Genomic DNA, 144,179 nt, shown 5'->3' on the forward strand with positions numbered 1-144,179 from the left:
GTCTGTTACATGCAATATGCTTTGTGACCTAAACCGGACAGAGGTTGCTATCCGATTTGTTATAAAACAAAGGTGTGGTTGAATTTATTCTGCCACTGTCGTCTTATTGTCTCGGCCTTTAGGCCTATTTATACAACGGGTGTGTCTGATGCTGATTGGTTAAACCACATTACCTCTGGCTAAATCTATGACATCAAAATGCCTATTTACTCTGTTCCATTTGTCTGCCAATCCACTGTGTCATAAGCTCAGCCAGGCAATTTATAAACTTGATCGCCACTATAAAAAGCATCTAGATATTATCTCACATTTCTTTTAGACTAACATTTAGTTTTCAACAGCGGAGATTTGTATAAACCTTGCTGTATGTCTCTCTGACATTTGCAACATTGTTTCAATATTCAAATTCGATCTCCAGCTGTCGAATAGTAGTGAAAATGTGGGTAGTTGGGATGAGACAGGCAGGCAGCTTTTCTCAGCCACTCAGCCAGTCTTTCCAGTTTCAGAAGTGATTGTGTTAGCTGTGTTGTCGGCTAGCTCCTCTAAACAACAGTGTCCTGACGAGAAAACACATTTTCTATGCCAGGTGAAATAGCGCCTCATTAGCTGATTGTTATGGATGTATCCAAATAAATGTCACTAGAAAACACCTTATGCAAATGCAGCTACTTTGTTGTTATTCTGGCTGCACTGTTGGTTGGCTAGCTAGCAAGCAAGGGATACGATTGTTGCCAGCCAGTATGGCAATAGAACATTTAGAACGAATGACAGGGTTGCGTCCATAGATGCAGGACAAAAATACTGGGTCGTGTCTCTGGCAACTGAACCGATAGAACGAACGACCAGCCGGCTTGGGTAGTAACTCTAGATTTGTGTCGAGACTATATCTTGTGTAAGGATGAAATAGAATTAATAAAAATAATGTTTTTCTTGAAAATATGTAAATCGTTATTAGAATATGTTGGTAACCCGTTGTATAAAAGTGATAATGTCCTCGTAGCCAACTTCGTCTTGGGCCTAACAACACCTGTGCCAATATATCCTCCAAACCCCGGCTTCTCTGGCATTATCACTTAAACATCATGGTCGCAAGGCATATGAATTACCAGGTTATAGAGCAAACAATGCAATTATTGCAACCCATAGGTTGTAATATGCCTTTTTTTCTGGCTTCCCAAGTGATTTCACCAACGCACCGCTACTGCCCTTAACCACTGATACAGGATCTGATTGTTCTTCCCCTAGTTATTAAGGTTAGGGTTTGGTAGGGTAATCTGATCCAAGATCTGTAGCGACGTGTAACTTCTACCTCAAGCTCATCTGGCACCCTTTTGTTTTTCCAGTGCAAAGATGATTCTGGTCTGATTACAATACTATTGACCTGCACACCCTGTCTCCTCCTCCTCTCTTTGGGATGATCACTATCTAATAGTATAAAGCATGATTTGCACCATGTTTTTTGGGGGTTATTCAGTCTGGCGAGATCAGTGATCCTCCCAAGCAGGGAGGGCTTACAGCGCTTGTTGCTAGGCTGTGGTTCTTTTTAAAGAAAATCTTCCACTGCAAAACAGCAAGAGCTATTCTGGCTTTTATCTTATTGGTTGGTGATGGGGGTGGAGTACCAAGGACTAAACACTGAACAGGACATTCAAAATGGCGTTTATGTTATTGCTGCTTCTTGCAAAGCAATGCAGTTAGTCTATCCATGAATTCTTCAATTATATCTGTATGCAAGTGATTATTACCTGGTCAATGCATATTATTGGTGATATCAATACAAGTCATTATCAATATTAGCAATTGTATCTCACCATCTTTGGTTAACAATTACAAATGTGATAGCAGTTCATTTGTTGAACTCCCTGTTGAGTCTACATTAGTTGACACTGGTATATTTTGACATATATATATATGTATATGTATATGTACACTGTTCAATAATTATTGATGTGAATATAAGGCTATGCAACACGTGATGTAATAAGTGTCTACTGAAATGTTTAGTGAAATATACAGGACAGGAGGAATTAAAACAAAACTGGGTGTTTGATATTCAAAACTACAAATTATTTCACTACTGAAGTTTGTTTACATCTTGCCTTTAAATGGTATTCATAAACACATTTCTTAGGAGGCACACAAAATGTGTATTTAAATGCATAACATACATAAATAACCCTCTGAGAATACATATTTGGGTAATGTAGGGGAATCTTGCAACAATGTATCCTTCCTCCTTGTAACTAACATTAGATACATTTCAAAACTGTTGCATACTGACTTCAATTAATAGATTAATTGTAATAATGTAAACCTTCCGCGTAGAGGCTCTGCTACCCAGGATGCTGGTGTGTTTCAGAGGAAGTTGTATGCGCTTATGTTGAAAAAGAGGGGGCAGAGCTGTATTGAACAGGATAACAGTTCAGGCAGACGTAGTGAGAAGGACAGACCGAAGAGACGAGCCTTCAGCACAGCACAGCATGGCAGAGAGAAGCACAACTGTCAGGGAGACGATCCCGATAAAATACGAAAATCAGCAAGAAATGCGGCGGCCGCGCAGGTAGAAGACAATGGATAGCGCCCGTCTCACATATGGGTACGTATCTGAAAGAAAAACATAGTTTTCCCCTGTAAAGGCGCGGTTAGAAGATGTGGCAATATGGTGGTAAGAGCGAGGGTTCGACAGTCTGTTGTAAAAATGGCCATGGTGGGTCCCCTGCCAAGAATGAAAAGGAAAAACGATTTTCAGACTGGATGTCGGTATGGTTGAAATTCTAATTCGTGGGATGAGTAGAGAAAAATGTGTTGTGTTAGCCTAAGTCAAATATAAAGCAACATATATGATTGGGTACACTTTCGAGTTCTAGAACCTACGCATTTAAAATGTGCTTTGTCCTTGAAAGGGCAAATGCCCTTGTCTGAAATGGACAGGAGAATTTTTACTTAATTGAGTACACCTTAACATACATTTTTTATTTGAGTGGGTCGAGAGTAAGATGAAAGTATGAATCATTTTATTGTGGTTTCAAGAGATAATATATTGAATGAATGTCGATGTTTTTCCATACAACAATTAATTAAAAATATATATATATTAGAAAAGGCTTTATTGCCAGGTTTAGGAGTTACGTGTTGAAAAACATTCCAGACAGGTAGTTATGCCTAACGTAATATTTTGGCTAATTTTAACAGCAATTAATAATTAATTAAAATTAATGTAAATCAATATGTTCGATAATGTTCTGTATGTACTTTCTACACATATAACACCAAAGGTTTATTATGTTCAAATGAAACTGCCATGTCTTGAGGAGCATATATAAGCTATTTTTCGAAAATGTAAAATAGGGTGTTGCCTTTTAACTCGTTGTGGTACAGAATGGAAATAAAAGCCACTGGAAACATTTCATACATCGTTTTTAGGTTATTGTTTCTAGCTGTTATGAAGATGAGATTTGGGAGTAACGTTGGGTTTTTTCACACTTGACAAATACAAAACTATTCACTTTATTACAATTCATAGAGGAATTATTAAGAAATGCACCCTTTTCCAAGACACAAAAGCTAATGCTGTCCTGGCCAGATTATTGAAATATGTTCATACAGTGAGGATGAGATTTGTTTCATAGATACTTCATGTAATCAACTTGATGCTGTGCTATCACCTTAATTAAAGCTTAACATAAAGGTCTCTTGTACTGAGAAAGTCTAAAGATCTTCCTGTTTAGAGATACTAGATTTAAAAAATATATATAGATATCATCTATCTATATGGTGGTCATAAATTGGTAAAAAATATTTTAATCTTAGTATTCCAATAACAATTCTTACACATTGTCTCAATTTTGATGCACACACAAGTGATTGGATCAATGGCCACAATGCATATTTATGTTTTTCAAGATGAATGTATCGTATTTCTTTGACATGCATGCATTTGAAATGTGTAAATGCAGATCAGTTGCCTTAATACAAATGGTTTTATATCAACAATTAATTATGGGTAGTAGAGGTCGACCGAACATGATTTTTCAACGCCGATACCGATTATTGGAGGACCAAAAAAGGCCGATACCGATTAATCGGCCGATTTAAAACCAAAAACATTTTTTAAATGTATTTGTAATAATGACAATTACAACAACACCGAATGAACAATTATTTTAACTTAATATAATACATCAATAAAAATCAATTTAGCCTCAAATAAATAATGAAACATGTTAAATTTGGTTTAAATAATGCAAAAACAAAGTGTTGGAGAAGAAAGTAAAAGTGCAATATGTGCCATGTAAAAAAGCTAACGTTTAAGTTCCTTGCTCAGAACATGAGAACATATGAAAGCTGGTGGTTCTTTTTAACATGAGACTTCAATATTCCAAGGTAAGAGGTTTTAGGTTGTAGTTAATATAGTATTTATAGGACTATTTCTCTCTATACGATTTGTATTTCATATACCTTTGACTATTGGATGTTCTTATAGGCACTTTAGTATTGCCAGTGTAACAGTATAGCTTCCGTCCCTCTCCTCGCCCCTACCTGGGCTCAAACCAAGAACACATCGACAACAGCCACCCTCGAAGAATCGTTACCCATCGCTCCACGAAATCCGCGGCCCTTGAGCAAGGGGAACAACTACTCCAAGTCTCAGAGCGAGTGACGTTTGAAACGCTATTAACGTGTACCCCGCTAACTAGCTAGCCATTTCACATCGGTTACACCAGCCTAATCTCGGGAGTTGATAGGCTTGAAGTCATAAACAGCTCAATGCTTGAAGCACAGCGAAGAGCTGCTGGCAAAACGCACGAAAGTGCTGTTTGAATGAATGCTTACGAGCATGCTGCTGCCTACCACCGCTCAGTCAGACTGCTCTATCAAATATCAAATCATAGACTTAATTATAACATAATAACTAACAGAAATACGTGCCTTTGTTCATTAATATGGTCGAATCCGAAAACAAAACGTTTATTATTTCAGTGAAATACGGAACCGTTCCGTATTTTATCTAACGGGTGGCATCCCTAAGTCTAAATATTGCTGTTACATTGTACAACCTTCAATGTTATGTCATAATTACATAAAATTCTGGCAAATTAGTTCGCAACGAGCCAGGCGGCCCAAACTGTTGCTAAATAGCTAAATATGCAGGTTTAAAAATATATACTTCTGTGTATTGATTTTAAGAAAGGCATTGGTGTTTATGGTTAGGTACAGTCGTGCAACGATTGTGCTTTTTTCGCAAATGCGCTTTTGTTAAATCATCCCCCGTTTGGCGAAGTTGGCTGTCTTTGTTAGGAAGAAATAGTCTTCACACAGGTCGCAACGAGCCAGGCGGCCCAAACTGCTGCATATACCCTGACTCTGTTGCAAGAGAAGTGACACAATTTACTGAGTTAAAATAAATTAATGTTAGCAGGCAATATTAACTAAATATGCAGGCTTAAAAATAAATACTTGTGTATTGGTTTTAAGAAAGGCATTGATGTTTATGGTTAGGTACACGTTGGAGCAACGAGTCCTTTTTCGCGAATGCGCACCGCATCAATTATATGCAACGCAGGACACGCTAGATAAACTAGTAATATCATCAACCATGTGTAGTTAACTAGTGATTATGATTGATTGATTGTTTTTTATAAGATAAGTTTAATGCTAGCTAGCAACTTACCTTGGCTTCTTACTGCATTCGCGTAACAGGCAGGCTCCTCGTGGAGTGCAATGAGAGGCAGGTGGTTAGAGCGTTGGACTAGTTAACTGTAAGGTTGCAAGATTGAATCCCCGAGCTGACAAGGTAAAAATCTGTCGTTCTGCCCCTGAACAAGGCAGTTAACCCACCGTTCCTAGGCCGTCATTGAAAATAAGAATGTGTTCTTAATCGGCCATTCCGATTAATCGGTCGACCTCTAATGGGTAGATATTAGTAAGATATTTTTTTTAACCCGCTTAACGTCATGTAAATGGTTGCCTCTGTAGCGTTTGTAGTAACATATTTGAATATACAATTCTGTAAAGATGTATAGAATCTCTATCAGATAAATGGATGGCATTCTGCCATATTTAGTGACATTATATAATTGTTTTAATCTAACATGTTATGATAATCCATTTTCCTTTATTTATTTCAGGAACCATTGAAGTTAGAAAAATGGGCTGAAAGAAGAATACCAATGTTTTGATATTTGAAAAAATGTAAGTTTGTGAGGGTATTTTATGAATATTAATCATTTAACCATGAGTGTTTAATTAAGCGAGTTTGATTCTCCTTACTGCTATATAAGACTTACCAATAGGTTGGGCTGTTGGCCTGTTTTCACTTTTGTATTTGTACTTTTGAAGGTTTGTCATCCGGATGTTCGACCAAATTTATGACTAGGGGGATTGGAATGACCAAGACTTGTAAGTATAAAATGTTTCCTTTTAATTAAAGACTGAGCAGAAAATAAAACCTGACTGCATGACACATTTTAATAACATTAAGGAAAAAAGAGGGAAATAAAATGTTTAATATGAAAGATAATATGGATGTGTTTAATAAACCTTGTATCCTAAAACTAGTACATTGTAACAAAAAAATGGCATTATGTACACACTTGGCATTAGTCTGCGCCCGTTCAATACTTGAAAGAAGAACAAAATAAACACAAGAAAGTAGTGTCACGATACCAGTATCGTGATACTACAATACCTGATTTTCCTTGGCAAAAATGAAAACACAAAGCAGACTTAACTCTAAGGTCTTTAAAAACCTTTTTTTGTCAAATATTGTGTTCTATAGCTTGCAAAATAAACAAATGTGACTCTGGGTGACGTCAGTCATTTTCCTCAATAAATGTAGTCTGCTTCATGTTTTATTTCCTTTGCTTTGTTACTTCCTTATAATGGTATCGTGACAATACATCAAGAAAGACTTAATAGGATTTGTATATATATATTTTTTTACGTATCAGTGAACACTTGCGGGCAGTGTTATGATCGTTAAGACCACAAGAGGGCAACACAATTCACTTACGTTTACCTTGTGATGCTAACATGACGCTGTTTCAAAGCTGAGAGGGTTCCTGTTACGTTTGCGATTTGTGACTTATTTTCGGAATTTGATTCTGGATGCATATGGTTACATTGCAGTACACAAGGTTTCTGTTAATTGCTTGCAAAATGTGCTGTTTATCCTTTTGGGGTGAACTGTAACTAACATCCATACATCAGAAGGGGAAAATAGCTAGCTAGGTAATGGGTAAATGTATGATCTCAGACAATTAAAGAACACTGCAAATTAAAGGTATTTTTTAAATATGCCTATTCGTCTGGCTCAAATCAATCATGCCTAGGCCTAAAACGTATGATCGTAAAAGTATCCGTTCAAGTCGTTCAAGTGCTCCTTAGAAACTAGTATTTACAAGTTGTTGAAGTTGCTATAGAACTTAAGCCTGGTGTTCTTTAGAAGTCGGGATGAATGAGAAGAGTTAATGTAGTAAGTTTTATACTAAGATTCTGGCAAATAAGCTAGCTCAAATTGCAAAAAAAAAAAAAAGTAGCTAGCTTGCTAATGTTGACAGTTGGTCAAATTAGCTACATTAACAATCAAGAAGATGCCATTTTAGTATTCTGTTCATAACAATACATGTTTATCATAATTATTGATAATACACAAAATTCATATATTTTATGACAATCTTTAAATTATGTTTGAAAAGTAATATGTCACAACTCGTAAACTGGGGTTGCAGAATTTAGTAATTTCATCTTGGTGAGTCATCTAAATGTAAAATAATAAATAAATAAAAAGTTGAAAACCAATATTTTTTTATTAGCTGACACTGCTTGACCGGAGTATACAGCATAGCTCCAAGAAACCTGATAATTTCAGAGGTGACATTTCGGGGAACATATCTTTGGTTTGCATAAACTTAATCCAAGTAAAAGCCTAGATTTTGAATTAATTCCAGAGTTGACCACAACTCATGGTCTGTTGTATTTGATGGTCACCTAATTTCACCTCTTATCCCTAACAGAATCAAGGCATGAACTGTCATTCCCACCCAATGAAATAAGAAGACAGCTATGTGTAAGTCATGTCTTTTGATCTGTGCTGTAACAAATGGAATGTTTCTTCAAATATCTGCTATAACACTTTCAATACTGTACTAAATCGATTTCTTAAACATTTTTACTTCTGTTACATAACATTGAAGTAAAGGTTGTGATCTTTAGCACAAATAACAATCCAGAGGTAGGTCTATTTATTGGTAATGGGAGTAGGGTTCCCAGTTATATATAATTTAGAGCAATGATTGTAACCAATTGAGATCAACAGAGATCTCCCACCATGGAATTGTACCTCATCTTTCAATATTATTGAAAGATGTCTATTCCAGTGAAAGTTAGAACACTTTAGCTAAATCAGTTTAAAGTTGCTCATCTCTCCCTTTTAGTATAAGAAGCCTTGTACAAGGGCATCTTATCATATCACAATAATTCAAGACAGTTTACTCCTCCCCCTTTTAAAAACATTTGCATAAAATATGCCCATACTCCCCCCAGAAGCAGCATATTTTCCCTAGAAGCTGAACGTTTCCATTCATTTTTGATAGGTTCTTTAAGAGTTCCTCCATCTTTCAAATATTCCTTGATTATTTTAATGTCTGTGACATATGCCAGGCCATCATGTACAATGATTATTCACAACTGCCCAAATCTATCCATTAGTCTCTTTTTCTTTTAACAAACTTAATCATAAAATATTTTTCACTTCATCTCTATGGTAAGGTCAGTGTATTCTGACAATGCATAGACTATTATTCTATAGTACTCTATCCATTTCTCATCTGGGATAATAAAGTAACCTAGATACTACTACCATTATGATTGACTTTTCCAACAATGTTAGAAAATAGTGAAACTGTCACACTTAGGCCACACTGTCTTCTGTGATACATTTGGGGCGGCAGGTAGCCTAGTGGTTAGAGTATTGGGCCAGTAACCGAAAGGTTGCTGGATCGAATCACCGAGCTGTCAAGGTAAAAACAAGGCAGATCAGGGGCACTGTTCCCTGGTAGGCTGTCATTGTAAATAAGAATTTGTTCTTAACTGACTTGCCTAGTTAAATAAAAAAATCCAGTCTCTTTTCTTTAGTAAAATATGAAACGGGGACTAACCCTGTATTAATTAGACCCAACCCACCTCTACTAATGGATTTCTGTGCATGGCCCCACTGTCCGCTGAATGATAACGTCAAACTAAATGTCCAACGGAAACTAAAGAGATATGTCCTTATACTTTTCATTGTAAGAATTCAGTTTTCTTGGCAGGATCCTCCAAAAACGAACTGTGTTGTCACCTGCTGGTCAAGAACTGACATCTTGGGTCGGAACCTGCCCCTTGTTTTTCTTGATTCATATGAATGTGTAATCCATTTTGAGATTTTTTTATTTTTTTATCATACCACATGCTGATTTTTGTGATATCATCTCTTCCTTGGTGAATCTCTGCTGGTCATGTTTGGAAATTTTGGAGGCAGGGTGCATGCAGAGGAAGCACATTTAGCATATTTTGTGCAGTTTAGCTCATCCATGATTACTATTGTTGTAGTTTTGTGTTTTGTTTACAAATCAAGCTGCAATAGTTTAGATACAACCGTAATGGTTCAGCAATGTCAGTTGTCCAAAAGTGTTGGAAAAGGAACTTTGCAGGATTATGAGATTTACTCATGCCAACGTGTGCTCAATGCGATTCTGGTGGACCCCCTAATGGACAGTTTAAGTAGTTTTGCCTAGCCTGACAGCAAAATAATAATAAACCGTATCAAGTTAATGTTATCAAATAAATTGGTAACAGCTAAAGAGCATGGTGCAATCCCAGAAGTAGATCACAAAATATGGCATAATTAGTTTTTCTGATAATTTTGAGAAAGAACTAATTTACATGATCCACATTCACATAACTTATAGTGAACGGTGAAATGTTTCAATTAACAGATGTGTTAGAACATTCCATTTGCTTAGCTTTTACTTGTGCATGCAATTTTGTTGCATTTCCTGTTTTGTCTTTTGTTGTTTCCAATTATTCAACTCTAAAATGTGTTGAATGGTTGCTATTAAATTGCATAATGCTGCGTTCATGTGCTCTCGGAATTATCGGAAACTCAGGATTGGGATATTTCTGTAAAGCTCCCGGAATCACCGTAATTACGAGTTTCCGACATCCAAAACCGATCACAACAAGCTCCCAAGTAGGAAATAGTCGTTGTACTCCCGAGTTTCCCAGTTCAGAAAGTTTTGAGTTTCCTACTAGAACACTTGCATTACTTTTAGTATTCCATATATTTATTCACTTTATTGTCTTAGGTTCATGTTTGAAAAGCATGAGCATCTCTGTTGGTGTTTTAAAAGCGATAAAAGGCACACAATGCCATTTGGGCGAATAGGTCACAATTCTGAAATATTTATATTTTGACCAATCTGTTTGCAAATTACATGTTATATGTATGGGGAGTAAGGATTCAGCCCTTAATGCTCTTATAGTTTTATTATTATAATATATATTTTTCATTGATTCGAGTTGCGATATTTGTCACCGCATACTGCAGTAATACAGACATTTTAAACTTCTGGGTTTCATTACCAACTTGACTTTTAGCTAGCTATTCAGAATTTGAATATTTTGTGGAGTTATTGATGCTATTTTGGCCCCCAAAAAATCCAACTGATGGGTTTGGACAATAGTTAATTATTAATTAAATGTAATATATATATATATTTTTTATTCATTTCTTCTTTTTTCTTAATTCCATTAAAGACCCAATTCTACGGGAAGTGGCGACAACTGCTTTGTCATCAAGATGGCGACTGGGATTTGGGAGCTAATTGGATTTTTGAAAAGCTAACTGCTTGGATTTTTCTGGATTTTATTTGACTGTGTCAATTAGAATTACTTAAACTTTCACATGGACTCTTGTGCTGGGGATTCTTTGGACTCAGTTGTTTGAATAGGCTATTGTAATAGTTGCTTTTACTGCATTCAATTACAGAGTACTTTTCTACTTCTGTGATTTCTTAATGCGCTGTTATTTATATTAAATAAAACAATGTTTTTTCACTATTCTGACTCTTTCATTGGTCAATATGCTACCCAAGATTGTTACCAGACTATATTGTCTATTTGCTAAATGTGGAAATTCTAAGTACAAACTTCGAATCAATTTCACAAAAATTTAATGACGTGTCTGGTATTTTAAGGGGCTTCTGAATGCATCCAGTTAGTGGAAGGAATACAATGTTAAATTACATAAATAGTGCTAGCTAGTAATTACTACCTTTACGTAGGATCGAGGGATGTAGTAGAAGGTAAACGCAAGTAACACAGTTTACGCAACTTTTTATTTTGGGAATCTTCACACACCTATTACGCTAAAGTTTTTTGATTAAGTGTTTACTTTACTTGTCTCCATCTCGAGCAATACTTAGCAACCTACCTTTGTGTACCACTACATCCCTGGTGGGATAATTTCCTTTCAAGTTAATTACATCATACACTTTTGGTACCATTTATACACTTTAGGTAGGACTTCTGTCCACAAAATCTGATTTTGCGTGATTAGCATTTAAAAAAAAAACTTTAGTCAAGTTAAAGCGTATGGCTTATTGTGATTTATGCAGTCCATGGTGAAGTAGTTGGCTAATCCAGACTATTAATTAAACCAATAAAAGTTATACACTGCAGCTCTACATAATACAAAGAGTTAAAACAGAGCTTTTGGCAAGAACTGAAATGGTGTCCAAGGTTCTTTGAGTCTAAAATGGCTCCTGAAGTCTTATTTCCTGTCTGAACAGGAAGTGATGTGTCTCAGTGTTTTAAATATTGTTTAAATATTATTGTTCAACTTCAAACCCATCTTTTGTTTCAATATGTATCTAACTTTGGCAAAGGATATCCTCTTGAAGTGAAGAAACTTTATTTTTTTAATATAAAAATGTAATATAGTTTTGCCGTTTTTATACAAAATGAAGGGGGTGGGACTTTTGGACATCACCTGAGTGTGGGGTAAATGGAAATAACGTCAATCAAAGGCAAAGCTTTCAGAGCTAGGAAGGAGCTCTAGATGGCGGATGAGCCTTGGGAAGGGGAACAATTAACTGGGCTTTCGTCAGACCTTTTCTTTTTCATGAAATCAAGCTGGAATATGACGCTCTATTAATATTTGTTTTACTTAAAAGAAAACTTGTTACTATAGTGAACAGTGAATTAGGGTTTCTGCGGTATTTAATGCGTTTTTCGTCGTGTAGATCAGTTTTGCAGCGTGTATGCGCGAGTCGTTGTTTTCTCTGCCTAGGTTTGGCAGCCATGGCGCCCCTCCATTTTTAGTGTGCTCTGTGAAGAGCTTTGGCATTTCGTCTCACTATCACTTTTGTGAGGTTTCATTATCCTATTATCAACATTTAGTTTTTTTGTGCCTGTTTATTTTCATTCAACCTTTTTAAATGGCATTTATTTTAATTTTAATGTCATAAGTATTAAAGTCTGTGCTTTTGCGGATGTGAATCTAACTTCATTATACCTTCCTGTACATGGAATAGGTATGTTGACGTTTTATAATACCTACCTACAGTCGATTGTCTTTTCATTTATCACATTTTAGTCGTCCTTTGTCTGGTGACGCAGTTAGAATTTGTGCATGTGGCTCGATCGGTGAATCTAATTGAAATACACTCAACACTTGGCTTTTTTTTAAATCACAGGATGTCATCAGTTGTCATTTATTCATCGATAATTTATATATTAATATAAATAATGCCAGTTTTAAACGTCAGACACAATGCTGGTGTCTGTTATTTCATAACGTCAAGGTTTTTACTGTCCTCTGAGCAAAAACAATCTTATGGGAGTTTTATGATAGTCCATCCCTCTAACTTTTGACAGTCAATACCAGGACATAAGATCATCAAATCAAACGTTTTCAAGATAAACGACGATGAAGAATAAGAATAAAAAGCAAGAAGATGAATGTTCGACTCAAAGCAACGCATCAAGGTACGATCTTCTATATTTTCACTTTTTTGACATCTGTCTTGATTGTTTACCTTAACAAGCATGGTTGATCACCTGTGAACATATTTGCTACTTAAGTTTTCCCGATTTGTACCAGTTTCAAATCAATGACCTTGGTTTTTAATAGCCACACCCTAATTTTTCTTAGCATTTGTTACACTAAAGACTGAACTTTCAGGCTCTTTGAATTACATCTTTACCCACATGTATACAAACTAGAAGTTTATGGCTGCTTCCCCAAGAACAAATGCATGATGTCAATATGTGTTCCATCGTTACAATGTAATATGACCTTGTCTTATTAGTCGATACTGCATTGCACCATTTGAACATACAATGCTTATTCTTTTTTAAACATTTTAAACCTCTAATTTACTAATGTAAACATATGGGGCTGAGGGGAAATATTCAAATTAATATCTAATGCCATTATCATTTGTTTCATCTGCATTGACAACTAACGTTATGCAGTTTAAGTTTTAAAGATACATATGTCTTCATTTGAAACAGTTGACTACTAAAACAAATGTTAACTTAGACATTTTGGTAGCCTAAATCATAAACTATTCTGTGTTTTAATGAGAACTGTTTAATGTATAGTAGGCCATACAATCACTTTTGACTGAATGTTCACAATATTTTAGTTTCTATTTGGCCTGTTGATCTATTTACCTCCTGGATATCTTGTTCTCAGAACTTACTTTATGTGTATTTCAGCAAGAAAGGGAAGCTCAATATTAGTTTCACTGATAGTCAGTCCTCTTGTACATTTAACGTTTTATTTCACTTTTACAACATGTTTGTTATGTATAGCCGTTTCAAATAGTTATTCGATTAGGTTTATACTGAAAGTATGTATTCACGTTAACTTATATGGGGAAACAATGTTCTTGATGCGTTTTCCCATTTAATTCAGAGAACAATTTCAGTGGGGTTATTGGCATCAATGAATCTCTATTTTTCTGAAGGGATCATCACATGCACACATCTGACTAACCATTGACATGTTCAATTTTGCACACCTTAGGTGTTCACTAATTTATTTGTTATGTTGACTATGAATAGAATATCAACTATGTGGCAATGCTCCAACTACATTTTAGATTTTATAGGACAGCTTAGTCTGATTTAAATTGAGTGATGTCCTCAATGCTCAATAACCCTTTAATTCAACTGTGCTTGTGCACTAGTTTTCATCAACTGTGTTGGTGATTATGAGTTCCTCTTAGGCTAATAGATGTTCCATGGTATCAGAAGCTAAGTGCCACGATGGTAAACATCATGTTTTCCAGATGTTTTCATGGTCTCACAGACTTTACAATTTATTTTATTTTACAGATAAAGGTATAATCTAAAGTTGGGATTCAAATGTTTGAAATGTATTATCTCTCAGGTTTGGAAAACAGAAGGAACACAAAACAATGTAATTTCATCATCAATAAAAAAGTGCTACATCTTAATTAAAGGACCTCATGTGCTCAGTTTATTTTGAGGCCATGTTGGAGATAGTCATGTTTGTACTGTCAAATAATCATTCTTGCTTGTATAATCTAATGATAGTCTTGAGTTTAACATGAGATCTGACAATATAGTTTTCCATTATATTTAAATAAGTTCATACTCTGGGGGATGGTAAGTGCACATTGCTCACACCTCTGGTCTACCAATGATAGTTTTAGACTTAAGTCATGGAAGTTACTAATGTCATATGTAGGCCATTGTATAATTGTTGACTGCATATCATAATTAAAGCCTAATAGGGCCAACCTCATATTTGCCATCTATTACATAGCCTAAAGTTTGACATTTGGGACAGTTTTTGTAACTTGTCAGATGTCACTGACATCTACAACTATAGGCTTACATGAATGCTTCAACTACAGGCCTGGTTGGGTTGCTCAAGAAATAAGCATTGCATTTGTTATAGATTGTCAAATGCAAACTTTTCAGCTAACTGCCCCTAGTCCTGAATGTAATTGATAATGGGTCAGAAAAACATGACATGAAAACATGCTGTCAACCAAGAAATGCTGTGCAAGTGCATTTGCTGTTCTTTTGGCAGCCATTTTAGTAACATGCACAGTTCGTCTGTCCTCAAAAACCCTAATCTACCACACTTTTGACTGCTCTTGTCCTGATAGAAGATTATTTTCAAGCACATAGAAGCAAGATCCACTGTGAGAGCAGATCACTTTATTAAATGTTCTTTTAAAATGCGTTGCATGAAGTAGAGTTCACTTTTAAGTCACAAAATGGCTCTTGCTTTGTGCTGCATAGACTATGACTTTCTGCATTAGAACTGTATGCTCAGAACTACAGGAACGGGGAACAGGAAGTGTTTCAAAGGTCAGAGGCTTGTCTTTTGAGCTGGGATTGGCTCATTCCTCACCTAGCAACCCACCAGCCTGTAGTAGTTGAGTTACATTTTTTGTCCCGTCCATGTCTGACCTCACTAAATGGAGGGAGTCACCCACTCATGCGCTTGCTTGGTCAGCAGCAGCTGCATTCTCACTAGAGGAAGGGGTTTGAGCATTTGTTGCTGGGTGACTGAGTGGTGGATACATTACAATACCTTTTTAATATCACAATCCAATACCTTTTGATATCACAATAAGAACTTATTCAAATCTTTCCCCTCATTTTTTTCTTATCTGAATGTTTATATAAACATTTCATTATTAATAAGATATATAATAATAATTATATGCTTTCCCAATTTACCCTGTAGTTATTAATTGTATTCATATAAATACAGCAATTATGTATCATAAGTGATTAAACAATGGTATTAAACCATTGCTTCAAATGAAGAAATTGTTTTGCTTCGTTCTATTCTAGCAGCCGACTCCATGTCTGAACCATTCAAGGTCGTCTTGACTGGATTTGATCTGGAATTAGGTACCCCCTATAGTCTGTTCAGGGTACTGCACATTCCAACATGGCAATTTTAACTAATGCAATGTGGGGCATAGACTGGTTTACTCCCTTGTGTAATTTGCTGTGTTTATGATGTAAGAATTACAGTTAAATAAATACATGTTGCAGTGATTTGTTCTGGTTTCCTTATTAAATTCAATTTAAATCTTTTTTAGTTGCATGTAACATTTTCAAGCTGAAGTACAGTATGAATATGGAATCTTTGGTTAGATCACTAATAATGTGGAGTGTTTTCAATGAATCAGGGCCTGGTTTTGTCATTGTATACATACATTAGTTAAATATTGTTTGCGTTGACAAATTATATAGGTTTGATGTGCTCTTTAGGTGAATATTATTTCAGATCTAGATGTTATAATTGGTTGTTTGACAGAAGCTCAGTAGGTGGTTCATGTTTGGTTGAGTCACTGTCGGCCCTGTGTACTGAGGTGCGTTCAGTTTGCTTGAATGTTTGCTGAACGGTTTGTACTGAACGACACGTTTGCCAAAACGGTCTTGAACAGGCTTTTGAGGTACGTTTGCTCCCGTTTGGTGGGTGTGGCTTGAAGCAATGAGTGATGTATTTATTAAAGGGGAGTGGCCATGCTGACAGCGTTCCCCAAACCACAACCCCGTCCCGTTTTTCAACTGGTCGTAAAGTACAGCACCAATTCTGAAATTGAATGTCCCTGAACGTAAAAACATGCTGATCGCAGCCCTCGTGTGGCATTGGCAAACAGGACTTATTTTGCACCCTCTACTGTTTTACAACCGGTTATGGTTGTTTGTGAAAGTTTGTAGGCCATTTTAGGTATTGAATGAATGCAACGATAATTTTAGTGTAGGAAACTTTTAAATATTGTGGAAAGGTCTTTTAGCATGACAATAATAATATGCACACCAGATTGAGAACCACTGTTCTAGGTGACTTCCAGCAGGCTCTCTTGCATGGGGTTAAGTGTTTTTAAAGATCATTGTAAGAGGATTGGTTTGAGGTGGAGAGAATGGGTTTATGACAAAGTTAATCTGAGCACACTATGGTGATATGAGTCTTCGGTTTCCTCTCCACTAAAGGCATTAGTGTTGTGTAGTATTTTCAGTACTACAGGAACTCTATACTCTCTATTTAACATGTTACACATTCGGCAGCTTTTTCTACTTTGTGGTATAGGCCAAGGTCCTGCTAACTCAACTCTGTACCTCGAACTCAGGTTCCACTCTGTTTTTCATTGTTCCCCTCTAATCAGGGACTGATTTAGACCCTGGACACCAGGTGGGTGCTGTTTATAATCAGGTAGAACAGACAACCAGCAGGCTTTATCTCGTAGGGTAATAGTTGAATACCCCTGGCCTAGGTTAACATTTCCTACATATTAAACCTAGATTCCATTGCCTGCTGTTGTGCTCTTGAGCAAGGCACTTAACCCACCACAACTGCTCCATGGGTACCCAGTGTGGCAGCCCCCTGCTCTGACCTCGCCAACCTGTATGTGTGTCTTTCATAGGGGTTGGGATGAAGCGGGAGTCAAATTTCCATCAGACCTTGTGTAAAATTGGATTAATAAAGTGATCCTAATCTTAATTTGTTGAACCAAATCAGTGTTTGACAATAGGTGGGAGGTCGGAGAAACTGTTCATAAAATTGGCTTTTTATTGAAAAGGCAATGATTGTATAGCTTCCCAAATTAAAATCCGGCACTATAAAAGGGTGATACTGAACAAAAATATTCGTGCACCGAGTGTTGGTCCAATGTGTTTCATGAGATTAAATAAAAGATCCCACAATTTTTCCATACACACAAAAAGCTTATTTTTCTCATTGTGCACAAATTTGTTTACATCTAGTTAGTGAACATTTCTAATTTGACAAGATAATCCATCCACCTGACAGGTGTGGCATATCAAGAAGCTGATTAATAAGCATGATCATTACACAGCTGGAATGTCCATCAGAGCTGCTGCCAGATAATTGAATATATAATTTATTTTTAGTAAAAGTAGTGCAGGAATGTTTTATTTACACGAACTCCACATTTTTGATACTATAGCAATTCGGCCTCTGAAGAATCAAACCACTCTGGGTCGGAGTTTGGGAGTCAGTCGGAGAGTGAACAGGGCAGGGAAAGGAGAAGATCGCACCACTCTGGAGAGTCCAACAGTTCCTCTGAATCTGGGAGCCAGTCTGGGTCTCAGAGTGAATCCCAGCAAGCCTCAGCAGAGGTCAACGACAAACCACCAGTTAAAAAGAAAGACAATCTGGCAGATGTAAAGAAGGTAAACAAAGCAGAGCCTGTACTCCAAACTGGTTGTATTATGTAGGGCTGAAAGGCCTTTGAAGTTTTGGAAACAAATATATTATACACCATCAATTACACAACAGAGTTGATGCATGGACACTGCATATTTAGAAAGGGAGTAATGCCTCAATTCAGATGGAGACTGAAAGTGGAGGCAAAGATGCAATGATCCAATTTGGTTTTTAATTCCAGATGTGGGAAGAGCATCCAGATGTCTATGGGGTCAGGCGATCAAATCGCAGTAGGCAAGAACCTGCTCGTCTCAATATTGGAGCCGGGGTAAGAAGTTCAACATGAAATATACTGAAAACTTCCATGTACTAAAAGTCCGACCCCACTAAAAATGTATTTTTTTCCTCAAAGGGGTTTGCACGTGCAGAAGTTGCACCATCTAGTGTATATGATGTGGATTTATTGGTGTCTCATTCACTGTAGCTGCAACCCCTAACGGCAAAGCAATGCAAAGCCTAATATCTCATTGAGATGTAATCATTTCAACACATTTGCAGGGTAGCAGTGACTCAGAAGGTGAAAGTCCTAAAAGAAAAGCAACACGACAAAAGAAGAAAGAGTGAGTATTGAGATTATTTCATGTTTATTTCATTTCAGTTTCTTCTGTATTTTGATTATTCTTATCAACTAAAATCTATCATGTCAAGAGATAAATGTACTATATTGTGTCAAATGCTGCTCAAAGTTATGCCATTTATAATAACACACGAAATAATTTGAATCATGATGTAGCCTACTCGTCAAAGCAATTGGAACTGGTCAGTTGTCTATAGCATATGTTTGCCTTACTGGCTATCCCAAAATACACTTGCTGTCATCCAATTAGACTCTGCAATAGTCTTGACTCACATTGTTGTTTGATATCATGAACATATATAGTATCTAGGGATGTGGCGGACAGCTTGTGATTGTCAAGCAAATAACTATCGGTCTCATGGTAATTGACCGTTAATTAACATAAACACATACAGCATCTCCTGGCTTCCATCTTAAAAAGTCTAATAAATCCACGTAAAATAGCCTAAACCTTCACAATAAATCCATTATTTATTTTAGTCAGGTCTAAAGAAGCATGATTTGAAGAAAATGTAGTCTATTTCAGAAGAAAAGAATAGCATACTCTGAGTTGTCTTTGTTAGGCCCTGATGTAGCTATGCCAAATGGCTGTGGGCTACACTAGTTCATTTAGCAGACAAGATTTGCTTATAATTCCGTGGCATTATTTTATTGTATGAAGAATACAATTGAACAAAGCTGAATAAAATATACATTTTCTCCAAACGATTTGAGGGAGTGTGCATGGCTATTCTGTGTTGAGCGGTTAACAAAGAAATGTGCTTAATTTTTTTAATGTAACTTTAGTTGTTTTACAAACGTTGGGCTATATGTTTGATTTTTAATACATTGTAAGGCTGCATGATTAGACTAACAATGATTTTTTTTTTGTCACTTGAAAGGCGTGAGCTCTGCTTTGTTTTTTGCTCAGCCTGTACATAATTCGTCAGCCTCGCATTCACAATTTGACAAGCACTTGATAATGCCTCAAACTTTACGCCGGCATCCCCTTTGTGGCCGTAATGCACCCTAAAAAAAATCTGTATTTTGTGGCCTGGAGTGCTGCGTTGTGCCCTTCTACCAGAGTGTGCTGCACAATCTGAAGCGTCTCTCAATCACACGGCTTTCAGTCACGTGATCGGGTCTTTCTTACAGGCTACAGTTAAGACAGACACATCGGGGACGCAACTGCACACATTCTTATCCAACTCCAAGGTGCATATTGAAGATATTGGATGAACTGTCCACATTTGCTTTTCGTCAGCCAACAAGATGAGTAGGCCTAATGAACAGCAAAAGCACTAGCCTGACAATCTACTATTCCCCCATAGTACAAAAGTTGACCTATTCTGTGCGAGAAATAAATATTCCAAACAATCTGGGACAGTTGTGGGATGCGATAGATCCCAAGTTAATACAACCACTAGCATCAAAAAACATGTTTTATGCAATGTGGCTGACGCAGCAGATCAGAACATTTAACTTAAAATGTTTATAAACTATTAGGCTATTTCTTCACATTATAAGCGCAGCAATGCACACATGGTATTAGGCTATAAGCATGAATGTTCCATTAGCGGAAAGCACCATTATCAAAAGTGACCGCAAATGAAATTATGCATGTAATGCTTTTATTATAAAGGTGCAAATTTATGGTGAAAATTATCTTCCCCAAACTTGAATCTCACGCGCTGCTCATAAAAAATAAATGTCCTCTCACTGTCAACTGTTTATTTTCTGCAAACTTAACATGTTTAAATATTTGTATGAACATAACAAGATTCAACACCTGAGACATGAACTGAACAAGTTCCACAGACATGTGACTAACAGAAATGGAATAATGTGTCCCTGGTCAAAATCAAGAGTTAGTCAGTATCTGGTGTGGCCACCAGCTGCATTAAGTACTGCAGTGCATCTCCCCATGGACTGCACCAGATTTGCCAGTTCTTGCTGTGAGATGTTACCTCACTCTTCCATCAAGGCACCTGCAAGTTCCTGGACATTTCTGGGGGGAATGGCCCTAGACCTCACCCTCCGATCCAACAGGTCCCAGACGTGCTCAATGTGATTGAGATCCGGGCTCTTCGCTGGCCATTGCAGAACACTGACATTCCTGTCTTGCAGGAACTCACGCACAGAACGAGCAGTATGGCTGGAGGCATTGTCATGCCGGAGGGTCATGTCAGGATGAGCCTGCAGGAAGGGTACCACATGAGGGAGGAGGATGTCTTCCCTGTAACGCACAGCGTTGAGATCGCCTGCAATGACAACAAGTTCAGTCCGATGATGCTGTGAAATACCGCCCCAGACATGACGTACCCTCCACCACCAAATCGATCCCGCTCCAGAGTGCAGGCTTCGGTGTAATGCTCATTCCCTCGACGATAAACGCGAATCCGACCATCACCCCTGGTGAGACAAAACCTCGACTCGTCAGTGAAGAGGACTTTTTGCCAGTCCTGTCTGGTCCAGCGAAGGTTGGTTTGTGCACATAGGTGACGTCTGGTGAGGACCTGCCTTACAACAGGCCTACAAGCCCTCAGCCCAGCCTCTCTCAGCCTATTGCGGACAGTCTAAGCACTGATGGAGGGATTGTGCGTTCCTGGTGTAACTCTGGCAGTTGTTGTTGCCATCCTGTACCTGTCCCTCAGGTGTGATGTTCGGATGTACCGATCCTGTGCAGGTGTTACACATGATCTGTCGCTGTGAGGACGATCAGCTGTCCGTCCTGTGTCCCTGTAGTGCTGTCTTAGGCGTCTCACAGTACGGACATTGCCATTTATTGCCCTGGCCACATCTGCAGTCCTCATGCCTCCTTGCAGCATGCCTAAGGCACGTTCACGATGATGAGCAGGAACCCTGGACATCTTTCTTTTGGTGTTTTTCAGAGTCCGTAGAAAGGCCTATTTAGTGTCCTACGTTTTCATAACTGTGACCTTAATGGCCTACCGTCTGTAAGCTGTTAATGTCTTAGCGACTGTTCCACAGGTGCATGTTCATTAATTGTTTATGGTTCATTGAACAAGCATGGGAAACAGTGTTTAAACCCTTTACAATGAAGATCTGTGAAATTATTTGGATTTTTATGAATTATCTTTGAAAGACAGGGTCCTGAAAAAGGGCCGTTTCTTTTTTTGCCAGTTAGTCTCTACACCCCTTGTAAAGCGGATTAATGTGTTTAAGTTTAAGAAGTGGCATTTTAGTTGTGATACAAACCTTATTAAAACATATAGGCCTATGGGCTAGGCTACATGAAATCTTTGACTATGATTCGAACAAGTCGCAAAAAAATGGCATTTTCTTATGCTGGGCATCATTCACTAGTGATAATATATAATTCACAAGTGATTGGCTATTGTCACCCATCAGACTATTCTTGATTCAATCTTGTCTTTACATGTAATATATGTGTGACATTTTGTTATGATTTTGAATGGACCATTATCATGCACCTGTATCGAAACGGGCACTTCAATAGCGAATGGAGGATGCTTCTCCCCATGGTTTATTTTTATACCAGCCAGGTAGGCTAGACTCCTGTAGTAAATAAAACCAATGTTCTTACTATTAGGAAGTTGATACATAAATATAGTAGGCCTAGCCTATAGAAAGCTTATGGGATCCTCCTCTTTTTATTAGCGGCTATCACTTTGTTTTCCCCCGCAATTGCACAGCCTTTAGAAATGCTGCGCAAAATGAGACATGGGTTCTCATGAAGTGTTTGATTAGATTTTCGAATACATTTGCATTGATGTCAGTGATTAGAGGGACAATGGAGTGCTTAGTACCAGGCAGAAAGTTTGGTAGGCTACTAATGATCAGCAGCAGCATCATAGCTTGGAGAAGCCTAATTAGTGACTAAACGGTCATGTGGAATTTGACTGTCTTCATGACTCGTGACCCCCCGTGTGGCAGTAATACGGTCACCGCAACAGCCAAAGCTGTCCCCGACTAAAACGCATCTTGTTGAACCAAAGGTTGTCTGTTCTTTCGACCAAATGATTGGTCAAAGTTTTTTTTTAACGTGTATTTTTCCAAATATAGACACACCCTATGTGTTTTAATCAAATCAACTATATATGCATTGAGCTTGTCTGAATGCTTTAAGCTCATTGTTTGATAAAATAAGACACAAATGACTCAAGTGGGAGACAGAGATCAAGTACCAGAAGAACAAAAAACTGTCCCGACCATCCTCCTCCCACTCCTACTGGCGTTTGCAGATTCTGCCATAACGCTCCTGAAATTGCCGGTAATAAGCTACACGAGGAGTCTGCAAACCATCTCATGTGGAATGCCAATTTATCTTACCATTTCTACTGATCTGTGTGCCAGTTATGGTTTTCATATGCACATTTTCCTGGAGCAGTTTCATTTAATTTATAATAACATCTTTGTATCGCAAAATCATGTGGTTATCCAAGTAATGAAAATGATACGAACCTAAAAAGTAACTTTATTGCCAACTATGTAAAACCAGCCAATTAAGCCAACAAATAAAAACATTGCAGCCTGCAGGTAGAAAATATCCAGATTTAAAAAATAATTATCCTATAAATCACAGTGGCTATGCATGGCCTGTCTGCAACAAACTTGAAACAACTATTAACTTGGGTCCAGCCTGAATCTCCTTGCAACATTGTATAAAATATTCTGGGCCCTCAGAGTTTCCTGAGCCAGTGAGCTCGGGACAGACACAGCTATAGGCTATTTGTGCAAGGGATAAGAAGTAATCAGGTAGGCCTATTTTCTGAAGTTTCCACTGGATCAGAGCATGACATTTTTTCACGCTGAGTGGTTATCTAAAAGCGGGGGCGCCACTGGTTTTCGAAGTGGGGGGGGACATAACAAATTCCCAACCCTTCGGAGGCGTCCGCATGGTCCTAAAGCACACTCCCTTTGTTTTGTATCACATTCCAAGGATAAAACTTGGGGGGGGACACATTCAATTTCAGAATGTCAGGGGGGAACATCCTCCCCGTCCTCAGTGAAAGTTGTGCCACTGTCTAAAGGTAGATATCTGGAATGATTTTTCAAATACATTGAGGAATTGTCATTCTCAATGGATGTAAAAACCAACTGTTAGCATGCGGTTTAAGGTTGAAGAAAACATTTACTTTGAGAAGCTCCGCAGCTCATTAGTGGTGGTGCATTAAGCCATTTATATGCCTACATTTGCGAGCAGGCCAGGTAGCCTATAGAGGCCTACTTCTATGCGTAGTTAGGTGCGCGTCATTGACAGGAGCGCTCCAAACAAGACGATGACTAAATTGACAAAACTCGTAAATGGAATGAAATAAACCAGAACTTGTTCCTCACAAGTGTAGCATAGGTTGTGCGCTCTGCAAACAATGTGTCCACTCACTCCAACAATGAGAACGTTAAAAGACTGGAATCGAAATATGTTGAGTGTATTAACAGACATTACCGCAACCTAAAAAACATTGTAGATGAGAAATTATAGGAATTAACGGTACATGTACGACTGATGATAAATGTAATGGGGAATTGATAGACAATAACAATCAAATGCCATCAATTCACACAATTAGTTTATAAAAACAATGGATGTGCACAAATTGGCGGGAGAGAGACGTGCATTGTGCAGCCACATTCCCATTCTTGGACTATGCCACCCCCGTAGCCTCCGCAATGGATTAGTTCACTGAGATGGGCGTGAATACGACGGGTGTCTCGTGTGCCATAAAATAATAGTGTGTGTGTATATTTGCTACTGCTCGACAATTTTTTGTTGTTGTTGTTGATCAACAGCCTGTTGACCAAACAATCGACCAGTCGAATAATTGGTCACACCTAATTAGTATCCCATGACTATTTGGATGTAAGTGCATGACATTTATTTAGTTGTATCGTTCAATTCAGTGGTGTTTGTATTTGTCATTATTATGTTGCCAAATAATTTTCTGTGTTGTCAGTATTGTGTTCTTTCTATTTTCATGCGTTTGTGCTTGTCTAAAGTGGCTCATTAGGAGTTCCAGCCGGACTGAGCTGGTCTTCAGAACTTTAGTTTGTTTAGATATCTGATCAAACCTGGCTAACCAGATCACCCTAAGCCAGGCGTAGAGCCATAATAAGCCCAAAGGGTGAACTTGTGGTATTTCTGTGTTATAAGAAATACCTGGAAGAGTGATGACTCTGAGGAGGAGCAGGAGGAGGAGGAGGATGCCAGCAGTGCAGACAGTGAGCAGGAAGAGAAAGTTAGATCCAGACGACTTCCTGCTAGAAGGTAAGGATGTAGTGAAGCCTGGCCTTCAGACTGCTAATCTGTACACTTTCGTTTACATTGTGTGAAATCAGAAACTAGCTATATTAGAGTTTTTTTGGCTTTCAAAGTGCTGAATGACTGGGCTTCTTTTTAGCCTTCAGTCACTAACAAAATATGAAATCTGTAAATTCAAATCTGATAATTGTGAAACTTTCTATGTATTTATTACTGAGCATTTAATGTTGTATCAACTATGATATGCATTCTACTATTCTATATTGCAGTGAATATTTGAATTTAGACTCAGAAGGATGACAAAAAAATAACAGGTAAAAATCCCAAAGTCAACCAAAATGATGTTCTGATGAAAGCTCGCAACATACCAGCTACATGGCCCAAAAATCAGGCGATGTCTTATTAGTGTTTTTGCAGTGTCATTTTTGTGGGTTGACTTTATGATTTCCCCCAATTGAGCACTTAGTGCTCTAAAGGCATTTAATGAAGACGTTCACCTGTAACCTTATCACCAATATTATTAATTTTGCTGAGGTCGGAGGTTTGGAAGCTGTCTTAAGGCCATTGGTGTGAGTCAGGTTGTTAGGAGGCACTATAGTCAGCTAGAGCTGTTAGTGGAAAAACTAGTAAGTAGGATGTCTTGCAGAGTGGCTTTAGAAGTGGTATACATGTGTGTATTTGACTCAATATTTTAGACCACAGACCAAATCATCTACAGTCAAAAAACAGCAGCCTCCAAAGGCAAGGAAAACCAGGAAACAAGAGTCATCTGTGGAGGAAGATGATGATGATGACGATGATGAAGATACCCCAAAGAGACAAACCCGGCGAAGGGTGGCGGCCAAAGTCAGGTATGTCATTGTTTCACTAGTTCAATCTAAAATATGAAGGAAAGTGTTGCTGTTCCACCTTGCTTCTGTCACATTACTTTGCATTACATGCGTTGTGTTGGTTTGTTCCAGTTACAAGGAGGACCAGAATGACTTTGAGACAGACTCTGACGACCTGATAGAGATGGAGGGAGCTGAGGTGGAGCCGGAAGATGACAGCGAGACCATTGAGAAGATCATGGACACCAGAACAGGCAAAAAAGGAGGTGATGCATCCTCACTTGGTATCTTATTGTCAGTATCTCACCTGTATCTAGTTAGACATTGCCAGCAGGTGTTGAAAGAGAAGGCAAAGATCTTGTGGCTAGCAGAAGAAGTGATGATATTACCCTGATATATGAGACATGTTTACTAGAGGCTGCTGCCTGGTTAGGAATTTAAACTGTGAATAAAAATCAGATATTGAAAATATTTATGTCAGAATTCTGTGCGTGTATCTATTTTAGCCTGTGGGGCTTCCACTACCCAGTATGCTGTGGAGGAAAACGGGGACCCCGGAGCAGACTATGAGCCTGAGAAGGATGAAGGAGAGACCCATTACCTGATCAAGTGGAAAGGCTGGTCCTATATCCACAACACCTGGGAGAGCATCGACTCCCTCACTCAACAGAAGGTCAAGGGACTGAAGAAACTAGAGAACTTCAAGAAGAAAAACGATGAGCTCAATGCTTGGTGAGGGTTTGTTTTGTACACATAGCTACATACCACTGATGTTTTACCTTTCACTGTTGATGAGTTCTGTTACTTACTGACACTGATTGTCTTCCAAAGGTTGAACAAAGCATCCCCTGAGGATTCAGAATACTACAACTGCCAACAAGAGCTAACCACTGACTTAAATAAGCAGTTCCAAATTTTGGAAAGAGTCATTGGTAAAAATAAAAAATAAACTAAACTCCTTTTGAAATTTAGTCTTCATTCACTTGCAGCAATGGTTCAACAATTAAATTAGATTTATTTGACAAAATGTGATTATTACAACAGACTTACCCTCTTGCTTATCAAAAATATTTCACATACTGTATCATATATTTAGAGAACTGGTGTAATCAAAAATAATTTTTCCCAGCGACTAAAACAGGGAAGACACAGGGACCGTCTGATTTCCCTTGTAAGTTCCTCATATCCTCATCAACATTATCATGATCATATCTTCATCATTATCATACTCAGCACATTTTGATTCTGAAAAGCACTTCAACTAAAGATGATGTTTTCACTGTATATCAGCTCACAGCCACAAGAATGCGTCGTCGTCCAATGAGCCAGAGTACCTGTGTAAGTGGATGGGCCTGCCCTATTCAGAGTGCAGCTGGGAGGATGGAGCTCTGCTGGGGAAGAAGTTCCAGCACTGTATAGACAGCTTCACCAACAGGAACTCCAGCAAAACAGTCCCCTCCAAAGACTGCAAAGTGAGTGAGGAAAGTGTCCCGACTAGATGGATTGCACATGGTATCCTATCACAAATGTTTTATTTAAAGTTGACTATCAGCTAGAACACAAGCACTACAGCTATAGTCATTTTAGAACAGTGCAGTGATTTTCTAACTCTAATTTCAGGTGCTGAAACAGAGGCCCAGATTTGTTGCACTGAAGAACCAGCCATTGTACATTGGGGATGAGAACCTGCAGCTGAGAGATTACCAACTAGATGGACTGAACTGGCTGGCTCACTCCTGGTGCAGGTACACGTCAAGTCACGAGGAATGCTGTATTGAGAAACAGATTATTATGGTTTGGAACATCACATTTAGTGGATATACTGATGCTTTACTGAGGTGTACTGTCAATTACCTGCCATTTAGATAGTTCGAATGTAATTTTTGTAAAAACACTAATTTACACTAAGACTCCATGGTCCGTGTTTTTCAGGTGCAATAGTGTGATCCTGGCTGATGAGATGGGTCTGGGGAAAACCATCCAGACCATCTCATTCCTTTCCTACCTGTTCCACCATCACCAGCTGTATGGGCCCTCTCTGGTGGTGGTGCCCTTGTCCACCGTCACCTCCTGGCAGAGAGAGTTTGACACCTGGGCCCCCGACATGAACGTGGTGGTCTACCTGGGAGATGTGATGAGCAGGAAATCGGTATGGAAATCTGCTCTTTATAGAACTCTAAAGAAGCGTCGTGATCTTGTGTCCAACCAAAAGTAAACGTTCCCCAATGCTTTGCTTTTGTGTTGAACAGATCCGTGACTATGAGTGGGTATGCCATCAGACGAAGAGAATAAAGTTCAATGCACTTATAACCACGTATGAAATTCTACTGAAAGACAAGGTAAGGCATCAGTATTGCTTGGAAGTATTTTCATACAGTTTAGATATGAGCTTGGATTTGTATTTGCCAAAATAGTACACATTCTTTATTTTTATGTAAATAAAAAGTGAATTCTTTGATTGAATGCAACTCTCCGCTCACTCAATTGGTGTGATCTGTCCATAGGCAGTATTGGGGAACATAAACTGGGCCTTCCTGGGTGTGGACGAAGCTCACAGGCTGAAGAATGATGACTCCCTGTTGTACAAAACCCTGATCGAGTTCCGGTCCAACCACAGACTTCTAATCACAGGGACACCACTGCAGAACTCTCTCAAAGAGCTGTGGTCCCTTCTGCACTTCCTCATGCCTGACAAGTATGCACTTCTCTCTATTAAATACATCAGATAAACTTTGGCAAATTCAGACTTTGAGAAGAACAGCCTATACATTTATTTTCATTTACAGTAATCTTATCCCAATCCAATTGTACTTTTCCCCCTCCTGAAGGTTTGAGAATTGGGAAGATTTTGAAAGCGACCATGGTAAAGGGACTGACAATGGCTACCAGAGCCTCCACAAAGTCCTTGAGCCCTTCCTCCTGAGGCGTGTCAAGAAGGATGTGGAGAAATCCCTGCCTGCCAAGGTAGAACAGATCCTCCGTGTGGACATGTCCGCCGTGCAGAAGCAGTACTACAAGTATGTTCCCTCATGTAGCTTTTCTCTATCAATGTTTGCCAGTCTGGACAGATGATTTGAGCAGTATCTAAACTGTCTTACTCCTTGTCATTGACGTTAACTGGTGATGTGTTTGGTGATTGTTTCAGGTGGATTCTGACCAGGAACTTCAGAGCCTTGCAGAAAGGCACCCGAGGCAGCTCCTCTGGTTTCCTCAACATCGTCATGGAACTGAAGAAGTGCACTAACCATGGTTTCCTCATCAGGCAGCCCGAGGAGGAGTGTAACACTCAACAGGAGCACCTGCAGGTAGGACCAGCAATAAGAGCTCAGCTCAACGCATTAAAAGGTGTGTTATGTGAATTAGTCTCTACCTTGCAAATGATAAGACTGTGAACTAATTATCTCCCCTGTTTTTGCTGTTTTGAATGTTGAGAAATACATTGATTAAAATGGAATAGCACGATTCCATGCAACCCACACTAATGTATTGGTTTGTTTAGCGGTGGAGAACAGATTTGACCTCTTACCTTGTGTGAATCTCAGGCGTTGGTGAGGGGCAGTGGGAAGCTGGTGCTACTGGACAAGCTGCTGACCAGACTTCGGGAGAGGGGCAACCGAGTCCTCATCTTCTCCCAGATGGTGCGGATGTTGGACATCCTGGCTGAGTACCTGGCCCTGAAGCGTTACCCATTCCAGGTAGGGTTTAACACAGCCCAGGGTATGGCAAGGCAGCAGTGCTACCCATTCCAGGTAGGGTATAACACAGCCCAGGGGATGGCAAGGCAGCAGTGCTACCCATTCCAGGTAGGGTATAACACAGCCCAGGGGATGGCAAGGCAGCAGCGGTACCCATTTCAGGTAGGGTATAACACAGCCCAGGGGATGGCAAGGCAGCAGCGCTACCCATTCCAGGTAGGGTATAATACAGCCCAGGGTATGGCAAGGCAGCAGCGCTACCCATTCCAGGTAGGGTATAACACAGCCCAGGGTATGGCAAGGCAGCAGCGCTACCCATTCCAGGTAGGGTATAACACAGCCCAGGGTATGGCAAGGCAGCAGCGCTACCCATTCCAGGTAGGGTATAACACAGCCCAGGGGATGGTAAGGCAGCAGCGCTACCCATTCCAGGTAGGGTATAACACAGCCCAGGGTATGGCAAGGCAGCAGCGCTACCCATTCCAGGTAGGGTATAACACAGCCCAGGGTATGGCAAGACAGCAGCGCTACCCATTCCAGGTAGGGTATAACACAGCCCAGGGGATGGTAAGGCAGCAGCGCTACCCATTCCAGGTAGGGTATAACACAGCCCAGGTGATGGCAAGGCAGCAGTGCTACCCATTCCAGGTAGGGTATAACACAGCCCAGGGGATGGCAAGGCAGCAGTGCTACCCATTCCAGGTAGGGTATAACACAGCCCAGGGTATGGCAAGGCAGCAGCGCTACCCATTCCAGGTAGGGTATAACACAGCCCAGGGTATGGCAAGGCAGCAGCGCTACCCATTCCAGGTAGGGTATAACACAGCCCAGGGGATGGTAAGGCAGCAGCGCTACCCATTCCAGGTAGGGTATAACACAGCCCAGGGTATGGCAAGGCAGCAGCGCTACCCATTCCAGGTAGGGTATAACACAGCCCAGGGTATGGCAAGACAGCAGCGCTACCCATTCCAGGTAGGGTATAACACAGCCCAGGGGATGGTAAGGCAGCAGCGCTACCCATTCCAGGTAGGGTATAACACAGCCCAGGTGATGGCAAGGCAGCAGTGCTACCCATTCCAGGTAGGGTATAACACAGCCCAGGGGATGGCAAGGCAGCAGTGCTACCCATTCCAGGTAGGGTATAACACAGCCCAGGGGATGGCAAGGCAGCAGTGCTACCCATTCCAGGTAGGGTATAACACAGCCCAGGGGATGGTAAGGCAGCAGTGCTACCCATTCCAGGTAGGGTATAACACAGCCCAGGGGATGGCAAGGCAGCAGCGCTACCCATTCCAGGTAGGGTATAACACAGCCCAGGGGATGGTAAGGCAGCAGTGCTACCCATTCCAGGTAGGGTATAACACAGCCCAGGGGATGGTAAGGCAGCAGTGCTACCCATTCCAGGTAGGGTATAACACAGCCCAGGGTATGGCAAGGCAGCAGCGCTACCCATTCCAGGTAGGGTATAACACAGCCCAGGGGATGGTAAGGCAGCAGTGCTACCCATTCCAGGTAGGGTATAACACAGCCCAGGGTATGGCAAGGCAGCAGTGCTACCCATTCCAGGTAGGGTATAACACAGCCCAGGGGATGGTAAGGCAGCAGTGCTACCCATTCCAGGTAGGGTATAACACAGCCCAGGGGATGGTAAGGCAGCAGGTCCAAACCTTCAGTAGTCTACCTCCTGTTGTTCTTGTATTCAGTATGACTTCTCCTTGTTAGTTCTTTTACATCTCCATTATATGTTTTGTTTATTCCATGTGTAACTCTGTGTTGTATATCTCAAACTGCTATGTTTTATCTTGGCCAGGTCGCAGTTGCAAATGAGAACTTGTTCTCAACTAGCCTACCTGGTTAAATAAAGGTGAAATAAAAAAAGTTAAAAAAAAAAAAGTGTTATTCCATATTTATTATATTGACTTAGTGAGGGCGTTTACATTAGAGGTGCCGTTGAGATATTGGAGCAGTGTTGGCGTCAACTCTGGTGTTAACCGGCTCATGTGTCAGTTTTGCAGCACACATGCACTGGCAGTGTTAGTGTATATGGTTATTTTTATCCTCAAGTTATTTTTGATGTGGACTGGCTGGTCCCCAAAGCCAGAGTGCACACTGTCTTCATGCTGGGCTTTAGCATGGTTAAATCACTGTAGACATAGTTTTACTGCTGTATTGCTCTTTGACAATATGCTGCTTGCCTGATGGATCGTATAATGGCATGTATAGCTGAGCGTTGCTCAGTGGCATCTTAGGGCGGAGGGCGTTTCGGCAAGGTTCCAAGGTTTGAGGTCTCTCCTTCCCTCTCTTCTCAGCGCCTGGATGGTTCCATAAAGGGAGAAATACGAAAACAGGCACTTGACCACTTTAATGCTGAAGGCTCTGAGGTATGTAATCGGAACTATGTGATGTTTTAGCTGTTGCAGATTGGAGGGGTTGATCATTTCAGTGTTTGTCAGCTCTGGATCTGCGTCAGGGCTTAGTTATGTTTCAGTTACTCTGAATGATTATGCGCAAGGAGATGTATATATCGTCAAGATTACCATATTGATACTAGAATCTCAATTTCTTTGAGTGTTAGGATTTTCCACGTAGAAGTTATGATATTCTGTTAAGAATTTTTTATTTTTAAGAAGTGATAACAACATATCTAATTACCCATACAATTAAAGCCACATTAACAATTATCACTCTTGACATGTTTTTCAACTTCAAGCATTTAATCCCTTTGCGATGTTCATCAGGTCGGCTCTGATGCACTATGTAAGGTGGTTAGTTTTTTTAATATAATAATTTCTCCTCTCTGTCCAGGACTTCTGTTTCCTGCTGTCCACCAGGGCTGGAGGGCTGGGGATCAACCTGGCATCTGCAGACACTGTGGTCATCTTCGACTCTGACTGGAATCCTCAGAACGACCTGCAGGCTCAGGCCAGGGCTCACAGGATTGGCCAGAAGAAACAGGTAACCACAAGTAGACCCATAGTGATTAGTATGGAGGGCAGGCTTGGCTAAGCACAAGCTGACTTGATTCTGCTAACTTGAGCAGAGCCGTCATGGAAATGTTGGTCTTAGCCAAATTTCCAAGTAAGACACAAGCATATCGCTACGCCTGCAATAACATCTGCTAAATATGTGAATGTGACCAATTAACATTTGATTTGATTGAAATATCTCCTTGTCTCAATGAACAGGTGAATATCTATCGCTTAGTCACAAAGGGATCTGTGGAGGAAGAAATTATTGAGCGAGCCAAGAAGAAGATGGTTTTGGACCATCTTGTCATTCAGAGAATGGACACCACTGGTCGAACTGTATTGGATAACAACTCTGGAAATTCTAAGTAAGGAAACTTTAACATGGAATCTGTTAGTCTGGATATAGCTTTATGTTTGACTAGTAACTCCTGAAAACATGAGGTTCCTCAGATTCTTAACAACATCAACTTCTTTTCACAGTTCCAACCCATTCAACAAAGATGAGTTGACTGCCATCCTGAAGTTTGGAGCTGAAGATCTGTTCAAAGAGGCAGAAGGAGAGGAGACTGAACCTACGGTACATAGAGAGACACATTTCTATTGATTATGTGCTTTGAAAAGAGTTGAAACTGGTGTTTCGTAAGAGTATTAATGACAGAATTTCATACTTCCATATTTACCAAATGTCTGTGTTACTTGTAATTTACCTTGTGCTGTTCTCTTTTGGCCCTTGCAGGAGATGGATATTGATGAGATCTTGCGGTTGGCTGAAACCAGAGAAAGCGACCACGGATCATGTGCCACAGATGAGCTGCTCTCTCAGTTCAAGGTACCTAGAAGTTGATCCAACTCTGAGCCTGATTTGAACAAAATCTGCAGGAATACCTTTAGCTACTACACTAGCCACTCTACTCCCAGTCTCAGACCAGTACATGTGTTCTGTGTTCCTCCAGGTGGCCAACTTCTCCAACATGGAGGAGAGTGCTCCAGACCTGGTGGAGCGCACGGTGCCTGACTGGGACGACATCATCCCTGAGGACCAGAGGCAGAAGCTGGAGGAGGAGCAGAAGCAGAAGGAGATGGAGGACATCTACATGCTGCCCAGGAGCAGGAGCTCCAACAAGAGGGTAAGCAGGAGAGAACATATATATATATATATACACACACACACACACACACACACACACATCTCACGTTAGTTCTTCTCTCTAGAGCAGGAGCGCTATGTGACTGCTCCATGGTGCAGCACAGTTGGCTGTGTGTGTGTGAAGGGGCTTTCCTAGTGTGCTGCTGAGCTGTGTACTCTACTACTCTCAGTCAGGGGGATATGATGGGGTGGTCATGAGTAATGAGGTTTTTACTGCCTGCCTCGGTGTAGGGGATTCCACTGTATGTGAAGCTTCCCTTAATAAATTATTAGGTTTTATTTCAGTGGGTCTTTCTATCGCACAGATAATACCCTCTCCTGTTGAATATCTAAATTCATGAAATGCATGGAAGAGTCATCTCGAAATGTTTCAATATGGAGATAAATTATTATTATTGATGATTAGATTTGATCATGATTTTATTTCTTATTATTGTAAACACGCATAATTTAAGCATTCAGAAGTATCCATAACACAAAAAGGCACTTGGCAACTACATTCAGTAGGAATTAGGTTTTGCTTGTTGTGTCTGAAGGTTGTCTTGTGTCTTGCAGCCCCAGGCTAACGACAGTGACAGTGACATTGGCTCCAAGCTGAAGCACCGTTCCTCAGGCTCTGAGAGCGAGACGGACGACAGCGGCGATGACAAGAAGCCAAAGAGGAGAGGCAGGCCCAGAGCCCGCAAGAACAACGTGGAGGGTTTTACTGATGCAGAGATCCGCAGGTACAGTATGTAGGTGTCTTTATACATTAAACCGAATGGTTTCTCAATGTTTCATTAAATGGTTAAGGTTAATGTTTTACTCTTTCCTTTATCAGGTTCATCAAGGCTTACAAGAAATTTGCAGCTCCGCTTGAAAGGCTGGAGTGCATTGCCCGGGACTCTGAGCTGGTGGAAAAATCCCAGGCAGACCTGAAGAGACTGGGAGAGCTGATCCACAACAGCTGTGTGACGGCTGTCCAAGAGCACGAAGAGCACCTCAGAGAGAACCCCAGTGAAGGTGTGACATTCTGACTGTGCAAGACTCCGTTTTTGGGGAATTATGGCTAACAAGTGTGTTGTAATGTTTTTACTCATGTACACCCTGTTCCTTTAGCCAAAGGTCCTGGGAAGCGCAGAGGTATAAACATCAAGATCTCAGGAGTGCAGGTCAATGCCAAGTCCATCATTCAGCATGAGGAGGAGTTTGAGCCACTGCACAAAGTTGTGCCAGCTAATCCTGCTGAGAGAAACAAGTAAGATACCATTGCAGGTATATCTGAGGCATGTGAAACATTTTATCAGATGAATATGCACAGAAAATAAATATTCCTATACGGGTTGATAATGGTAGATTTGGACACTAATAAGTGAGTAAATCGAAACGCAGTGGCTGTACAGTAACATGCTATACATGACGACAAAGCTTAGGGTCTCCGCTTCACAGCTCTGTATGGGTTTTGACTGACAGCCGTTCTGAACTTGAGCCTCTACGTGCAACTTGAAGTTGCAGATTGCGATTTTGTAATAGATTTTGAATTGCGTAAACAACAGTAATTATGTGATGGGGATTTAGGGCTGTGTTCAAAACAACTACAAGTGTGCTTACTCTAGTTCATCAACTGCGTAGCTAGGAGAGCTCAAAAAAATAAAAATATTTGAAGACTTCTTTGAGTCATAAAAGTGCATTAAAATTACGTAGGAACTGTGCACACTTTGTAGAGGTGTGTGGCTACTTGGAGACACCAGTTTGATCTCTCACTCAAACCCTTGTCATTTTTTTTGTCTTATGTTGCAACTACCCCAAATTTCTAAGAGAATTCTTACCATGTTTACTGAGTATTTTCAGATTTCGTTATCAACAAATACGTCTAATACAGTAAATGTAAAATCCACATAAAATCAACAGTGTAATTTTTGGATTGTCTTGTCAGGTGAACTGTTGTCTACCTTTAGTCTAATAATTTACCATAATCTCCAAACTGTTCCCTATTGATTGCTACCATGGTTATGCATTTCCATATTTTTTCTGTTAGAAACATTTCAATGTATCCCTATCCATATAGGCCAATTCTCACGACTGTAAAGGGTTAAAGTTGTAACAACTGATGCAGACACCAGAGCATCATCTTGATGGGCAGCAGTAGCAGAGGGTTTGACCACCTCTCCTCCTCCTTCCTGCCATAGGTTCCAACTGACCTGCAGAGTGAAGGTGCCTCACTTTGACGTGGACTGGGATCTGCAGGATGACACTCAACTGTTGCTGGGGGTCTATGAGCATGGCTACGGCAACTGGGATCTGATGAAGACCGATCCGGATCTCAAACTTGCAGACAAGGTAACATCAATGTCAGAATCAAATATTTCTCAGATAGCTGTGGAACTCAAAGCGGTGTGGGTGCATTTTATTCTTCTGGTAACAAATTGTATTCAAATCTGTATTCCAGATTATCCCCGATGACCCAGACAAGAAACCCCAAGGGAAGCAGTTGCAGGGCAGAGTGGACTATCTTCTGAAGACGTTGAAGAAAGAAGTGGACAGTAAAGATGTCACTAAGGACGAGGTAAGCAAAGACCTCGCTGCTCTGTTTATCAGGACCATAGGGAATGGTAATGCCTATGCATCTGAACCCCTTGGATTATCTATATGCAAATCCATTCAGTAATGCTCTTCCTTACATTCTGTCTGGTATTGGTCTCTTCACAATAGAGCACATATCCCCTTGGCTGATCATATCTCCCTCCCTCAGGTCAAAGTGAAGCAGAAGAAGCCTCGCGTGAAGAAAGAGAACAAGGCCCCTAAAGATGAGCAGGGAAATTACATTTCCTCCCCTCGCCTGTCAGACAACCCCTCCGAGGAAGGGGAGGTGAGGGTAAGTCACCTCGAAAGACCCAGCACAACCTGCCTATAAAAACCACCTGCCTTTTCACAAGGGAATTTCCTGTTGGTTACAGAATACCAGGATAGAGAACACAATGGCAACATGATGCAGTCTTTGTAATCCACCAGAACTGGTTTACTTATTTACCTTTCTGCTTTTTATTTAACCAGGATGACGGGACAGAAAAAACTCCCTCAAAGAAGAGACAGAAGAAAAAGGATAACAAAGAGAACAAAGAAAAACAGGGAACTCATAAAAAAGAGGTGGAAAAAGACAAAAAACGTCCCAAGACAAAAAAAGAAAAGGTACTTTAGCAGTCGTGAACTTTATGCATTGTGCTGCGGTAGTATACAATTTCACACCCACTAACCTTTCCTGTGTCTGAACAAATGGGGAACTTTTGTTAGATGGATGGATGAACAGATTAGGTTATCAGATTGTTCTTGGACCAGCAGGTTGAAGTGTCGCTGTGCAGGTGTTTGTGTGAAGATCTGTGTTGCCCTGCTGAGTGGTGTCTGTTGTTTGTCTGTGTTTCAGGCTAAAGGAGCCAAAGGGAAGAAGCCCCAGGGGCCGGTCCACATTACTGCTGGAAGTGACCCTGTTCCCATCGGAGAGGATGACGACGAGCTGGACCAGGAGACCTTCAGCATTGTGAGTTATTACACCATGTCCCTACTGACGTGGACAGGATAAGGATATATTATTCACAACATACAAGACTAATGTAGGTGTTAATAACATTTTACATTTAAGCAATAAGGCCCGAGGGGGTGTGGTTATATGACCACGACTAAGGGCTGTTCTTAGCAGTGTTATATTGGCCATATAACACAAACCCCCGAGGTGCCTTGTTGCTATTATAAACTGGTTACCAACGTAATTAGAACAGTAAACAATTTGTTTTGCGTCAAAACGTTGGTAAATTGTCTCTCATACCATGGCTTTCAGGAGCCAAACTAGTTATTTAGCAGACGCTTTTATCCAGAGCAATTTGTAAGTCGCTCTGGATAAGAGCGTCTGCTAAATGACTTAAATGTAAATGTAATAAGAGCAATTACACACCAGATTTTTCACCTAGTCGGCTTGGGGATTCGAACCAGTGACCTTTCAGTTTCTGGCCCAACACTGAACCGCTAGGCTACCTGCCGCCAACCATAAGCCATTTAACGTGTCAAACATAATGGAGGTGCCGTTACAAATGTAAGATCTTCATTTGATCACTCTTTTGTTGTTGAGAATTGTCCTGCACAGCAGGAAATGCAAACTTGTAGTGTGTTTTAGTTTTTATAAGGTTTCTAAAGTTTGTAATTTCAACTTTGAAATCTGACTTGATTTGCCCTAATGAAAAATGTTTAAATCCCTGCAAAAAATGTCATTAATTATAATCCACATAATAATTCACATTTACTGTTGCTGCAGGATTATTGTCCTGTTGTAGCTAACTGGATCAAATTCAGATCCTACATCTGTACAGCAGGGGATAATTGAAACATATGGATCATTTTTGACTAAGAGCTCGCTTTTACTTAGCTGAGTAAACTGTGTGTGTCTGTCCAGTGTAAGGAGCGCATGAGGCTGGTGAAGAAGGCTCTGAAACAGCTGGATAAGCCTGACGAGGGCTTGTCTGTTCAGGAGCAGCTCCAACACACGCGCACCTGCCTGCTGAAGATAGGAGACCGCATCACTGAGTGTCTTAAAGCCTACAGCGACCCAGAGCATGTCAAAACATGGCGTCGGTAAGCCCTCATTCAACCACAAGATAGTTGTGAAGGTTTGATTATGAAACCTACTCCGTGGTCATTTAGGTCAGTCTTATGTTTTTAATTGTGATACCATTTGAGTTTCATTAAAATCGTTCTCCATATTAAGGGTAACTCTTACTAAGATGTCTCTTTGTTTGGCAGGAATCTCTGGATTTTTGTGTCCAAGTTCACAGAGTTCGGAGCGAGGAAGCTTCACAAGCTGTACAAGATGGCACAGAAGAAGCGGTCTCAGGAGGAGGAGGTGAGCTGATTTCTTTTCTCCCAGTATCAAAACTAGTGCTGAGCGATAAACCGATCTTTCGCTTTTTCCCGGTTATTAAACAACTAATTGCCCGGCAGCGGTTCAATTATTTGAATTCCATTTCGTTTTTTTGTGTGTTTTTTTGTGAGCCTAAATATACAACCTAGTTTAGCGCAGAAACTTGGTAATCAACTACAATGGCCGTAATCATTGCGCCATTTTTTCCCCAGACGGATCAGACAGAAAGAGGCGAAGCTAGAGGGTTACACTCTCGCCAAATCTGTCCAAAATAAACCCAATGCATTTCTGTGGGCTTATTTTGGACCTGAACTTTTAGCCTGCCTTTTGGATGACGACTACCATTATCAGGGCATTGACATGAGCATCTCATCATTGTATACAAATCTCTGGACGGATACACTTTTACACCCGCTACGTTAGATTCACACAGAACGCATGTGAGCAAAATGTACACAACATAACGACGAGGGACAGAGACACTTTGAAGAACTAGTGAAACTATTTTGACAAAACAGCTCTGCGGCATGAGCAGGCTAGCTAAATAGGATTACTAAAGACTGTGCAGTATGGGGAGTGCATAACATTAGATGGCCTGGCTGGCTGACTGTTAATGCCTGAGATGAGATGATTACTTTTAAGGAATGAAAAAGAATGGTCATCAAATTCCTATTTTTCTATTGATGTCTATACAATGTGGACCTGATGGAGACAATGGAGTATCTTCTATGTTTTGCCAATTGAATGTTTGCAATTTTTTGCTTTGAAATTTCCATTAAAATGTCTAAAATCATTATACGTCATTATTTCATAATACATTATTATTTTTTTATGTTTATTGAAACTGAAAACCATGATTACTTTTTAAGAATCAAAATGACCTCCAAAAGCATTAATCGCTCAGCACTAATCAAAACTTGTAACAAGTACAGTCAGCCAATCATTTATCTGATCTTTTTGCTCAGTCCTCTGCTTAACCCTTCCATTGTCCTTTGCTCATTTTCAGAAGGAGCATAGAAAAAAGGGGGATGACACGTCGGGCAAGAAGAAGTCTTTCAGAGCAGAGGCGTCTAGTTCCAGTCGAGACTCCACCGGCACCCAGCCATTGTCTAAGTCTCATCCAGGCATGCCTCATCCCTCTCCCACATCCCCCCAAGGTCACCACAGAGAAGGCTATAACAAATCCAACAACAGACACTTTGGAAATGATGGTAAGAGCTGTTTATTTGGTCTTATCAAATCTGAAGTATACAATTCTACAACTTGGCAGCAATTGTGAGGAGTTCTAATTTTACAAATGAGCACAACATATCTCATGGCCCACTGTATTTTATCTCATGATGACAGATCGAGGAGATTGGCAGAGAGATCGTAAATACAACTACCCTGGAAATAGCAACCAATCCTGGCAAGGCGAGCGACATCATCCATATGACGCCCATCGGTATAAGGACCATCACTATGGAGACCGTCGTCCACGTGAAGACTCCTACCGCAGTAGCTGTAGTAGTTACCGTAGCGGCAGCAGCAACTCCACGCGGAAGAGGCCATATGACCAGTATGACAACGACCAGGATCACAGGGACCGCCGGGCCTATTACGACAGGTGAGAAACACTCACAATTAGGCCTCATCTTTACAAACCCAATGATGTCTAGATTTTGTATTGTCAGTATTGGAATGTAATGCTAAAACCATAACTGTTGTGGTACCTTGTAGCTCTGTAGTAGTAAGCTTTGTAAGACATCATCCCTCTCACTTCAGACATCCAGACGCGAAGCGGAGACGGGGCGATGACTTCCGTCCTCCCCAAGACTTCAGGAGTGGAGGAGGCCATCCCCAGGACTTCAGGGGGAGGATGCTGGAGCAAAGGGGGCCAACAGGGCAAGAACACTTCACCCGGCCCTATCCAGACAACCCTCCCCTGCTGGACCCACACTCCCCACAGGCTCAGAAGTCCCCCCAGGACTCGCGCTCGCCAAACGCAGAGCGGACTGCAGAGCATAAAGCAGCAGGGGCTGATTTAAACTGGAACAACAGGAAGACATGAGGCCTGTCACTGACTGGAAAGATGTTGTGTCCAGGTGAGGAACACAGTGGTGATACTGAAGGACAGGTCTGGGCTGGCTAGACTCACTGTTTCGCTTGGCCAGACATAACCTCAGTCGTAAACGGAATTGACAAATACTCTGTTTACCAGCAAACACCAAACTCTCCACATCCCTCCCCCAGGTGTGATTGTGGTAACGATCTGTGTCTGTGCCCATGTAGAAAAGTGTTCGACATTACGAAATATGTATCACACTAAGAAATGTTTTTGTTGTTGAAATGACAGATAATCAGTCAGTGTTAGTGATGAGTCTGTAGAATGCCTGTGGATAGTTAGTCCTATGGACTATTATGTGGGGAGATTACGATGCCCGAAAGGTTGATGATGACTGATCTGGAAACATTGAAGTGTCTGAAGTATTTGGCCTTTTTAAATGTTAGCGGTATGGTATTATTCCCAAACACTTTGGTTATTTTTTTGAGTTTAGCTTTATGCCATTATAATAATAAAAGTAATGTTTATTCATCTTGACCTGGTTATGAAACTATCATAATTTCATAAAGATATGCCCCTTCTTTCCTGAATCAAAATAAGTGCATTCTTCTGTCTAAATTGAAGACGAATAGTAAGTTAGTCACGCCAGTACCTAGTTCTCAGAATTGCTATTTAAAATGTTTTAATGAGCATTTGTCATTAGTGTTGATAATCATTCTTCTGTAAAGACATTCATTGCCATTGTCTTTTTTTTGTTTATGATAACCACTGACCCGCTAATAAGTTAAGGACCTAATGAGAAGGACATGTTTATAAACATTATTTAAGGTAATTTGTTGTGTAAAGCTTCAGAAGAACACTGACTGTTAAAGCTATCCCTAACAACGTTTATTTGTAAATGTGCAAAGAATTTGCCATTTAAACCATATTTCTCTCTATCCTATGTATGAATGGTACTTTTGCATCTTACATTGCACAATTAGTACTGCACTCTACTGGCTTATTCAACCCGTAAAAGTATTGTGCTATGTTTGAGAAGAATCTGGAAATCATTTTTTCATTTTCTATAGTTAAGGTTATGCGATTCCCAGTGACAGCAGTGTAACCACTGATAGATTTTCTAAGGGACACTTGAGTGTTTACGGATGTGGTTGATGACAAGCTGTTATTGGTCATTCTGTTTTAGTGCCAAACCAGAGACTGGCCCTGCTGTGGTTCTTATGATTTCTGGTGTGCTTCTCCAGTTGTGCCTTATTTCTGTGTATATTTTCATACTGTATATCCTACTGGACACATGTCAATTCAACGTAATTTAATTGAAATGACATGGAAACAACTTTGATTCAACCAGTGTGTGTGCCCAGTGGGATGGGTTATGGACATTACTGTACTCTACTACAGAGATGATGCAGTATTAAACAGTCATGTTTTGAGATTGTTCTCAATGGATGATTGTGTAACGTGGCATGCTTGTTAAGCGAAGACTGGTGGTGGGAACAAAATGATATTGTTTGTCATGTTCTTCTGCAACTCTCCAAAAGATCTTGGGAAAAATGATTTACACAGATGAATCAGTGTTATGTCCTCTGTGGGCAGATCTGTTAGAAGGAATAGCCAACCAACACAACCTTCCTTTTCTCCACGCTACAGTCCCTGGACCTGTGTTCTTGAAAACAAGCCTAAATAATTTATATTTGTGAGAGCCACTCCACGTGAAATATACTGTCAATATGTTTATAGTCATATGTATTAAACTTTGCTACATTATAAAACATATGTCCACTGATTCATCCAGTATAGTCTAAGACCTAAAGGCATCCATCCGCATGCTTCACATCTGGGACAGTTCGTGCATATATTATGACAAGTTTGTGTATGTATGTCTAGTTGAAGTCGGAAGTTTACATCCACTTAGGTTGGAGTCATTAAAACTCATTTTTCAACTACTCCACAAATTTCTTGTTAACAAACTGTAGTTTTGGCAAGTCTGTTAGGACATCTACTTTCTGCATGACACATGTAATTTTTCCAACAATTGTTTACAGACAGATTATTTCACTTATAATTCACTGTATCACAATTCCAGTGTGTCAGAAATGTACATACACTAAGTTGACTGTGCCTTTAAACAGCTTGGAAAATTGTCATGTCTTTAGAAGCTTCTGATAGGCTAATTGACAATATTTGAGTCAATTGAAGGTGTACATGTGGATGGATTTCAAGGCATACCTTCAAACTCAGTGCCTCATTGCTTGACATCATGGGAAAATCAAAAGAAATCAGTCAAGACCTCAAGTCTGGTTCATCCTTGGGAGAAATTTCCAAACACCTGAAGGTACCACGTTCATCCGTACAAACAATAGTACGCAAGTATAAACACCATGGGACCTCGCATCTGTCATACCGCTCAGGAAGGAGACGCATTCTATTCTCTCCTAGAAATGAACATACTTTTGTGCGAAAAGTGCAAATCAATCCCAGAACAGCAAAGGACCTTGTGAAGATGCTGGAGGAAACCGGTACAAAAGTATCTAGATCCACAGTAAAACGAGTCCTATATTGACGTCTCAGCAAGGAAGAAGCCGCTGCTCCAAAACCGCCATAAAAAAGCCAGACTACGGTTTGCAGCTACACATGGGGACAAAGACTGTACTTTTTGGAGAAATGTCCTCTGGTCTGATGAAACAAAAATAGAGCTGTTTGGCCATATTGACCATTATGTTTGGAGGGAAAAGGGGGAGGCTTGCAAGCCGAAGAACCCCTTCCCAAACGTGAAGCACGTCGGTGGCTGCATCATGTTGTGGGGGTGCTTTGCTGCAGGAGGGACTGGTGCACTTCAAAAAATAGATGGCATGAGGGGGAAATTATGTGGATATATTGAAGCAACACCTCAAGACATCAGTCAGGAAGTTAAAGCTTGGTCGCAAATGGGTCTTCCAAATGGACAATGACCCCAAGCAAACATCCAAAGTTGTGGCAAAATGGCTTAAGGACAACAAAGTCAAGGTATTGGAGTTGCCATCACAAAGCCCTGACCTCAATCCTATAGAAAATTTGTGGGCAGAACTGAAAAGGCGTGTGTGAGCAAGGAGGCTTACAAACCTGACTCGGTTACACCAGCTCTGTCAGGAGGAATGGACCAAAATTCCCCCAACGTATTGTGGAAGGCTACCTGAAACGTTTGACCCAAGTTAAACAATGTAAAGGCAATGCAACCACATACTAATTGAGTGTATAAACTTCTGACCCACTGGGAATGTGATGAAAGAAATAAAAGCTGAAATAAATCATTCTCTACTATTATTCTGACATTTCACATTCTTAAAATAACGTGGTGATCCTAACTGACCTAAGACAGGGAATTTTTACTTGGATTAAATGTCAGAAATTGTGAAACTGAGTTTAAATGTATTTGGCTAAGGTGCATGTAAACTTCCGACTTCAACTGTATGTACCAGTCAAAAGTTTGGACACCTACTCATTCAAGAGGTTCTTTATTTTCACTATTTACTACATTGTAGAATAATAGTGCCGTCTTCACTATGACATACCACATATGAAATTATGTAGTAACCAAAAAAGTGTTCAGCAAATCTAAATATATTTTATATTTGAGGTTCTTCAAGGTAGCCACCCTTTGCCTTGACAGCTTTGCCCACTCTTGGCATTCTCTCAACCAGCTTCACCTGGAATGCTTTTCTAACAGTCTTGAAGAAGTTCCCACATATGCTTTTCCTTCACTCTGCTGTCCAACTCATCCCAAACCATCTCAATTGGGTTGAGGTCGGGTGATTGTGGAGGGCAGGTCATCTGATACAGCACTCCATCACTCTCCTTGGTCATATAGCCCTTACACAGCCTGGGTGTGTTGGGTCATTGTCCTGTTGAAAAACAGACTGCAGAATGCTGTGGTAGCCATGCTGTTTAAGTGTGCCTTGAATTCTAAATAAATCACTGACAGTGTCACCAGTAAAGCATCATCACACATACTTCACGATGGGAACCACACATGCAGAGATCATCTGTTCACCTACTCTGCGTCTCACAAAGACATCTCAAATGTGGACTCATCAGACCAAAGGACAGGTTTTGACCGGTCTAATGTCCATTGCTCGTGTTTCTTGGCCCCTGCAAGTCTCTTCTTATTATTGGTGTCCTTTAGTAGTGGTTTCTTTGCAGCAATTCAACCATGAAGGCCTGATTCACGCAGTCTCCTCTGAACAGTTGATGTTGAGATGTGTGAACTCTGAAGCATTTATTTGGACTGCAGTTAACTCTGAGTTAACTCTAGGTCTTCCTTTCCTGTGGCAGTCCTCATGAGAGCCAGTTTCATCATAGCGCTTGATGGTTTTTGTGACTGCAGTTGAAGAACCTATCTAAGTTCTTGAAATGTTCCGGATTGACTGACCTTCATGTCTTATAGTAACGATGGACTGTCGTTTCTGTGTTAATTTGTGATGTTCTTGCCATAATACGGACTTGGTCTTTTACCGAATAGGGTATCTTATGTATACCAGCCCTCCCTTGTCACAACACAACTGATTGGCTCAAATGCATTAAAGAAGGAAAGAAATTCCACAAATTCACTTTTAACAAGGCACACCTGTTAATTGAAATGAATTCCAGGTGACTACCTCATGAAGCTGGATGAGAGTGTGCAAAGCTGTCATCTTTTATTAGATTTTTTATTTTATTTAACTAGGCAAAGGGTGGCGACTTTAAAGAATCTCATAAAATATATTTTGATTTGTTTAACACTTTTTTGGTTACTACATGATTCCATATGTGTTATTTCATAGTTTTGATGTCTTTATCATTTTACAATGTAGAAAATAGTAAAAAGAAAGAAAAACGATGGAATGAGTGTCCAAACTTTTGACTGATACTGTGTATATATTGTAATGAAACAGCAGGGAGCAGGTCTCGAACCCTCGACCTTCTAGCCCCGAGGTCCGGCGCGCTATCGACTGTGCCGCAAAAGCATGCTCAAACGGTAGAGTCGATATCCGCGCTTATAAACCCAGGGTCGTTAATATATACAGTGGGGCAAAAAAGTATTTAGTCAGCCACCAATTGTGCAAGTTCTCCCACTTAAAAAGATGAGAGAGGCCTGTAATTTTCATCATAGGTACACTTCAACTATGACAGACAAAATGAGGGGAAAAAATCCAGAAAATCACATTGTAGGATTTTTAATGAATTTATTTGCAAATTATGGTGGAAAATAAGTATTTGGTCAATAACAAAAGTTTATCTCAATACTTTGTTATATACCCTTTGTTGGCAATGACAGAGGTCAAACGTTTTCTGTAAGTCTTCACAAGGTTTTCACACACTGTTGCTGCTATTTTGGCCCATTCCTCCATGCAGATCTCTAGAGCAGTGATGTTTTGGGGCTGTTGCTGGGCAACACAGACTTTCAACTCCCTCCAAAGATGTTCTATGGGGTTGAGATCTGGAGACTGGCTAGGCCACTCCAGGACCTTGAAATGCTTCTTACGAAGCCCGGGCGGTGTGTTTGGGATCATTGTCATGCTGAAAGACCCAGCCACGTTTCATCTTCAATGCCCTTGCTGATGGTAGGCTTTGTTACTTTGGTCCCAGCTCTCTGCAGGTCATTCACTAGGTCCCCCCCGTGTGGTTCTGGGATTTTTGCTCACCGTTCTTGTGATCATTTTGACCCCACGGGGTGAGATCTTGCGTGGAGCCCCAGATCGAGGGAGATTATCAGTGGTCTTGTATGTGTTCCATTTCCTAATAATTGCTCCCACAGTTGATTTATTCAAACCAAGCTGCTTACCTATTGCAGATTCAGTCTTCCCAGCCTGGTGCAGGTCTACAATTTTGTTTCTGATGTCCTTTGACAGCTCTTTGGTCTTGGCCATAGTGGAGTTTGGAGTGTGACTGTTTGAGGTTGTGGACAGGTGTCTTTTATACTGATAACAAGTTCAAACAGGTGCCATTAATACAGGTAACGAGTGGAGGACAGAGGAGCCTCTTAAAGAAGAAGTTACAGGTCCGTGAGAGCCAGAAATCTTGCTTGTTTGTAGGTGACCAAATACTTATTTTCCACCATAATTTGCAAATAAATTCATTAAAAATCCTACAATGTGATTTTCTGGATTTTTTTTCTTCTCATTTTGTCTGTCATAGTTGAAGTGTACCTATGATGAAAATTACAGGCCTCATCTTTTTAAGTGGGAGAACTTGCACAATTGGTGGCTGACTAAATACTTTTTTGCCCCACTGTATATATATATATTTTTTTTTTCGTTTTGGTCTCCGACGAGGGTTTTTTCGGCTGTCCGTGCACACAAAACAATTTCTTGAGGCAAGCCGAATTTCGGTATCTGAAGTCGACGACGGTCAATAGTAGGAATTCTTCAATTAAGTGTTGTCATTGAGATGACTCGTTTTCATGCACACGTTTCACTTGAGAAATACTGCACCAAACATTTTAATGTAAAATTGCGCAACAAATTTCTTGAGTCATCTTAGATTGACTATTTTGAGTAAGTCTATACCGACTACGGCGTCTCAAGACAGACAAACTGCTATTGACACTTTCATGTTTTTAAAGCGAAGGTCTTTTAAGGGAATTATGCGAGCGCACTCAAGGCCTCCGCATGCTTTGGTTCGGCTGGCTAACAGTCTGACACTTGTAATTGGGCCTCAGCCTAAAACGGTCTGATTATAAAAAAATGTCTTTGCCTTTGGGGATCTTGATCCTCCCCACAACAATTATGCTAATACATAAAACATACATGGCTATCACTACAAGCATCCACCTGGATTATTATGGTTTATCAAGCACTGTTGTATGATAAGAATGTCAGGGCTCCCCAGGGCTGTTTTTTAAATGTATTCATATGCTTACACCAGGTGGCAGTGTAACGAAGCAAATCAAGTAGCCTAACCTCCTTCACTGGAAATCTAGATATGTTTTTTTTTTTTTAAATGCTCTTCATTGGTTAGTTAGTGTTTCGTTATCACTATGAAACAAAGTAAGAGGTTTACCACAAGAAAGAGACATCACCCAAAAGTTAGCAAGACATCTTTTATTTAATAAATAATTTACAATATAAACAGTTGGTGTGTCACACCGCTTTTGTCCTACATACAAACACAGTTTGATCTTTCTGGCTTCTGCCATTCGGCCAAGTGTTTTAATGCCATATTTTCTACCGTTACAAATCTGACAACCTCTATTCACAATCAAGTTCAAACCAAGTAAGAGCTAAGTGAAAAGAACATAAAGTGCTTTAAAATTAAAAACATGAACACCAGAAAAAGGGACACTTTCTTGTATTCCCTTTTTAGATATCCACCTGGATGGAATCCAGGTTAACTTGTCTGCTCCTGAGCAAGCAAATGAATGCTCTGAAACTACAGTAACCAGGATAGGATCCCTGCCATTGATAGATAGCTGAACACTATCCCCTAAAGACCCTAAAGCTTTGTGGTGTTCACGTTTTCATCAAATTATTTTAAAATAAAAAGGTCACATTCACCAAACCCTTTCTGATATTCAAAACTGTAGTGAAATTCAATACAGATAAAATACAATATTTTACACACAAACGTATATACAATCTCACATTACACATGTAGAACCATATAGAAAACTCAAAATACAAGTTACATCTATAAAAACAAGATTCAATGTTACAATCATGTTTGTTTATTTGAACAACTTTTTTTTGCCAGACTAAGAACAAACTGTACCAGTACATGTAGTTAGGCCTGCCAAACACTTCAGTGTAGGGATATATTACCTTGTTAAGTTGTTGGATAGATGAGTACTAAGGGAATGGTCAAATCTAAATATATTCTACCGAGATTAAATAGAAGGGGGAAAAATAAAGCAAATCGTCTGACAAGGTAGTATCCTTTACGCTTTACTTGGTATACAACAAATAATTAAAATAAAGATCAAACCAGAATTTAGGTTAAATGTCTTGTTCATAAATAGCAGGCCTTCGGGGTATTAGTACCTCAGCCTCAAGATTTAGGCTTACTGGTGAATGACATTATTACTATGAACACAAACAAGCAATAGGGAAACTACAACAAATCAAAATGGTACTGTAGATGTATGCACATCACACGGGTCCTGCATATGACTAGAGGTACAATTCAAAACCGAAAACTGACAGCTTATTTGCCATATGCTGCTCTGAATATGTCTATCCACTAAGATCATTTAGCACCTTCCAGCGTTCTACACAATCAAAAGTTAAAATACTTAGGCTTAGATTCAATCAGATCAAGCATTAACCCGCGCTACATCACACATGCAAGTGTTCGAACTTGAAACAGCTGCATAGGATTTCTATTAATGCGACTCGGCGCATCCAATGGCAATGTACGCAATAGGTATAACGCCGGGTGCTGCTTTTGGATTTGACAGCTATTCCAGCCATTCCAATGAGCCCGTCCTCCTATAGCGCCTCCCACCAGCCTCCTCTGATACAGGACCTACTCTCTGCTCTCTACAGAGTGGTCAGAAAGACTATCTTTCTCAAACCAAATACATGGCCATGATACCTACATCTGCGTGGAACTGTTGACTGCCTAGAAAAAGATAAATAACTCACGAAAGACCTGTAGAAATCAATTTCTTGGCCATGGTACATGTTGGTTTGTTGATTGATCGGTTGAATGAAGGGATGAGATATACTCTGTAAACGTGATCTGGGTTTCTGCATTATCTGTGCCCTTGGTAAAGTTTGTAAAGGGCTGTTTTCTTATGAACATCTTAATTACACCCTATACAAAAAATACATTTATCATAATTAACACTTTAAACGCCAATATTCAAGACAGCCTGTTCTGGCGGACACACTAAACCACAGAGGGGCACAACCACACACACACACACAATCTTACAAAAGACCTGGCGTTATGACCTATTAACCTCCACAGCAGACTAGACTGTCACTCGCTGCTTTGACATCCTTTTGGCCCGAGTACTTTCTCCAAAAAGCTCTGGCTTTTCCAAAGCTGGAAACTCATCAAACAGTGAGTTCCTTCTGGACAGACATTAACAAAAGCCCCTGTCATGTCCTCTAGCCCAGACCCATGAGCCACAGAGAGCTCCACTGGCTTGGCACAAGTGAGGAGAGGAGATCAGCAAACTCTTCTTTCTGTAAGAGATCATCTCGTCTTGCTTCCCATAGGCATGCAGTCCCAGTGGGAATGTAGGATTTAATCCCAGCTGGATATCCAAAGTGCTGGGGCTCCTGGGCTCTCCTCTCTCACCACTGCTCCTTTAATCAAAGGACAAGTCCTTAAACCAGCTGAATGAATGCAATGATAGGCGGGAGCACAGAGAGCTCACCTCTCCCCCAGATGTAAGTCAACACATGATGACAACAATGATGAGACCATGGGCTGGGATGAGTTTGATTGCAAATGAGCTGCTGTATCCCCTCAGAGGCATGGACGGCCCTGCTGTCTACACTGGCCACCAGCCACTGAGAACAGAGCAGTAGAGGTGAAGTATGACACGGTGAGGGCACTGTTTCACACCCACTGACAGCTAGCATAATGAGGATGATGTTGGCAGGGCACTATAGATGAACCCAGCAGCACTCAATCCACAACAACATAGCCAGACAGTTGAGGAGGACTAGCGAGAACATATCTGATCCCCTCGGTGCTGCATTACTCCCAAAAGCATCCTTTTCAAAAATGTGGTATTTGTCCTTGTTGGAGTGGAGCATTTTCACATCCTCAAAAGCATAGTAGGCAGCCATGGTGAAGTTGATGTCACCAGAGGAAAGCAGGTCGAACACACAAGACTGGAAGTACAGGTCTTCCACTGGGAGGCGCTCTTTACACTTGGCCATGGCAGCCTGATAGGTAAACCCATGGGACTGGCTGCCCGTCCTGCTCTTGACCGGGCCGTGGCCCTCCACAGCACGGTCCCTGAATTTTCTGAAGTCGATGCGCTGGTTGGCGGGACAGCCGTGCAGGCAGAGGTACAGGTCCTGGTTGTCTCGGTCTTCTACAGAGTTCACTACTTCCTCTGGCATCCGCACAGCAAAGGTCAGGTATCGGCCCACCTGCCGGACCACGATAGTTGTACCGATGTAGCGTGCGTGGATCTCCACATGCTGCCCAGGCACCTTCTCCACGATGCGCAGCGTGTTGGCCCCGTGGCGGTCTCCACCGTTCTTGGAGCCGTCGGCGAACGCCGCAGGCAGCTCGTCTGTCTCTGCGTGGTACATCTTCTGGTCCACACACTCCTGGAAGTTCTTGAAGATGATTGTCAACTGTACCGAGTGAGAGAGGGGAGAAGATTAGAATTTGCAGTCAGCACAACAATAGCCAATATGTTTCAATACGTGTCAGGCCTTTTGAGGATGAAAATAGCAAGGTACATATAGACATCAAATTATTAAATCATTGAACAGCAGTTGAATTTTAAAAAACTGTATGGAACCTCTATATTTACATGTTTATGTGGACAAGAGTTAGTGGTAGGGCTACACAAATGACTGAGGGGAATCTTTGTGCTTTGGCATTAAGAACACCAGTAGTTTGTATAATGCAGACCCATCTACACCACCACCCCAGTTCAGTGTCACATTTCAGCTCTGCCTCAACATGGGGAGGCCAAAGTAAACGCTCTCAGAAAACACGGGTATAGGCCATGTTAAATCGGGCCTCAGTGTGCAGACACAAAGACGAGCCATTCATAGTGGTGAAAAACCTGCCTGTGAACCCCAGAACTGTGCTCCAGGGAGTGGCACTGAGCCAGGAGGGGAGAGCGTGCTCTGCTCTGTGGCTAATTAACTAAGGCTGGTCACTTCTCTGCTTGCATGATTTCATTAGGACGCCAGTGAGCCGTTGTCTCAGAAGTGACCCCGGGACAGCCGATAGGCTCTGATCTCAAATAGGGGGCAGGGGCGGGAAGTAGAGCACCAAAATGCCCTGTTATTACCCAGTCAAGTCATCTGCCAACCCAGCCCCCAACCCACCCCTCAATCCTCCCACCCCACAATCCCCCATTCCCCAAAGTTTTTTTTTAACCTGCCACTGACCCCTCTTTTCGAAGGATAACATGATCTAAGAACATGAAAAAACCTCTACAAAACCCCTGTGCATAAAGAAACAAACTGATTCGTCAACCCATCCCTTGAATGAAGGTAGTGCATATAACAGACCATTTCATACACTGCAGCAGGAGCCCATATGAAACAGAGCTACAGCAATACCCAGTCTTGTTTGTACAGGTGGCATAGGCTTCTGCCTTGTTTTCCCTTTGTCCAGACTGAATAACTTCAAAAGCTGTGTAATTTGCTTCCAAGTACAGCTGTGTAAAAATATCATTACCTTAAGCACACAGAAAAAAGCCAGAATGCTGAAAGTGCATCATTAGGTCTGATGATGGAAAATTGGTCTCTCTCTTTATGTGATTGAGGACAAAATGTCAGTGTAAACCCTGCAGTCGGGATACAGTGCACGGAGGCCTATTGGTCACAGCCACGACTGCCAAAATCATACCAAATGTGGACCTAATATTAAGTGACTTTGCAGACTACAAATGCTTAGGGATCTTTGTTTTCACCTCATGTTCTAATGAAATACATTTCTGTGGTGGCCCTCCAGGCCGTCCAATGTACTGTAGAAACAAAACAATGATAATTTATGAGGTATCAGGGCCAACTAATGTGCAGAAAATATCTGCAGTTTCCTGCATGGCTTGAGCACTTAGTTAAAACAACAGTTTCTAACTAACATACACACAATGCTAGGGTATAGACTGCTACACATAGGGTGGGCCTAAAATTCGACTTGGCTGTCCACATGATGTTTATACTGCGGGTATAATACTGGCATATAATTTGTAAACCTTATCAGGATCCCAACAATTGTTCTGTGTATTGCCTATTGGTCTGCGATGGAACTGATCCTAACATTAACCAGAGTCCACAGTAAAACATTCCCACGGCTGCTCCTACTTCTCTGGCCACATTAAAGAGGCCCACAACCTCTTACATACGAAGGTCTTACTTAAGATAATATTTCTTGATTTGAGAGCTCTTACAAATAAATCACTGCAGTACAATTTGTCCAACAACATTCCATTCAGTGTTTCAAACAAAGCAAAAAAAGATTCTCTCCCATTACCTGAAAGGGCTTTCTTTAGTGAGAAAAGGGCAAAATAGAGGAGTAGCAGCCTTGCTCAGGAGACAACAAAACTTTCCCTTTCCTAAAATGGCCATGGTAGCCAAAATAATGGCCTGCATGCCCAGCATTTATGTACATGACCCTAAGCATGATGACATGTTAATTGCTTAATTAACTCAGGAACCACACCTGTGTTCGAGCAACGGTTTTCAATATACTTTGTATCCTTCATTTACTCAAGTGTTTCCATTATTTTGGCAGTTACCTGTATCTTTTTGCTATCTTTTTGTTCTCTACTTAGATGCATGTCTACACTCCTCCACAGTGGTGAGAAGACCAGTGTTATCAGACGTTCTGCAAAGTCTGTTGGTATATCTGTGATAAGGAAAGTTGTGAAATTTTACTTCAATAGAGTAGTTTTTCAAGGATTCAGTCTGTAGCAATGAAATAATCACAGAATACTTGGATCAGTAGCAATGTCAAGCATCACCAGACACTCTGTAACTGTGCTGTACCCAACATACAGTCAATATCACATTGATTCAATATGATAGAGAGATGTAGCGGCTCCTCTCACCTTGCTGGTGGCCGTAGCAGAGGAGCCAGGCACGACAGGTGTGTTGGTCACCTGAACAGACAGGTATTTGTTATGGATAAGTGGCCAGGCTCCCTCCACCTTGCAAGTCTGGAAGTCATCGCTGAAGGTACGGAGGTGTGGGTCTCCAAAGAAGCCGCAGTGGGTGTAGTTGGGTGGCAAGGAATGGCGAGAAAGGCTGCGTTCGTAGTGACACTGCTCCGGCCCATCGGAGCGCTCCTGGCTGTCAGGCTGGAGCTGTGGTGGTGGAGCGGGGGTCCGGGCTCGAGGCTGGGTTGTAGGTCCCTCCTTGGAGCAGTTGTGTTGACTCATGAGGTCCTCTATGCCATGTTGGGCTGAGTGGTAGGCCAGGTCGCCTCTGCAAGTGCGTGCGGTGCGGCGTACACAGTTGTTGTACGCCCGCAGTGCCGTACAGAACTCCTCCTCCGGGCCAGAGCTTGAGGTGGAGGCCCAAAACTCTGAGTTACACTTGAGGATCTTACACTGCAGACTCACTGTAGAGTGGAGAAGAAAACATTAGGATCATAGATCACACAACAATGGCAAACCAATACCCACAATGGACTGTTCATCCAATCACTAAACATTGTGTCGAACAATTAATGTACTAAACAAACAGGAAAAGTATGTGTTATACAGTCTTATCTGTGTGTTTGAAACCCTTAATCACCTATGCAATGGCCAGTTTTTAGACTCCTATAATCCAAAAAAGCCCTGCAGCATTCTTTGAGTTCTTCCATGTTTTTTCAGTGTCTCGAGACAAATTGAGCATTTATTTCCATCAAATAACTCTGACTTCAAGTGTAACGAAAACCAAAATTCCACCAAATATGTGGATTCCAAGAGGCTGCAGTTTGCCAACTCCATCATCCCACTTGGCACAGACATCAATTCAACATCTATTTCATGTTGGTTCTATGTAATTTCATTGAAATGACGTGGAAACAACGTTGATTCAACGAGTGTATGCCCAGTGGGATGTGTATGCACACTTCATTACAAATCAAGTCTGCTCTGAGACTTCATACAGCACACAGTGAGTTTTACCTTTTCCAAGAGATTCAGTGAATCTGCAAAAGATCATGCATCATTAAAAAAAAAAATTGGTGGGAGACATGGTATGTAAACTTGTCATAAAAAATGTACAAATTTGATTTCAACAGGGACATTGGGGGCTACATTAGGAAAAGCACCAACACACACCTCATTAATTAGTCAAAATAAGCTACTCAGAAGTGTTAACGGCATAAATTCACAGCTACCTAATGTTTGCATCTATACTACAACCTCCTGTTGCATGGCTAAAAGCCAGAACGGAGTGAGGAAATTATTATTTTGAGAATTTAGCTATTGTTGAGGTGAACTGGAAGGGGTATGAGATTGTGCGAGCCATTGTGAGAGGGGGTAGTCTTACGGCTCTGAATGAAGGCAATGTTGCTATTGTGAAGAGACCAGCAGTCATAAATTTGCCCTGTGTAAGGGGATCAGGTTGTTCATCAGCAATGGATTGTGGCGTGGGAGGGCTGGGGGTTCAGACAGGAAAGAAACTAGCTCCAGGACCAGAGAGCGGAACAGAAGAGAGGCCTCACCATTCCACAGGTCAAACTGGATATAAGATATCCACCTGTCCATTGCAGAAGGCCTTAATCAAAGAGTAATGCAACTTCCAACAGGCATTCCTCAGGACTTAAATGACATGACCTGAAATGTAAGTTGCTTTGGGTGGCATGGTATGGGGGGAGGGGGGGTTACATAGGAAAGAATAGATGTAATTCAAAGCAAATACCAATACAATTGGATCTCCTAACTTCACCCTAATAAACAAACTTCAGTTTAGGACGAGTCTACATGTAACTTTGCTGCACCAAACGTTCCCTCAGAACTTATTGACCAATGACTATACAACACTTTGAAGTCACACTTTCAGTTACTAATACTGATGACTCTACCATTCCACCACAACTATGCCAACCCCCACACAGCACACACCACTCCCTCCTCCCAGTCCCAGCAACAAAGGGCATTTATTATCACGTATCTGATAAGTGGCAATAAACTAATCTTAATCTTGAATAAACGTCAACAACAACTAGCACTTGCATTATCACTTTTTTGTTTGGCGGTAAAAGAGACACTGATAAAAGTCGGTAAATGTGCAAATTGATTTATACGAGGCCATGGAGATAGGCTATTTCTGCATCTCATAAAAAGGAAGAAGGGCTCAAGTAAGACCATTATAACCCGTGTTATATCAAGGTGTTTTAATGTTGCTTAGAAAGATCCATGCAGGTCGAATAATACATAACCTAAGCATGGTTACGAATTGCTCATTATTCATCCAACCAAAAATAAGCTAACCGCCTGGGAATCTGGGATTCATGGATTTCCCGAACTATTTGTCTTTGCTTTCTTTAGACCGACACAATACGGGTAGAGAAAGAAAAAGGCAAGTACCGTTAGGTTACTTTAGAAAAGAGGGTTAGAATGCGTAAACATTTAAGTCATTTAGCAGACCCTATCCCCTCCCCCCAAACATAACACAACTACGGGGTTATACAGCTTGAGTAGCATAGGCTTGAGCTGTGTAAAATTATTCAATAGAAACAAAAAAGTCTTACGTGACGATTTATTTTATTACGAATATACCACCACAACATGGAGCACAAGAAACGCGATGTCAGGACGCGATGTCAGGACTCTGACATTATATGTTTTACCTGTGTTGACATGCAATTTATAAAGTTAGTCTTTCATTTTTGTTGATAAACCAAATAATTGTCTTGTTTGACAAATAATGTAGGTACATGTCTATACATCCATCTGGCAGGTTGTTTAAGCTATGTGAGCTGCAAATGGTTACCATAGGGCAAAACAAGGGTTGTAATAACTAGATAATAATCATATTAATACAGTTAACACGCATGATTTAAATAGTATCTCGATTGCAAAGTCTTACCAGAAGGAAACAGGCAAAGAAACAAAACAAGGATCTTGCCGACTTCAAGCGCCGAAGGTCCTGCTACTCCCTTCCCCATAACCGTCCATCCAGCACAGGGTCGCACTTCTCTCCTCTCCCTGGTCGAATCAAATCAAGAAGGTGGAAGAAAAATGAATTAGGAGATATTCCTATCGTCTATCTTGTTGAATAACACGGAGCAGTAGGCTACATGAGATCTGAAGTCACGTAATGCAGTCATGTCCCCGATCAAGTACTTGTTTCGAAATCTCGAAGTAACTTTCGCCCTCTTTCTAGGAGCGGATTCAATGCACTCGAATTCCTCAGCAAACAGTAAAAGCTGGCAATCGATCTTGAATTTAGGGAGTGTCAAGAAGGTGCAGTTTATACTACTCACTGGACCAATGAGGAGCCGTTGTTAAAGCCTTTAGCCCCTCCCGAGTCTCAAATTACAACTCAACGTGTAGATTTGTTCATTATAGCACGTTGGGCCTCAACAGTTTGATGGGAACAAAAGTGTTTTGCTTTGCTGCTACATAACATGCTAACCTTAATAAATTCATTTCTATGTTGCGTAAATGTTGGGGCAGAGGTTAGCCTGCATGGGTGAATGTCACTTCTCTTGCGCCTTGACTTAGCCTATAGTCCATTATGAAACATTTTAACCTTGCTAACCATGCTACTAGTAGTACAAAAGACAAATGAAACGTGACAATTTCAAATAGGCTATGTCAAAAGTTACCACTTATAAGCATGTAGGCTATACCCCCTTTAGGCTAATGCTGTATTGACTCATTGTGTTATGTCTTTGTGGCATTTCTTTAATAGACTCATAATCAATGATAACATGACTGATTATACGCTGAGTATACCAAACATTAGGAACACCTACCTAATATTGTGTTGGGAAGTCATTGCAAACCATTTTTTAACACAGTTTATTTCATCTAAAAGTCTTAAAACAAACTCCCTACAAAAATGAATGACTTCTACACAGAATTCTTGTCAGATGTTATTCATGACAATCTGTGTAGAATTGAAATTGAATTTAAGATGGAGATAAACAGCAAAAAAGGATAATAGCATTTCTTCTCAAAAAAGGTACTCAAGCAAAACATGTTCGTTTAGCTGTGTCAAATAACTAGTAAGATATATTACGCTGGTTGGTGCACTGTCAATGAAACCTCCATAACACAATAGTTGGTATTTGATCATCCAGATGATACAAACACACAGAAGGCTATTATGGTTTAAATTGGAGCAAACATTGATGCTTTGCACTGACCTTTTAGTAACATGATACATAACATCTTTATGAAATCACAATTGAAAGAAAACATACGCCAGCCAGCAAACAATTGAGAAACAAGTAAGCAGATGTTCATTAAGAATGTTTTATTTGTCTGTCTATTAGTTATATACATTATGTCATGATTTGGATAATGAAGAGGCACTATGCACCAGGACTTGTATGAAGAACTACTACACCTGTTGATCAACCACCCATCAGTACAATGCTGCTCTACACAACACTGTTTGCTCTGTGGGTCTACAATAGAAATGTCACTGAAGCAAGTCAAGTCTGTTGTGTGGTGTAAAATATGTCTGACCATGTTGATCCATTTTTTTAATCCTTAATGTCAGGCAATTAAGGTGGCTGATGCCCTAAGACATTGAACATATTGATGCACCATTGCACTTCAATGAGAATACTTAAGAATAATATCCAGCTAAGAAGTTGTAGGCATAAATACATACTGTGTAGGCTATACTAGTCTATTGGGGTTGATTAAAAAAAAAACTGGGAGCATTACTGGAAAACCCCAAACACCATCCAGACTAACTATTTGTCTGGAAAGAGATAGAACAATGGCTATAAGTGAATATGATTATTAAACCAGATTAAACGGCATAGTTTGTTGAAACTACATGGATGTGTTCAGACATTTAGATGAGCCACTTGAGTGATATTACATTGATAGTGCTTTATTTCTTAACATACTTATATTCTGTAAGGACTGGAAGATGTTTTGGATTGCTTAACAATGTATGGTAACTGACATGTAGCCTAGACTTGTAGAACATTCAATCACATCTCACTGTAGGCCTACAATATCACATCTCAACGGGGACCTACAGTATAAAGCCCCCATGTAATGCCTCCTGTAAGGCCAGCTAAAACCAAATTCCCCCCAAGCTAAATCAGTCCATAGAACAAATAGATGTCTCATTGGCCAAAAGGATTTTTTGATTTCATTTTAGTCATCACTGACCTTGAAATATAAACGTAGGCTAAATCCTTAGGCTTAAAATACCTAGACCTAAATGTCGATTTAAATTCATAAAATTACTACAGCGTTCCAAATGTTTTCTTTATATACTTTGGGGAGATAGGCCTATACTGATAATGCATCTGGCCCATAGCCACATACTGTATGATCTGGCTTATACGACACCGGGTGAAGATACTTCACACGTTCCAACAGATGGCGCCTGTATTAACTCTAGATATCAAACCTCACATCATGACAAACGCACATGGCATTATGAGTGCCGGGACAAGTTGATCTGTCATTAAATGTGTGCACAGGTCTATTATTTGACGGTTTAGTGCAACTGTAGCCCACAACTGTCAGTCAGTCATCAACATTGTTAGGCCTACCACCCCATTTCCTTTCTATCACAGCGAATAAAGAAGCCCATGTTCTATGTTTTATTTATTCAAAACACAAATATGATAGGCGGTCGATTGGAAGTTTTCTGATAGGTTTCCAATTCCATTTTTTTCCAGAATAATGCATTCGTAAAGGGTTTGATTTTAGCATTGTGAAAGAGGAGAAGCCAACGATATTGTCTAATAGAATCATATTAAAAGACCATTATGCATTTACAATAACCCATAGACCTTAGGCTATACAAGTAGCCTAGTTGTGTAGCAATGCCATACCCTATGTCAATGCTTATAGGCCTAATAACATTTAAAACATGTTATTACAGCTGGACAACTTGCAATGTTCACTTTTGTAGTATGTAGGCTATTGCCGTTTTTTGCCACAAAAAAATGTAAAGAAAGTCTGTAGCACACAATGCCGGGCAAATGTATTATAAGGGTAATCAACACACAATATGGATTACCATTACGCTTGACAATAGAAGTAGTCTCCTATAGTCCACTGTCAAAAACACAATCATTTTCAAAATAAAATGACCCATTGACAGAAATATTATGAGAAGCCACGAAAATATAAAGTTGGAATTTTGCCTGGAAAAACTCTGTAAATAGCTTAATTGTTCGCTGTTGAGAAACGACCAATACCAACCTTTGCGACTGCATGGATCCCTCCAAGTTTAGCTGCTGAACGCGAGGAAAGCGCAAAGGCGAGAAGTCCGAGTCCGAAATTCCACCCAAAATAGGTGTTGTGCAGCAAAGTAATCCAAATGTTTCGCATATACCGTTGTTTAAATTGGTGTAAAATGCCGACCTCCATTCATGGTTTCCTTCGATGGTGTCTCAAATAAGGAGTGTGAAATCAAAGTGATTTTTTTGCACACAATAATTCGCGTTGAAATGGAGCACCCGATCAACTCATTGATTCTCATACACTTGGATACTATTCTTCCTCATTCCGTTGACTGAACATTCCCACGATATAAACGTTCACGTCTCATAAAATATGACCATAATTAACAGTTGTTCTCATCTTTACGCTTGTATTCCTGCTCTCAGTTTAGTTGGTTCTCGTTGACGTTGAGAGGAAGAGCCCTCCGGGCACCGCTGCTGCTTCGCATGGGCTGCTGATATCTCTGGCCCGACTCCTTTCCTTGCTCACTGTTGTGTAATGGATACTTAGAAAGTGTGAGAGACAATGATCGGTTCTACATGACGCCGCTGGGACCCCTCTCCAGTCCCCCGACACCTCACGCCGTTTCAGGCAATTTGCGAGTGTTTAGACTGGGGATTTATTCTCCAAATATTATGCATAAACTGCTGCAACTAATTTTAATAAACCACAATAACTAAGATTCATGCTCCTCCTTCACATTTCGTACCTCCCACCACTCTGTATTACACTATAATAACTATGTTATCAAATGGCAATAATAATGAATCATACTCTGTTTTAGTAGGCTAACTTTGGCAATATTTGACATTTATGCCAAAATAGCCTACCATTCATTTCACCGAGATTAAAAGAGAAAGGGAAACAGCAAGTACAGTAGCACAGCAAGACTAGAGCTTGGATCCAAATCCAACATGACTATATTTTATATATTAAAAACTAGCTTTGGATATGGCCAAATTTAGAAACGGGAAGGTAACGGATGGATCAGATTCAAAGACAGAGGGGGGAATAGGGGAATTACACTGCACCTGTGTTTTAGGATCAAACTCAAGCAGAGTGACCAGACCACCCCCTCCCAGAGAGCCATTACAAGGCCGGGCTCCAACCCCATCCCTCCAGGGAGAAGGCTCTCACTGCCTCAACCGCTCTGTGATCAGGAAAATCTATCAAACAGGTGATTGGAGTTAACCATATCACTGAGTCATGGGACAGACATTTGCTAAGCTCCAATGGTGTAGGCTATTATGCCTTCTTTCCAGATGTAGCTAGATAGAAAAATACCCAGCATGGGCTGGCATCAGAAACGGGTAGCCTATGAATCTGAACATATTACCGGACATGAACCACTAAATATGTCAGTGAAAGTAGCCCAGTTCTTCAAATGGTGTCATAAAGTTGTGCATTGAGTGCCATGTCAAACATGAGAAATATATTGCATCTCCTGGACAGCTACTATGTCATACTGTAGATAGTGCAACATTTCTGAGTTCATCACATTTATCAATCTGAACCTGACCTACTGGGGACAAAGTGCATTCATATAGTTACAGCCTGAATTCAAAATTGATTTAAAAAAAAATTCCCCTCACCCATCTACACACAATACCCCATAACGACCAAGTGAAAACATGTTTGTAGACATGTTTGCAAATTTATTGAAAATTAAATACAGAAATATCACATTTACACAAGTATTCACTTAATCGGCATGGCCGATTAATTAGGGCCAATTTCAAGTTTTCATAACAATCGGTAATCGGCATTTTTGGACGCCGATTATGGCCGATTACATTGCACTCCACGAGGAGACTGCGTGGCAGGCTGACCACCTGTTACACGAGTGCAGCATGGAGCCAAGGTAAGTTGCTAGATATCATTAAACTTATCTTATAAAAAACAATCAATCTTAATAACATTATCACTAGTTAACTACACATGGTTGATGATATTACTAGTTTAACAAGCTTGTCCTGCATTGCAAATAATCAATGCGGTGCCTGTTCGATAAAATACGGAACAGTTCCATATTTCCCTGAAAGAATAAACGTTTTGTTTACGAAATGATAGTTTCCGGATTTGACCATATTAATGACCTAAGGATCGTATTTCTGTGTTTTAGTTATATTATAATTAAGTCTATGATTTGATATTTGATAGAGCAGTCTGACAGAGATGGTAGGCAGTAGCATGCTCGTGAGCATTCATTCAAACAGCACTTTCCTGCGTTTGCCAGCAGCTCTTCGCAATGCTTCAAGCACAGCGCTGTTTATGACTTCAAGCCTATCAACTCCCGAGATTAAGCTGGCAATACTATAGTGCCTATAAGAACATCCAATAGTCAAAGGTAAATGAAATACAAATGGTATAGAAAGAAATAGTCCTATAATTCCTATAATAACTACAATCTAAAACTTCTTAACTGGGAATATTGAAGACTCATGTTAAAAAGAACCACCAGCTTTCATATGTTCTCATGTTCTGAGCAAGGAACTTAAACGTTAGCTTTTTTACATGGCACATATAGACTTTTACTTTCTTCTTCAATACTGTGTTTTTGCATTTAAACCAAATTGAACATGTTTCATTATTTATTTGAGACTAAATAATAGAGAGACGATTTTTTCGTCTCTCCCGAGCCCGTACGGGAGTTGTAGCGATGAGACAAGATAGTAATTACTAACAATTGGATACCATGAAAAGGGGGTAAAATTTATTTAAAAAAAACATAAATCGGTCGACCTCTAGTATTCACACCCCTGAGTCAATACTTTGTAGAAGCACTTTGGCACCGATTACAGCTGTGAGTCTTTTTAGGTAAGTTTCCAAGAGCTTTGCATACCTGGATTGTACAATATTTGCCCCTTGTTATTTTTTTAAATTCTTCAAGCTTTGTCATGTTGATTGTTGATCATTGCTAGACAACCATTGCTAAGTCTTGCCATAGATTTTCAAGTCGATTTAAGTCAAAACTGTAACTAGGCCACTCAGTAACATTCAATGCCATCTTGGTAAGCAACTCCGGTGTAGATTTGGCCTTGTGTTTTAGGTTAATGTCCTGCTGAAAGGTGAATTCATCTCCCAGTGTCTGTTAGAAAGCAGACTGAACCAGGTTTTCCTCTAGGATTTTGCCTGTGCTTAAAGCTGTAATCCTTTTTTTTTATCCTAAAAAACTCCCTAGTCCTTGACGATGGCAAGCAAACCCATAACATGATGCAGCCACCACCATGCTTGAAAATATGAATAGTGGTACTCAGTGATGTGTTGTGATGGATTTGCCCCAAACATAACACTTTGTATTCAGGACAAAAAGTTAATTTCTTTGCCACATTTTTTGCAGTATTACTTAAGTGCCTTGTCGCAAACAGGATGCATGTTTTGGTATATTTTTTATGCTGTACCGGCTTCCTTCTTTTCATTCTGTCATTTAGGTTACTATTTTGGAGTACAATGCTGTTGATCCATCCTCAGTTCTCATATCAGAACCATTAAACTCTGTTTTAAAATCACCATTGGCTTCATGGTGAAATCCCTGAGCAGTTTCCTAGTGTAGGGCAGCTCAGGTCTGCCCTTCACTAATGGCTATTGAGAAGAAGAATTTTTACATTGATGTAACAGCTCACACATGAAAGGCTGCTACCCCAGTGTGAAAATAATGGCTTTAGAAGTGCCGGATGCTGGCCCCCTGTCTCAAACACAGCTGGTGGGGGTGGGGGGGGGGGCTGCCTCTCTGCAACAGTATGGTCAGTTAACACAAATAGTCAGTTGACATCAGTATGACAGACTGCAGTTTTGCAGAATGATTACTGTACTGACATAGTAGATGTCCCACTGTAAAATAGAAGGCCCACTGTATTTTTTGTGTTGAGATATCAAGATGTCAAGCTCATTGCATTTCAACCGTCATTGTTTCAGAACAAATTAGATACAACAGGGCGGCAGGTAGCCTAGTGGTTAGAGCGTAGGGCCAGTAACCGAAAGGTTGCTAGATCGAATCCCAGAGCCTACAAGGAAAAAATCTATTGTTCTGCCCCTGAGCAAGGCAGTTAACCCACTGTTCCTAGGCTGTCATTGTAAATATGAATTTGTTCATAACATTACTTGCCTAGTTAAATAAAGGTAAAATATAAAAATCTGCCAAATAACTAAAATGTTAAATGCAATCAGTCATGTAACTATTATTACCCAGAGTGAAAGAAATTATCAATTAAGCCTTCCATTGGCTCCCCTCCCATAATCCCCAAATGTCATTATGTTTCATTTAATCCATTGTACCAAGTCTGTCAGGTCTAGACCCACATAAAACTCCAGCCACTGAAATAGAAAATGAAGGTGAAAATGGGATTTTGTAAGGCTCAAACTGTCAGGGCTCAGGATATTCCTATTAATAATCAGGAAAGGAGATCATGACCCTCCTGATACTGGCGAAACCATTTATTTTCCAATTTGTTCATGTAAAAAAAGTGGCAAGGAATCAAATGGTTATATGCTGTCTACTAGACTTCCTCTTATGTTTATTCAATGAATCTATATACCTGTGACCCAAAGATAGCCATAATGAACAAACCATGTTCTTTTTAAAAGTAATATTACCCTGTAGTAGTCATTCTGTCTTACATTTCTGAATGTGTCGCTTTGACACTGTTTTGAAAGGGAAATATTTCTGATTCCACTTTAACTTTATCTAATTTATTTTACACAAAAGGTTGTGGCAGATAAGCTGTTGGAGCGGTCAGGCTAATATATATGAAACACTTTTGCAATGTGTATGTAAGGTGGTATGAGTAAATACTGCTATATCAGACAATATTCTATCTCTATAAATGATATCTTTAAAACAAATTTTGTGTGTGAATGTCACCTTGGCTGTAGCTGATAATCAGCCTTACAGAATAGACTGGGGTCATTAAGGGGACAACAAAAGAAAAAACAATGGTGGCGACAGAAGGTAAACAACCAGGGTAATTAATATGGGTCCTTCAATGTCACTGTTAGGTGAATGCTTCCTCTCAATGTTTTTAATTTCTATCAGAGAGATATACAGGAAATAGTACCGGTCTTCCTAATGTTCAAAGTTCAACTGCAAGAACGTCATATGTCAGGGTTTGTTTTTAAAGTTATTTTTCAGCCCCACACATGGCTAATATCACAACAATTTTGCACCCTATTAGTGCCTCCCTTGCATTTGGCAGCAAATCAAAAATAAAGGCTTGCATGACAAACAATAACCTTTTTTTTTTAATAAAGTATTTATTTAATCTGCTGATCATTAGAACTTCTCATAAATCTAAGCTTGTGATGACAGCCTCTGTTTGGATACAGGTTTGTTTACATTCTTAGCCATCGTTCTGTTTTTGCTTGTGGGAGACTCCAGATTCTGATTTGTGTGCACGGAAATGCAAATAGGTGCAAAACATTCATAATGTTAAGTTTCACCTAATACCAGTCATTGAACAAAAACAATGAGAATACAGCCATCCACATTTTTAAAATGTGTCACTTACAGTGCCTTCAGAAAGTATTCACACGCCTTGACTTTTTCCACATTTTGTTGTTACAGCCTGAATTTTAAATGGATTCAATTAAGATTTTGTGTCACTGGCCTACACACTATACCTCAATGTCAAAGTGCAATTATGTTTTTATAAATGTTTACAAATTCATTAAAAATGAAAAGCTGAAATGGCTTGAGTCAATAAGTATTCACCCCCTTTGTTATGGGAAACCTAAATAAATTCAGGAGTAAAAATGTGCTTAACAAGTCACATAATAAGTTGCATGGACTCACTCTGTGTGCAATAATAGTGTTAAACATGATTTTTGAATGACTACCTCATCTCTGTATCCCACACAAACAATTATCCATAAGGTCCCTCAGTCGATCAGTGAATTTCAAACACAGATTTAACCACACAACTAGGGAGGTTTTCTAATGCCTTGTATTGGTAGATTTGTAAATAATAAAAAAGCAGACATTGAAAATCCCATTGAAGAGATTAATTACACTTTGGATGGTGTCAATGCATCCAATCAATACAAAGATACAGGCGTCCTTCCTAATTCAGTTGCCGGTTTGGAAGGAAACCGATCAGGGATTTCACCTTGAGGCCAATGGTGACTTTAAAGTTTAATGGATGTGATAGGAGAAAACTGAGGATGGATCAACAATATTGTAGTTACTCCACAATACCAACCTATATGACAGAGTGAAAAGAAGGAAGCCTGTACAGAATAAAAAATATTCCAAAACATGCATCCTGTTTGCAACAAGGCACTTAAGTAATACTGCAAAAAATGTGACAAAGAAATTCACTTTTTGTCCTGAATACAAAGTGTTATGTTTGGGGCAAATCCAACACAACACATCACTGAGTACCACTATTCAAATGTTCAAGCATGGAGGTGGCTCCATCATGTTATGGGTTTGCTTGCCATCGTCTAGGGAGTTAATTTAGTATTTTTTGAATATTTAAAGCATACAATATACTTACAGTGAAGCCGCTCAACAACTACATCACATTAGTCAACTAACAGACTCCCATCCAGAGCGACACACAGAAGCAACCAGAATCAATGCCCTGCTCAACGGCATGTCGACAGATCTCCCACAAGGTCGTAAATGGGGAACCGAACCAGTGATCCACCAACTGCCAGGATACCAGCCCTCCAAGATTCCCCCACAGTTCCCCAAGAGCTGCCCCTCAACCATCTGTGACCCCCTCCCCCCGAGAAAAAAATTATACATTCAATAATTCCATTCCCCACCCCCAACAACCAACTAAATTAACAATAGCGAAAAAAGAGAAATAAAAAGGAAAACAGAAAACAACAATGCAAAAAACAAAAGACATCATGGATAACAATCATAACAGCAAGGTCAACCGAATATGTTTGAGTGCATGTATGGCACTTTTTACGTGTGTGTCTGTCCGCGTATGTGTACATGTGTGCATTTGAATGAGAGTGTGGGTGTATATGCATGTGTACAAACACCTGCACGGCATCAGCCTCAGGCAAACCGGCCTTAACTAACAACACTGCCCCTGTGTCATTCAAACTTACTTTTTGTTATGTTTTATTTTGACTTAATTTTAAAAACTTTTATCTTTGACCGTCATTCTGTCCCCCGCACAGCAACTCCATTCCCACTTGTCTCCAATTTCACATCTCTACTCTCAGTTTCCCTCAGCCCATCCCACCTATCTCTGCTGGCCACCCTCTTCGAATTTCTACGCATCATATATCTTCAACTATGCTGTGATGTTTAACATACAATTTCAACCTATATAATCGAATAGAATCCACAGATTGCGAGTTGAAGATAAATACTTTAACTAAGAGTATTAGTATATTAGTAATTGACTGACCCGGTCTCTCCAGATCTCCCAACAGTACTATTTCTAGGGTCAATTTTAGATCAATGTTATTCATTTTTAGCCATTCCTGAACCTGAGACCAGAAACAGGCTACCTGAGGGCAATACCAAAATAAATGATCTATTGATTCTGTATCCTCAACTAAATCTGCAGAGCTTCAATAATTGTATGCCCTAAATATTCAACATTTTGTTGGTGGCAAGAATTCTATATAATAATTTTAGCTGAAAAGCACCAAGTCTTGAATCTTGCGTCAAGATATCAACTCATACACCCTGTACTATGGAATAGGTACATCAAAAATCTCTTCCCTCTTTTGTCAACATCCTGGTCCTCAAATTAAACTGGTATACTTTCCTATTTATGCTATTTTTATTCCTCTGCCAGTTTTGATCCTTTATATTGGGCAGACAGACCAGTTCCCGACCTCCTCCCGCTGCCACCTGCCTCCTCCATTTTTGGGTTAATGCTGTAATCAATTGTAATCTTGGATTGAGCAGACCTTCCCATACAATTCTGATAACTCCACGAAAGACAAACTCTACCATTCCAATTTACAATATAATTTAAAAACAAAATACCATTTCAAACATCTTTCCCATAAATACAGGTATTTTAACAACCTGCACATTTGAGTTGGGCTAGAGAGTTGTTTAGGATAAAAAATAAACAGAATAGAGCTAAACACAGGAAAAATCCTAGAGGAAAATCTGATTAAGTCAGCTTTCCAACAGACACTGGGAGACAAATTAACCTTTCAGTAGGACAATAACCTAAAACCCAATGCCAAATCTACACCGGAGTTGCTTACCAAGACGACATTGAATGTCCCTCAGTGGCCTACTTAGTTTTGACTTAAAATCGTCTTGAAAATCTATGGCAAGACTTGAAAATGGCTGTCTAGCAATGATCAACAACCAACTTGATAGAGCTTGAAGAATTTAAAAAATAATAAATGTGCAAGTATTGTGCAGTCCAGATGTGCAAAGCTACACATCCGAAAAAGTTCGGAACAGTTTGTGTATATATTATAATGCCATTTTGTTGATTGTTTGTTCTGGTCTTCGCCAAGGTTTTTCTCGGCTTTTCGGAAGCCGAAGTCTGCGCCTCTTTGTTGGTCAACAGTAGGGATTCTTCAATGAAGTGGTTTTTGTCATTCAACTAGAGACGACTCATTTTCACGCACATTCTTTCACTTGAGAAATACTGCACTAAACATCTTAGACATAAAATTGTGTGACTAAGATCACAGATATGTATTAACGGAACAAGTGTTTAGGGGATTATAGCGGTACAGAGATAAATATTCAGAGCCTCTAACAGATTAAAGAGATGTTTTTAAAAAAATAGTGTTTGCATTGACTTGAATAGCAAGGGATTGTAGCGTTATGACCGCCAAAGGGCTGGTCGGCCCATCTGTTTACTACCTAGCTAGCATAACAACAAGGTGCCAAGAGTGAATTGGGCAGTGAGCTGAATATCTGCTGAGGTGTGTGTGCATTTTGCAGACATACTCCAGATGGATTTGTCATGGCTGTCCGAGAAGCAGTGGGATTGTTGCTCCAACTGAAATAAAAAATATAATTTCTCTTTCACACAGCTTTTAAAAGGTCATGAACAGTCAAAATAATGTTTTTCATGAAATTGGATGAAACCAGATCAAAGTATGATTACCAAATTATGAAAAAGGCCTGTTTCTTCTACATTGATAAAGTTTGATCATAAAGTTACTGGTCCCCTCCCCCGTGTCAAAAACACTTGTATTAAGGGGATAGGGTGACATCACCCTAACTCTCTCATTTTAATACCCCAATGCTAACATGATATTCTCTTACCTAATTTAAATAAGTAACGCTTTGTAACCAACATCGGAGAAAAAGTGTTTGCAGAGCGGCGTGGTTTACGTAGCTAGATAGCTACTTTACTGGTGCTAACAAAGAAAAATTAAAACAGGCAGTTCCATGTCTTTACATCACAGCTGGTGTACAAACTCAAATAAAATAGGACTCAAAAGGTACCATAGCCTAGATGAATGACGTCTGAAATGAGGGTGTGTGTCATTGTCTTTGATAGTGAGAAGTGAGAGTGAAAAGTCTATTTGCTAGTGATATGTAGAAAGCAGGCAGTGCATATAATTACTCAGACGTAGTCTATAACAATGTGAATGCAGGAAAGCCGTAAATTGGCAGAACCTTATACAGAGTTATGGAGTAGAATGCTTACACCCTCATTATATATAAAAAACACATTCTCATTCTAGGCAGGGAAGGATAATCTTTTTTTTAAAGCCCAGACACTGATCCAATGAGAATTATGTGCACTCCTTAATTCTAGACATGCACCAAACCGGACTAGGGAATGCAAGTATAATTAGTCCTGATACCAAATAGAGATAATCAGACTGAATGACACTGCACATCAAACTTAATGACCATGAGCAACATTGGTAAGTGCAGAGCCAACCCAGTGAACAGTATGGTCCTTGGAATAATGCATGTGGTTTGTCAAAACATTGCAATGCAGTGTGAGTTGGAGAACAACAGACCTGCTTCGATTTGCATGTTTGGTCTTGTTAATGTATTCTACAGTACAGAGGCTTATCTCAATAAAACAGCTGCCTTGTACATTTCTTGCTGCATAATGTCTCCCAAATGGAGGGCAGATCCTAATTTTCTGAGGACATGGAATATAATTTCCCACATTTAGATGAGCTGCCAATTTTCACATATTTTAGAATGTATCTTAGATGGTCTTCAGTTAAATAATATACTGAACAAAAATATAAACAAACATGTGAAGTGTTGGTCCCATGTTTCATGAGCTGAAATAAAAGATCCCAGAAATGTTCCATATGCACAAAAACCTTATTTCTCTCATATTTTGTGCACAAATTTGTTTACAGTCCTGTTAGTGAGCATTTCTCTATTGCCAATATAATCCATCCAGCTGACAGGTGTGGCATATCAAGAAGCTGATTTAACATTACACAAGTTGACCATGTGCTGGGGACAATAAAAAGCCACTCTAAAGTGTGCAGTTTTGTCACGCAACGCACAAATGTCTGAAGTTGAGGGAGCGTGCAGTCGGCATGCTGACTGCAGGAATGTCCACCAGAGTTGCTGCCAGAGAATTTAAAGTTGAATTCAATGTTAAATGTTTAATTCTCTATCATAAGCTCTCTCCAACTTCGTTTTAGGGAATTTGGCAATGTGTCCAACCGGCCTCACAACCGCAGAACACGTGTAACCAAACCAGCCCAGGACCTCCACATCCGGTTTCTTCACCTGCGGGATCGTCTGAGACCAGCCACCTGGACAGCTGATGAAACTGAGGAGTATTTGTCTGTAATAAAGCACTTTTGTGGGGAAAAGCTCATTCTGATTGGCCTGGCTCCCAGGCCCACCTGCAGCCAGGCTGCACCCCTGCCGAGTCATGTGATATCCTTAGACTAGGGCCTAATGAATTTATTTAAGTTGACAGATTTCCTTATATAACTGTAAGTCAATAAAATAATTGAAATTGTTGCATGGTGTTTGTATTTTTGTTCAGTACAGATGAGTGAAAGGAGTTTACTGAGAGTCCCAAAATTAACAACAGACATTGATATCATACCCATCTTCGCCTTCGTTGTCATAGAAACAGCCTGAGTTGCGATTTTGCATTTTATCAAACATTCATATTGCATCTTCCCAAATGTTAGTACACATTGCACAAATGATAAGTGGGTGAAAGAGATAATTATTTGTTATTCATGAGAGGGGAAATTGCTGTGCAATACAGACAGTATGTCAACAGAACCTACCTTGAATGGTGACTGCAGATAATCCACAGAATACGACTAGATAAATATGAGTCTTCTACTCTGATCTGTGTGAGCTGTTGCATTATGAATCATAAATAATCAGAAACCTGACATGCTTATCCAAGCTATTACTAATGCAAATCTCTAACAAAATACCTTTCAATAGACAGCTAAAGACTATGTGGAAACTGTAATATATTGCAATGGCTTTTAATAGAGGAAGATCTAGAAATAACAACATTTGCTGAATAATGCATAAAGGGCACGATTCAGACATAGGAAACAGATACCTAACCTACACGAGCCTTTCCTAATCACTTGTCAGTAGTTGTTTTTCAGACTTACCTTTTGCAGGTGCGTAATGGGCTTTGTAGGCGTGGTTCCCTTGCGTGCGCTGAATACATTTAATTCAACCACTGAAAACCCTTCCACTGGCTAGCCAAAAGATTCTCGTGGAGTTTTCATTCAATAGGGTTTTCAGTACATTTATCTTAAGCCATCCCTTTAATAATGGTGTACCTTCAATTAAAATTTTGTTAACAGACTAGAATACATTGAGAGAACGGGTTCAGAATACAGGGATCAATGAAAGGAAGCCATCTGTATCACGACTCAGATGCAGACACAGGAGGTGGGATAGTTTGACACTCAGAATTTTTATTATACAAAGGGGCAGGCAAAGGGCAGGTCGAGGGCAGGCAGTGGTTAGTAGTCCAAGGCAGGGTCAAACAGGGACAGAACGGCAGGCAGGCTCAGGGTCAGTACAAGCAGATAGGTCAGATCTGGGAAGACTAGATAAACAAACTTGAGAGCAGGAGAATCGGGAAACACGCTGGTAAGACAAGATGAACTGGCAACAGACAAACAGAAACGTACAGTTGTAGTCGGAAGTTTACATACACTTAGGGTGGAGTCATTAAAACTCGTTTTTAAACCACTCCACAAATTTCTTGTTAACAAACTGTAGTTTTGGCAAGTCGTTTAGGACATCTACTTTGTGCATGACACAAGTAATATTTCCAACAATTGTTTACAGACAGATTGTTTCACTTATAATTCACTGTATCACAATTCCAGTGGGTCAGAAGTTTACATACACTAAGTTGACTGTGCCTTTAAACAGCTTGGAAAATTCCAGAAAATTATGTCATGGCTTTAGAAGCTTATGATAGGCTAATTGATAGGCTAATCATTTGAGTCAATTGGAGGTGTACCTGTGGATGGATTTCAAGGCCTACCTTCAAACTCAGTGCCTCATTGCTTGACATCATGGGAAAATCAAAAGGAAAATCAGCCAAGACCTCATAAAAAAAACTAAAAAAACTTGTAGACCTCCACAAGTCTGGTTCATCCTTGGGAGCAATTTCCAAACGCTTGAATATACCACATTCATCTGTACAAATAATAGTACGCAAGTATAAACACCATGGGACCACGCAGCCGTCAACCGCTCAGGAAGGAGATGCGTTCTGTCTCCTAGAGATGAACATACTTTGGTGCGAAAAGTGCAAATCAATCCCAGAACAACAACAAAGGACCTTGTGAAGATGCTGGAGGAAACAAGTACAAAAGTATCTAGATCCACAGTAAAACGAGTCCTATCGACATAACTTGAAAGGCCGCTTAGCAAGGAAGAAGCCAGACTACGGTTTGCAACTGCACATGGGGACAAAGATTGTACTTTTGGGACAAATGTCCTCTGGTCTGATGAAACAAAAATATAACTGTTTGGCACAATTGACCATCGCTATGTTTGGAGGAAAAAGGGGGAGGCTTGCAAGCCGAAGAACACCATCCCAACCGTGAAGCAAGGGGGTGGCAGCATCATGTTGTGGGGGTGCTTTGCTGCAGGAGGGACTGGTGCACTTCACAAAATAGATGTCATCATGAGGGAGGAAAATGATGTGGATATATTGAAGCAACATCTATCTACATCTGGAAACAGGAGACAAAGGGCTGTGAGACAAAGGTTTAATCCTAGACACATGGAAAGTGGGATGTATAGGGAGGGTGCGGGGCAACAGAAGACAAACAGCAATGGGGCTAAAGACTACAGATATAGGGAATGTTTGAGACTCTGCCCGGCGGGGCAGATCACAGGTGGACAGCCATACCCTCTGCTCGGGCCGATAGCATGGAGCCGGGGTCTGGTGGCGATCTGCCTGTCGCCGATACCTGGAGGTGGTCTTAAGAGTGGACTGGGCTTTCTTCCAGGTACGCCAACAGCTGCGGACGAAGATCTTGGCCGAGGGTATGCTGACCTCTTCCTCTTGCTCAGGGAAGAGCAGGGGCTGGTAACCCAAGGGACACTTGAAGAGCGAGAGTCCAGTGGCTGAGCAGGGAAGGGAGTTGGGGGCGTACTCCACCTACACAAGTTGCTGGCTCCAGGTGGTGGGGTTGGCAGAGATGAGGCAGCCAAGAGTAGTCTTCAGGCCCTGATTGGCTCGCTCCGATTGGCTGTTGGACGGGATGAAACCCGGAGGACAGGCTGACCGATGACCCAATGAGGGTTCAGAATGCCTTCCAGAACCTGGATAAGAACTGAGGGCCCTGATCGGAGACCATGTCGACCGGAAGTCCATAGATCTGGAAGACGTGCTGCACCATAAGCTGGGCCGTCTCCTTGGCTATGGGTAACTTGGGAAGGGGAATGAAATGTCCAGCTTTGGAAATCCTATCCACCACCGTAAGGATGGTGGTGTTGCCATCTGAAGGAGGGAGACCAATGACAAAGTCCAGGGATATAAGGGACCAGGGGCAATAAGGATAAGGAGGCCAGCCGGAGCTTACCGCGGAGTCTTGTTCTGTGCGCATACAGTGCAGGTGGCGATGAATGTGGAGACGTCCGGAACCATGGTGGGCCACCAACAAATGTTGCCAGATGAAGCCAGGGTCCGACGGGAGCTGGGATGACAGGTGATTTTAAAGGAATGAGCCCATTCCAGGACCGGGCAGAATCTGGGACAGCTGCTGGACAGGAGGTAGGGAGGATGGTCTCAGGGTCAGGTGGTTTAGCAGCGTAACTATACAGGTGGAAGAGGGTGTCAGGCTTCACATTCTTGGACCCAGGGCGGTAGGCAATGGTAAAATAGAATTGAGTGAATAACAGAGTCCAACGAGCCTGCCTTGAGTTGAGGCGCTTGGCGGTGCGGAGATATTCCAAATTCTTATGGTTGGTCCACACCTTCAAGCCAGTGCCTCCAATCCTCCAGCGCCATCTTGACTGCCTGAATTTCCTGATTTCCCATGTCATTGTTCCTCTCAGTGGAATTGAGACGATGGGAGTGGAAAGTGCAGGGAAGCAGCTTTTGGTCCTGGATAGAACGCTGGGACAGGACAGCCCCCACTCCAATGTCCAAGGAGTCAGCCTCCACTACGAACTGACTGGACGGGTCCGGATGGATGAGGATGAGGGCTGTGGTGAAACGGTGCTTCAGATCCAGAAACGCCCGGTCAGCAGCTGGGGATCACATGAACGGAACCTTGGGAGCGGTGAGTGCAGAGAAGGGGAGGCCAGGGTGCTGTAGCCCCAAATAAAGTGGTGGTAGAAATGAGCAAATCCCAGGAAACATTGCAGCTGCACTCTGGATGTGGGTTGGAGCCAATCCACCACCGCTCTCACCTCGTCAGAATCCATCCGAATGTTCCCTGCAGCAATGACGTATCCCAGAAACGAGATAGTGGAATGATGGAACTCACATTCCTCCGCTTTAACAAACAGCTGGTTCTCCAGGAGACGCTGGAGGACTTGTCAGACATGGAGAACATGCTTTTGAACCAAATAGGATGTCGTCGAGATAGACAAACAAACCAGTTCAACATGTCACGGAGCACATCATTGACCAGGGCCTGGAACACTGCGGGAGCATTGGTCAGACCAAACGGCATAACCAGGTACTCGTGGTGTCCGCTAGCCACATTGAAGGCTGTCTTCCACTCATGCCATTCCCGTATCCAAACCAGGTGATAGGCGTTCCGCAGGCCCAACTTCAAAAGATGGTGCCCACTGGAGAGGCTCGAAAGCAGAGAGGAGTGGGAGCGGGTAATGATTTTTTACAGTGATGTCATTGAGGCCTCGGTAGTTACACGTGCACAGGGTTTTGTCCTTTTCCACAAAGAAAATCCCTAAACTGGCAGGAGGACACATGATCCCGGCAGCTATAGAGTCCTCAATGTACTGTATGTGTAACCTTTATTTAACTAGGCAAGTCAGTTAAGAACAAATTCTTATTTACAATGACGGCCTACACCGACCAAACCCAGATGACGCTAGGACAATTGTGTACAACTTTATGGGACTACCAATCACGGCCGGTTGTGATACAGCCTGGATTTGAACCAGGTTGTCTGTAGTGACGCCTCTAGCACTGAGATGCAGTGCCTTAGACCGCTGCTCCACTCAGTATACCTCCATGGTCTTGGTCTCCGGGCCAGACAGGGAATAAATCTGCCTCCGAGGTGGTGTGGTGCGGTGCCCGGGAGGAGGTCAATAGCTCAATCGTAGGGTCAATGCAGAGGAAGGGATGTGGCGCGAGCCTTATTGAAAACCTCCAGTAGGTCCTGGTTCTCCACGGGGATGGCAGAGAGATCTGAGGCTTTACCCAAGCCCACAGAAGGACATCCCAGGGCAGGCTGCGCCGCCTTAATGTAATGTGCGTTGCAGAATGGGCTCCAACCCAGGATAGAACCAGTAGCCCAGCCGATCAGGGGGTTGTGCCTCTGGAGCCACGAAAATCCCAAAACCACAGGTGCATGAGGAGATTCAATTAGTAGGAACTGTATGAACTCAGTGGTTACCCAACACTCGTAGGTTAATGGGAACCGTACTGTGAATGACCCTGCCAATGGAGCATCCGTCCAAAGCTTTGCGTCCATGGCAATGGAGAGGAGTTGAGTAGAGATACCCAGGTCAGATACCAGGTCAGAGTCCATGAAGCTCTCGTCAACCCCAGAGTCAATGAGTACCCAGAGAGATTTTGAATGGTCACCCCACAGCAGAATAGCGTGGAGAGGAGTACAAGTAATAGGAGTTTGGAGAATCCCTCTATGGCCCACCAGTGTACCGTACCTACTGATGATTACATATCCACCTACTGGACAGGTGGATATGTAATGTCCTCTAGTACCACAATACAGGCAACTGTTGGAGCTCAGCCTGCATAAACGTTCACTAGGAGACAATCTAGCCCTGCCCAGTTGCATGGGCTCCGGAAGAGACGAGTCACTAGCAACCGAAGACCCCCGAGGGGGTTTGAGTGATTTCGGGTTCTCTCGGGAATGCATGTGTCGGGGAATTCCGGGGTTCATTGGAGAAGAGGGAGAAACCGTGGACGAGTGAGTGTGGCTGAGAACAGACCTCTCCCTCCTGTGTTCCTGCGAGTTCGTCTTTGATTTCCTCCGATAATCCACGAAGGAAGGTGTCGAACAGGGACTCCGGGTTCCAGGCACTCTTGAAAGTCTACCGCGTAGTCTACCACACTGCGGGAGTCTTGACGCAGACGAAGTAGCGTCCGAGCCGCCTTTCTCCCGTACACCGGGGAATCGAACACCTTCCTTACCTCTGCTACGAAATCCTCCAGACTAAGGCAAATGGCAGATTGTTGATCCCACTCTGCCGTAGCCCAAGCAAGCACCCTTCCAGACATCAGCGTTATATGATACGCTATCTTTGACCGCTCCAAAATAAATGACAAGGGCTGTAGCTGAAAGATGAGAGCACAGGGAGAAAAATGCCCGGCAGGTTCCAGGATCTCCTGCATAGAGCTCCGGAGGAAGTAAGCAGGGTTGTTGGGGTAGGCTGGGGAGAAGCATCACTAGTAGTGAGGTTACTGAGCACCCGGGAGGTTTCCATTGTGGCTTACTCCAGTAATGAGTTGACCATATGGTCATGGAATTTCTCCATAAGGTTCTGAAGTAGCTCCTTGTGTCTTCCAATGGTGGCTCCTTGCAGGGAGACAGCATTGTGGAGCTAGTCTGAGTCTGCTGGATCAGTCATGGCCAGTTCGTACTATCACTACTCAGGATATGACCCAGATGCAGACACAGGAGGCGTATAGTTCGATACTCCAAATTTGTATTATACAAAGGGGCAGGCAAAGGGCAGGTCGTGGGCAGGCAGTGGTTCGTAATCCAAGGCAGGGTCAAAGAGGGACAGAACGGCAGGCAGGCTGAAAAATAGGAGACACCTTTTGGAGGGTTGTGACAAGCACAAGACAGGTGAAACAGATCAGGGTCCATATTCGTCTACGTTTAAGCACCAGCTGGTAGATAAAAAAATACTCTGATTTTGTTGATTATTTCGGGGCATTTTGGGTTAGGATAGTATTTTTGAATAATGTTTGGCCAGCCTTTACACACAAGATATATTGATTAATAAAAAAATGGTGATTTGATTCATCCTGAAAGTTGGCATATTCAAGTTCAATCCATTAAATATTGGAAGGTGGGAAAAAAAGTGTACAATAGGGATTGAACAATAGTCTTATAAATCTACCATAATTCTCACTAAATCATGGAACTGTATGACAACGGTCCAGTGTCGTGAACCGTGCACCATGCTCCAGGTTTAACCTGCTACGCGTGGTCTGAGTTCCATAATTATTCAAATAGGCTACATGTCCAAAATTATTGCACAACGTTTGCCTAATATGATCCAATAATGCTAGCTACCCTCAGGAACAACTACACGGATGTGACAGAGGAAAGAAAGGTAAACGGAATGGAATGAGGCCAAATGTAAGAAAACAAACTCTAAAGTGACAGTTATAAATGTATGTGGGTATTACTGACGGTGGCTCCCGACAATAGCTAATGTTTAACATGATACAAATTGTAAATAAAATGGATTAAAGCCCAGGTATATAATTCATTCCAAAGTGCATACATCAATTCAGCAGGTTCAGCCCTAGAGAAGCCTGTAGCTTGGATCTCAATTTCAATTCACCCAAATTGTGAGGGCACACAGTAAAAATTCTGAATAACGGCAGAACTATTTATAGCCTACTTCAATGTGGAAAAGGGGCTACAATACATGTCGATATGATTTTCAGTTTGTTTCCATATGACTGGTTCCACATTCTTCTCCATGCATCATAAGGAATCAAATTCAACTACCTAGCACTTATCAATAGCTCTTATCAATTTATAAATTACAGTGCATGGAGAATGCTGTTATTTCTATCGGAAAAAAGAAAGTAGATGCTTTTTCCACTTGGAACCGGCAAGTTAGCTCGACCTTATTCATGGTTTCGCTTAAAGGTGGTGGAATTATCAGGGCATTAAGTCAAGGTCAGAACACGCTGTATCTGTAGACACCTCTGGCACACCTTCATTTCTTAGAACTCCACCACAAACGAATAGCATGCTATTCTCATGTTTCAGTTCAAGGTCAGAATACGCATAGAGAGAAAATTGCATAAAAAGGAATTACGTTTTATTTACTCACGCTTAACTAAGGTCGGCCCCTATGCTATATAAGCAATTTAACCCTTTCCCTCTGTGTGAATGTTGTCTGGACTGATATGGAATCATTGAACAAAGACACCAGTGCCTGCTCTGTCTTTGAGAGGGGTATTCACAGACACAATCAGAGTCTTCCACTGATGTTTCCACTACAACTAGCCACTCTCGCCCTCTTTCTAATGGTAATACAGAGTAATGACCCTCTGGGAAAAAAACTGGTTAAATCAATGTTGTTTCCACGTCATTTCATCAACAAAATTCAATGTGATGACGTTGGATCAATGTGGAAAACTGATTTGATTTGCAAAAAGTCATCAACCTAAAATGTTGATTTACCAAATGTAAATCAAAACTAGAGATGTTGAAATTACATCTGTGCACTGTGGGGACACAGTAACATCTCTCAACAAGGACATAAACACCTGGGGAATGTAGATCAATTCCAATTTCATCCACAACCTGCTTACCCAACATTTTGTTTTGTTTGCATTTAGAGTTACCAACATCTGGGAATCTGGTGTTAGAAAATTAAGCAGTAGGTCTGAAAATCTTTGGAGGCCTTTTATTTCTTTGTTTCTTCTACTCTGCTGTTGAAATTGACCAGTGTGCTGTAGTGTTGTCCTGTGTGCACAGCTGCAGCGGCTAAGGCTTGCCCTTCCTTTCGTGGCATCCTGTCACAATGGCTGCAGCGAGAGCTAAAGTTATTGCAGCTGCAAGCCAATTATTGGCAGCCTTAAATTATTTTTCAGCTTTCATGCTCGGGTGATAGTGAAGCGTGCTTTGAAATGGTGTTTGTGTAATTATGAGGGCGACTGGATACTCAGAGAGAACAGGCACTTCTTAAGGTTTCATTGCACAGACATTACAGTGCATGACGCTCCAGTCAGAACTGCTGTTGACTCCTGTGGTAGAGAGACCTTATAGTGATCCAGCAATGAGACCTCAGCCTCAGTGGACTGAAATATAAAGGGAAAAATGCTATATTTCTGGTAGTACATACAACAAGCATGTCACCTTTCCTGGCAGTAGGCGTGTCAAGATAACCGTATGAACACATTCATATTCAGTGTACATGTGAAATAATTTAACTGTCCTTAAAGCCAATATCATGGGTCAATTGCTTTATACCAGTTCAGAGCGTAATTCTATCCTTATTCAATAGCTGGAAATTAATTTGCAACTCAAAGGACTTGGAACAAGATCATTTACATACTGAAATATTTATAGACTTAAATTCATCGATGTGTAGAAAGCTGTGGTGGCTGGAAGAGCAGATTCATTTGAAACTCATTAAGACGTGTTTCAGCTCAATGTGCTGGAGAGTAGGCTAGTAGCAGTATCCCATTAGAAGCTGCTCCCGAACATTTGAAAGTAAACTGCTGAAATTGTTGGTTAGACAGGGATGTCATGGAACTCTGTGTGATACATGTTCATTTCCCACTGCCCCCATGTAGTCCACTCCGTCTCATAAAGTACACTGTCTCGTTAATGAGCCGTGGAAATGTCAGCGCTGATTACAGGAAAATTGCTTACAGATATCCACAGCCCTCCGAGGCAACATACCTCTCCTCGGGGCTTAATTATGTTGTTATTGATCGTTTTCTGTAAGATGAAATCATAATTGCTGTTACAATAGACCTCTATTAATTAAAAACTCTTAAAAAAAGGTTAAATTCAGCAGTTCTCAATACCAAATCATTTCTGGGTAACAATTAAGTATCTTACTGTGATTGTTTTCAATTAAGAAGGTCAAAAAGAAACAAAAATATCTTAGCAAAGAGCAATTTCTCAAGCAATAATTTTGCTAGAACTTGTCTGGGAGTGGTCTGAGTGGGGAGGGGAAAACTGAAAACTAACTGTTATTGGTAGAGAGGTTTGCAACTCTTTCTTATTGGTCTATTAACTATTTTAGTTTATCACCTGGTGATGTCACCAGGCAGGCCAAAACTCCATCCCACGAAAACAGGCTGAAATTTCAAGCGGTCTATCCAAACTGCTCACACACTAAAAGGGCGTTATCATAATTTTCACAATTTCCCAGTATTATTCCAACCTCATAGTGTGGAAATATATATAAAACACAGGAAAATCACATTTTTTGACTGGGCCTTTAAGAAAAAAATCCTGGTAGGTTATAGGTTCACAAAACTCTATGGCTGACACCAGCCCAAACATTGACAGGAGGGGCATAGACTGCATCCTATTTTTGGTGATGCAGAGGAATGATGATGAAAGTTGATGTCTTTGATATGTCTGAGACACTATAGCAGAGCAGCAGCACCTGATACAGACAGGCCCTCAGTGCAAAACTCTCAGTCAATAGTTGGGAGACTGAAGCCCAGCATAACTCCAAATGCCAAAATAATACCAGTGAGTCATAGTTGCCTTTAGGCCGCACTGCCATTATCTTCCTTGTCTCAACATGCAGTCTAGTCCTCTCATCAGGAACTTTAATTAAACATGGTATATGAAGACACCAGATACCCAACCTCACCTTTCTCCATCTGTCTGACTGTATACTGAAAAAAGAAAGTGTTGACATGTCTTCTTTAATTTTCCTCCTGTTCCATGTGCAATGTGCCCAAGTTGGTGGGACCTGCATTGTGTGTGTGTTAATATCTGTAGTTTAATACTTGGCTGGTAAAAACATTTAACTCCAAAAGGGGCCATCCCTGGTAAAATACAACTCAAATTACATTAGCAGATGTGTGCATGCTTTTGTTTTCCCTTGAGTGATATGGGAGTTACTTTTAGTGCAATGTGTGCAAGGGAATGGTAAACTGGAATACTGGAAAAAGTCTGTCTCTCTGCCAGTTCAATTGGAAACAATACTCAATATCCCTCAGATTCCTTTCTGCATCCAATCAAAGTAAAGTGTGGGATAGACAACCTCTTGGCCAATAAAAAAGGGACATAATGACATACCTCTTATTGGATGAAGTGCCATTTTTTAAAACAAATACAAGTGTTTGGCTATCATACGTTTCCTATGAGCCAATAGAGATTGCCAGTCTAAACAGCTATGTAACTCATTTAGCCTGAAAGCATTGTAAGGCAAAGCAGAACAAGAGGAATAATATTGTGTAACTAATGTGTGTTCCAGTGAGACTGTACAGTATAGCAACTCAAAAGGAAAACAACAGCTTGGAAATTCATATGTAGTCGAGAATACAGAAACAGAGCAAAGCTTTTCAAAAAGTAAAATGACTCCTTTGTCTGATCTCAGAGGATGCACCGTGTTTTGGGTGAGTTCTCCAGATGGCTGACACATGTTCATTTACTTTCCTGCTGCTATCAGTCTCTTTTCTACAGTAAGGTGATCTGCACCAGCGATCAGCCGTCAATTATATTATTTCAGCAGTCCAGCGACAAGATCTAAACTCAACATTTTTCTCCCAAGACCCATGTTTACCCCATTTGTCTGAACGTCTGGCTGTCCCTCTCCCACACACCACAAACAGAAGAAAGAATGCTAAAACACATCTCAGCTGATGGACACACATGCAGAGGTCATACCAAGACAGATAGATGGATGAATATAGACAAAGCCAACAGGAAGAGAGAGCGAGAGTTGACAGGGTAATGTTGGAATCCAAACCGTTTGAGAGCAATACAGCTGTATTGATTTTGTGTGCATATGTGTGTGTGCATTTTAGTGTGCATACATCTGAGTGTGTTCATGTGTGTGTACAATTATATTTATGACACATTTGCACTACTGCCAATATCACTGTGTCGAGCTCTGAAAATAAATCCAGAGCTTTCAGTCAGTACAGTCCACACAGAGGAAATTGGACATCACACAGCAGTTTTAAATAAGAAACTCAATTCCTTTCAGATCACACAGCCAAGAATTCTACAGCTAGAGACACTCTCAGGGTATCTGCCCATACTTGCCTCTTGTTGCATCTATATCAATATTAAATAAAGGTGTTGGCAGTTTTTCTTGTATTAAACAGAAAAAGATGCTGAGTGAGCTATTGAGGAATGCCTCTCTGCTCTTAGCAGTATTGTTTGCACTCTGTGCTACAGTGCATGCAGTTGCTTGTCACATATTTAACCAATCAACCTTTCCCAATGCACACCTAATGAGAAAATATTTAGTGTTGAAAGTTCTGTTCCATTCTTGCATCAAGTGGTAAATATTTCCAGTCCTACCCACATAAAAAAAATACTACAGTTTACTATAAAATACTATAGTACTTACTATAGAAATATGTAGAATTCTGTAGTAAACTGCAGAATCCGGTACTCCACACTGTAGTATCCCTTGATCTTGTAGTGCTTACTACAAACTGTTGCAGTATACTATACACTCTACTATCCCCTGGTCATGTGTAGTACTTACTTTAGAATATTGTTGTATACTGTAGTATCCCTTGATCATGTAGTGCTTATTTTAGAATTTTTTGATCGATTGGACTGCTAGCTGGCTTTACTGCTAGCTTTGTCGATGCTGTTTTGAACGTGCTGTCCTTGGGAAGCTCACACTGGGGATTTCCTCTGAGCTTCCCCCTCGATCGTGCAGTGTTTACTATATAATTCTGTAGTATACTACTCCACACTGCATTATCCCTTGATTGATTGATTGATTTTATTTGACTATTTAAAAACACAACACAACCACCTGTGGATACAACACACAAAAAACAACAACATTTTGGTCCTAGTTCAAACATGTTACACATGTACAGCTAACCCACATGAAAAAAATACTACTGTATAATTTGGTCTAAATACTGTAGTATTACAATATTTATATATACAGTATTCATTGTAGTGTTTTTGCGAACTTTACTGTGGTATTCACTGTAGTGTTCTTGCAGACATTATTGTAGTATACACTAATGTTTTTGTGGACAATAATGTACTTTTATTTTCAGATGGTTTGAAGAGGCTTTGCTGGTTTGAGGTCCAGGCAGTTTATTGGCAGCGCACTCCAACAAGCTGATTGTCTTTAAGTAAAGTCATTGCATTTTAAAAATATCTATTGTTTATGTAAATGCTATGGTTAACCATTTGTTTTCACCATCAGAAGTAAAGTATTGTTTGGCCACTGTTTTTGGTCATCGAATGAACTTGGTCAGCTGAATCTCTGTGAAAGCATTGTATTTCAGAAAGCTATATTGGAGGTAACAGATTAAGTAATTTTGGTGAACTCTTGTTAATGTGTTATTTATCAGTGTCAAACAAACAAACATAATCCTCACTTTAGTATAAACTGGAGGGTTCGAGCCCTGAATGCTGATTGGCTGAAAGCCGTGGTATACCACGGGTATGACAATTTACTTTTTACTTGTCTAATTACGATGGTTACCAGTTGATAATAGCAATAAGGCACCTCTGGGGTTTATGGTACATGGCCAATATACCGCATTGCGGCATGCATAAGAACAGCCCTTAGCTGTGGTATATTGACCATATACCACACCCTCTCGTGCCTTATTGCTTAGATGAACTTAGCTTGTTCTTTACATCTGCCTCTGTACTGTTTACCTTTATTTGGCCTAGAACCTTTTGCTAAGGTGTTGTCTGGTCCATTGCATTGCTCCGAACTCAACTAACTCAATAGGTGGCCTGTCATGAACCTGTGTGTATTATGTTCTGGTTGAAGTGTTCCCCTCAAGTAACTGGCGTAGTCTGATGGTTGTACAATTTTAGCTAAACCTAGTCGGCAGGTGTTACTACAATATACTACAGTCATGTCTGCAAAAACACTGCAGAGTATACAGTCATTTCTGAAAAAAACTACATCAATACTATACTACAGTAAAGTTAGTAAAAACACTACAGTGAATACTATAGTATATAAATATAGTAATACCACAGTATTTAGACCATAGCATAATAAAGTATTTTTCATGTGGGTAACCTGCACAGACATGATTACCTCTGTTTTGGGATCATCTCTCTCGAAATTAGATTATTTATAAGTCATGGGTTGGAACCAAAATAATTTTCCAATCGTTTCGTTCTGAAAAAAACCCACTATTATTTACCCTTTCGTTCCAGAGTTCCGACCAGCAAAAAAAAGTTGTGAACCGATTCGAACCCCCAAGAAAGTACTGGTTTATATCATTCCTTTTTTAACCTGTGAAATCAAGTTTATTACATTTTGCTCATTAAATAGCTTCAATCAGTGTGGATAGAGTAGGCAAGCTTGTTGCTTACATGCGTGATGGACAGACAAGTGTAGCCTATGACGCAAGATGCGACTGAAATTTTGTGGGGAGAGGGTGAGAGAGAACTGTGGAGGCTTGAAGCACTGGGCATCTTGTTATGACATGCATTATATGAACTAGGTCCACAGAATTATACCTAGGAGGAGTGGCTTGTATGGAGGAACTATGAATGTTCTTTGAGCTAGCTAGCTAACAAGCTTGTGTGTGCAGAGCGGCACCAGAATTAAAAACACATATTTTTGTAGTTGATAAATCCAAATCCAAAATCTAGGCCTATAGTATCCTTAACTTGCACTGAAAAAGTTAATCCATTGTTCTCTAGTTAATAAAAATCAAGCTTGTAACGTGAGTACAGTAGCCTATGCCACAGAGGGGACAGGGGCAGGTAGCCTAAAGACGCATAGGCAACAATTTTCAGCTTGCAGGCAGACACTGGAATAAGTTTATGAAGAACAGAGAGGGCTTAGCATAGGTGCTTTGTTGCATTTTGTTGTGGAATTGGAAAAAAATTGCTGGAACGTAAAATAACGTTATTAAAACCAGTTCCCATGCTTCGAAAAAAAATACCTTTCTGTTCCAAAACAGTATGGATCACTTTCATTTCAGGTTCCGTTTCTGTTCCTTGAAAATGTTTGTCGTTTTTGGTTCTGTTCCCTGAACCGGTTCCAACCCGTTATAAATACGCGCACGCACACACACTCATCCCTCGTCCCATCTCATTCAATTGCAAAGTCATTTTTGCACCTGCAAATCCTTTGACACAATATAGCAGGCTAACAAAGTGAATACCCCAGTTTCAATGAGGCAACTGTCAACCAGTGTAGTTTCTGCACAATGGAGAGAAGAAAATACATTCTTTAAAGGCATCAAATTGGAACCACATAGGCAAACAGCTCAAATAAAAAGAGGTATTGAGAGTGAGGAAAGCGTGAGATGGATACAGACAGGCAGGAGGAAGAGGGATAAAGAGGGAGGGATCAAATAAAGAGGGAGTTGGACCCAGAGATGGGCACAGGCAGGCCCTGTTTCTACCTTCAGAGCAGCTGACACCTTCCTCATTCATGGGTATTCTCATCTCTTTCATCAACAAAACTGAAAGCAAAGCAAAGACTTGAGAGAAAAGTATATTTGTCTTATCCACATTGAACCACATTCATTAAAATGACAGTTGTGTTCTGCAAAAATAACAGTCATGTTCCCCCTCCCCCAGCAGTGGTTTCACGCCATGGTTAAACTCAATAGGTTGAATCTGCTTTTATGAATTGTTTGTTTTCTCAGGAGTACATCAAATCCACACGTTGAATGTCAGTTCAGGAAAAAAACAGGTGTATGTTGCATTTACTTTTTAATTAGTAGTTGGTCTGTGAATCTTTCATGCTGGACATGTCTTGCTTGACCCCCAATAAGCCAAGATGGAGACAGAGAGCCTTTGTGTCAAAACTGGGAAATTACTAATTTCCACAGGCTCTCCCCCAATCTAAAGCTGGGCCAGAAACTGTGGCTGTAGAGGTTCAGTGCAAGAGCTAAAAGTTAACCCTTTGTTGTGAGCTGCTAACTACAACAAGTTGCTCCTTCAGAAACATGGAGGGAGCAAGCCATTAATGCAGCCCAGCTGCCTTTATTGCTGGGCTTTCACTTTCTGGGTTGTGGCAGGAGTGTTTAGCAGTGATTTGACCTGACAGCCTGCACTGTGCTTTGCCTGGAGAACAGGGAGAATCACCTGGAATTGCTCTGCTCTGTGAGTATACTGATAAAACCCCTTAATATACTGTTAAACCCAAACTGCTTCAATACAGACCCAATTAGTATTTCACACCACTTTTTGCACAATATTTTTTCCTGCATTTCTAATCTCGGCTACAGAGCTGCTGTAGCTCAATGGGCAATTTAAGATCCCACTTATAGTTCCAGGTGGGAATATCTGAGTGAGTGTCATCATAAGTTCAGACACTGACATAGTTCTGAAGCTTTACCTGTAAATGTGAGTGTGGGAAAACGGAAGCAATAATTTGAATGTGGCACTCGATGTGGCTTCAGCATATCTGCTCTCTTAATCCTGAACACAAAACTGGGATGAGCACTGCCTTTGTATATGGCAGAATGGCAGACTAAAAAAGCAAGACCCGGCATGCACAACTTTTTGTACAGCGGCAATATTGTGGCAAGTAAGGAATCTTCGGTTACAATGAGGATAGAACAACATGGAGGTAGGGTAATACTGGTAGGAGCGGTGGGAGTTGGAATACATCAGCACACATCACAATGCCTAAAATGAATTGTCACATATCAAGTCATAACCAGTTCAGGCATATATACTGAGGAATATATTTCACTTTCAGTTTTACCCCTTTTGTTTTGAGAGTAAATATTAGCCAGCCATTGTGTTATGACTGGATGCATTAGCGCATTTGTTACAAAACCAATTAACAAGCCAGCTAATATTGTTGCACTCATCTATCATAAGGCCTCGCTAACTGGTCTGTAACCTGACTAGGTGTGTGCATTTTATGTCAGAAGTCAGGGTATGCGGACCGTGTTGGATGCATGTACCCATGGCACAGCAACCTTACCTGGGTCCAGGGCTAGCTCCGCCTTGACTTCTGCGTCGGCTAGCGCAAGTGGGTTATCGTTGTTCAAGGTGACCAAAATAAATGTATACAAAAAAGAACTACAAAGAGGCATGCCTAAACTAGAGAGGTTAATTAAGCCAAAAACAGAACTACAAAGAGGCATGCCTAAACTAGAGAGGTTAATTAAGCCAAAAACAGACAAATGCCAGCTGAGGCTTTCAGCCACCTCTCTCTGATTCACAATCAATCTGATAGCCAACACCTGAGTAATCATCAAGGCTTCCTGGCAGAGCGTAACCTGACCCGGTTGGTGCTACCACCTGGAGTATGGAAGTGTAGTGTAGTGTGTAATTATGATAACACTAACCTACCTAACCTATTCCATAACACATTTGACTCACCTGGGTGAGTAACAGGTTTGAACCAATGGAAACTGCAAAAGCCTCACAGGTGTGGGCATGGTCTGACCCGTGACCTCCTCTGTCTGCTGCATCTGTAGTGCATCAGGAGCAGCAGCAGACCTGCATGGCATATATGGGAGCCTTTACAATGGATGGAAAAGGAGTGAAAAAAAGAGAGACCTCTGCAGGCTTGGTTAAAAAACATCAAAGTAGTTTCTCCTACACAGTTTAGGTGTAGAGATCACACTCTTTCTGTTAATATTTGTGTCTTTACTCCTTCGGTGGTTGTGCCAGTGTAGCCTACTGTCAGCTTTCCCTTACACTGGGTAAGAGGGAAGGAGAGAGAACAATTAATACATGTGCATGTATGGCAGTGCCTGAAAAGCTAGTTATAGGCAATGATATCATCCATGTATGATATGATTGGAGAAAGCAGACTTATTATGCTAATATGGGGGGATGGACTTTGGCTTGACTAACGAATCATGTCTAGTTAGGGGGAGATATTGTGCTTCTGGGGGAGGGGTGGCGGTTGGGGGTTGAAGTAGTCCACACACTTGTATGTGGGCTACTGTTGGGAGAGTGTCAGTGCATGCATTGTGTGTATTCATTGGTGTTTTGACATATGTTATGTGAGAAGGGCTGATACTGTTGGAGAAACAATGAACTTACATTAACATGTTAACTTTCTTGATCTAAATAACCTTTCTGAACATCATATACTGCATGTATGGTGACCAAAACAATCATTTTGTCAACAGATACAGTAAAGGCTACACTGTTCTTTGCAGGCTTAGAATTAGCCTGAATATTTTACATACTCACCAACTTGCAAAGTTTGGCTGTAGAAGTCATCACTCATCAGTCAGCCTCCCTTTATGTGTGTTTTTGTCTCCCTCCTCAACCTGTGTGCTGACACGCTTGCACCTGGGGGTGTCTGTCCCTCAACTTCCTGGAAACAATAAAAAAGCTGATGCAGACATAAAATACCTGCAGTCCTTCCACTTCAACACCTAAAGCTAAGGTGGAGATAGGAAAAAGATGAGCAGACTATTTGTCATAGCTGGGGGGAGGTTGTTAACTACAGCATTTGTTCCACAATAACATTTTATGGGTTATGATATTGATAAAAGACATGACAGTATATACAAATGAAAAAATCACAGCAAATGACTTATTCAGGCATACAGAACAGCCACTAAGATGTGCTGGCTCTCTGATATGTCGAGGGAAGGCAGGGATAGAGCCATATAAGATGCTGAGGAAATTGTGAATGTTCCTGCTGGAACATATAATGCAGAGATGAGAGGAGCAATCAGTCACTCAAAAGCCTGGGTGTCTCTTGAGTTTGTACCAAGATTTGTGTAATTCTTGAAACTATCATTCTTCTCATAAGACCACAACAGCAGTATTTACTCACCTTCTCTCCTGTCTTTAGAGCAGTATTTCACTACTGTGATCACCTGCTGGAGAAGCTGAGGTACAGGAAGGACAACGATATTTTATTTAACCCTTATTTTACCAGGTAAGTTGACTGAGAACACGTTCTCATTTACAGCAATGACCTGGGGAATAGTTACAGGGGAGAGGAGGGGGATGAAAGAGCCAATTGGAAGCAGATTGGGAATTTAGCCAGTACATCAGGGTTAACACCCCTACTCTTATGATAAGTGCCATGGGATCTTCAGTGACCACATAGTCAGGACACCTGTTTAACATTCCATCTAAAAGATGGCACCCTACACAGGGCAATGTCCCCAATCAATGCCCTGGGGCATTGGTATATTTTTATACACCAGAGGAAAGAGTGTCTCCTACTGGCCCTCCAACACCACTTCCAGCTGCATCTAGTCTCCCACCCAGGAACAACCCTGCTTAGCTTCAGAGGCAAGCCAGCAGTGGGAAGCAGGGTGGTATGCTGCTCACATTTAATGGGTCTCATCCTTGAAAGAGGTAGCTGCTTGTAAATGAGCTGACTCTCTAGTGCAGGGGTACTCAAGTACTATTTGTGAAGGTCCGTTCACACAAATATCCGAGGTGGCAAAGGTCCGGATGGATAATGTAACTTATCGGCGTAGTAACAAACCCCCACCTCGCAACTCATGCAACCCCAAACTGTTCACAGCCCTCTTGTTGGCGGAGGTAAAATGAGAAAATGTATTCTTCCATGTCTTCTGTGTGTTTATATGATACAAGAGGTCGAAGTCCGAAACATGTAAAACATTTTTTTATAGAAACCTGCAGTCTGTATTGACCCTGTCCCGGGTCCAGATCCGGTCCACGGTCCGCCAGTTGAGTACAGAGGCTCTAGTGCTTGTCTTTGTGGTAGTGTGAGGGTGCTAAAGCTAGGATGGAGAGCATTCCTATTTCTACGTTATAATATTGGAAGTTGTAAATTCAGCTAGTGCCTTTTTCATTAGTGTAGTAGTGTTTCCCTGATGCTCCCCAAGGCAAAACCACCCTGGCAGCCTGACGCATGCAGGATCAGGCCAACCACCTGTCAGCTCATTTCTACACATGGCCTTTTCTGTCAAACACTCCCCAAATCCCCCATCTGCCCCACACAACACCTGTGACTGGCTTCTCTATTGCCATCCCAGCTGTCCCTTTTACCATCAGCATTAATTAAAGTGATATCCCAAAACACACAAAGTACTCCCTACGTTGTACTAATTCAGAAAAGCTTATCCTGGCTAGCCTACATTAGTATTTCTGAGGTAACCAAAAGTCTTTCTTGGCGTCTTCTCTCTGTTATCTTTAGTTCTGACATGCTGTCTTTTCTGCCGGAGTGCTGCAGTGAGCATCACACATTAAGCAATTTAGATATTTGTGGTAGTCTGAAACCCAGCTTGAGGTGGTATAAATCCTACTAATTTTCTGAAAGTACTCCTGCATACTCAAGGGTAGGAATGTGGAGAAAAGCTGGTTAAATACGTTACAATAGATAACACAACCAACCTGTAATACAGGCAGACTGACAGGCAGCCAGCGCTTACTGCAACAAATATAATTTACATTTTTGTCTCTTTATATTTGAAGCCCAAAGCCTGATTTGCAAGGAAACATTCCAGGATCCGCTTGAGTAGATTCAGCAAATTAACCGAAGCAGATTGAAATTAAAACAAATTCCCCATCCCTGTGCGATTGTATTTGTGTCTTCATCTCTGGAGACTTTTGTTCTCAGAATGCCATGATTATGATATTCAGCAGAATGAGACATCATTCACATTGATCCAATCAATCCAGGCAACAGAGCCTCATTTGGAAGTTAAAACTGCTGGGTTGTGTTTTTGATTAAAGGAAATTAGCATTCGCTGCCCTAGATAGTGATCATGTATGTGTCTAAAGCAGGGTTTCCCAAACTCGGAACTCGGGACCCCAAGGGGCTCACGTTTTGGTTTTTGCCCTAGCACTACACAGCTGAGTCAAATAATCAATTAATCATCAAGCATGGATCATTTTAATCAGTTGTGTAGTGTTAGAGTAAATACCAAAACGTGCACTCCTTGGGGTTTTGGAAACGCTGGTCAAAAGGGAATGTCAAGATGGTAGATAAAGACATTATGAAAAACATATTGTGCACTTGTGAGACGTCAGAGTATTAGTGTTGTGATATTTTATATAATTGGCTGTTGTTGGTTTTATCTTGTAATATATTTTGCCCCAGTTACATAAATACTGTGGGAAATATTCCCCAGTGAAGTTCCCGCTCACATTTTTTCTCAGCCAACCAGTTGTGTTGCATGTCTGTGCATATTCAGTTAAATGTCTGTTTGGGGGAGAAAGAAAGACCATTCATTTCTTGCAGAATTAATATCATATTGACTTGAATTAATATCTTCAGTGGGCATTTATCTCACCCTTTCAAAAAAGGATTTCAGTTTTGAAACTGCAGTAAAAGCGCAGTAACTGCAGTCAACTGTGATATTTTGGATGCAGTTTTTGCAGAATAACTGCACTGTACTCTAACTGCAATCTTTTTCGTAAGGGCACAACCACCCTTATGCGAGGTCAGCTGTTTTGCCATCATTACTGATCTTGTAAGGTATACGCTGGGAGTCGGAAAGCAAGTGCAGGTGGTGAGTTTGATAATAAACGGAACATAGAACAATACAAGAAACACGAGTAGCGTATAGACATGAAACAGTCAAAACTGCCTGGGAAATGGAACTAAGGAAGTGACAGATATAGGGGAGCTAATCAGTGAAGTGATGGAGTCCAGGTGTGTCTCATGATGAGACACAGTTATGCGTAATGATGGGTGCCAGGTGCGCACAAAGATGGTTGCCAGGGCCGGTGGTTAGTAAACTGGTGACGTCGAATGCCGGAGGGAAGGAGCGGGAGGAGACGTGAGAGTACCCCCCCCCCCCCCTCACCACCTGACACGCGGCTCCAGCCGCAGGACAATGACATCCAGAGGGATGGCTCCGAGGATGAGGAGCGGTCCGGGCGGAGAAGATGGAAATCACGGATGATGTTGGGATCCAGAATTTCCTCCAACTGAACACAGCTCCTCTGGGCAGTACCCCTCCCAGTCCACCAGGTACTGGAGCTGACCCCCACAACGTCGGTAGTCCAGTAGGCATCTGACGGCATAGGCGGGACTTCCTCCGATGTCCGGGGGGGGGGGGGGGGTCGTGGGGAACAGCATCAGCCAGGGGACCAGGAAACACCGGCCTGAGAAGGGAGACATGAAAAGAAGGTGGGATACGGTAGTCCCTGGGAAACTGTAGCCTATACGTCACCTCGATGACCCTCCGGAGAACCTTGAATGGCCCCACAAAGCAGGGGCTCAGGTTCTTGCAGGCAGGCGGAGTGGGAGTTTCCTGGTAGAAAGCCTGCCCCTTTCTGGCGATGGACGGCACGCTGGGGCCTAACATGAGCTTCACACCAAACCTCCTCTGCGCGCCGGAACCATTCATCCACGGCAGGGGCGAATGGTTCGGGCCGGCTGATAACCCAGGACACACTGGAAGGGAGTAAGCCCGGTGGAGGAGTGACGTAATGAATTCTGGGTGTATTCCGCCCAAGGAAGGAATCGGGCCAACTACCCCAGCTCCTGGTTCATCCTCTCCACCTGCCCATTGGACTGAGGCTGAGGAAGTGAGGCTGACAGTGACCCCCAGTTTCTCCATAAACGCCCTCCATACCCGTGACGTGAATTGGGGCCCACAGTCGGAGACGATGTCCTCCGGAAGGCTGTAGTGCTGTCCACAACCACCAGAATGGTGGTGAAATCGTCAGAGGAGGGGAGAATGCTAACAAAGTCAATGGACAGATGAGACCAGGGACTTTGAGGGACGGGAAGGGGAAGGAGCTTCCGTGGGGACTTAGTTTGAGCACACACAGAATAGGAGTTGATGTAACAAATAACATCCTGCGCGAAGGTGGGCCACCAATACTTCTCGGAGATTGAATAGTATGGGTTATCCCAGGATGTCCAGCGACGACAGCTGTGTGTACCCAGGTCAACAGCCGCTCCCTTATCCCCGTGGGAATGTAGATGCGCTCAGGAGGACAGGTAGTGAGTGCGGGTTCCCTCTTCAGAGCCTGGCGAATGTCCACATCTACATCCCGGACCACAGGGGATACGACATGAGATGGAATGGGAAAGCAGGTCCTCCGGCATTCGGGTGACCAGTCCGTGATTTTCATCCTCGACCATGAGATGGTGGGCTTATGGCGTTGGAGCCATGGGAGGCAAAGGATGATCTTGTGAGCTGGTGCACTAGTGACGAGGAAGGGAATATTCTCCTGATGAATGGACTCCACGGTGAGTGGTATGGTGACGTGTGTGTGTGATGGTTCCGGATCCTAGTGGTCAATTATCAAGGGCTTGGACAGGAAACAGAGAGGAGAGTGGGTATGATGTTATATTAAGAGAGGAGGCAAGTGTATGGTCAATAAAGTTCCCTGCGGCACCGGAATCCACTAGCACTGTAGAAACAGTACTTGAGGGACAGCCAGCTAGTGTGATCGTCACTAAAAAGGGATCTGGCAGAAAATTATGAAGATGGGATACTCACACCTGCCCCAAGGGGTGGAAGATCACGTGACTGTCCCTCTGCTCTTGTGGATCCCGAGTTGGGACGTACTGGACACTGCTGAAGCTGGTACCCTCCTTGACCAAAATAGGGACAGACCCCCAGCTGTTTCCATCTACGTCGTTCAGCCGTGGGGAGGCGTGTGACCCCTACCTCCATGGGTTCAGGCTCTGATACAGAGTGGTCACTGAGGGAGGGAGAGAAGCGATGAGGGTACCGACTCTCCCGAAGAAGGTTATCCAAACGGATGGCCATCATGATGAATGCGTCCAAGGAGACGTTGTCATCTCGACATGCCAGTTCCGTCTGGACCTCCTTGCGCAGTCCTCTTGTGAAGATGCCGGAAAGCGAAGCTTCTGCGCTGGTGTTCAAATGTATGCTAAGTAGTTTTTGTTCTCCTTAAAATGATCACGAGTATTGCATCATAGGTCGTAAGTCTTTTTTTCAATTTATTTTTTACACAAAGTGGATTTCTGTTTTCTCATTGAAAAGTGTTTCTTATTCTCTTAGGCTTCATCAGAGCTTTTAAACAAAATACTAAACCATATTTTGGCTGCGTTATGGATGTCATTTTAAATCAGGCCTTTTGATTTGAACATATGGATTGTTTAAGTTTTGTAGTCAAGCCTATTTAATTTATGGATCAATCCTTAGCAGTCATTCTGATCTCGTTCCCAATGATCAGTGCTTTAGTTTATTACGTTGCTGTCCAGCGGTTCTGAATTTGCGATGCACCCAACTGTGGACGTTTTTTCTGTGAAATAGCCTTTTGATTTGAACATTTGAAAAGTTTTGGTGTGTGTAGGCTGTTTGATAAAATGTATAAATGTTACAGCACTTTGGTTTCACTGATAAATATGTTGAAATGGAATCAAATGGTCTGTTTCTGTATTCAGTCCTTTTAAAATAGGATAGATGGGCTTTATAGCCTACGGTGCCTTCAGGAAGCATTCATACCTTGATTTATTACACATTTTGTTGTGTTACAGCCTGAATTTAAAAAAATAATTATATATATTTTTCTCACCCATCTACACACAAAACCCCATAATGACAAAGTTAAAAACATGTTTTAAGAAATATTTGCATGTTTATTAAAAATGAAATGCAGCAATATCTCATTTACATAAGTATTCACACCCCTAAAGCAATATTTTGTAGAAGCACCATTGATGGCAATTACAGCTGTGAGTCTTTTTGGATAAGTCTCTAAGAGCTTTCCCCCCCTAGATTGGACAATATTTACCCATTGTTCATCAAAAAATCATTCAAGATTGATTGTTGATCATTGCTAGACAGCCACTCAGGAACATTCAATGTCGTCTTGGTATGCAACTCCAGTGTAGATTTGGCCTTGTGTTTTAGATTATTGTCCTGCTGAAAGGTGAATTCATCTTCCAGTGTCTGGTGGAAAGCAGACTGAACCTAGTTATCCTCTAGGATTTTGTCAGTGCATGTAGCTGTATTCTGTTCATTTTTATCCTAAAAAAACTCCCTAGTCATTGCTGATGAGGAAGTGTTTCAAGGAGCTTTTTCATATAGCAAACATATACTTTTTTCCCTTCATGATGCCAAACAGGACTATTGTAAACATTTCAGGTTTTGTATAGCATATAGCAAATATATACAGTGGGGCAAAAAAGTATTTAGTCAGCCACCAGTTGTGCAAGTTCTCCCACTTAAAACGATGAGAGAGGCCTGTAATTTTCATCATAGGTACACTTCAACTATGACAGACAAAATGAGAAAAAAAAAATCCAGAAAATCACATTGTAGAATTTTTAATGAATTTATTTGCAAATTATGGTGGAAAATAAGTATTTGGTCAATAACAAAAGTTTCTCAATACTTTGTTATATACCCTTTGTTGGTAATGACAGAGGTCAAACGTTTTCTGTTAGTCTTCACAAGGTTTTCACACACTGTTGCTGGTATTTTTGGCCCATTCCTCCATGCAGATCTCCTCTAGAGCAGTGATGTTTTGGGGCTGTTGCTGGGCAACACGGACTTTCAACTCCCGCCAAAGATTTTCTATGGGGTTGAGATCTGGAGACTGGCTAGGCCACTCCAGGACCTTGAAATGCTTCTTATGAAGCCACTCCTTCGTTGCCCGGGCGGTGTGTTTGGGATCATTGTCATGCTGAAAGACCCAGCCACATTTCATCTTCAATGCCCTTGCTGATGGAAGGAGGTTTTCACTCAAAATCTCACGATACATGGCCCCATTCATTCTTTCCTTTACACGGATCAGTCGTCCTGGTCCCTTTGCAGAAAAACAGCCCCAAATCATGATGTTTCCACCCCCATGCTTCACAGTAGGTATGGTGTTCTTTGGATGCAACTCAGCATTCTTTGTCCTCCAAACACGACGAGTTGAGTTTTTAACAAAAAGTTATATTTTGGTTTCATCTGACCATATGACATTCTCCCAATCTTCTTCTGGATCATCCAAATGCTCTCAGACGGGCCTGGACATGTACTGGCTTAAGCAGGGGGACACGTCTTGCACTGCAGGATTTGAGTCCCTGGCGGCGTAGTGTGTTACTGATGGTAGGCTTTGTTACTTTGGTCCCAGCTCTCTGCAGGTCATTCACTAGGTCCCCCCGTGTGGTTCTGGGATTTTTGCTCACCGTTCTTGTGATCATTTTGAACCCACGGGGTGAGATCTTGCGTGGAGCCCCAGATCGAGGGAGATTATCAGTGGTCTTGTATGTGTTCCATTTCCTAATAATTGCTCCCACAGTTGATTTCTTCAAACCAAGCTGCTTACCTATTGCAGATTCAGTCTTCCCAGCCTGGTGCAGGTCTACAATTTTGTTTCTGGTGTCCCTTGACAGCTCTTTGGTCTTGGCCATAGTGGAGTTTGGAGTGTGACTGTTTGAGGTTGTGGACAGGTGTCTTTTATACTGATAACAAGTTCAAACAGGTGCCATTAATACAGGTAACGAGTGGAGGACAGAGGAGCCTCTTAAAGAAGAAGTTACAGGTCTGTGAGAGCCAGAAATCTTGCTTGTTTGTAGGTGACCAAATACTTATTTTCCACCATAATTTGCAAATAAATTCATTAAAAATCCTACAATGTGATTTTCTGGATTTTTTCCCTCATTTTGTCTGTCATAGTTGAAGTGTACCTATGATGAAAATTACAGGCCTCTCTCATCTTTTTAAGTGGGAGAACTTGCACAATTGGTGGCTGACTAAATACTTTTTTGCCCTACTGTACTTTTTTTTTGATGGCCGCATCATGCCAATAACATGATGCAGCCACCACCATGCTTCAAAATATGAAGAGTGGTACTCAGTGATGTGTTGTATTGGATTTGCCCCAAACATAACACTTTGTATTAAGGAAAAAAAGGTTTACTTTGCCACATTTTTTGCAGTATTACTTAAGTGCCTTGTTGCAAACAGGATGCATGTTTAGGAATATTTTTATTCTGTACAGGCTTCCTTCTTTTCACACTGTCATTTAGGTTTGTTTTGTGTAGTAACTACAATGTTGTTGATCCATCCTCAGTTGTCTTATATTACAACCATTAACCAATCAACTCTAACTGTTTTAAAATCACCATTGGCCTTATGGTGAAATCCCTGAGCAGTTTCCTTCCTCTCCGGCAATTGAGTTAGGAAGGACACCTGTATCTTTGTAGTTACTGGGTGTATTGATACCCCATCCGAAGCCTAATTAATAACTTCACCATGCTCAAAGGGATATTCAGCATCTGCTTTTTTTAATTTTACACATCTATCAATCGGTGCCCTTCTTTGCAAGGCATTAATACATCTCCCTGGTCTTTGTGGTTGAATCTGTGCTTGAAATTCCATACTCGATTATGGGACCTTACAGATAATTGTTTGTGTGGGGTACAGAGATAGGGTAGTTATTCAAAAATCATGTGAACTACTATTACTGAACACAGAATGAGTCCATGCAACGTATTATGCTATTTGTTAAGCACAAATTCAGGCTAGTCATAACAAAAGGGTTGAATACTTATTGACTCAAGACATTCCAGCTTTATATTTATTTTTTATTTTCTAAAATGTTCCACAAAAAAAAGTAAACTTTTACATTATGGGGTATTGTGTGTAGATCAGTGACACAAAATCTAAATGTAATAGATTTTTAATTCAGGCTGTAACACAACAACATTAGGAAAAAGTGAAGGGGTGTGAATACTTTCTGAAGGCACTGGTCTAATGTGATAGTCTGCTTATAACTCCACTCTATTTTATTCAGAGTTTAGAGAAATTCATTAATTTCTGCCTATAACTCCACTATTCTATTCTGAGTTTAGAGAAATTCATCAAATGGTAAATGAGCTATCATCTTTCTGGTTAATGCATGTCTGTTGAATTTCGAAAAATCCACCCGCACTCGGCCCTACCCCACCTACTCAGCCAGTCAGGAGCCGCTACTGTGTTACAGACGATGTATCCTGCATACTTTTTACTAAATGGTACTTGCTAAATAGTATGCAGCGATGAGTACATAGTATGCTGTTTAAGTATGTAGTACGCTAGTATGGATATTCAAACATGTCCAGTGTCTAGTGAGGGAAATAACGCTATGCATTCTCACATAATTTCCCTGTGGCATTATAAATGAGCCAAAAGACACATGGACAAGGTAGTATGTGTATTCAAAGCATTCCTTGTGTTAAGTGTTCATTTCCCTTATCAAGATTTCATCATGCGTCCCATGAATGGTCCTCCCAGCCAAATTGTTTGTATTGCCTCATTATGCTGTGAAGGCAGTGCTTTCACAAACACCATGCAGTGAATCATTAGATACTATTCATGCTATATTAGTAGTACAATCAGGGCTTGTTGGTAAATCTCTTTCTCAGAGAGTCTCATGGAGCTGTATCTCAGCTGTTTCTGTGATTTCATTTGTGTGGGAAGAAATTGTAAAAATCACTAGCTGTCAGGAGAAGACATGGAGTGATTTGTGCACAGCCCCAAAATGCTGAAATGGTACAATATAACATTTTTGGTGAAAGCAAATACTGTATACGGCATGATTATCATACATTTATATCATAACAGAGGGGGGTCTTAACAAGACATGATTATGTGCTCTTCTTTGTGGATATGTAAGTTACACCAAAATGTACATTTGAAATGGAAATGGTGTCCATTAATAATTTAACCTGAAAAAATTGAGCAAAAAATTGACTCAATAACCACAACCCAAAATGCATTATTCATATTGGTGACTTAAATTGGAGCTCATTAAAGGCAATTCTTTGTCAAGTTTATTAAGGGAACTTCAGCCCCCTTTTCTGTGTTGCCCTCTCCTTCTGTGATACAACTCTGATAAGGAATGCTGGGGACCACTGTGTGACTGGCATCGTTTTCTTTAAGTTCTGAAGCCATTAGCTAAGCAGTCACACAACCATGCAGAAAGCCTCCGATCTGTGCACTCTAACACTGTTTTGCCTCAGCCATTTCCTTTGCCTAGACAAAACCAATGTGTTTACTACAGTGCCTTCAGAAAATATTCACACCCCTTGACTTTTTACATATTTTGTGTAACTGGCCTACACACATTACCTCAATTTCAAATTGAAAGATAAAAAAAATACGAATTAATAAAAAATAAAACCCAAAATGTCTTGAGTCAATAAGTATTCAACCCCTTTGTTATGGCAAGTCTAAGTAAGTTCAGGAGTAAAAATGTGCTTAACAAGTCACATAATAAATTGCATGGACTCACTCTGTATGCAATAATTGTTTAACATGATTTTTGAATGACTACCTCATCTCTGTACCCCACACATACAGATACTTGTAAGGTCCCTCGGTCGAGCAGTGAATTTCAAACACAGATTCAACAACAAAGACCAGGGAGGTTTTCCAATGCCTCGCAAAGAAGGTCACCTATTGGTAGATGGGTAAAAATAAAAAGTAGACATTGAATATCCCTTTGAGCATGGGGAAGTTATTAATTACACTTTGGATGGTGTATCAATACACCCAGTCACTACAAATATACAGTTGTCCTTCCTAACTCAGTTGTCGGAGAGGAAGGAAACCGCTCAGGGGTTTCATTATGAGGCTGATGGTGACTTTTAAACAGTTACAGAGTTTAATGGCTGTGAAAGGAGAAAACTGAGGCTTGATCAACAACATTGTAGTTACTTCACATTACTAACCTAAATGACAGAGTGAAAAGAAGGAAGCCTGTACAGAATAAAAATATTCCTAAACACATCCTGTTTGCAAGAAGGCACTTAAGTAAGACTGCAAACAATGTGGCAAAGAAATGACATTTATGTCCTGAATACAAAGTGTTATGTTTGGGGAAAATCCAACACATCACTGAGTACCACTCTTCATATTTTCCAGCATGGTGGTGGCAGCATAATTTTATGGGTATGCTTCTCATCGGCAAGGCTAGAGATTTTTTAAGTATAAAAAGAAACGGAATGAAGCTATAAGCACAGGCAAAATCCTAGAGGAAAACCTGGTCCAGTCTGCTTTTCTTCAGACACTGGGAGACAAATTCACCCTTTAGCAGGACAATAACCTAAAACACAATGCCAAATACACACTGGAGTTGCTTACCAAGACGACATTGAATGTTCCTGAGTGGCCTAGTTACAGTTTTGACATAAATCGGCTTGAAAATCTATGGCAAGACTTGAAAATGGCTGTTTAGCAATGATCAACAACCAACTTGACAGAGCTTGAATAATATTGTACAATCCAGGTGTGCAAAGCTCTTAGAGACTTACCTAGAAAGACTCACAGCTGTAATCGCTGCCAAAGGTGATTCTAACATGTATTGACTCAAGGGTGTGAATACATATGTAAATGAGATATTTCTGTATTTCATTTTCAATAGATTTGCAAACATTTCTAAAAATGTTTTCACCTTGTCATTATGAGCTATTGTGTGTAGATTGGTGAAAAAAAAAATATTGAATACATTTTGAATTCAGGCTGTAACACAACAAAATGTGGCATGTCAAGTGGTATGAATACTTTCTGAAGGCACTGTACATTCAAACGGCGAAATGACGATAGAGAGGGCCAAAACGACATTAATAAAGCAATTCTTACTTTACAAAGAGTTCAATCAAAGTAGGCAGTAATGTAGCTTGTTTTTTTTTGTAAAAACGAACGACCGCCAAGTTTTGTTCAGCTGACACAGAACAAACTCTGTTGTTGAAGGAGTTACTGAGAAAGGGCTTGAAACGTCCGGTTTGGAAATGACAGAGGAACGCTGAGTTCTTCTATGCATCTATTCAGCTCGCAGGGAAGGATTTTCCCAAGCCCAGTGTTCTCACACTTGTACTTGCATCTCGAATAAACCTCCTATGGATTCCCAACTTCACAGACAGAAGGATGTGGGGGGCTCGGGGTGGGTGGAGTGGGGAAGTGGATTGTGAATAAAAAAAGTGTTTTATAGAGATGCTGATTTCTTATTCACTCAGCCTCTGCAAGAGCAGAAGCACAGAGGAATGCAGAAAGAAAGCACTCTCTCATTGAGAGGCCATAATGCATCCATCGTATATGAGTTGAAAAAGGATTCCCTGGTGGGAAAAGGCTGACCCCCGAACCCATTGAGGAGAAAAGCTGCTGCTGTGGGCCTCTCTCTGCAGAGGTGCATTCTGGTATGAGGTAGCTGTGGTTTTCACCTGGGGGGGGGACCATCTCCGGGTGTTTACGAAAAGCCCTCCTCTGCCTTTGCAGCAGAGCGAATGAATAACAATATAAATCCCGCTTGAGTCCGCGGAAATGCGCTGTTGCCAGATTGTAATCACATCTTTTCAAAAGCAGTAGTGAAAAGACTAAAATACATCTCATTCCCACTTACTTTGCTGATTTCCTCTTGCTTTATTTTTGGTCCATGGTAGATCACGATGTAGGCATTATGAGGCATAAAATTATAATATTTGTATATTTCTTCATTCCATTCTTTTACTTTTAGATATTTGTGTATTGTTGTGAATTATTTAGATACTACTGCACTGTTGGAGCTAGGAACACAAGCATTTCAGTACACCCACAATAACATCTGCTAAATATGTGTATGTGACCAATAACATTTGATTTGATTTGATGATTGCCATGACAAAGAGCTGTCAGACCTGATAAGAATTGTTAACGCAGAAACCAAGTCTAGGGTTTGGCAGAGATAAACATCCCAGTGATAAACATCCAGACAAAATGACCCTTTGGGACAACGTGATGTTCTGTCAATTGCCTTTGATAAACAATGACTGTTCATAATGGAGAATAAAATAAAAAAATGTTGAATGACTTCGTAAGCCCTTACAGCTGATAATGTACATTCTATGTGTGGGCAATTTATCATATGTGTATCTACTGTATAACTATGTAATGTTTACTTTCAGCATACTGTAAACACACCCCAGATGACCATGATGGTGTTAAATGGTCTTGCTTGGGACCATTTCAGATCAGAGGCACAATAGGGGTCAGCGGGCCAGGGGCAGAAAGTCCACATCCTGACAGCGCACTTTGGATGTGCATTTCTCTCATATCCCCCGATTTGAATTCAATTAAAGTCAGGATTATGCATGGACACTGGCAGATTTGGGGGAATTAGAGGTAATTCACTTTTCCAGTTTACGTGACTGTTAAGCAGATGCTGGAAGAAAAGTATTCCTCAGTGGAGAACGGCCAAGAATAACAACTGGATTTCCACATTATCAGAGGATGAACACATGTGGCATTTGAGCAGAGAGTGTATGTGTTTGTGCGTGTGTTTGCATGGTTTAAACTCTATGGAAAATCGATATGGAAAATCGGGAATATCCTCTAATCCTTAGAAACAACTTGGTTTATTCCTCTCTGAAATGCTGTGTGGTCATCAATGACATAAAGTGATAAAGTACCCTAATATCAATGCATTATGTTCAATATTATGCATGCACAATGATGTATAATGAAGTACACTATTTCTCGATTATGGGATGCAATATGTCATCAATTTCTCTTAGAAACAACAGAAAACCATTAATTATATTCCTGGGCACTATTGTCCTTCACATGCCTGTTTGATATTCACAAAGACTTCAAAATCTAACTGAGAGCATTTTGCCAGACATAGAACACAAGTTTATATACACAAGTGCATATTATTACTCATTATAGGTTGTAAATGTATTAATATGCACATTTAATGTGGAAAATAGAGGATTTTGCTTGACCTGTTAATGTCAAATCAAATCAAATGGTATGTTATAGTTCTGTTCAATATACCGGTATATGTATGTTATGGAATTTTAGCATGTTACTTTGATGCACCATTTTGTTAGCAGATTTATAGCTTGCTTACTTATCCATTGTTATTCAGACGGAGCTGAAGATCAAATCAAAGTTGTACACAGTTTAGCAGGTGTTATAGCGGTGAAGCGAAATGCTTATGTTGCTAGCTCCTAACAATGCAGTCAACCCAGATAGCACTGCAGCACAGATGCACTCCACTCATAACCTCCATCTCTGTATGTGAAGGGCTGTTGTGATGAAGGTATGGTGATGACACCCCAGTGACAGCTCAGAGTTGATTAGGTTTCCAGGGTGACATTAGCATTAGCATGGGCTGTGCACAGCGGCCCCATTAAAGATGCTCTTTATTCAAAGCCTTCCAGACGCTCCGGAATAGCTCTGTTCTGTGCTGTTGACAGGGCCCACTGCCCAGAGAGCCTCTGTAGACTGCTAAAGGTCAGCGCCTTTCTTCCGCCCCCTCTATTCAGACCATTGTGTGTCTATTTACCAAGGCCATATGCTACCGTTCCACTGAGGAGACCAGGACCCCCAACTTCCATCACACGAACAAACTCAGTTTATAAGACCGTTATCCATTTATTATCCTATTATGGTGATGAGAGTCAAAAATATGCCACTCTACAATCAAACACACATGAGAATGTATGAATACTGGGGGAAGCAGATTTGGATAAATAGAAGCACCGTACGTTGTTAACACTAGAACCACTAAAGCAGTCATTTTGACTGCTCAGACATATGTTTTGTATTACTCTGCATTTTTTAAGCTATGCCCCTTCCTGTCTATATAACACACTACCGTTGTTAGAATCTTAATATCACAAACAGAACTGGAGTTATAACCAGATTTATGAGAACGTAATTTAAAAGAATTGTTTTCCCCCATTGTCCCTCCTTCCTCCGACAATAGGACCTTCTCCGCTCCTTCTCCCAACATTGGAATGTGCCGTGCTCAGTTGATAATCAACCCAATCATTGCCTCGAAATGGAACCTAAACTGTACCAAAAACAATTTCACATACATATTTAACATCAGATGAAATAATTGAAGTAAAGTATGTGTCACAGCCGTTACAAGAAGAGGACCAAGGTGCAGCGTTGTGAGCGTACATACTTTCAATAGTAGATGTCTCCAACAAAACAATAAACAATACAAAAATAAACCGTGAAGCTTAAGGCTATGTGCCATCAAACAAAGTTAACTTCCCACAAAGACAGGTGGAAAAAAGAGCTACCTAAGTATGGTTCTCAATCAGAGACAACGATAGACAGCTGCCTCTGATTGAGAACCACACCTGGCCAAACACAAAGAAATAGAAAACATAGAAATAAAGAAACTAGAATGCCCACCCTAGTCACACCCTGGCCTAAACAAAATAGAGAATAAAAGCCTCTCTATGGCCAGGGTGTGACAGTATGAAGGGGAGAATGGGTGAGTTGATGAGAGAGGGGAAGAGAACAATACATAATTTGAATGAAAACAACTTGGATGGCGAGGAAGAAATTAATCTCTGATGATTATTCTTCGGATTCTGAGCCTCAGCCTCGTTAACCTACACATCCGAGGTCTAGGCGCAAAAAAGAACGGTGTGCACTGACCAGGTGCCCACTCCATTACCAAATAAAATAGTAAGACAGGAGAAAGGAAGAGATGGCACCGTTTAGATAGAACAAGCAGGTGACAATGCTAAAGGCTGATTATCAGCACAAAATGTCTCCACTGAGAGAGCAGGCCCTACATCTCAAGCAAAAAAACAACATCAGCAATGCACTCACCAGCTTTCGTTGTTTATGTGGCATGGACATCCAAAGAATTCAGGGACTGTACTGTGGCTAAAGCGCACACGGAGCAAGGAGACACTGCCTGGCATCTGTCTGTTGATAAGCTGTAAGCGTTAATTTCAATCCTGTATGAATCCTGTATGAATCCTGTATGAGCATTCGGTGGAAAGAGCTTCTGGTCAGACATGTATGGGGTACTTTTCTTTGGAGAAACCATGTCACGGGATCGCTTCAGAGAGAGTATGCGTTACCTCCAATTTGATGACAAAGAAACTGCCTATGGTATCCAACATAAATAATATATTTTTTTTTACTGCTGTCATATTGACACTTATAATCATTATAATGGCATTATTGATTTTGTGCTGATTTTCACTATCAAGCAGACTTGGCACTTATCATGTTTAGGTTACTGATGTTTTCTTCATTTGATCGCGCGTCTTGTTGACCGTGTGTCTTGGTGGTTAGGGTATTTTGGGATATTTTTTATTTATTTGGTCATTATAAAAAGAAGCTCTAACCCTGTTCCAACAATACGCTTTCTGTTTAATAGTTGTAACAAAGACACTCCACGTAATGGTTTATTGAACACTTGAATTGTTTTGTTTTTACATATAGCCAACAGTAACATAAACTAATAATGGCTATTGTGTTATTTGAAATCAGATAAAAAAATCCTTTATGTTACCTTAGACCTTCATAAACACAACCAAATTATAATTTTTGCCATAGCATATGTGAAATGTATTAATTACACTGTTAGAATGTTGTCGAAGGCCCAGAGGTTTTAGTGTTAAGGGCTAGAGACTGCAGCATTTATCTATCCAATGCATGATAAAATGCACACACGCATTGGGGAGGCCAAGGGTCAAAGAGAGACAGATAAAGGGGATGGGGATAAAATAACCAATATATAAAATAAATCACCTAACCAATTAGGCTTGGGCAGTAGCAGCTTTCATATGGCATCCGTGCTTGAGAGACATCCACAGCAAAGCACCTGGATATAGAGAGCTCTGGATTGGGATGAGAATGGGGTGGGGAGGGAAGTGTTTCAGATAAACAAACCCTTATTATCCTTAGCTAACCTACTAATTAATTCAGAGACAACAGAAAGGAATTAAAGTAGGAAGGAGCTGAGCTGGGACTGAGATGCCTGAGAGTTCCTAATAACCACAATGAATAAGGCAGCGCTAGGCAACTGGCTTCCCCAAACACAGAGAGGGAAACAAGCCCTGGGGGCTGGCCATGCAGAATGGCCCTCCTAATTGGCCTCTCACTAGTGACTGGCCCTGCTAATACACAGCATTGTGCACAGAGGAATAGACCAGTGTGAGAAAGTTTATTAGTCTGGACTGGGCTGAAAATAGAGGAACCTTATTCTGGAGTTACATTGGCAAGACAAAGTATGTGAACACTTTGGAAATACCTGGATTTCTGCATAAATTGGTCCTAAAATTTGATCTGATCTTCATCTAGGTCACAACAATAGACAAACACAGTCTTCTTAAACTAAAAACACACAATTATACGTATTCCTGTCTTTATTGAACACACCGTGTAAACATTCACAGTGTGAACCCTTGGATTTAATAACTGGTTGACCTGCCTCTGACAGCAATGACCTCAACCAAACGTTTTCTGTAATTGCGGATCAGACCTGCATAACCGTCAGGAGGAATTCTGGACCATTCCTCTTTACAAAACTGTTTAAATTCAGCAATATTCTTGGGATGTCTGGTGTGAACTTCTCTCTTGAGGTCATGCCACAGCATCTCAGTTGGGTTGAGGTCAGGACTCTGACTGGGCCACTCCAGAAGGCATATTTTCTTCTGTTGAAACCATTGTTGTTGATTTGCTTCTGTGTTTTGGGTTGTTGTCCTGTTGCATCACCCAACTTTTGTTGAGCTTCAATTGGCGGACAAATAGCCTAACATTCTCCTGCAAAATGTCTTGATGAACTTGGGAATTAATTTTTCCGTTGATCATAAGCTGTCCAGGCCCTGAGGCAGCAAAGCAGCCCGAAACCATGATGCTCCCTCCACCATACTTTACAGTTGGGATTATTATTTTATTTATTTTATTTCACCTTTATTTAACCAGGTAGGCCAGTTGGGAACAAGTTCTCATTTACAACTGCGACTTGGCCACGATAAAACAAAGCAGTGCGACACAAACAACAACACAGAGTTACACAAGGAATAAACAAACCTACAGTCAATAACACAATAGAAAAAAATATATACAGTGTGTGCAAATGAGGTAAGATTAGGGAGGTAAGGCAATAAATAGGCCATAGTGGCGAAGTAATTATAATTTAGCAATTAAACACTGGAGTGATAGTGTGCAGAAGATGAATGTGCAAGTAGAGATACTGGAGTGCAAAGGAGCAAAAAAAATAAAAACAACAATATGGGGATGAGGTAGTTGGATGGGCTATTTACAGATGGGCTGTGTACAGGTGCAATGATCAGTGAGCTGCTCTGACAGCTGATGCTTCAAGTTTGTGAGGGAGATATGAGTCTCCAGCTTCAGTGATTTTTGCAATTCGTTCCAGTCATTGGCAGCAGAGAACTGGAAGGATAGGCGGCCAAAGGAGGAATAGGCTTTGGGGGTGACCAGTGAAATATACCTGCTGGAGCGCGTGCTACGGGTGGGTGCTGCTATGGTGACCAGTGAGCTGAGATAAGGCGGGGCTTTACCTAGCAAAGACTTATAGATGACCTGGAGCCAGTGGGTTTGGCGACAAATATGAAGCGAGGGCCAGCCAACAAGAGCATACAGGTTGCAGTGGTGGGTAGTATACGGGGCTTTGGTGACAAAACGGATGGCACTGTGATAGACTGCATCCAATTTGCTGAGTAGAGTGTTGGAGTCTATTTTGTAAATGACATCGCCGAAGTTAAGGATTGGCAGGATAGTCAGTTTTACGAGGGTATGTTTGGCAGCATGAGTGAAGGATGCTTTGTTGCGAAATAGAAAAGCAATTTTAGATTTAATTTTGGATTGGAGATGCGTAATGTGAGTCTGGAAGGAGAGTTCACAGTCTAACCAGACACCTAGGTATTTGTAGTTGTCCACATATTCTAAGTCAGAACTGTTCAGAGTAGTGACACTAGACGGGCGGGCAGGTGCGGGCAGCGATCAGTTAAGCATGCATTTAGTTTTACTTGCATTTAAGAGCAGTTGGAGGCCATGGAAGACGAGTTGTATAGCATTGAAGCTCATCTGGAGGTTAGTTAACACAGTGTCCAAAGAAGTATACAGAATGGTGTCGTCTGCGTAGAGGTGGATCAGAGAATCACCAGCAGCAAGAGTGACATCATTGATGTATACAGAGAAAAGTGTCGGCCCGAGAATTGAACCCGGTGGCACCACCCATAGAGACTGCCAGAGGTCCAGACAACAGGCCCTGTTGACACACTGAACTCTGTCTGAGAAGTAGTTGGTGAACCAGGCGAGGCAATCATTTGAGAAACCAAGGCTGTTGAGTCTGCCGATAAGAATGTGGTGATTGGGGCCTCCCGGGTGGCGCAGTGGTCTAGAGCACTGCATCGCAGTGCTATGCTGCGCCACCAGAGTCTGGGTTCGCGCCCAGGCTCTGTCGCAGCCGGCCGCGACCGGGAGGTCCGTGGGGCGACGCACAATTGGCTTAGCGTCGTCCGGGTTAGGGAGGGTTTGGCCGGTAGGGATATCCTTGTCTCATCGCGCTCCAGCGACTCCTGTGGCGGGCCGGGCGCAGTGCGCGCTAACCGAGGGGGCGGGTGCACGGTGTTTCCTCCGACACATTGGTGCGGCTGGCTTCCGGGTTGGAGGCGCGCTGTGTTAAGAAGCAGTGCGGCTAGGTTGGGTTGTGCTTCGGAGGACGCATGACTTTCGACCTTCGTCTCTCCCGAGCCCGTACGGGAGTTGTAGCGATGAGACAAGATAGTAATTACTAGCGATTGGATACCACGAAAAATTGGGGAGAAAAGGGGATAAAAAAAAAAAAAAAAAAAAAAAAAGAATGTGGTGATTGACAGAGTCGAAAGCCTTGGCCAGGTCGATGAATATGGCTGCACAGTATTGTCTTTCATCAATGGCAGTTATGATATCAATTAGGACCTTGAGCGTGGCTGAGGTACACCCATGCCCAGCTCTGAAACCAGATTGCATAGTAGCAAAGATACGGTGGGATTCGAAATGGTCGGTGATCTGTTTGTTAACTTGGCTTAGAAAGGCAGCGTAGGATAGATATAGGTTTGTAGCAGTTTGGTTCTAGAGTGTCTCCCCCTTTGAAGAGGGAGATGACCGTGGCAGCTTTCCAATCTTTGGGGATCTCAGACGATACGAAAGAGAGGTTGAACAGGCTAGTTATAGGGGTAGCAACAATTGCGGCGGATCATTTTAGAAAGAGAGGGTCTAGATCGTCTAGCCCAGGTGATTTGTAGGGGTCCAGATTTTGCAACTCTTTCAGAACATCAGCTATCTGGATTTGGGTGAAGGAGAAATGGGGGAGGTTTGGGCAGGTTGCTGTGGAGGGTACAGGGCTGTTGACCGAGGTAGGGGTAGCCCAGTGGAAAGCATGGCCAGCCGTAGAAAAATGCTTATTGAAATTCTCAAATTATCTTGGATTTATCGGTGGTGACAGTGTTTCCTAGCCTCAGTGCAGTGGGCAGCTGGGAGGACGTGCTCTTATTCTCCATGGACTTTACAGTGTCACATAACTTTTTGGAGTTTGTGCTACAGGATGCAAATTTTTGTTTGAAAAAGCTAGCCTTTGCTTTCCTAACTGCCTGTGTATATTGGTTCCTAACCTCCCTGAAAAGTTGCATATCGCAGGGGCTATTCGATGGAAATGCAGAATGCCACAGGATGTTTTTGTGCTGGTCAAGGGCAGTCTGGTCTGGAGTGAACCAAGGGCTATATCTGTTCCTGGTTCTACATTTTTTGAATGAGGCATGCTTATTTAAGATGGTGAGGAAAGCACTTTTAAAGAATAACCAGGCATCCTCTGACGGAATGAGGTCAATATCCTTCCAGGATACCCGGCCAGGTCGATTAGAAAGGCCTACTCACTGAAGTGTTTTAGGGAGCATTTGACAGTGATGAGGAGTGGTCGTTTGACCGCAGACCCATTACAGACGCAAGCAATGAGGCAGTGATTGCTGAGATCCTAGTTGAAGACAGCAGAGGTATATTTAGAGGGCAGGTTGGTCAGGATGATATCTATGAGGGCGCCCGTGTTTACAGATTTGGGGTTGTACCTGGTCGGTTCATTGATCATTTGTGTGAGATTGAGGGCATCTAGCTTAGATTGTAGGACGGCTGGGGTGTTAAGCATGTCCCAGTTTAGGTCACCTAACAGTACGAGCTCTGAAGATAGATGGGGGGCAATCAATTCACATATGGTGTCCTGGGCACAGCTGGAGGCACAAGGTGGTCTGTAACAAGCGGCAACAGTGAGAGACTTGTTTCTAGAAAGGTGGATTTTTAGAAGTAGAAGCTCGAATTATTAGGGTACAGACCTGGATAGTATGACAGAACTAGATTGCAACTCCGCCCCCTTTGTCAGTTCTATCTTGTCGGAAAAAAATATTGTTAGGGATGGAAATTTCTGGATTTTTGGTGGCCTTCCTAAGCCAGGTTTCAGACACGGCTAGGACATCCGGGTTGGCAGAGTGTGCTAAAGCAGAGAGTAAACCAAACTTAGGGAGGAGGCTTCTAATGTTAACATGCATGAAACCAAGGCTTTTACGGTTACAGAAGTCAACAAATGAGAGCACCTGGGGAATGGGAGTGGAGCTAGGCGCTGCAGGGCCTGGATTAACCTCTACATCCCCAGAGGACCAGAGGAGGAGTAGGATAAGGGTACGGCTAAAGGCTATAAGAACTGGTCGTCTAGTGCGTTCGGAACAGAGAGTTAAAGGAGCAGGTTTCTGGGCGCGGAAGAATAGATTCAAGGCATAATGTACAGACAAGGTTACGGTAGGATGTGAATACAGTGGCGATAAACCTAGGCATTGATTGACGATGAGAAGTTTTGTCTCTAGAGACATCATTTAGACCAGGTGAGGTCACCGCATGTGTGGGAGGTGAAACAAAAGGGCTAGCTAAGGCATATTGAGCAGGGCTGGAGGCTCTACAGTGAAATACGACAATCACTAACCAAAACAGCAATGGATAAGACATATTGACATTAGGGAGAGGCATGCGTAGCCGAGTGATCATAGGGACCAGTGGGACGCTAGGCGAGATGGAGACACAGCGATTCAGACAGCTAGCTGGCCGGGGCTAGCAGGCTAGCAGAAGGGCCTTAGGGGGACGTCGCAACGGAAGATGTCTGTTGTAGCCCCCTCGGATGGTTACGTCAGCAGACCAGACGTGTTGGATCGGCAGGGCTCTGTGTAGGCAGTAAAAGGGTCCAGGCCAATTGGCAAAATAGGTATTGTAGCCCAAGAAATTGGCTGATGGTGCTCTTCAGCTAACAATTCGATATGCTCTAGACAGCTAGCGGGCCGCGGCTAGCAGGCTAGCGGATGGGCCTCCAGGGGACGTAGCGATGGAGGAGCCTGTTGGAACCTCTCGGGTGGATTACGTCGGTAGACCAGTCGTGATGGAATCGGCGGGGCTTCGCTTCGACAGTAAAATGGGTCCAGGCCAATTGGCAAAATATGTATTGTAGCCAAGGAGTGGCTGATGGACCTCTTCAGCTAGCCAGGAGATGAGCCTAGCACAAGGTTAGTTCCAGGCTCACTGGTGCTTGCTTAGGAACAGAGACATTAACCAGGGGTAGCCATTCGGATAGCAGCTAGCCAGCTGCGATGATCCAGGTGAAAAGGTTCAGATTGTGCAGTAGGAAACCGGAGATGTGGAGAAAAAGCAGTCCGGTATGCTCTGGATTGAATCGCGCTGTGCAGACTGGCAGGAGTTGATCAGGCTAAGGTTAGCTGATGACCGTTTGCAGTTGCTAACTGAAGTATACTATACTAAAGTATAGAAAATAGCAGATCCATACCACATTGGGTGAGACGGGTTGTAGGAGTGTTTGTTGAATTTGAGGATTTTTTATTTTTTTTTAATACACGAAATACATACTAAGGAAAAAAAAGATATATACACGGGACACGACAAGACAAAGACGTCTGAACTGCTACGCCATCTTGGAAGAGATCTGGAACTCTTCTGAGCTGAGGTTTTGATGTTGGTGTGCTGTGCCTTTCCCCCCCCACACATAGTGTTGTGTGTTCCTTCCAAACAACTCAACTGTAGTGTCATCTGTCCACAGAATATTTTGCCAGTAGCGCTGTGGAACATCTAGGTGCACTTTTGCAAACTTCAGATGTACAGCAATGTTTTTTTTGGACAGCAGTGGCTTTCTTCTGTAGTGTCCTCCCAAGAACACCATTCTAGTTTAGTGTTTTACGTATCGTAGACTCGTCAACAGAGATGTTAGCATGTTCCAGAGATTTCTGTAAGTCTTTAGCTGACACTCTAGGATTCTTCATGCGCTGTGCTCTTGCAGTCGGCTTTGCAGGACGGCCACTCCTAGGGAGAGTAGCAACAGTGCTGAACTTTCTCCATTTATAGACAATTTAACTTACTGTGGACTGATGAATCTCAAGGCTTTTAGAGATACTTTTGTAACCCTTTCCAGCTTTATGCAAGTCAACAATTGTTAATCTTAGGAATTCTGAGATCTTTTTTGTTTGTGGCATGGTTCACATCAGGCAATGCTTCTTGTGAATAGCAAACTCAAATTTTGTGAGTTTTTTTATAGTGCAAGGCAGCTCTAACCAACATCTCCAATCTCGTCTCATTGATTGGACTCCAGGTTAGCTGACTCCTGACTCCAATTTGGTTTTGAAGAAGTCATTAGCCTAGGGGTTCACATACTTTTTCCAACCTACACTGTGAATGTTTAAATTATGTATTCAATATAGACAAGAAAAATACAATATATTGTGTGTTATTAGTTTAAGCACACTCTTTGTCTATTGTTGTGACCTAGATGAATATCAGATCAAATTTGATTATCAATTTATGCAGAAATCCAGGTATTTCCAAAGTGGTCACATACTTTGTCTTGCCAATGTAACGGTTTGGGAATCAGGCCAAATTAGAGAGATTTTTCACCCTTCAGAGGTGCATGGCTGACACACTCCAATCAAGGACATTTCCAGGTCCTCTTTGTTATTACATTTATATCTCACTCAGTAATGCATTCTAATTATTTTGTCAAGCATGCCATTCTCTGCGCTGATTATAAAGTCCCGTGTGGCTCAGTTGGTAGAGCATGGCGCTTGCAACGCCAGGGTTGTGGGTTCATTCCCCACGGGGGGACCAGGATGAATATGTATGAACTTTCCAATTTGTAAGTCGCTTTGGATAAGAGCGTCTGCTAAATGACTTAAATGTAAATGTAAAGTGCCGAGATCTAACAACATAATGGAGCAAATATTTTTCTATGGAAATGTGGAGTTTGCCGTTTGTGTGAAATTCCGTACTCATCCTCCACAGATGCGCAGACATCCTCCACTAAATCAATTAAATGTGTGTGCAGAGTTGGAGCCCCAATGAGAAATAGCAACAGATGGCATGTTGAGATACCTGTCAACAGCCCTAGCCTGCCTGTGGGGGGCAGGCGGGAGAGGTGGGACCAGGGTTTGTCAGACCTCCCTGCTCTGTTTTGAGGAGTCAAATCAGTGGCAAATGTTGTCATCCTTGTGTAACCAAGTGCCACACCAGCAATATGGTATGCTGTGATAGGTGTTCAGAGGGTAAACCTCGGAAAAAGCAACTCACAATCTCTAGACTGTATATGATAATGCCTGTACTTAAGCATGATAATGTGCATAGCTACTTTTAACCCATAGTGAAAGACCTTTCAAAGTCCAAACTGATTTACAATTGGATGGGTAGAGACAACATAAAAATGCATACCCATACATTTTAACTGCTTGAGTTTACACTGAAGTAATGTGATAGATGCCTGATATTAAAGGAGAAGTTTACCCAAAATCCAGAAACTCTCAAGTGATTCCATAGATTGAAACTAGTTCAGTGGAGTTTGCCCTCTCCCCCTCTCTCTCCATGGATTGCAGAACTGAGACAGCTGCAAAAACGGGTCATGTGACTCGTGACGTTGCTGGGTGCAGGCCTCGCTCTGCGCCGTTGTCAGTGAATGCAAGATTCACAAAGCCGCGAACTGTGGACAAAGTCGTTGTTTTATTGAAAGCATACGGCCGACTTAGCTATTTTTTGTCAAAAGTACTATCGATTTTGAGTCAGGAAATGTGTACCTTTCCACCTAAAACATTTGCGATTATTTTATGTAGCCGACTGCCAAAGCAGTGGAGATGGGGAATAGAATATCCCAAAAACATTGTGATAAATAGATATAGGCTATATAGTGGTATGGGCTAATGTCAAAACATCAACCCACTAACAGTCCCGCTCATAGAGGTTTATGATAATCGATCATTCAATAAAGTAAAGTTTGACTACTTCCTCGTTGGATAACTGTCCATTTGGCACAGCTGGAACAGTGTTGTGTCTCCTATTACTTTTTGGAATAGGGAAACTGTTTCCAGGACAGAGTTTTGTGGGCAGCAAAATCCATGTGGTCTCAAAAGCAAACTAACTGCTCCTCATTACCAAGTTCCTCCAGGTCTAAGAATTGTAGTCACATATTCGAATTCTCTGCAGCACAAACATTCTTCAATTGTTGTCATTGGAGCGCAATTGCCTCAAATGCACACACCACCAGTCTGTGTTGATCCTGGGGATGGGTTGGGGCTCCGGTCCAGCTGCTGCTGCAGCCTCGGTTTCTAAAACGGTTGCTGCCATCTGAAGTTCAATTTGTCTAAATTCTTCATCAGAATGGACTACTATGCCTCAAATAAATAAAGTTCGACAACATCAACGCCCCTCCAGTAGACTACCCTTAGACTACCCACTCCTCACTGGTGACTCTTTCGTCGTAAGACATGTTTTTGGTTGTTTTTTTGTAAGAGAACTATAGTACAATTGTACTGTAATTTCAATTTGTGACAAAACAAGCAATAGTGTAGAGAATCATTGTACAATCTAAACCTCTGAAATTTATTTTCAATAACCAAAAATATTGTATTTTCCGCTGTTTGAAGCTAGTGTACAAAACCTAAGACGCAAAAACGAAACGTAAGAAGGGAAGCATAGAACTAGCGCATATGGAACAGATATACTGCTTCTTAGACTTGCTTTCAATGAGAATGACAGATCTATAACTCACATTTCTATGTGAATTTGGTCAGGTCACCCCAAAAAGTTTCATATTGCAGCTTTCAGTATCCTCACTACTTTTACCCCCCAAAAAACGTGTGGAATCAAGCACCATATAAGGGCAAATCTGAACATTTCTAAGTAGCAGGGTTTCCAAATGAGGGAACTCATGCGTTGTTACCCATCTTCGCTGCTGTGGCAGTCGGCTGCATAAATTAAGGATATAAAACATTTGCAAATATTTTATACTGAACAAAAAAATAAACTCAACATGTCAAGTATTGATTGGTCCTATGTTTCATGAGCTGAAATAAAAGATCCCAGAAATGTTCCATACACACAAAATCTTATTCTCTCTAATTTTGTGCACAAATTTGTTTACATCCCTGTTAGTGAGCACTTCTCCTTTGCCAAGATAATCCATCCACCTGACAGGTGTAGAATATCAAGAAGCATATTAAACAGCATGATCATTACACAGGTGCCCCTTGTGCTGAGGACAATAAAAGGCCACTCTAACATGTGCAGTTTTGTCACACAACACAATGCCACAGATGTCTCAAGTTTTGAGGGAGCATGCAATCTGTTATGCTGACTGCAGGAATGTCCACCAGAGCTGTTACCAGATAATTGAATGTCCATTTCTCTACCATAAGCTGCCTCCAACATCGTTTTAGAGAATTTGGCAGTACGTCCAACCTGTCTCACAGCCGCAGACCACGTGTAACCACGCCAGCCCAGGACCTCCACATCCAGCTTCCTCACCTGCGGGATCTTTTGAGACCAGCCACCCGGACCGCTGATGAAACTGTGGGTTTGCACAGGTTAAGAATTTCTGCACAAACTGTCAGAAACCCTCTCAGGGAAGCTCATCAAGTGCTCGTTGTCCTCACCAGGGTCTTGACCTGACTGCAGTTCGGCGTTGTAACTGACTTCAGTGGGCAAATGCTCACCTTCGATGGCGACTGGCATGCTGGAGAAGTGTGCTATATACAGATGAATCCCAGTTTCAACTGTACCGGGCAGACAGTATATATGGCATCGTGTGAGCGAGTGGTTTGCTGATGTCAACGCTGTGAACAGAGTGCCTCATGGTGGTGGCAGGGATATGCGATGGGCAGGCATAAGCTACGGACAATGAACACAATTGTATTTTAATCGATGGGAATTTGAATGTACAGAGATATCTTGATGAGATCCTTAGGCCCATTGAAACGCCATTCATCTGCCTCCATCATCTCATGTTTCATCATGATAATGCACAGCCCCATGTCGCTAAGATCTGTGCACAATTCCTGGAAGCTGAAAATGTCAAATTTCTACCATGGCCTGCATACTCACCAGACATGTCATTCATTGAGTATGCTCTGGATCGACGTGTACGATAGTGTGTTCTAGTTCCCGCCAATATCCAAAAACTTTGCACAGTCATTGAAAAGGAGTGGGAGGAATTTCCACAGGCCACAATCAACAGTCTGATTAACTCTATGCGAAGGAGATGTGTCACTTTGCATGAGGTGGTCACACCAGATACTGACTGGTTTTCTGATCCATGCCCTTACCTTTTTTTAAAAGGTATCTGTATTCCTAGTCATGTGAAATCCATAGATTAGGGCCTAAATTCATTCATTTCAATTGACTGATTTCCTTATATAAACTGTAACTCAGAACAATCTTTGAAATAGATGCATGTTGATTTATATTTTTGTTCAGTGTAGGTGGAAAAGCACATGACTCAAAACCGATAGAAACATTTTGCTAATTTGGCCGTACGCTTTCAATAAAACAATGAATTTGTCCACAGTTTGCAGATTTGTGAATCATGCATTCAATGACAACGGAGCAGTGAGGCCTGCATCCAGCAACGTCACGAGTCACGTCACGCGACACGTTTTTGCATCTGTCTCAGTTCTGCACTCCAGAAAGAGATAGGGGGAGAGGGCAAACAACAGTGAACTAGTTTCAATATAATGAAATGACTTGGGAGTTTCTGGATTTTGGGCAAAATTCCCCTTTAAAGTTCTTCATGACCAATACATGTGAAATCCCACAGTATTTATCATGTATCAGGCCAAACAAAGACAGCTGCTAAGCAGGTCGGTCTCTGTGGACATTAATCACTCTCTAAAATTAGCAGTGTCTGGTATGTAGGAGGACTCCTGTCAGTGTCACACATGGTATGGCATTTCAAAGTTTAGTCAGGACTATGGAGTGGAGCCTAGCAGGTCCAAACCAAGGCCAATGATGACAAACAATGTCACACAGACCATAACACCTGAAATAATCAATCGGGGATTGACAAAGCATTCAGCTTCAATTTACCATAGAAGGGCTATGCTTTCTCTGTGAACCTGTATTGCTCAATGAAAATATTGGCCAAATATGCCAAAGATGTTCTGTATGGGGCTGACTCAACTGGCTGGGTGAGCTTGGCTTGATGTGAAAATCTTATGACACGCCAATGCAACCACAATTCTAATCGACATGTGTTTGTATAATGCATTGAACTATTGCACATCAACTGCCATACTCACAATCCCATGAAGAGACACAGCTAGGACTGACAGTTTTACACATTTAGTATTCCATTCCATCCCTATGACAACATCAGAGTAGATTTACAACCTGTTCACTTGGTTCGCATCAATCTCCTGAGATGATGGAAGAAACAAAGGTAGGACAGGAGAGAGGCAGTGGAGGTGTGGAGGCGCAGGCCTCAGGTGTGAACAGGTGGGTCGGTTCATTGCCATGCAGGAATTGTGCACAGATCCAGGTGCACAGCTGCAGGGAGGGGTATAACAGACACGTATGCTGAGCTTCTCAGGCCATACTGCCCATGTTGAAACAGTTTGTCCCAGGGGAGGTGAGGAGAGTGTGGGTGGGTGCTTCTACCTTCTACATGCTTAATGGTGGGTGGTGGTAGCTGCAAGAGGGAGAAAAGCATAAGGGTGAGAGAGCGATAGCTTGAAACTATTATTATGTGCGTGTGTGTATGTGTGTGTTTGTTTACTTGTGTGAATGTTTGTGTGCAATAGGTATAGCTGAGTAAAAGAGCATTAGAGGGAGAATGAGCAGCAGAAGCTAGTTTGACTAGTTACTGAATGTATAGTTTCCGGGCAACTATTGTCACAATCGATCTGTGATTTAACAAAGTCAGTAATTTGCAAACCTGCCATTACACATCCTGTTGAGATTCCAATAAGACCATGCTCTTATTGGACTTCTCTAAGCCACCGGCTGCATCAATCACAGCCATGGGACAGATTAGGTTCTAGATGAATGCCGTCCCTCCTGGCTGGATACATGAGCACCAAGTCCTCAACATCAAAGGTCAGAGGAGCTACAAAGTGAAGGGGATCACTGAGGCATTGCACTCTTGGTAATTTTGAGGAGAGGCAGTGGAGAAATGGGTCAGTGACCAGTGTGGATGGATTGGCTCAAGTCAAGATTCCTGTGACATAGATGGGAGCCCACAAGCCTGGATTGTAAAAATATATATCTGTAGATAATGATGCAGTGACAGAACACACCCTAGAGAGCTCATATACCACTATTTTCTGACACAGTATCATCCCAGCAGCTCCATCCACCGCCAGACAATGAGCCAGACAGACAGGCTGACCTTTGGTGTCCTTGAAACAGTTGATGCTGTGTAATGTATTCTGCAGTTGATTCCATTTTAAAAAATCATTCTCAATCCACTGAGTCTTTGTGTCTCAAACCCTGCTGGATATTATTCCTGTTATTATGTTTCACTAGTCCAATCACTATAGGTCCTGTGGAGAAACAATGCTGAGAGACTCGGGCTAAGACGGGAATGCCAATTCCCTCTGAGCACACCATCCTCGGGTTCAGAGGAAGATTAGTTGGATGTCAAATCTCACAGCTCAAGTGCTCAAACTTGAAAGTGCATTTGAAATGCAGATCTTCCTAGAGATATGGCGAGTAATATGAATGGTTTAGATGGGTGCTATAATGACACATTTATGGGCCTTCTTCAGAATCCTCTTTAAGGAGACCATGACAACATTCATAATTACAACATTTTCATAACAGGGACCAAAAAAGGAAAATGCTAAAGAAATTTAAATGAGATATCAGCCTACCAACACGGTTACACAGAACCCACTGTGAGAATGGTGTAAAATGACCAGTGACAAATGACAGGATGCCAGAGTGTCAATCAGAATCCATTAGTAGCACAGTACTAATTACTAGTGACTCTGGGGTTGATTAAAAGAAATCACAAAACAGCACCAGACACTATTATGCTAATGATATCTCATTTGGGGGCCTAAAAGGATTTGGACAGCGCTACCAGTCTGGCTCAGGAAAATGGGAAGCATGTCATTAGAGCAGGAACGGAATATCAATTCTTGAGATGATGGCAGCATTTTAATCTTGTTCGGGGAGTATACTGATGGGCTCATTCCCTTACAGATGATCATATGCAGGAATATGAGCAGGTAAAAGTCATTTACAGTCACATTGTCCTCTATAATGAACCATATCACATAGCAGTGATGATATAGTGAAGAAGATCGCAGGATACTGTATATTTTTTATATTTTTTATTTCACCTTTATTTAACCAGGTAGGCCAGTTGAGAACCTGTTCTCATTTACAACTGTGACCTGGCCAAGATAAAGCAAAGCAGTGCGACAAAAACAACACAGAGTTACACATGGGATAAACAAACGTACAGTCAATAACACAATAGATCTGCACACACTATGTACAGTGTGTGCAGATGTAGTAAAATCAGGGAGGTAAAGCAATAAATAGGCCATAGTGGCGAATAATTACAATTTAGCATTAACACTGGAGTGATAGATGTGCAGATGATGATGTGCAAGTAGAATTACCGGGGTGCAAAAGAGAAAAAAAAATTATAATATGGGGATGAGGTAGTTTGGTGGGCTATTAACAGATGGGCTGTGCACAGGTGCAGTGAACGGTAAGCTGCTCTGACAGCTGATGCTTAAAGTTAGTGAGGGAGATGTCAGGCCTGGGCAATTATCTTCCATAGAGGGTCACATTAGAATATATTTTCGCGGGCCAGAATCCTATTGCAGGATTATACAAATTGTGTATGACTGTGTTAACAGATATATCTACTGTAAATCACATCCATTTTACTTTTTTAACATGCACAGAAATAAACCACATCCATGTTCTCCTTTTGGTAGGTATTTTCATTATTAAACATGCAATAAACTACACGGAGGGAAAAGTACACTGTGCATTCACCACCACAAACAGAAAGAACTCTTGTTAATGGATATGCACAAAAACAAGAAAGAGAGAGCTCAACATTACATTTAAACTACTCAATCAGCGTGAGGAGTGAAGTCTCTGATAGGCATTGACTAGAGCAGTGAAGTCTTGTATAGTTTCTGACGTTGCTATGCGCAGGATTGCTGAGAGGTGAGTCAGTAAGAGATGATCTGTACCTTGACTTGTTATATTTCATCACCGGAAATGTCTGTTCACATACATAGGTTGACCCAAACAGTACAAACATCTTCTGAGCATGACTCCTAATCTTTGGAAAGTTTTGTTCATCGAGAGATGCATAGAACCTCGTCAGTGACATTGTTTTGAATAGTTCTCCAATCACTGCATCAGACTGACAATCGATAAGCTCAGTGGGAGCGTTATCAACATTGAAGGTGAAAGGAGAGGAAACCAACAGAATGTCATTTTCCAACACGTTGAAATCCTCAAAACAACGAGAAAACTCACTGTTCAAAGCACGCAGAAGCGATGTATACTTCTCCCGCTGGTCATCTGATAGGTAACAGACTAGTAGTGTCGGAAGGTGGGTGAGATTGTTGGCTTCTACTTGGCAGGTCAGGAGGAGTTATTTTCCCTTGAAGGCTTTGACAAGGCTGTATATTTGATGTGTAAAAAGGCCCTTCCCTTGTAGTTTGGAATTCAGTTCATTCATGAGGGCCATGATGTCCACAGTGAAGGCAAAATCAACCCACCATTCTTTATCTTGCAGTTGAGGGAAATCCACATATTTTCCTTTCATTTGCAAAATTTCAGCAATCTCTGACTTCAGTTCCCACACCCTTTTAAGCCACTTTTAAGCCACAACCTTTTAAACTCAGCCATCTCACGTTTGTGTGGTAAGGGAGATCTGCATGACCCAACTCTGTCTCTTCCAGCAGTGAGACAAACTGCCTGTGGTTTAAATATTTTGCTCTTATGAAGTTTACCACTTTAGTGACTGTATCAACAACATGGCTCATTTTCAGTACACATTTACAGAGCACCTCCTGATGATTAATGCAATGCAGGAAAACAATTTTCTGATCTGGGTTCAGCTCAGCTACTTGATCTTGTATCCTTTTCAAAAGGCCAAAGTTTTTTCCTGTCAAGTTTGGGCACCCATCAGTGGTCACACTGGATATCTTTCCAAAACTCAGTTCCAGCTTTGCCATACATTTATTAACCTCCTCCTGTGGTTGTGCCTTCATTGACTGTACTGAAGCAAGCTCCTCTGTAATTTCAGTCTGAGGTTATATATCAACAACTGTGCTGTGTCACGTGCGTCACTGCTCTCATCCAGGGACAAGGAGAAATAGGTTAACTTGTCTTTCAACTGTGGTTCTATATTCTCTGCGATGTCCTCAACATGCCGTGTCACTGTTCGTCGTGACCTGTGTGCCAGTCACTGTCCTCGTGCAGTTGTTATTTATACGTGCCTTCAAAATAAATGTCCCACAAGCGGTGGGAGTTAAATAATTACATAATGGCGAGAGTTCATTGGGCTTTTAATTTGAATAACAAATATGTTTTTAAAAACTGTATTACCACAACTTCTTTGTGATCTGAGCATGATTCTGCGGGCGGTATTGAATCAGGTCGCGGGCCGCATATGGCCCCAGGGCCAGCCTTTGCCCAGGCCTGGTATATGTGAAGATATGAAGTCATAATCCATCTCCTGCTCTGATTAGAAGCCCTTGAGGGACATAACATTTATGAAGGAAGCAAATTAATTGGTTTCCAGGTGACGATACCCTAGAATACCAGACATAACAATATTACTGTATCTATGGAGAAAAAAATCTTACCTAAAAACCTTTCAGACACGTGCTGAAACGTCAGTGCACTAAGAATGAATTCCTGCTGGAATTCCGTCATCTTTCTGAAAATGCTAGATTCTATTATGGGCTACATTAGATTTGTATTCCTGCCATGCAGGAATGTTAAGAGGTTGTCCATCAGGGTTGCAGCAGTGTTATACAAAGCTGGGAGTTACTCAGTAAGTACTGACAACTGTTCACAAAGACAGGTACCGGTGATGGATTACTCTATCAATGTAATGGTCAATTACCCATTGAACAAAGCTTGAGAGAGGTAGCATTAAATCCATCGTTACATTGTTCAGACAGCTACACCTTTAAAAAAGATAATCATCTCCATTCAAACTATCCAAAAGGCATTACATAAACTTTATGGAACACCACGGAGGGTAAAGTAAGGTAAATGGCCTGAATTACACCAGTCCTTACTGAAGATGTGCCTTCTTGGCAAATGTTTTTTTCCATTACCGACTTTATATTGCACCATTTATTATCCCAGCTTTTATCAGATGTTTTTATCAATTAATTACAATAGATTAACTGCGTTAACCCCAATGAAAATTACCCATGGAGAACCACTCCTTAAGTTCCAAATGCCCACTCAGACTATTTCCAAAAGTCTATCTATACCCTCCTTGTCTGACAAGGAAACAAAGCCCAATCTCACATGCGGAAAAACACAGGAATATGTTCAATGGAGTGATAGCCAGCACACAAACCTTATGTCAATGAGACTCTTATTGACATTAGAACAACGGCTAAATACTGACCAGGCACAATGCTGTGATTATACCAGCGTCTCGAGCTATGCAAACAGAGTGGAAATGGGAAAGAACTTCACAGCCCTGGTATCAGGCAGCACACACGGATGCAATCAGTTGGGTATCAGCAATCCGGAACACAATTTGTATGGCATTCACACTCATACTGTTTACTCTGAGTGGCAGGGATAAAAAAATGGGAACACTTTTCTTCTTTTTGGCTTTGTAAATAAATAGCATGGTCAAAGAGCTCATAGCTAGCTCCACATATGTTCCAAACACACGCACGCACTACATACATAAATGCACTCATGCACGCTCTCTCTCTCTGTCTCTGCTTGGGGCCACAAAACAACAACATTGTGAGGATGTGGTCTGGTGGAAAAGCCACATCACTCTCACTGCTGCCACTGAGGTTGTGGCCTTATCTCAGTGACATCAGCACGGGGGGACTTTTTATTGTTGTTGACTGTTCTACTCTTAATGGGTTAATCCACTGGCTGAAAAGAATACCCAACTCTCTCTGGCTGTTCAGTTATTCTGTTATTTCAGGATGCCCTCTATGTAAGCCTATAATACCCTGTCCTTTCATCATGAATTATGGGGAGGCAGGTAGCCTAGTGGTTAGAGCTGTTGGACTAGTAACCGAAAGATTGCAAGATCGAATCCCTGAGCTGACAAGGCAAAAATCTGCCCCTGAACAAGGCAGTTAACCCCCTGTTCCTAGGCAATCATTTAAAATAAGAATTTGTTCTTAACTGACTTGCCTAGTTAAAATAATGGACTGCATGTTAGGTCAGAGTGGGGAAAGTATTTCTTAAAGACTAGATATGTTGGGCAACCCTTTGCATACATCCAGTCCACCCTTTTTCTATTTGCTCATTACACAAGGCGTGAGGCTTTTACTTATGAAGTGGATATTTCCGTCAAGGTGACACATTGGCAAAGTAACAACTCAGAGTAGTGACAGATGGCTGAGTCACCGGATGTGTTTAATGCTCTCTCATTGGAAATAACCCCAATCCATTTCCTATATGCATATGATGCTCACATATTTTTATATTGATATACACGTCTTATAACATGACCCATACACACATATTTTATTATTTTTTCACATTACGTTACACCAGTGAATATTTCCACAAGGGCTTTAATTTCCTACTTCCTTTGTTATATGGATAATACCACAGTGCTTTCCAGGGGCTCATCCTCTCCTCTAACAGCCAGACCTAAAGCTGTGAACTGCCATCCATCCACCCCCTGAACACCTGTTGGAGAGACTAGCAGCTTCTCCATGGCATCTGATAAACAGGGACAAGCTGGAGGCTCTTGGACATGTTCCCTCTTTGGCCTTCACATCTGTGATTCCCCCAGCCTTCCCAAATCCCCTCGGCAGTTCAGAGATCTTTCTCAGCTGTTAGCATGCCCTCAGGCTGGGGCAGGCCTGCTATGCGCTCCAGCTGCAGGCTTTGCTATGGTCTTGGGGCCCTACTGAAGGGCACTATTGTCCATTCATAGGGTTCACTGTGTGAGAGGTCAGATAAGGGGGAGCCTGAGCTGGGGCCTGGCAGGAAATGAAGGTGGTGTGGGCCGTTTGGGCTTGAGTGTGCTCCTACACACTGAGTAAATGTGACCGAGCAGTAAGCACTCTAAAGACTAAACTATAATTAAATGATAATACTCCATGTATTTGTATGCGTGAGAATGTGTGTTCATAATGTTGGTGTATTTGAACACTGTGAATTTACTGTACAAATATAAATATATAGGATTACATAACTCAATTCAATGGAGATTTAAGTATCTAAATTGTAAATGAATTATAATAGTTGGTCATCATTCTTTCTTTAGTATAATGTGTCTCCCCTCTCCACTGTGTGTATGTGTGGGGGAGTTAAGATACATGGCATGGCAGGGGAAAGAAAGCGCCTAGCAGATGTGCAGATAAATCTTCATTTCTCACCCAGTTAAGCAATTCAGCAGGCGCGGGATGGAGCTCTCGCTCCTAGCCAAAGGCACCTTGCAGGAGCCAGAGAAACTGCATAACAAATTGGAGAACAAACAGTCACACAGGGTCACCCACATGATCCTTTATCTACAAAGCCAAGGAGCGCAGGAGGTGGCGTGGCTTTGCCCAACAATAGGCAATAACACACATGTTGTGACAATACTCCTCTGACACTGTTTAAAATTACATTCTCATATAAAATCACCCACTTTTAGAGACTTACAAGTCTTGATAAGTTCAACACCACAGAACCGCTGAAAAACATCCCTGCAGCATGATGCTGCCACCACCATGCTTTAGAGATGGTTGTCCTTCTGGAATCTTCTCCAATCTCCACAGAGGAACTCTGGAGCTCTGTCAGAGTGACCATCACGTTCTTGGTCACTTCCCTGACCAAGGCCCTTCTCCCCCGATTGCTCATTTTAGCCAGGCGGCCAGCTCTAGGAAGAGTTTTGGCAAATTCCAAATTTCTTCCATTTAAGAATGATGGAGGCCATTGTGTTCTTGGGGACCTTCAATGCTGCAGAAATGTTTTGGTACCTTTCCCCAGATCTGTGCCTCAACAAAATCCTGTCTCGGATCTCTACGGACAATTCCTTCGACCTTATGAGTTGGTTTTTGCTCTGACATGAACTGTCAACTGTGGGACCTCATATAGACAGGTGTGTGCCCTTCCAAATCATGTCCAATCAATTTACCACATGTGGACTCCAATCAAGTTGTCGAAACATCTCAAGGATGATCAATATCAACAGGATGCACCGGAGCTCAATTTCGAGTCTCATAGCAAAAGGTAATTTTGACACTAAGAAGATACTATTGGAAAAAGCAACAATCATACCAAAATATGAACTTAATTATTATCAAAACATCATTAGACATGTAAATAGTGTTATCTGAAATAAAAAATACCCAAAACAGACTGTTAATTTAGCAAATACCTTTTTTGCATTTTCTTATGTAATGTGCAGATTTTTTCCAAAGTACAATCCACATTAGTACTAAAAAGATGATTTGCCATCATTTGATTGTAGTATCATTTAATTTTTAGAATTTGAAATTAAATAGTAATTTTGTCATATGTATGTGGTAAAAATGACTGGATAACATCAGAATATGAAAGTTATTGCAAAGAACACAATAGCATTTTTTCATTAGTTTGTGTTACTGTAGGCTATTTGTTGCCTCGTGCACACGTGGACCGCATGGAACACTGGTAATATTTAGAAATGGAGCTTATATCTTCAGTTTTGAGAGCGATTTGCCAATGGTAAGGGTTTTGGAAACCTATGGACCTGCTCTTTTTTTCACTACATAGACATCAAAGCATCTTACCTGTATGTCTTCTAAAAACTGTTTATAACACATTCTGTTTGTGATATCGAAATTATTCTTACAACATACCTGTGTTAAGTATACTTATTTAGGAAAAGTCAAGGACGGAGGGGGGCATGACTTTAAAAATGGCAGAGATATTTGCATTTTTCTATTAATATTGACTCAAAATGACTCACTCAGGTGATCTAGTGTTAAAGGGACAATACATCAACATTTTAAATATACTTAATATTATCGGCAAAATGTGATTCATCTATTGATCCTGAGAGACACTGATGAAAAATATGGCTTACTTTTCTTTATATACTTACCCCCAGAGCCAGCATCGCTGTTAGTGAAACAATGGGAGAGGTAAGGCCTGTGGCAGGATGCGTCAAATACAGTAGCATGCCCAAATTCTCAAATTCACTTACAGCCAATACAAGTTGCACATACTGTATATAATATTGCAGGGTAATATAGGAATTCTGTTATTTATATAACATTTTCCGTAGAATAACTATTTTTCTAAGAATTAACACAAATAGAGCACTCAGAGGGAACCGGTTTCTGTATTATAGTTCTACCAAGTATTCATACCACTGACATACTTTTATGAGCTGTTTTGACTGCAACTAAGCATGTATGTATAACCATAGGTGAGTACATAAGGTGCTCAATCTCCGCAGGTGATCTGTCTTTCAGGTAAGATCACTCCAACAGATCCCCCCTCCACCCTCTGAGGATATTTATAACTTAATATTATGTCTCTAGAGAAACCTGGATTCAAATAGACTTTTTAGATTTGCTGTAGAATAACTACTTTTGGAGAATACACACCAATACAGCTATGTGTAGATTCAGAGTGTATCTGAGTTCTGTATTGCAGTGCTATCAAGTATTTATACCATTTGTAGTTTTGTATATGCTAATGTTGGTTTTGGACACAGTCATACAATACGTGTTAGAAGAGTACAATATTAGGCAAGTAAATGGGGAGCTATATCTCTGTAGATGATCTGTCTATCTGCTCAAATTCACTGATACAGCTCCCCATCCACCCTCTGGTGGTATGGATAACTTGTTTTTATGTCTCCAGAGAAACCTAGATTCAAATAAAGGTCCCATCTAACAAATGACTATAGGTGGAAATAGGTGTTTTTGTTTTGGGTAAAAATGTTGATAAAGAAACACTAAACAATGATTATGATGTATTTAAAAAAAAAGTTGATTGACAAAGTCATGACAAATTTGAAGAATTTAATAAACCACATTTGGGCTATGATCAAAAATATGCCTCTGGGGTTAAAATGACCCATCGGTAGTTTGAAGGTAAAGTTTAATTCCCTGAAATTCAACACATTTTGCCATTACATAGTCACTCTCACTCAGATGTCATATGAACACAGCATAACAAAATCAACAGGGGTCTCCTGGAGGTCAGGGCCCCCGGGCACGTGCTCTTCGTGCCTGGTCGGTAATTCAGCCATTACTACAAGTTTAGATAGCTGGCTAGACAAACTTACCAATTTTAGCTGACATGGCTAATTGACTGACTGTCAATGACTGACATAACAAGAGGAAAACCTCTGATGCACAACCAAATTTCGAAATTGCACCTTCTGTATTCTACTATTCTAACTCTCAACAGTAAATTGAGACCCTAACTGAGTTCTGAAAAAAAAAGGATACCATAAAACATAAATTCATAACCCAGGCATTTATTTGCTTAAAATCACTGAACACAAAAGGCACTTATTAGATACAGGCTTCTATTTGAGCCTAGTGTCTATTTCCATAATGCGCACAGCTTTTGCTCCTTTGCATAGTTAATTGTTTAATTCCAGCATTCATTTCCAGCATTGTAATCAATTTCTTCATTTCCTGCACTAATGTGTTATCATTTTCACGTTTATTTTTTCTTAGCATGCCTCTATTCCCGAAAGAAATTACATCCTTGACAGACAAATTCTTCTCCTCTTTGACTATGCATTTTCAGCAGTTCTTACTTTTGCCACCAGAGGGCAATCTCCCGATTTCTGGGGGTCTGTACTGTTTTGTTTTACTGTTTTTGACAGTTAACTTGCATAAGGGGGCAGTTGAAATTGGTGAGGTGGCACAATTTTGGGGTCTCCTTGCATTGGAATTATATGAATTCTACTTATATCACTCCATACCAAATAAACATAAAGTTCAAATGCCGTGACTCCGAGACCAAAAATGTCAGAAAAACACTTGTTCTTAACTTACTGTGTTCTGGGGATAAGAGAAGTTGGGGTGAAGTTACCAGGGCTGGTCATAAAGATGGCAAACTTCCTAACTTAAAAAGGTGGTTGTTGGGCAAGTGTAACGGCTTTCGTCGGTGGAAGGAGAGGACCAAAGCGCAGCGTGGTTAGTGTTCATCTTAATTTAATAATAAATCAAAAAACAGAACCCTTCAAATACAAAACAACAAAAGTGAAAACCGAAACAGTTCTATCTGGTGCAGACACACAAAGACTGAAGACAATCACCCACAAAACCCAACAGAAAACAGGCTACCTAAATATGGTTCCCAATCAGGGACAACGTTTGACAGCTGCCTCTGATTGAGAACCATATCAGGCCAAACACAGAAATAGAAAATCATAGAAAAACTAACATAGACAACCCACCCAACTCACGCCCTGACCATACTAAAACAAAAGACAAAACAAAGGAACTAAGGTCAGAACGTGACAGCAAGTGGTTTTTGGACACACACACACAAAACAAATCCAAGTCTACAATATTGTTAGTTTACCTATGATTTATTTTTAATTAATGTTTTTATTGTACATCATTATATTATTAAAAAAATTGTAATGAAAAGCAAAGTAAATGTATTATTTATTATGTTCTGACACGTCTGCAGAAATGTTGCCATTTGTTTATGTGTTTTGTTTGGTAAATTGTTTTGTAAATATTAATTCACATTTGTGGTGCTACTAAATAAATAATTCATTATTTAAATCGATATTGTCAATATTGTAATTATTATCATTCAAATATTTTTTGCTAATGGGGGAGGGTGGACAGAGAGTAAAAAAAATTAACCCCAAAAGGTTATTCGAGGAACCATTATAAGGGGTTCTTCAAATAACATTTTACAAGGGTTCTTCGAAGAACATATAGGGGTTCCCCCACAGTTTCAATTTGAAGAACCCCTAAGGGATACTCCAGGAACCTTTTCTTTTTAGAGTGTATATACAGTATGGAGACTGTTTAGTGACAAAAATAAGAGGTTAAATACATGTAAAAAATATATATCTTTCTTATAAATCTCTCAGATATAAATCAAATCAAATTTTATGTCACATGCGCAGAATACAACAAGCCCTTAACCAACAGTGCAGTTCAAGAAGAAGAAAATATTTACCAAATAGACTAAAATAAAAATTTATATTTATATTTATAAAAGTAACACAATAAGAATAACAATAACGAGGTTATATACAGGGGGCACCGGTACCGAGTCAGTGTGCGGGGAAACAGGCTAGTTGAGGTAATCTGTACATGTAGGTGGGGGCGAAGTGACTATAGGTAACAAACAAACAGCGAGTGTACAAAAGGGAGGGGGTGGTCAATGTAAATTGTCCGGTGGCGATTTTATGAAATGTTCAGCTGTCTTATGGCTTGGGGGTAGAAGCTGTTGAGGAGCCTTTTGGTCCTAAACTTGACGCTCCGGTACCGCTTGCTGTGCGGTAGCAGAGAAAACAGTCTATAACTTGGGTGACTGGAGTCTCTGACAATTTTATGGGCTTTCCACTGACACCGCCTATTATACAGGTGCTGGATGGCAAGAAGCTTGGCCCCAGTGATGTATTGGGCTGTTCGCACTACCCTGTGTAGCGCCTTGTGGTCAGATGCCGAGCAGTTGCCATACCAGTCGGTGATACAACCGGTCAGGATGCTCTCGATGGTGCATCTGTAGAATCTTTTGAGGATCTGGGGACCCATGCCAAATCTTTTCAGTCTCCTGAGGGGGAAAAGGTTTTGTCATGCGCTCTTCATGGACCATGATGGACCATGATAGTTCATTGGTGATGTGGACACCAAGGAACTTGAAACTCTCGACCCACTCCACTACAGCCCAGTCAATGTTAATGGGGGCCTGTTCGGCCTGCTTTTTCCTTTAGGCCACGATCAACTCCTTTGTCTTGCTCACATTGAGGGAGAGGTTGTTGTGGGCAGTGTGGAGTGCGATTGAGATTGCGTCATCTGTGGATCTGTTGGGGTGGTATGCGAATTGGAGTGGGTTTAGGGTGTCCAGGGGGATGCTGTTGATGTGAGCCATGACCAGCCTTTCAAAGCACTTCATGGCTACCGACGTGAGTGCCACGGGGCGGTAATCATTTAGGCAGGTTACTTTAGTACCTGTGCCCAAGGAAGCAATGGTGGTCTGCTTGAAACATGTAGGTATTACAGACTCGGTCAGGGAGAGGTTGAAAATGTCAGTGAAGAGACTTGACAGTTGGTCCGCGCATGCTTTGAGTACACGTCCTGGTAATCCGTCTGGCCCAGCGGCTTTGTGAATGTTGACCTGGTTGAAGGTTTTGTTCACATCGGCTACCGAGAGCGTGATCACAGTCATCTTGAACAGCTGGTGCTCTCGTGCATGCTTCAGTGTTGGTTGCCTCGAAGGGAGCATAAAAGGCATTTAGCTCACCCGGTAGGCTCGCGTCACTGAGGATCTCGCGTCTGGGTTTCCCTTTGTAGTCCATAATAGTTTTCAAGCCCTGCCACATCCGACGAGCGTCAGAGCCGGTGTAGTAGGATTAAATCTTAATCCTGTATTGACGCTTTGCTTGTTTGATGGTTCGTCTGAGGGCATAGCGGGATTTCTTATAAGCGTCCGGATTAGTCTCCCGCTCCTTGAAAGCGGCAGCTCTAGCCTTTAGCGCGATGCGGATGTTGCCTGTAATCCATGGCTTCTGGTTGGGATTTGTACGTACAGTCACTGTGGGGACGACATCATCGATGCACTTGTTGATGAAGCCGATGACTGAGGTCGTGTATTCCTCAATGCCATTGGCTGAATCCCGGGAAACATATTCTAGTCTGTGCTAGCAAAACAGTCCTGTAGTGTAGCATCCTCGTCATCTGACCACTTCCGTATTGAGCGAGTAACTGGTACTTCTTGCTTTAGTTTTTGCTTGTAAGCAGAAGGATAGAACTATGGTCAGATTTGCCAAATGGAGGGCGGGGGAGAGCTTTGTATGCATCTCTGTGTGTGGAGTAAAGATGGTCTCTGATTTTTTTCCCCCTGGTTGCACATGTGACATGCTGGTAAAAATTTGGTAAAACTGATTTAAGTTTCCCCGGCCACTAGGAGCGCTGCTTCTGGGTGAGCATTTTCTTTTTTGCTTTTGGCCTTATAGAGTTGGTTGAGAGCGGTCTTAGTGCCAGCTTCGTTTTGTGGTCGTAAATAGATGGCTACGAATTAAACAGACGAGAACTCTCTCTGTAGATAGTGCGGTCCACAGCTTATTATAAGGTACTCTACCTCAGGCGAGCAATACCTCGAGACTTCTTTAATATTAGACATCGCGCACCAGCTGTTATTGACAAAAAGACACACACCTCCACCCCTCATCTTACCAGAGGTAGCATATCTGTTCTGCCAGTGCATGGAAAATCCTGCTAGGTCTATATTGCCCGTATCTTCGTTCAGCCACGTCTTGGTGAAACATAAGATGTTACAGTTTTTAATGTCCCGTTGGTAAGATTATCTTAATCATAGGTCATCCATTTTATTGTCCAATGATTGAATGTTAGCGAGAAGAATGGAAGGCAGTGGGAGTTTACTTGCTCGCCTCTGGATTTTCAGAAGGATGCCCGATCTGCGGCCCCTTTTCCGGCGTCTTTTCTTCACACAAAAGTCGTGGATCTGTGCCTGTTGCAGTGAAAGCAAGGATATCATTCCTCGTTAAAGGAAAAAGTATCTTCCAGTCCGGGGTGAGTAATCGCTTTTCTGATGTCCAGAAGTTATTTTCAGTCATAAGAGACGGTAGCAGCAACATTATGTACACAATAAGTTTAAAAATAAGTTACACAAAACGAAAAAAAAATAACAAAATAGCACAATTGGTTGGGAGAATGTAAAATGTCAGCCATGTTCTTCGGCACCATCTTTAGTATAGGATAGACACTTAAGAACAAACTTCTTTTATATCGTTTTTTTGGGGGGGACTATCTGTTGTTCCATGTAGTGAATCTGTTATTCAATGCGTTTGTATGTGCTAATAGCAGTAAGGCACAAATAACTTTTTCATCAACATATGTTTTTCTTCTTTTTGATACTTAAATGCCATTTGGATTAATCAAGTTTTCCTCAGGTGTAGCATGCTTCCTCTGACTGAACACGTTTGTCAAAGTGGAAAATGAGTTATTGCATGTAGCTGAGGACACATGAGCCCTATGATTACATTTTTTATATTGTGTGACCTGTATGTGGCGTTGTGGTGTATGGTGCTAAACACTTTAGCAAGTTCCTTGTCTTTTCGGAGAGTATGTTCCATCATAGACAGAAAAAGTCCACTGACCCCCTCCCCTCAACTCTATCACATGCAATGTCCCCCTCAGTAGCTGCTGGTTTGAAACATGCAACTCAATGATGTCCACAATCGTGACAAATACATATGATTTCTTGCCAGCTGCCGCCCAATGTTCCCATAGCACTTTGAACTTGTTTTTCCAACCACAGTGCAGTACATTTCAATTGTAATTTTTCTATTTATTTCACCTTCATTTAACCCGATAGGCCAGTTGAGAACAAGTTCTCATTTCCAACTGCGACCTGGCCAAGATAAAGCAAAGCAATGCGACAAAAACAACAATGCAGAGCTACACATGGCATAAACAAACGTACAGTCAATAACACAATATAAAAATCTAAATACAGTGTGTGCAAATGTAGTAAGATTAGGGAGGTAAGGCAATAAATAGGCCGTAGCGGCGAAATAATTACTATTTAGCATTAACACTGGAGTGATAGATGTGCAGATGATGATGTGCAAGTAGAGATACTGGGATGCAAAAGGGCAAAAATAAATAACAATAAGGGGATGAGGTAGTTGGGTGGGCTATTTACAGATGGGCTGTGTACAGGTGCTGTAAGCTGCTCTGACAGCTGATGCTTAAAGTTAGTAAGGGAGATGTAAGTCTCCAGCTTCAGTGATTTTTGCAATTCGTTCCAGTCATTGGCAGCAGAGAACTGGAAGGAAAGGTGGCCAAAGGAGGTGTTGGTTTTGGGGATGACCAGTGAAATATACCTGCTGGAGCGCCTGCTACGGCTGGGTGCTGCTATGGTGGCCAGTGAGCTGAGATAAGGCAGGGCTTTACCTAGCAAAGACTTATAGATGACCTGGAGCCAGTGGGTTTGGCGACGAATATGAAGCAATGGCAAGCCAACGAGAGCATACAGGTCACAGTGGTGGTTACTATATGGGTCTTTGGTTATAAAACGGATGGCACTGTGATAGACTACATCCAATTTACTGAGTAGAGTGTTGGAGGTTATTTGTAAATGCCATCGCCGAAGTCAAGGATCGGTAGTATAGTCAGTTTTTTGAGGGTATGTTTAGCAGCGTGAGTGAAGGAGGCTTTGTTGCGAAATAGGAAGCCGATTTAATTTTGGATTGTAGATGTTTAATGTGAGTCTGGAAGGAGAGTTTACAGTCTAATCAGACACTTAGGTATTTGTAGTTGTACAAATATTCTGAGTCAGAACCATCCAGAGTAGTGACGCTAGTCGGGCGGGCAGGTGTGGGCAGCGGTTGAAGAGCATGCATTTAGTTTTAATAAATATCAGAGTCTGCATCTGGGTCAAATCAAATCAAATGTTATTGGTCACATACACATGGTTAGCAGATGTTAATGTGAGTGTAGCGAAATGCTTGTAAAGTCTTACCCTGTGTCGTTATAGGTACTATCAATAGCATGCTTCCAGTTAGAATACCCAGCTTGGGTAAAGGCCTTGTCTGCGTTACCATTGGACCTAACACAGGACTTTCGATACAAGAAACAAAATGCAGCATCTGCAGGAACCGAGTATTTCAGCCACTCTCTTCCTATGAACCAGTTGCTATTAAATTAACATTTTTGGACAGAAAACCTAGAGTAGGATTCTAGGCTGACCTGGGCTGGCTCCTCTGTTCCAAGATCGTCAAGAACAGTCAGAGGTGGTGGGGGCTGTGGAGCCATTATCCTGGTGGTGCTTGTGGTAGGGTGGATAGGCTCTGCACGCGGAGCTAGCTGGAGCTCGGCAGTATCATCACTGCCAGGCTTGACAGTGGCTTCAGTGGTTTGATGCTGCTGCTGCTCATCGCTCTCCTTCTGCTTGGCTTTGTTTGGGTACCTTGGCGAAGCCAAGTCCTTGGGAGTGGTAGATTCGAGCTTGCTAAATAGGGGCGGGGGGCACAAGTTTCAACTGTGGCTAAGCCCCCTATTTCACCCTCGTGGATCCAGGCCTGGTTCTCAGCTGTTAGCAGCCAATGGCTAGCAGTTTCTTACTGGCTAGCAGTTTCTTACTGGTTAGCAGTTTCTTACTGGCTAGCAGTTTCTCACTGGTGGTAAAAACGGATGATTGGCATAATTTTTTTGTTGTCATTACTGAGTTATTTAATTACACAAATAAAACATTAATCCTCGTAAACAAGTCATGGTAACCTCGTAAACAATTAATTTAGACCCACTGTTTATTTGAAACAGGCGTTTATTTGCTGAAAAGTGTGTCGTTGCCCGGCTATTAAAAGGGACAGGTGGCTATTTGAGACTCTGCATTAGTTGAAGCTTTATGGTATAAAAAATTCAAAGTGGTCGGGAGCCCCCTTGCAGCCGGGGGACCTAAGCGACGACTTATGTCGCTTATGCCCAGGACCGTTCCTGGATATATTAATAGAAGTGGGAATCTCTCTTCAGAATGCAAATGCCTACATCTGTGGACATAATACAGCTAATTATTTCTGCACAAGCAGCTCCTTTTCAGAGGCAAACAAAAGCAGCAAAAAAAGGATGAAAATTCCTTTGATATGGAGAAAAGAACTGAAGAGGCTTCAGGAAATGTTTGAAGGCACTTACAAAGCTTAATGAGATGCAAAAAGGAGAAAGAGGAAAGAAGCAATTACATTCTCACAATATCCCATTGCTATGTATATTTTCTGTGGTAGCAAAAATTGTAACATTTTCAGCCAAGGATAGTGACGGACCTATGGCTTAAAAATAAAAAGCTAGACAACCACGCAAAGAGCATAAGACTTGACTCCTATGTTTTCCATAGTCTCTCCATTGAGTGAGAGAGAGAGAGAGAGAGGGAGAGAGAGAGAGAAAAAAAAGAGTGTAATTCATATTCAAAGGGTGCATTGGGGAGGGTTTAAAGGAGGAGGAGGGTTTCGGGGGTGTCTGAAATAAAGAGCCTTTCATTGGAGGTCCCAGTCACACCCACACAGTTTTGAATATTCCAAACTTTGTCAGTCAATACTGAAGCCAATGACAGGTTCCAAGTCACATCCTACTAGTTTCACACAGTCACTGGAGGTTCCTGATGGACCCGTTGGCCATGATAACAACAGCCATCACCATCAGGTGGGCTGAATCTGGGATGGAACTACGGACAGCTGGGGAAACAATATATTTTCATGTGGGACACGAGAGGATATTGAAGGGGGGGGTTGATTTCTGCAAGGTTGTAGTTTTCACATCCTGATAAATATATCACATTTTGAGGCAATGCTACAGTAAAAAATGTACAATAACGAAGTATGCAATGGGGATTTGTAGTTTATTGCATAGAATTGTATATTTTCCATAATTTAAGAATGAAAGCATGGAGTTGTGGAAGGTGGTACATTCTGAGGACAGGTGATAGAGTGGTAGCCAGGCCTAGCATAGCTCTCCTCCCATTTCCAGACAGGATGATGTGGGGGAGGGTAGAGGAGTGGTGACAGCCAGCCCAACCTCCAGCTCAGAGCAACACAATTCTATTTGACTGGAGAGCACACGGTTAGTCATGCTGTAAGAGATGGGAGCGAGATGGGCAACTCCATTACTACCCGTCTACTAACTTTACACAGCCAACAAAGAGTGATTGCGAGGCCCAATGAACCCTGACAATTAGTAATGACTGCGTTTCTACCTTGTCCCTTACCCAGCCTGCAGCATGTCTGATCTGCCCACTGAACACCACGTCAGCCAGACAGCCAGCACACAGGGAGAAAAACACTAGCAGCCTACAGATTCTCTACCCAGTCTCACTGTATCAGGAGGGGAATGCATTTGGCTGATTCAGAATGCAGTCATGCGTAGGTCTTAATAATGTACAGTATCAGTCAAAAGTTTGGACACACCTACTCATTCATTTTCATTATTTTCACTATTTTCAACATAGTGAATAAATCAAAACTATGAAATAACACATATGGAATCATGTAGTAACCCAAAAAATATTATTTAAGGTATCCACCCTTTGCCTTGATGACAGCTTTGCACACTCTTGGCATTCTCTCAACCAGTTTCACATGGATTGCTTATCCTACGGTCTTGAAGGGGTTCCCCCAAATTCTGAGCACTTGCATTGGCTGCTTTTCCATCACTCTGTGGTCCAACTCATTCCAAACCATCTCAATTGGGTTGAGGTCGGGTGATTGTGGAGGCCAGGTCATCTGATGCAGCACTCCATCACTCTCCTTCTTGGTAAAATAGCCCTTACACAGCCTGGAGGTGTGTTGGGTCATTGTCCTGTTGAAAAACAAATGATAGTCCCACTAAACGCAATTCCAGATGGAATGGCGTTTCACTGAAGAATGCTGTGGTAGCCATGCTGGTTAAGTGTGCCTTGAATTCTAAATAAATCACAGACAGTGTCACCAGCAAAGCACTCCCACACCATCACACCTCCTCCTCCATGCTTCACGGTGGGAACCACACATGCAGAGATCATCCGTTCACCTACTCTGCGTCTCACAAAGACACAGCAGTTGGAACCAAAAATCTCAAATTTGGACTCATCAGACCAAAGGACAGATTTCCACCGGTCTAATGTCCATTGCTCGTGTTTTTTGGCCCAAGCACGTCTCTTCTTATTATTTGTGTCCTTTAGTAGTGGTTTCTTTGCAGCAATTCGACCATGAACAGTCTCCTCTGAACAGTTGATGTTGAGATGTGTCTGTTGCTTGAACTCTGTGAAGCATTGTTTTGGGCTGCAATTTGAGGTGCAGTTAACTCTTATAAACCTATCCTCTGCAGCAGAGGTAACTCTGGGTCTTCCTTTCATGTGGCGCTCCTCATGAGAGCCAGTTTCATCATAGCACTTGATGGTTTTGGCGACTGCACTTGAAGAAACTTTCAAGGATCTTTAAATGTTCCGGATTGACTGACCTTCATGCCTTAAAGTAATGATGACTGTCATTTATCTTTGCTTTTTGAGCTGTTCTTGCCATAATATGGACTTTTACCAAATAGGGCCATCTTCTGTATAATACCCCTACCTTGTCACAACACAATTGATTGAATCAATTGCATTAAGAACTAAATAAATTCCACAAATTCCACTTTTAACAAGGCACACCTGTTAATTGAAATGCATTCCAGTGGACTACCTCATGAAGCTGGTTGAGAGAATGTAAAGAGTGTGCAAAGCTGTCATCAAGGCAAATGGTGGCTATCGCAATCATAAATTATATTTTGATTTGTTTAACACTTTTTTGGTTAGTTTTGATGGAGAAAATAGTAAAAATAAATAAAAACCCTGGAATGAGTAGGTTTGTCCAAACTTTTGACTGGTACTGTATATTTTTCGGTTACATATAGACTACTACAGTATGTGATTTGATTTCAGAACCAGATCTCTGTGTAAATGCAGATTGATTAACAGTCTGCACACCAGGCTTTGATTTTGCCTTTAACTGAATTAAGTACCCTCTTGATCAACAGAGAGTTTCTTGTGAAAATTATATATTTCTAGTTTGTCTCTCAAAGGCAATTAAAAATATCAATTGAATCACCAGCAGTAGTAGATGCTTCTCATCGAATTAAAACTTATGCCAACATCATGCTTAATACCACCTTTTATTTAACGCCCCATCGATTCTACTCCAGCAGGTAATTATTCATTAGGTTCCTGTTCGACTGACACTTAGCTCCTGGAACACGCCAAGGCTCTTGGACTGCACAGACTACTTGACTATAGACAGCCTCTAATTGCTCTTGTACCTGGACATATTTCAGCAGTCCATGATTTGAAGTTTGGGAAAAAAACGAAATTGAAATGTAATGAGATTGTTATGAGTGTCACGTTCCTGACCTGTTTTCTGTTGTTTTGTATGTGTGTGATGGTCAGGGCGTGAGTTTTGGGTGGGCATTCTATGTTGTGTGTTTCTATGTTGGTTTAGGGTTGCCTGGTATGGCTCTTAATTAGAGGCAGGTGTTTTGCGTTCCTCTAATTAAGAGTCATATTTAGGTAGGTTGTTTCACTGTGTTCGTTGTGGGTGGTTGTTACCTGTCTCTGTGTTTGTGTTCTGCACCAGATAGGTCTGTATCGGTTTTTGTCACGTTTGTTATTTTGGTAGTTGTTTGTAGTGTTCACTGTTCTTTAATTAAACATGTTTAACACTAACTGCGCTGCATTTTGGTCCTCTCCTTCAACCCTGGAAGAAAACCTTTACAATGAGAGTGATAACAGGATATTATTACTTCAAGGCTTCAATAGGTACTTGGAGACTAAAAGACGTCTCTCTCTCCCTACACTGAAGTGTAGATTATCTGGTTTTTGTTCAAAGTGAAAGTCACTAAACCAAAATGACAAATGATTTACCATTCATTTCTATTGGGCCCAACATAATCGAAACAAAACCAAAACAAACTGCAAATGCATCCAACAAGTTTGTATTCACAAGTTTGATGCAGTCATTGTGTGATAGGAATATGGGACCACATACTACACTTTTGACTTAATGTAATACACTATAAGTGAATTTGTCCAAATACATATTACACCTTCAAATGGGAGGATTAGATACATAAAACAGATATGTATGAAATACCTAAAATAAAAGGTGTCATTCTGAATACTGTTGCCTATTTGATCTCAAATCCAAAATGCTGGAGTATAAAGACAAATTAAAAGTTTTAGCTTCACTGTCCAAATAAATAAGTAAGGGAGTGTATATTAGAATATCGCATTGACACCTGAGAACAGGAGCCAACCAATTACCAATCCATAACACAACATTACAGATAGAGAAGATATGGTTTGCATAAATAAAATAGTTAATGGTCACATACACATATTTAGCAGATGTTATTGCGGGTGTAGCGAAAGGCTTGTTATCCTAGCTCCAACAGTTCAGTGATATCTAACAATACACAACAATACACACAAATCTAATATGGTATGTGTCTCTGCAAAGCACACTGAAAAAATGAACAATAAATGCAATGCAACTGTTTTTTATGCCATCTGTGATGGAATCCATCGGCTTGGAGACCTATCAGGCAGACACCATTATTAATTCAATTCTGTCAATTAGTATAATTGCAGTCTATTTAAATGCCACTCAAATAGTGCTAATTGATCCAATGTATTCAACATCCATTTGGAAATTGATAATCCCACCTCCAATTCCCGCCTCCTATTTCATAGCCCTGCATTTAAAATTAAACAGAAGTGACAACCCATTGTCACGTACGCCGGTGTGGTGCAGCCCTCTTGGGACACACAGCCTTTCAACAGTGGAGAAATAGATCTGTCACCAAAGTACAGTATACAAACATAATTGTGTAGTCACTACACAATTGAGTTTGAGTTGCCAAGGTTCTGCCAAAACCCGATGGATATATTGAATCACATCCATGTAATGTTGCTGGCCCCTTCTAATGTATTTGCACTTGATATTTCTCAAGGAAGAGATTAATCAGGAAAGGATGTTAAAAATATATTTTCTTAATTAAAATACATTAAAGTGTTAACGTGATTAATCAAATCACTTTTTTATGTTTCCACATGAAGGACAAAACATTTTGAAACATGTTATGCATTGACTGAAAAACATTGGTCTTGTCCGTGCCATGGTAAATCTAGTCAGGGAAATTGACAAGGACAATCCACCTTCAATTGAGCTACGCAACAAACAGTTAAAACATTGCTTTCTCTCTACAGCCTCCTATTTCCAGCAAATGTATTTGAGACATGAAATAACGAGGGGTAGAGATGCAACGAATGAATCTATCCTTACAGACAAGTGCTCCCTAGAGCTCTCAGAGCTCTCCAAGCTGGGAGTGAGGGACCATGACACAGGCAGCTGTAGAGGACAAAGATGGGTTTCTGCAGTGACAAGAGGAGATCTTATCCCTGCATATACTGCATATCTTAGTCTGAAAAGAAAGTGATCTTACATACTGTTCTTGCTATGACACACATGCCATTAACTCAATTGGGTAGGAAACAATCGATAAGTTGCGTATAGAATTCTATCATCACTATCTAATTGTCAACTAGCCATGCTGAATCTTAAATAGCTTCCCTGAATCTCTAGAATTGATTATCAGTAGGTTTTCCACCACTGACATGTTGCAACCATCAGAGCAGCAGTAGATGCGAGTACATACTACCTCAATTGTGCCGACCAACCAGTGCTCCCGCACATTGGCTAACCGGGCTATCTGCATTGTGTCCCGCCACCCACCACCCGCCAACCCCTCTTTTACGCTACTGCTACTCTCTGTTCATCATATATGCATAGTCACTTTAACCATATCTACATGTACATACTACCTCAATCAGCCTGACTAACTGTCACGTTCTGACCTTAGTTCCTTTTTTTATGTCTTTGTGTTAGGTTGGTTAGGGCATGAGTTGGGGTGGGTAGTCTATGTTCTTTTTTCTAGGTTGTTATATTTCTGTGTTTGGCCTGGTATGGTTCTCAATCAGAGGCAGCTGTCGATCATTGTCTCTGATTGAGAATCATACTTAGGTAGCCTGTTTTCCCCATTTTGGTTGTGGGTGTTTATTTTCTGTGTAGTGTCTGTTCACCTTGCAGAACTGTTTTGTTTTCTCCTCGTTGTTATTTTGTGTAGTGTTCTGTTTTCAATTAAATTATGATGAACACTTACCACGCTGCATTTTGGTCCTCTTCTCCTTCACCAGACGAGAATCGTTACACTAACCGGTGTCTGTATGTAGCCTCGCTACTTTTATAGCCTCGCTACTGTATATAGCCTGTCTTTTTGCTGTTGTTTTATTTCTTTACCTACCTATTGTTCACCAAATACCTTTTTTGCACCATTGGTTAGAGCCTGTAAGTAAGCATTTCACTGTAAGGTCTACTACACCTGTTGTATTCAGCGCATGTGACAAATAAACTTTGATTTGATTTGAAAAACATATTTTATGAAAATTCTCATGACAGATTTAGCATAAAGTATTGTGACACAGCCAGTTGGAAGGCTTATTACTGTATTTTAGCCTTTCAGTCAGAACCCTCTGTGACAGCTCCTGTCTGGGTGAGGCCTGTGAGTTATGCAGAAATGGGTACCTTTCAATAAACAGGAAATAAACATATTTTTTTATACAGTTCATAGGATAAGTAACTACACCAATGACTCCATGAGCAACATTTCCAGTTGTCTGACTTCTAATGAGTTTTCTGTCATTCTCAAACAGTGAAATAATTGGATATCAGTCATGCAAAACAGTAGACGTTCTGCCACATTGTTTCAATACAGCAATTTCCATCTATTCCTTTAAGGATTAATATCTTTATTAATGAGTATAGTTTTATTTTATATTCTTCTGGGTGTTTTGATTTGTTTTAACGTAACAATAACACTTAATGTTAAGTTGCCCCAATTACTATGTAACTAACACAGTAATAACTGCTAACATAGTAGTTACATAGGATATACATGTAATTAGCATGTACCTACCCAGGATCAAGCGGCTTAATGTAAAGTGAAACTCAGTAGGGTATAACCTTTATAATTTCTATGTATTTGCAATGTAACAACCTTTGCAGATAATAGGCTAAACAGGAGAAATTAGGAGACAGGTTTAACCCTTATAAGTTACGTTGTACTTACAATGTAACAATCTTTATCAACCAACTCTGTAATTGCAATGTTACAATAGATATACATGTATTTACAATGTACTCACACAGGAGCAAGGAACTTTATGTAAAGTGAAGTGACATTTTAATTACTTTGTTATTAGTGTAAGAACCTTTGCATACTATAGGCTAAACGGGAGAAATAAGGAGACAAGAGAAACATTTTCAGTTGGACTTTTAATTGATTTGACAAAGATTTATATTCACACAATTCAAATTCATTTCCCCATTTTAGACTCCAAGCAAGAAATATTTTAGTTAGTAAAACATACTAACACAGGGTGGTGGTAAAGCTAGATAAGCACTGGCACAATGTCCTCACGTTTTTCAACTCGGTCACTAAACGTTACTAACTCATCATAAAAGTTATGAAACATTTATTTCATGTTATTTCACTATTTTGAGACTTACATTGCACATTACAAACCTTTATAAACATAAAAAATTAAGAGACAGAAATAGCAAAGACCGTAAAGTATGAAGATAGGCATAAACTGTTTCTCCAATAGAAATCCCAGATAACGCTTATAGGCGATGTCATGTTGACGTTGGCTAGCTAAGCTCATGCGCAGTAACAGATCATTGGGTCTAACGGTCATCTCGCGGCAAACTGCGCATGTGCAGGCCATCAAAGGCACTCTGACATAAAGTTGTTTTTGAAAAAAAAAATGTTTGTCACTTTCACCCTTTAGATTTCAAGAAAATTAAAAACTATGGAAGAATTTTTCACTTCTCTCATTGACTTCTCAAATCCCAAATCCCGGCCTGGTCTGCTTAGTCTGTTTCGCAGGCATTCCCGGAGGTCCCGTGATGTTGAGCTTCTGGGTTCAGAAACTCTGAAAATAGCATCTGGCTTAAATTTTTGCTGCAGAGGAGAGTGTGAGAGGTTCGAAGTCAGTGTGATATCATTTCTTCTTCTTCTTCTCTTTCTTTTTCTGTATAGTTTAACGGTTGTTGGCATCCAATATGTTGCATTACCACCACCAACTGAACTATATTATAGATCTATTACACTTTGTTTTACAAAATGGCAATGGGGAACTGAGGAAAAAAATATATTTATATATATATATATATTAATTACCCTACCAAATAACCCTATACTCATTAAAACCCAGCCCCTTATTCCACTACTTTAACCCTATCTGATCCTACCCCAGGCTAATGGCCTGAGAGGACAGGACACCACCACGCAACACACGCTGTAACTCTTCTGAAGTCAAAATCTCATACCCCCAAGTACTTATCTGCAGCTGCCAACACAACATCTATTGTCTGTGATTTACATTCCATTTCTGCGGCACAGTTGATAACCATTGCTATGAACGATAAGAAGCCAACCTTACTGAAACATAAACCCCTCATTGGCCTATCCCTCTGTGCTGGCACAGATCTTCTATTCACTGGTATCCTCTCAGAATCCCTCACTCTTGACCATCCTCCTCCACTTTCTTCACTGCCTCAGCATATGACACCTTCTGTACTACTTTAACTCTAGCAACCTCAACCTGCCCATCTCGCACCGGACACATCCAATCCCCAGCAACATGTACTACCACATGGCAAGCGGTACCGGAGTGCCAAGTCTAGGACAAAAAGGCTTCTCAACAGTTTTTACCCCCAAGCCATAAGACTCCTGAACAGGTAATCAAATGGCTACCCAGACTATTTACATTGTATCCCCCCCAACCCATCTTTTTATGGTACTGCTACTCTCTGTTTATCATATATGCATAGTCACTTTAACTATGCATTCATGTACATACTACCTCAATTGGGCCGACCAACCAGTGCTCCCGCACATTGGCTAACCGGGCTATCTGCATTGTGTCCCGCCACCCACCACCCGCCAACCCCTCTTTTACGCTACTGCTACTCTCTGTTAATCATATATGCAAAGTCACTTTAACCATATCTACATGTACATACTACCTCAATCAGCCTGACTAACCGGTGTCTGTATGTAGCCTCACTACTTTTATAGCCTCGCTACTTTATATAGCCTGCCTTTTTACTGTTGTTTTATTTCTTTACTTACCTATTGTTCACCTAATACCTTTTTTGCACTATTGGTTAGAGC

General features: G+C 41.2%; 2 protein-coding genes, 1 long non-coding RNA gene and 1 pseudogene across 5 annotated transcripts; 2 read left to right on the forward strand and 2 right to left on the reverse strand.

Moving 5' to 3' along the window:
* The first annotated feature begins 2,310 nt into the window (after nucleotides 1-2,310).
* On the forward strand, nucleotides 2,311-11,100 carry LOC139584707 (uncharacterized). The gene is made up of 5 exons (XR_011676810.1): nucleotides 2,311-2,596; nucleotides 6,129-6,192; nucleotides 6,340-6,399; nucleotides 8,016-8,068; nucleotides 10,798-11,100. It is a non-coding gene; the product is annotated as an uncharacterized lncRNA (long non-coding RNA).
* Nucleotides 11,101-12,019: 919 nt separating this feature from the next.
* On the forward strand, nucleotides 12,020-41,178 carry LOC139584705 (chromodomain-helicase-DNA-binding protein 2-like). 3 transcript variants are annotated; one of them, XM_071416848.1, is made up of 38 exons: nucleotides 12,020-12,575; nucleotides 12,929-13,029; nucleotides 18,012-18,237; nucleotides 18,453-18,539; nucleotides 18,770-18,831; nucleotides 24,964-25,077; nucleotides 25,767-25,922; nucleotides 26,034-26,167; nucleotides 26,408-26,633; nucleotides 26,733-26,833; nucleotides 27,031-27,072; nucleotides 27,192-27,373; nucleotides 27,522-27,646; nucleotides 27,834-28,050; nucleotides 28,151-28,240; nucleotides 28,406-28,596; nucleotides 28,730-28,918; nucleotides 29,047-29,206; nucleotides 29,444-29,596; nucleotides 31,906-31,977; nucleotides 32,402-32,551; nucleotides 32,782-32,930; nucleotides 33,046-33,142; nucleotides 33,302-33,394; nucleotides 33,519-33,692; nucleotides 34,268-34,446; nucleotides 34,533-34,714; nucleotides 34,811-34,949; nucleotides 35,881-36,031; nucleotides 36,141-36,257; nucleotides 36,444-36,566; nucleotides 36,746-36,880; nucleotides 37,113-37,226; nucleotides 38,133-38,311; nucleotides 38,480-38,579; nucleotides 39,604-39,808; nucleotides 39,945-40,203; nucleotides 40,362-41,178. In XM_071416848.1, the coding sequence occupies exons 2-38, from the start codon at nucleotides 12,971-12,973 to the stop codon at nucleotides 40,645-40,647; spliced, it is 5,418 nt and encodes a 1,805-aa protein (XP_071272949.1). In that variant the 5' UTR covers nucleotides 12,020-12,575; nucleotides 12,929-12,970; the 3' UTR covers nucleotides 40,648-41,178. The 3 variants fall into 3 exon arrangements, with proteins under 3 accessions (XP_071272949.1, XP_071272947.1, XP_071272950.1); XM_071416846.1 differs by having other exon boundaries at nucleotides 12,030-12,575; nucleotides 12,919-13,029; XM_071416849.1 differs by having other exon boundaries at nucleotides 12,030-13,029; nucleotides 34,268-34,437.
* Nucleotides 41,179-50,099: 8,921 nt separating this feature from the next.
* LOC139584706 (repulsive guidance molecule A-like) lies at nucleotides 50,100-59,841 on the reverse strand. Its single transcript, XM_071416850.1, has 4 exons — nucleotides 59,651-59,841; nucleotides 56,331-56,449; nucleotides 53,357-53,868; nucleotides 50,100-50,918 (listed from the first exon to the last, which is right to left on the reverse strand). The coding sequence occupies exons 1-4, from the start codon at nucleotides 59,662-59,664 to the stop codon at nucleotides 50,214-50,216; spliced, it is 1,350 nt and encodes a 449-aa protein (XP_071272951.1). The 5' UTR covers nucleotides 59,665-59,841; the 3' UTR covers nucleotides 50,100-50,213.
* A 57,857-nt stretch (nucleotides 59,842-117,698) lies between these two features.
* On the reverse strand, nucleotides 117,699-121,244 carry LOC139530948 (general transcription factor II-I repeat domain-containing protein 2A-like; annotated as a pseudogene).
* Between the last annotated feature and the right edge of the window lie 22,935 nt (nucleotides 121,245-144,179).

The sequence above is a fragment of the Salvelinus alpinus genome, chromosome 9 (assembly GCF_045679555.1).
Source record: "Salvelinus alpinus chromosome 9, SLU_Salpinus.1, whole genome shotgun sequence".
NCBI lineage: Eukaryota > Metazoa > Chordata > Actinopteri > Salmoniformes > Salmonidae > Salvelinus > Salvelinus alpinus.

Excerpts from the sequence above, each read along its gene's own strand:
- LOC139584706 (XM_071416850.1), bottom strand. Across the intron at positions 53,869-56,330 it reads TCTTTGCCTGTTTCCTTCTG|TGAGTCTGCAGTGTAAGATC; the intron begins GTAAGACTTTGC and ends TCCACTCTACAG. Across the intron at positions 50,919-53,356 it reads CTGCTACGGCCACCAGCAAG|TTGACAATCATCTTCAAGAA; the intron begins GTGAGAGGAGCC and ends CACTCGGTACAG.
- LOC139584705 (XM_071416848.1), top strand. The coding sequence starts at position 12,971 with ATGAAGAATAAGAATAAAAAGCAAGAAGATGAATGTTCGACTCAAAGC. Across the intron at positions 27,374-27,521 it reads TCCCCTCCAAAGACTGCAAA|GTGCTGAAACAGAGGCCCAG; the intron begins GTGAGTGAGGAA and ends CTCTAATTTCAG. Across the intron at positions 29,597-31,905 it reads TGAAGCGTTACCCATTCCAG|CGCCTGGATGGTTCCATAAA; the intron begins GTAGGGTTTAAC and ends CTCTCTTCTCAG.